This window comes from Macaca nemestrina, chromosome 6, assembly GCF_043159975.1.
Source record: "Macaca nemestrina isolate mMacNem1 chromosome 6, mMacNem.hap1, whole genome shotgun sequence".
Lineage (NCBI taxonomy): Eukaryota > Metazoa > Chordata > Mammalia > Primates > Cercopithecidae > Macaca > Macaca nemestrina.
In genome coordinates, this window is record NC_092130.1 from 128,623,701 (window position 1) to 128,767,879 (window position 144,179).

Sequence of the window (144,179 nt, forward strand, 5' to 3'; positions counted from 1 at the left end):
TCTTTCTCTTCGTTATCGGAAGATATTTCCTTTGGCCCTATAGTCTTCAAAGGGATCCGAAATATCTGTTCTCAGATTCCCCATAAATAAGGCTAGCAAAGAGATCCAGGAAATACAGATGTAACTCTGTGAGTGGAAGTCACACATCAAAGAGCAGTTTCTCAGAAAGCTCCTTTCCAGATTTCATCGGAGGATATTTCCTTTTTCACCTTAGCCCTCTATGGGCTTCCAAATATCACTTTGCCAATTCCACAAGAACTGTGTTAGCCAAAGGCTTCTTGGATGGGAAAGCTGTAACTCTGTGAGATGATTTAACAGAACACAAAGAAGTTTCTCAGAAAGCTTCTTTCTCTTTGTTAACGGAGGATATTTCTTTTGGCCCCATAGTCTTCAAAGGGATCCGAAATATCTGTTCTCAGATTCCCCAGAAATAAGGCTAGCAAAGAGATGCACGAAATATAGATGTAACTCTGTGAGATGAATTAACAGAACACTAAGTAGTTTCTCAGAAAGCTTCTTTCCAGATTTCATCGGAGGATATTTCCTTTTTCACCATAGCCCTCTGTGGGCTTCCAAATATCACTTTGCCAATTCCACAAGAACTGTCTTAGCGAAAGGCTTCTTGAGGGGAAAGCTGTAACTCTGTGAGATGATTTCACGGAACACAAAGAAGTTTCTCAGAAAGCTTCTTTCTCTTTGTTATCGGAGGATATTTCTTTTGGCCCTATTGTCTTCAAAGGGATCCGAAATATCTTTTCTCAGATTCCACAGAAATAAGGCTAGCAAAGAGATCCACGAAATATAGATGTAACTCTGTGAGATGAATTAACACAACACTAAGCAGTTTCTCAGAAAGCTTCTTTCCAGATTTCATCGGAGGATATTTCCTTTTTCACCATAGCCCTCTATGGGCTTCCAAATATCACTTTGCCAATTCCACAAGAGCTGTCTTAGCGAAAGGCTTCTTGAGGGGAAAGCTGTAACTCTGTGAGATGATTTCACAGAACACAAAGAAGTTTCTCAGAAAGCTTCTTTCTCTTCGTTATCGGAAGATATTTCCTTTGGCCCTATAGTCTTCAAAGGGATCCGAAATATCTGTTCTCAGATTCCCCATAAATAAGGCTAGCAAAGAGATCCAGGAAATACAGATGTAACTCTGTGAGTGGAAGTCACACATCAAAGAGCAGTTTCTCAGAAAGCTCCTTTCCAGATTTCATCGGAGGATATTTCCTTTTTCACCTTAGCCCTCTATGGGCTTCCAAATATCACTTTGCCAATTCCACAAGAACTGTGTTAGCCAAAGGCTTCTTGGATGGGAAAGCTGTAACTCTGTGAGATGATTTAACAGAACACAAAGAAGTTTCTCAGAAAGCTTCTTTCTCTTTGTTAACGGAGGATATTTCTTTTGGCCCCATAGTCTTCAAAGGGATCCGAAATATCTGTTCTCAGATTCCCCAGAAATAAGGCTAGCAAAGAGATGCACGAAATATAGATGTAACTCTGTGAGATGAATTAACAGAACACTAAGTAGTTTCTCAGAAAGCTTCTTTCCAGATTTCATCGGAGGATATTTCCTTTTTCACCATAGCCCTCTGTGGGCTTCCAAATATCACTTTGCCAATTCCACAAGAACTGTCTTAGCGAAAGGCTTCTTGAGGGGAAAGCTGTAACTCTGTGAGATGATTTCACGGAACACAAAGAAGTTTCTCAGAAAGCTTCTTTCTCTTTGTTATCGGAGGATATTTCTTTTGGCCCTATTGTCTTCAAAGGGATCCGAAATATCTTTTCTCAGATTCCACAGAAATAAGGCTAGCAAAGAGATCCACGAAATATAGATGTAACTCTGTGAGATGAATTAACACAACACTAAGCAGTTTCTCAGAAAGCTTCTTTCCAGATTTCATCGGAGGATATTTCCTTTTTCACCATAGCCCTCTATGGGCTTCCAAATATCACTTTGCCAATTCCACAAGAGCTGTCTTAGCGAAAGGCTTCTTGAGGGGAAAGCTGTAACTCTGTGAGATGATTTCACAGAACACAAAAAAGTTTCTCAGAAAGCTTCTTTCTCTTAGTTATCGGAGGATATTTCCTTTGGCCCTATTGTCTTGAAAGGGATCCGAAATATCTGTTCTCAGATTCCACAGAAATAAGGCTAGCAAAGAGATCCACGGAATACAGATGTAACTCTGTGAGTGGAAGTCACACATCACAGAGCAGTTTCTCAGAAAGCTTCTTTCCAGATTTCATCTTTGAATATTTCCTTTTTCACCATAGTCCTCTATGGGCTTCCAAATATCACTTTGCCAATTCCACAAGAACTGTCTTAGCGAAAGGCTTCTTGAGGGGAAAGCTGTAACTCTGTGAGATGATTTCACAGAACACTAAGAAGTTTCTCAGAAAGCTTCTTTCTCTTTGTTATCGGAAGATATTTCCTTTGGCCCTGTAGTCTTCAAAGGGATCCGAAATATCTGTTCTCAGATTCCCCAGAAATAAGGCTAGCAAAGAGATCCACGAAATACAGATGTAACTCTGTGAGATGAATTAACAGAACACTAAGCAGTTTCTCAGAAAGCTTCTTTCCAGATTTCATCGGAGGATATTTCCTTTTTCACCATAGCCCTCTATGGCTTCCAAATATCACTTTGCCAATTCCACAAGAACTGTCTTAGCGAAAGGCTTCTTGAGGGGAAAGCTGTAATTCTGTGAGATGATTTCACAGAACACAAAGAAGTTTCTCAGAAAGCTTCTTTCTCTTTGTTATCGGAGGATATTTCCTTTGGCTCTATAGTATTCAAAGGGATCCGACATATCTGTTCTCAGATTACACAGAAATAAGGCTAGCAAAGAGATCCACGAAATATAGATGTAACTCTGTGAGATGAATTAACAGAACACTAAGCAGTTTCTCAGAAAGCTTCTTTCCAGATTTCATCAGAGGATATTTCCTTTTTCACGATAGCCCTCTATGGGCTTCCAAATATCACTTTGCCAATTCCACAAGAACTGTCTTAGCGAAAGGCTTCTTGAGGGGAAAGCTGTAATTCTGTGAGATGATTTCACAGAACACAAAGAAGTTTCTCAGAAAGTCTCTTTCTCTTTGTTATCGGAGGATATTTCCTTTGGCCCTATAGTCTTCAAAGGTATCCGAAATATCTGTTCTCAGAATCCACAGAAATAAGCCTAGCAAAGAGATCCACGAAATACAGATGTAACTCTGTGAGATGAATGAACAGAACACTAAGCAGTTTCTCAGAAAGCTTCTTTCCAGATTTCATCTGAGGATATTTCCTTTTTCACCATAGCCCTCTATGGGCTTCCAAATATCACTTTGCCAATTCCACAAGAAGTGTCTTAGCGAAAGGCTTCTTGAGGGGAAAGCTGTAACTCTGTGAGATGATTTCACAGAACACAAAGAAGTTTGTCAGAAAGCTTCTTTCTCTTAGTTATCGGAGGATATTTCCTTTGGACCTATAATCTTCAAAGGGATCCTAAATATCTGTTCTCAGATTCCACATAAATAAGGCTAGCAAAGAGATCCAGGAAATACAGATGTAACTCTGTGAGATGAATTAACAGAACACTAAGCAGTTTCTCAGAAAGCTTCTTTCCAGTTTTCATCTGAGGATATTTCCTTTTTCACCATAGCCCTCTATGGGCTTCCAAATATCACTTTGCCAATTCCACAAGAACTGTCTTAGCGAAAGGCTTCTTGAGGGGAAAGCTGTAACTCTGTGAGATGATTTCACAGAACACAAAGAAGTTTCTCAGAAAGCTTCTTTCTCTTTGTTATCGGAAGATATTTCCGTTGGCCCTATAGTCTTCAAAGGGATCCGAAATATCTGTTCTCAGATTCCCCAGAAATAAGGCTAGCAAAGAGATCCACGAAATACAGATGTAACTCTGTGAGTGGAAGTCACACATCAAAGAGCTGTTTCTCAGAAAGCTCCTTTCCAGATTTCATCGGAGGATATTTCCTTTTTCACCTTAGCCCTCTATGGGCTTCCAAATATCACTTTGCCAATTCCACAAGAACTGTCTTAGCGAAAGGCTTCTTGAGGGGAAAGCTGTAACTCTGTGAGATGATTTCACAGAACACAAAGAAGTTTCTCAGAAAGCTTCTTTCTCTTTGTTAACGGAGGATATTTCTTTTGGCCCTATAGTCTTCAAAGGGATCCGAAATATCTGTTCTCAGATTCCACAGAAATAAGGCTAGAAAAGAGATCCACGAAATATAGATGTAACTCTGTGAGATGAATTAACAGAACACTAAGCAGTTTCTCAGAAAGCTTCTGTCCAGATTTCATCGGAGGATATTTCCTTTTTCACCATAGCGCTCTATGGGCTTCCAAATATCACTTTGCCAATTCCACAAGAACTGTCTTAGCGAAAGGCTTCTTGAGGGGAAAGCTGTAACTCTGTGAGATGATTTCACAGAACACAAAGAAGTTTCTCAGAAAGCTTCTTTCTCTTTGTTATCGGAGGATATTTCCTTTGGCTCTATAGTATTCAAAGGGATCCGAAATATCTGTTCTCAGATTACACAGAAACAAGGCTAGCAAGGAGATCCACGAAATATAGATGTAACTCTGTGAGATGAATTAACAGAACACTAAGCAGTTTCTCAGAAAGCTTCTTTCCAGATTTCATCAGAGGATATTTCCTTTTTCACCATAGCCCTCTATGGGCTTCCAAATATCACTTTTCCAATTCCACAAGAACTGTCTTAGCGAAAGGCTTCTTGAGGGAAAGCTGTAATTCTGTGAGAATATTTCACAGAACACAAAGAAGTTTCTCAGAAAGTCTCTTTCTCTTTGTTATCTGAGGATATTTCCTTTGGCCCTATAGTCTTCAAAGGGATCCGAAATATCTGTCTCAGATTCCACAGAAATAAGGCTAGCAAAGAGATCCACGAAATACAGATGTAACTCTGTGAGATGAATTAACAGAACACTAAGCAGTTTCTCAGAAAGCTTCTTTCCAGATTTCATTTGAGGATATTTCCTTTTTCACCATAGCCCACTATGGCTTCCAAATATCACTTTGCAAATTCCACAAGAAATGTCTTAGCGAAAGGCTTCTTGAGGGGAAAGTTGTAACTCTGTGAGATGATTTCACAGAACACAAAGAAGTTTCTCAGAAAGCTTCTTTCTCTTTGTTATCGGAGGATATTTTCTTTGGCCCTATAGTCTTCAAAGGGATCCTAAATATCTGTTCTCAGATTCCACAGAAATAAGGCTAGCAAAGAGATCCACGAAATACAGATGTAACTCTGTGAGATGAATTAACAGAAGACTAAGTAGTTTCTCAGAAACTTTCTTTCCAGATTTCATCTGAGGATATTTCCTTTTTCACCATAGCCCTCTATGGCTTCCAAATATCACTTTGCCAATTCCACAAGAACTGTCTTAGCGAAAGGCTTCTTGAGGGGAAAGCTGTAACTCAGTGAGATGATTTCACAGAACACAAAGAAGTTTCTCAGAAAGCTTCTTTCTCTTTGTTATCGGAGGATATTTCCTTTGGCCCTATAGTCTTCAAAGGGATCCGAAATATCTGTTCTCAGATTCCCCAGAAATAAGGCTAGCAAAGAGATGCACGAAATATAGATGTAACTCTGTGAGATGAATTAACAGAACACTAAGCAGTTTCTCAGAAAGCTTCTTTCCAGATTTCATCGGAGGATATTTCCTTTTTCACCATAGCCCTCTATGGGCTTCCAAATATCACTTTGCCAATTCCACAAGAACTGTCTTAGCGAAAGGCTTCTTGAGGGGAAAGCTGTAACTCTGTGAGATGATTTCACAGAACACAAAGAAGTTTCTCAGAAAGCTTCTTTCTCTTTGTTATCGGAGGATATTTCTTTTGGCCCTATTGTCTTCAAAGGGATCCGAAATATCTTTTCTCAGATTCCACAGAAATAAGGCTAGCAAAGAGATCCACGAAATATAGATGTAACTCTGTGAGATGAATTAACACAACACTAAGCAGTTTCTCAGAAAGCTTCTTTCCAGATTTCATCGGAGGATATTTCCTTTTTCACCATAGCCCTCTATGGGCTTCCAAATATCACTTTGCCAATTCCACAAGAACTGTCTTAGCGAAAGTCTTCTTGAGGGGAAAGCTGTAACTCTGTGAGATGATTTCACAGAACACAAAAAAGTTTCTCAGAAAGCTTCTTTCTCTTAGTTATCGGAGGATATTACTTTTGGCCCTATTGTCTTGAAAGGGATCCGAAATATCTGTTCTCAGATTCCACAGAAATAAGGCTAGCAAAGAGATCCACGAAATACAGATGTAACTCTGTGAGTGGAAGTCACACATCACAGAGCAGTTTCTCAGAAAGCTTCTTTGCAGATTTCATCTTTGAATATTTCCTTTTTCACCATAGCCCTCTATGGGCTTCCAAATATCACTTTGCCAATTCCAAAAGAACTGTCTTAGCGAAAGGCTTCTTGAGGGGAAAGCTGTAACTATGTGAGATGATTTCACAGAACACAAAGAAGTTTCTCAGAAAGCTTCTTTCTCTTTGTTATCGGAAGATATTTCCTTTGGCCCTATAGTCTTCAAAGGGATCCGAAATATCTGTTCTCAGATTCCCCAGAAATAAGGCTAGCAAAGAGATCCACGAAATACAGATGTAACTCTGTGAGTGGAAGTCACACATCAAAGAGCAGTTTCTCAGAAAGCTTCTTTCCAGATTTCATCGGAGGATATTTCCTTTTTCACCATAGCCCTCTATGGGCTTCCAAATATCACTTTGCCAATTCCACAAGAACTGTGTTAGCGAAAGGCTTCTTAGATGGGAAAGCTGTAACTCTGTGAGATGATTTAACAGAACACAAAGAAGTTTCTCAGAAAGCTTCTTTCTCTTTGTTATCGGAGGATATTTCTTTTGGCCCTATAGTCTTCAAATGGATCCGAAATATCTGTTCTCAGATTCCACAGAAATAAGGCTAGAAAAGAGATCCACGAAATATAGATGTAACTCTGTGAGATGAATTAACAGAACACTAAGCAGTTTCTCAGAAAGCTTCTTTCCAGATTTCATCTGAGGATATTTCCTTTTTCACCATAACCCTCTATGGCTTCCAAATATCACTTTGCCAATTCCACAAGAACTGTCTTAGCGAAAGGCTTCTTGAGGGGAAAGTTGTAACTCTGTGAGATGATTTCAAAGAACACAAAGAAGTTTCTCAGAAAGCTTCTTTCTCTTTGTTATCGGAGGATATTTCTTTGGCCCTATAGTCTTCAAAGGGATCCTAAATATCTGTTCTCAGATTCCACAGAAATAAGGCTAGTAAAGAGATCCACGAAATACAGATGTAACTCTGTGAGATGAATTAACAGAACACTAAGTAGTTTCTCAGAAAGCTTCTTTCCAGATTTCATCTGATGGATATTTCCTTTTTCACCATAGCCCTCTATGGCTTCCAAATATCACTTTTCCAATTCCACAAGAACTGTCTTAGCGAAAGGCTTCTTGAGGGGACAGCTGTAACTCTGTGAGATGATTTCACAGAACACAAAGAAGTTTCTCAGAAAGCTTCTTTCTCTTTGTTATCGGAGGATATTTCTTTTGGCCCTATTGTCTTCAAAGGGATCCGAAATATCTGTTCTCAGATTCCACAGAAATAAGGCTAGCAAAGAGATCCACGAAATATAGATGTAACTCTGTGAGATGAATTAACACAACACTAAGCAGTTTCTCAGAAAGCTTCTTTCCAGATTTCATCGGAGGATATTTCCTTTTTCACCATAGCCCTCTATGGGCTTCCAAATATCACTTTGCCAATTCCACAAGAACTGTCTTAGCGAAAGGCTTCTTGAGGGGAAAGCTGTAACTCTGTGAGATGATTTCACAGAACACAAAGAAGTTTCTCAGAAAGCTTCTTTCTCTTTGTTATCGGAGGATATTTCCTTTGGCCCTATAGTCTTCAAAGGGATCCTAAATATCTGTTCTCAGATTCCACATAAATAAGGCTAGCAAAGAGATCCAGGAAATACAGATGTAACTCTGTGAGATGAATTAACAGAACACTAAGCAGTTTCTCAGAAAGCTTCTTTCCAGTTTTCATCTGAGGATATTTCCTTTTTCTCCATAGCCCTCTATGGGCTTCCAAATATCACTTTGCCAATTCCACAAGAACTGTCTTAGCGAAAGGCTTCTTGAGGGGAAAGCTGTAACTCTGTGAGATGATTTCACAGAACACAAAGAAGTTTCTCAGAAAGCTTCTTTCTCTTTGTTATCGGAAGATATTTCCTTTGGCCCTATAGTCTTCAAAGGGATCCGAAATATCTGTTCTCAGATTCCCCAGAAATAAGGCTAGCAAAGAGATCCACGAAATACAGATGTAACTCTGTGAGTGGAAGTCTCACATCAAAGAGCAGTTTCTCAGAAAGCTCCTTTCCAGATTTCATCGGAGGATATTTCCTTTTTCACCTTAGCCCTCTATGGGCTTCCAAATATCACTTTGCCAATTCCACAAGAACTGTGTTAGCGAAAGGCTTCTTGGATGGGAAAGCTGTAACTCTGTGAGATGATTTAACAGAACACAAAGAAGTTTCTCAGAAAGCTTCTTTCTCTTTGTTAACGGAGGATATTTCTTTTGGCCCTATAGTCTTCAAAGGGATCCGAAATATCTGTTCTCAGATTCCACAGAAATAAGGCTAGAAAAGAGATCCACGAAATATAGATGTAACTCTGTGAGATGAATTAACAGAACACTAAGCAGTTTCTCAGAAAGCTTCTGTCCAGATTTCATCGGAGGATATTTCCTTTTTCACCATAGCCCTCTATGGGCTTCCAAATATCACTTTGCCAATTCCACAAGAACTGTCTTAGCGAAAGGCTTCTTGAGGGGAAAGCTGTAATTCTGTGAGATGATTTCACAGAACACAAAGAAGTTTCTCAGAAAGCTTCTTTCTCTTTGTTATCGGAGGATATTTCCTTTGGCTCTATAGTATTCAAAGGGATCCGAAATATCTGTTCTCAGATTACACAGAAAAAAGGCTAGCAAAGAGATCCACGAAATATAGATGTAACTCTGTGAGATGAATTAACAGAACACTAAGCAGTTTCTCAGAAAGCTTCTTTCCAGATTTCATCAGAGGATATTTCCTTTTTCACCATAGCCCTCTATGGGCTTCCAAATATCACTTTGCCAATTCCACAAGAACTGTCTTAGCGAAAGGCTTCTTGAGGGGAAAGCTGTAATTCTGTGAGAATATTTCACAGAACACAAAGAAGTTTCTCAGAAAGTCTCTTTCTCTTTGTTATCGGAGGATATTTCGTTTGGCCCTATAGTCTTCAAAGGGATCCGAATTATCTGTCTCAGATTCCACAGAAATAAGGCTAGCAAAGAGATCCACGAAATACAGATGTAACTCTGTGAGATGAATTAACAGAACACTAAGCAGTTTTTCAGAAAGCTTCTTTCCAGATTTCATTTGAGGATATTTCCTTTTTCACCATAGCCCACTATGGCTTCCAAATATCACTTTGCAAATTCCACAAGAACTGTCTTAGCGAAAGGCTTCTTGAGGGGAAAGTTGTAACTCTGTGAGATGATTTCACAGAACACAAAGAAGTTTCTCAGAAAGCTTCTTTCTCTTTGTTATCGGAGGATATTTTCTTTGGCCCTATAGTCTTCAAAGGGATCCTAAATATCTGTTCTCAGATTCCACAGTAATAAGGCTATCAAAGAGATCCACGAAATACAGATGTAACTCTGTGAGATGAATTAACAGAACACTAAGTAGTTTCTCAGAAAGCTTCTTTCCAGATTTCATGTGAGGATATTTCCTTTTTCACCATAGCCCTCTATGGGGTTCCAAATATCACTTTGCCAATTCCACAAGAACTGTCTTAGCGAAAGGCTTCTTGAGGGGAAAGCTGTAACTCTGTGAGATGATTTCACAGAACACAAAGAAGTTTCTCAGAAAGCTTCTTTCTCTTTGTTATCGGAGGATATTTCCTTTGGCCCTATAGTCTTCAAAGGGATCCGAAATATCTGTTCTCAGATTCCCCAGAAATAAGGCTAGCAAAGAGATGCACGAAATATAGATGTAACTCTGTGAGATGAACTAACAGAACACTAAGCAGTTTCTCAGACAGCTTCTTTCCAGATTTCATCGGAGGATAATTCCTTTTTCACCATAGCCCTCTATGGGCTTCCAAATATCACTTTGCCAATTCCACAAGAACTGTCTTAGCGAAAGGCTTCTTGAGGGGAAAGCTGTAACTCAGTGAGATGATTTCACGGAACACAAAGAAGTTTCTCAGAAAGCTTCTTTCTCTTTGTTATCGGAGGATATTTCTTTTGGCCCTATTGTCTTCAAAGGGATCCGAAATATCTTTTCTCAGATTCCACAGAAATAAGGCTAGCAAAGAGATCCACGAAATATAGATGTAACTCTGTGAGATGAATTAACACAACACTAAGCAGTTTCTCAGAAAGCTTCTTTCCAGATTTCATCGGAGGATATTTCCTTTTTCACCATAGCCCTCTATGGGCTTCCAAATATCACTTTGCCAATTCCACAAGAACTGTCTTAGCGAAAGGCTTCTTGAGGGGAAAACTGTAACTCTGTGAGATGATTTGACAGAACACAAAAAAGTTTCTCAGAAAGCTTCTTTCTCTTAGTTATCGGAGGATATTTCCTTTGGCCCTATTGTCTTGAAAGGGATCCGAAATATCTGTTCTCAGATTCCACAGAAATAAGGCTAGCAAAGAGATCCACGAAATACAGATGTAACTCTGTGAGTGGAAGTCACACATCACAGAGCAGTTTCTCAGAAAGCTTCTTTCCAGATTTCATCTTTGAATATTTCCTTTTTCACCATAGCCCTCTATGGGCTTCCAAATATCACTTTGCCAATTCCACAAGAACTGTCTTAGCGAAAGGCTTGTTGAGGGGAAAGCTGTAACTCTGTGAGATGATTTCACAGAACACAAAGAAGTTTCTCAGAAAGCTTCTTTCTCTTTGTTATCGGAAGATATTTCCTTTGGCCCTATAGTCTTCAAAGGGATCCGAAATATCTGTTCTCAGATTCCCCAGAAATAAGGCTAGCAAAGAGATCCACGAAATACAGATGTAACTCGGTGAGATGAATTAACAGAACACTAAGCAGTTTCTCAGAAAGCTTCTTTCCAGATTTCATCGGAGGATATTTCCTTTTTCACCATAGCCCTCTATGGCTTCCAAATATCACTTTGCCAATTCCACAAGAACTGTCTTAGCGAAAGGCTTCTTGGATGGGAAAGCTGTAACTCTGTGAGATGATTTAACAGAACACAAAGAAGTTTCTCAGAAAGCTTCTTTCTCTTTGTTATCGGAGGATATTTCTTTTGGCCCTATAGTCTTCAAAGGGATCCGAAATATCTGTTCTCAGATTCCACAGAAATAAGGCTAGAAAAGAGATCCACGAAATATAGATGTAACTCTGTGAGATGAATTAACAGAACACTAAGCAGTTTCTCAGAAAGCTTCTGTCCAGATTTCATCTGAGGATATTTCCTTTTTCACCATAGCCCTCTATGGCTTCCAAATATCACTTTGCCAATTCCACAAGAACTGTCTTAGCGAAAGGCTTCTTGAGGGGAAAGTTGTAACTCTGTGAGATGATTTCAAAGAACACAAAGAAGTTTCTCAGAAAGCTTCTTTCTCTTTGTTATCGGAGGATATTTCTTTGGCCCTATAGTCTTCAAAGGGATCCTAAATATCTGTTCTCAGATTCCACAGAAATAAGGCTAGCAAAGAGATCCACGAAATACAGATGTAACTCTGTGAGATGAATTAACAGAACACTAAGCAGTTTCTCAGAAAGCTTCTTTCCAGATTTCATCTGATGGATATTTCCTTTTTCACCATAGCCCTCTATGGCTTCCAAATATCACTTTTCCAATTCCACAAGAAATGTCTTAGCGAAAGGCTTCTTGAGAGGAAAGCTGTAACTCTGTGAGATGATTTCACAGAACACAAAGAAGTTTCTCAGAAAGCTTCTTTCTCTTTGTTATCGGAGGATATTTCTTTTCGCCCTATTGTCTTCAAAGGGATCCGAAATATCTGTTCTCAGATTCCACAGAAATAAGGCTAGCAAAGAGATTCACGAAATATAGATGTAACTCTGTGAGATGAATTAACACAACACTAAGCAGTTTCTCAGAAAGCTTCTTTCCAGATTTCATCGGAGGATATTTCCTTTTTCACCATAGCCCTCTATGGGCTTCCAAATATCACTTTGCCAATTCCACAAGAACTGTCTTAGCGAAAGGCTTCTTGAGGGGAAGGTTGTAACTCTGTGAGATGATTTCAAAGAACACAAAGAAGTTTCTCAGAAAGCTTCTTTCTCTTTGTTATCTGAGGATATTTCTTTGGCCCTATAGTCTTCAAAGGGATCCGAAATATCTGTTCTCAGATTCCACTGAAATAAGGCTAGCAAAGAGATCCACGAAATACAGATGTAACTCTGTGAGATGAATTAACAGAACACTAAGTAGTTTCTCAGAAAGCTTCTTTCCAGATTTCATCTGATGGATATTTCCTTTTTCACCATAGCCCTCTATGGCTTCCAAATATCACTTTTCCAATTCCACAAGAACTGTCTTAGCGAAAGGCTTCTTGAGGGGACAGCTGTAACTCTGTGAGATGATTTCACAGAACACAAAGAAGTTTCTCAGAAAGCTTCTTTCTCTTTGTTATCGGAAGATATTTCCTTTGGCCCTATAGTCTTCAAAGGGATCCGAAATATCTGTTCTCAGATTCCCCAGAAATAAGGCTAGCAAAGAGATCCACGAAATACAGATGTAACTCTGTGAGTGGAAGTCACACATCAAAGAGCAGTTTCTCAGAAAGCTCCTTTCCAGATTTCATCGGAGGATATTTCCTTTTTCACCTTAGCCCTCTATGGGCTTCCAAATATCACTTTGCCAATTCCACAAGAACTGTGTTAGCCAAAGGCTTCTTGGATGGGAAAGCTGTAACTCTGTGAGATGATTTAACAGAACACAAAGAAGTTTCTCAGAAAGCTTCTTTCTCTTTGTTATCTGAGGATATTTCTTTTGGCCCCATAGTCTTCAAAGGGATCCGAAATATCTGTTCTCAGATTCCCTAGAAATAAGGCTAGCAAAGAGATGCACGAAATATAGATGTAACTCTGTGAGATGAATTAACAGAACACTAAGCAGTTTCTCAGAAAGCTTCTTTCCAGATTTCATCGGAGGATATTTCCTTTTTCACCATAGCCCTCTGTGGGCTTCCAAATATCACTTTGCCAATTCCACAAGAACTGTCTTAGCGAAAGGCTTCTTGAGGGGAAAGCTGTAACTCTGTGAGATGATTTCACGGAACACAAAGAAGTTTCTCAGAAAGCTTCTTTCTCTTTGTTATCGGAGGATATTTCTTTTGGCCCTATTGTCTTCAAAGGGATCCGAAATATCTTTTCTCAGATTCCACAGAAATAAGGCTAGCAAAGAGATCCACGAAATATAGATGTAACTCTGTGAGATGAATTAACACAACACTAAGCAGTTTCTCAGAAAGCTTCTTTCCAGATTTCATCGGAGGATATTTCCTTTTCACCATAGCCCTCTATGGGCTTCCAAATATCACTTTGCCAATTCCACAAGAGCTGTCTTAGCGAAAGGCTTCTTGAGGGGAAAGCTGTAACTCTGTGAGATGATTTCACAGAACACAAAAAAGTTTCTCAGAAAGCTTCTTTCTCTTAGTTATCGGAGGATATTTCCTTTGGCCCTATAGTCTTCAAAGGGATCCGAAATATCTGTTCTCAGATTCCACAGAAATAAGGCTAGCAAAGAGATCCACGAAATACAGATGTAACTCTGTGAGATGAATGAACAGAACACTAAGCAGTTTCTCAGAAAGCTTCTTTCCAGATTTCATCTGAGGATATTTCCTTTTTCACCATAGCCCTCTATGGGCTTCCAAATATCACTTTGCCAATTCCACAAGAACTGTCTTAGCGAAAGTCTTCTTGAGGGGAAAGCTGTAACTCTGTGAGATGATTTCGCAGAACACAAAGAAGTTTGTCAGAAAGCTTCTTTCTCTTAGTTATCGGAGGATATTTCCTTTGGCCCTATAGTCTTCAATGGGATCCTAAATATCTGTTCTCAGATTCCACATAAATAAGGCTAGCAAAGAGATCCAGGAAATACAGATGTAACCCTGTGAGATGAATTAACAGAACACTAAGCAGTTTCTCAGAAAGCTTCTTTCCAGTTTTCATCTGAGGATATTTCCTTTTTCACCGTAGCCCTCTATGGGCTTCCAAATATCACTTTGCCAATTCCACAAGAACAGTCTTAGCGAAAGGCTTCTTGAGGGGAAAGCTGTAACTCTGTGAGATGATTTCACAGAACACAAAGAAGTTTCTCAGAAAGCTTCTTTCTCTTTGTTATCGGAAGATATTTCCTTTGGCCCTATAGTCTTCAAAGGGATCCGAAATATCTGTTCCCAGATTCCCCAGAAATAAGGCTAGCAAAGAGATCCACGAAATACAGATGTAACTCTGTTAGTGGAAGTCACACATCAAAGAGCAGTTTCTCAGAAAGCTCCTTTCCAGATTTCATCGGAGGATATTTCCTTTTTCACCTTAGCCCTCTATGGGCTTCCAAATATCACTTTGCCAATTCCACAAGAACTGTCTTAGCGAAAGGCTTCTTGGATGGGAAAGCTGTAACTCTGTGAGATGATTTCACAGAACACAAAGAAGTTTCTCAGAAAGCTTCTTTCTCTTTGTTAACGGAGGATATTTCTTTTGGCCCTATAGTCTTCAAAGGGATCCGAAATATCTGTTCTCAGATTCCACAGAAATAAGGCTAGAAAAGAGATCCACGAAATATAGATGTAACTCTGTGAGATGAATTAACAGAACACTAAGCAGTTTCTCAGAAAGCTTCTGTCCAGATTTCATCGGAGGATATTTCCTTTTTCACCATAGCGCTCTATGGGCTTCCAAATATCACTTTGCCAATTCCACAAGAACTGTCTTAGCGAAAGGCTTCTTGAGGGGAAAGCTGTAACTCTGTGAGATGATTTCACAGAACACAAAGAAGTTTCTCAGAAAGCTTCTTTCTCTTTGTTATCGGAGGATATTTCTTTTGGCTCTATAGTATTCAAAGGGATCCGAAATATCTGTTCTCAGATTACACAGAAACAAGGCTAGCAAAGAGATCCACGAAATATAGATGTAACTCTGTGAGATGAATTAACAGAACACTAAGCAGTTTCTCAGAAAGCTTCTTTCCAGATTTCATCAGAGGATATTTCCTTTTTCACCATAGCCCTCTATGGGCTTCCAAATATCACTTTCCCAATTCCACCAGAACTGTCTTAGCGAAAGGCTTCTTGAGGGGAAAGCTGTAATTCTGTGAGAATATTTCACAGAACACAAAGAAGTTTCTCAGAAAGTCTCTTTCTCTTTGTTATCTGAGGATATTTCCTTTGGCCCTTTAGTCTTCAAAGGGATCCGAAATATCTGTCTCAGATTCCACAGAAATAAGGCTAGCAAAGAGATTCACGAAATACAGATGTAACTCTGTGAGATGAATTAACAGAACACTAAGCAGTTTCTCAGAAAGCTTCTTTCCAGATTTCATTTGAGGATATTTCCTTTTTCACCATAGCCCACTATGGCTTCCAAATATCACTTTGCAAATTCCACAAGAACTGTCTTAGCGAAAGGCTTCTTGAGGGGAAAGCTGTAACTCAGTGAGATGATTTCACAGAACACAAAGAAGTTTCTCAGAAAGCTTCTTTCTCTTTGTTATCGGAGGATATTTCCTTTGGCCCTATAGTCTTCAAAGGGATCCGAAATATCTGTTCTCAGATTCCACAGAAATAAGGCTAGCAAAGAGATGCACGAAATATAGATGTAACTCTGTGAGATGAATTAACAGAACACTAAGCAGTTTCTCAGAAAGCTTCTTTCCAGATTTCATCGGAGGATATTTCCTTTTTCACCATAGCCCTCTATGGGCTTCCAAATATCACTTTGCCAATTACACAAGAACTGTCTTAGCGAAAGGCTTCTTGAGGGGAAAGCTGTAACTCTGTGAGATGATTTCACAGAACACAAAGAAGTTTCTCAGAAAGCTTCTTTCTCTTTGTTATCGGAGGATATTTCTTTTGGCCCTATTGTCTTCAAAGGGATCCGAAATATCTTTTCTCAGATTCCACAGAAATAAGGCTAGCAAAGAGATCCACGAAATATAGATGTAACTCTGTGAGATGAATTAACACAACACTAAGCAGTTTCTCAGAAAGCTTCTTTCCAGATTTCATCGGAGGATATTTCCTTTTTCACCATAGCCCTCTATGGGCTTCCAAATATCACTTTGCCAATTCCACAAGAACTGTCTTAGCGAAAGTCTTCTTGAGGGGAAAGCTGTAACTCTGTGAGATGATTTCACAGAACACAAAGAAGTTTCTCAGAAAGCTTCTTTCTCTTAGTTATCGGAGGATATTTCCTTTGGCCCTATTGTCTTGAAAGGGATCCGAAATATCTGTTCTCAGATTCCACAGAAATAAGGCTAGCAAAGAGATCCACGAAATACAGATGTAACTCTGTGAGTGGAAGTCACACATCACAGAGCAGTTTCTCAGAAAGCTTCTTTGCAGATTTCATCTTTGAATATTTCCTTTTTCACCATAGCCCTCTATGGGCTTCCAAATATCACTTTGCCAATTCCACAAGAACTGTCTTAGCGAAAGGCTTCTTGAGGGGAAAGCTGTAACTCTGTGAGATGATTTCACAGAACACAAAGAAGTTTCTCAGAAAGCTTCTTTCTCTTTGTTATCGGAAGATATTTCCTTTGGCCCTATAGTCTTCAAAGGGATCCGAAATATCTGTTCTCAGATTCCCCAGAAATAAGGCTAGCAAAGAGATCCACGAAATACAGATGTAACTCTGTGAGATGAATTAACAGAACACTAAGCAGTTTCTCAGAAAGCTTCTTTCCAGTTTTCATCTGAGGATATTTCCTTTTTCTCCATAGCCCTCTATGGGCTTCCAAATATCACTTTGCCAATTCCACAAGAACTGTCTTAGCGAAAGGCTTCTTGAGGGGAAAGCTGTAACTCTGTGAGATGATTTCACAGAACACAAAGAAGTTTCTCAGAAAGCTTCTTTCTCTTTGTTATCGGAAGATATTTCCTTTGGCCCTATAGTCTTCAAAGGGATCCGAAATATCTGTTCTCAGATTCCCCAGAAATAAGGCTAGCAAAGAGATCCACGAAATACAGATGTAACTCTGTGAGTGGAAGTCTCACATCAAAGAGCAGTTTCTCAGAAAGCTCCTTTCCAGATTTCATCGGAGGATATTTCTTTTTTCACCTTAGCCCTCTATGGGCTTCCAAATATCACTTTGCCAATTCCACAAGAACTGTGTTAGCGAAAGGCTTCTTGGATGGGAAAGCTGTAACTCTGTGAGATGATTTAACAGAAGACAAAGAAGTTTCTCAGAAAGCTTCTTTCTCTTTGTTAACGGAGGATATTTCTTTTGGCCCTATAGTCTTCAAAGGGATCCGAAATATCTGTTCTCAGATTCCACAGAAATAAGGCTAGAAAAGAGATCCACGAAATATAGATGTAACTCTGTGAGATGAATTAACAGAACAGTAAGCAGTTTCTCAGAAAGCTTCTGTCCAGATTTCATCGGAGGATATTTCCTTTTTCACCATAGCCCTCTATGGGCTTCCAAATATCACTTTGCCAATTCCACAAGAACTGTCTTAGCGAAAGGCTTCTTGAGGGGAAAGCTGTAATTCTGTGAGATGATTTCACAGAACACAAAGAAGTTTCTCAGAAAGCTTCTTTCTCTTTGTTATCGGAGGATATTTCCTTTGGCTCTATAGTATTCAAAGGGATCCGAAATATCTGTTCTCAGATTACACAGAAACAAGGCTAGCAAAGAGATCCACGAAATATAGATGTAACTCTGTGAGATGAATTAACAGAACACTAAGCAGTTTCTCAGAAAGCTTCTTTCCAGATTTCATCAGAGGATATTTCCTTTTTCACCATAGCCCTCTATGGGCTTCCAAATATCACTTTGCCAATTCCACAAGAACTGTCTTAGCGAAAGGCTTCTTGAGGGGAAAGCTGTAATTCTGTGAGAATATTTCACAGAACACAAAGAAGTTTCTCAGAAAGTCTCTTTCTCTTTGTTATCGGAGGATATTTCGTTTGGCCCTATAGTCTTCAAAGGGATCCGAATTATCTGTCTCAGATTCCACAGAAATAAGGCTACCAAAGAGATCCACGAAATACAGATGTAACTCTGTGAGATGAATTAACAGAACACTAAGCAGTTTCTCAGAAAGCTTCTTTCCAGATTTCATTTGAGGATATTTCCTTTTTCACCATAGCCCACTATGGCTTCCAAATATCACTTTGCAAATTCCACAAGAACTGTCTTAGCGAAAGGCTTCTTGAGGGGAAAGATGTAACTCTGTGAGATGATTTCACAGAACACAAAGAAGTTTCTCAGAAAGCTTCTTTCTCTTTGTTATCGGAGGATATTTTCTTTGGCCCTATAGTCTTCAAAGGGATCCTAAATATCTGTTCTCAGATTCCACAGTAATAAGGCTAGCAAAGAGATCCACGAAATACAGATGTAACTCTGTGAGATGAATTAACAGAACACTAAGTAGTTTCTCAGAAAGCTTCTTACCAGATTTAATCTGAGGATATTTCCTTTTTCACCATAGCCCTCTATGGCTTCCAAATATCACTTTGCCAATTCCACAAGAACTGTCTTAGCGAAAGGATTCTTGAGGGGAAAGCTGTAACTCTGTGAGATGATTTCACAGAACACAAAGAAGTTTCTCAGAAAGCTTCTTTCTCTTTGTATCGGAGGATATTTCCTTTGGCCCTATAGTCTTCAAAGGGATCCGAAATATCTGTTCTCAGATTCCCCAGAAATAAGGCTAGCAAAGAAATGCACGAAATATAGATGTAACTCTGTGAGATGAATTAACAGAACACTAAGCAGTTTCTCAGAAAGCTTCTTTCCAGATTTCATCGGAGGATAATTCCTTTTTCAACATAGCCCTCTATGGGCTTCCAAATATCACTTTGCCAATTCCACAAGAACTGTCTTAGCGAAAGGCTTCTTGAGGGGAAAGCTGTAACTCAGTGAGATGATTTCACGGAACACAAAGAAGTTTCTCAGAAAGCTTCTTTCTCTTTGTTATCGGAGGATATTTCTTTTGGCCCTATTGTCTTCAAAGGGATCCGAAATATCTTTTCTCAGATTCCACAGAAATAAGGCTAGCAAAGAGATCCACGAAATATAGATGTAACTCTGTGAGATGAATTCACACAACACTAAGCAGTTTCTCAGAAAGCTTCTTTCCAGATTTCATCGGAGGATATTTCCTTTTTCACCATAGCCCTCTATGGGCTTCCAAATATCACTTTGCCAATTCCACAAGAACTGTCTTAGCGAAAGGCTTCTTGAGGGGAAAACTGTAACTCTGTGAGATGATTTGACAGAACACAAAAAAGTTTCTCAGAAAGCTTCTTTCTCTTAGTTATCGGAGGATATTTCCTTTGGCCCTATTGTCCTGAAAGGGATCCGAAATATCTGTTCTCAGATTCCACAGAAATAAGGCTAGCAAAGAGATCCACGAAATACAGATGTAACTCTGTGAGTGGAAGTCACACATCACAGAGCAGTTTCTCAGAAAGCTTCTTTCCAGATTTCATCTTTGAATATTTCCTTTTTCACCATAGCCCTCTATGGGCTTCCAAATATCACTTTGCCAATTCCACAAGAACTGTCTTAGCGAAAGGCTTCTTGAGGGGAAAGCTGTAACTCTGTGAGATGATTTCACAGAACACAAAGAAGTTTCTCAGAAAGCTTCTTTCTCTTTGTTATCGGAAGATATTTCCTTTGGCCATATAGTCTTCAAAGGGATCCGAAATATCTGTTCTCAGATTCCCCAGAAATAAGGCTAGCAAAGAGATCCACGAAATACAGATGTAACTCTGTGAGATGAATTAACAGAACACTAAGCAGTTTCTCACAAAGCTTCTTTCCAGATTTCATCGGAGGATATTTCCTTTTTCACCATAGCCCTCTATGGCTTCCAAATATCACTTTGCCAATTCCATAAGAACTGTCTTAGCGAAAGGCTTCTTGAGGGGAAAGCTGTAATTCTGTGAGATGATTTCACAGAACACAAAGAAGTTTCTCAGAAAGCTTCTTTCTCTTTGTTATCGGAGGATATTTCCTTTGGCTCTATAGTATTCAAAGTGATCCGACATATCTGTTCTCAGATTACACAGAAATAAGGCTAGCAAAGAGATCCACGAAATATAGATGTAACTCTGTGAGATGAATTAACAGAACACTAAGCAGTTTCTCAGAAAGCTTCTTTCCAGATTTCATCAGAGGATATTTCCTTTTTCACCATAGCCCTCTATGGGCTTCCAAATATCACTTTGCCAATTCCACAAGAACTGTCTTAGCGAAAGGCTTCTTGAGGGGAAAGATGTAATTCTGTGAGATGATTTCACAGAACACAAAGAAGTTTCTCAGAAAGTCTCTTTCTCTTTGTTATCGGAGGATATTTCCTTCGGCCCTATAGTCTTCAAAGGGATCCGAAATATCTGTTCTCAGATTACACAGAAATAAGGCTAGCAAAGAGATCCACGAAATACAGATGTAACTCTGTGAGATGAATGAACAGAACACTAAGCAGTTTCTCTGAAAGCTTCTTTCCAGATTTCATCTGAGGATATTTCCTTTTTCACCATAGCCCTCTATGGGCTTCCAAATATCACTTTGCCAATTACACAACAACTGTCTTAGCGAAAGGCTTCTTGAGGGGAAAGCTGTAACTCTGTGAGATGATTTCACAGAACACAAAGAAGTTTGTCAGAAAGCTTCTTTCTCTTAGTTATCGGAGGATATTTCCTTTGGCCCTATAGTCTTCAAAGGGATCCTAAATATCTGTTCTCAGATTCCACATAAATAAGGCTAGCAAAGAGATCCAGGAAATACAGATGTAACTCTGTGAGATGAATTAACAGAACACTAAGCAGTTTCTCAGAAAGCTTCTTTCCAGTTTTCATCTGAGGATATTTCCTTTATCACCATAGCCCTCTATGGGCTTCCAAATATCACTTTGCCAATTCCACAAGAACTGTCTTAGCGAAAGGCTTCTTGAGGGGAAAGCTGTAACTCTGTGAGATGATTTCACAGAACACAAAGAAGTTTCTCAGAAAGCTTCTTTCTCTTTGTTATCGGAAGATATTTCCTTTGGCCCTATAGTCTTCAAAGGGATCCGAAATATCTGTTCTCAGATTCCCCAGAAATAAGGCTAGCAAAGAGATCCACGAAATACAATGTAACTCTGTGAGTGGAAGTCACACATCAAAGAGCAGTTTCTCAGAAAGCTCCTTTCCAGATTTCATCGGAGGTTATTTCCTTTTTCACCTTAGCCCTCTATGGGCTTCCAAATATCACTTTGCCAATTCCATAAGAACTGTGTTAGCGAAAGGCTCCTTGGATGGGAAAGCTGTAACTCTGTGAGATGATTTAACAGAACACAAAGAAGTTTCTCAGAAAGCTTCTTTCTCTTTGTTAACGGAGGATATTTCTTTTGGCCCTATAGTCTTCAAAGGGATCCGAAATATCTGTTCTCAGATTCCACAGAAATAAGGCTAGAAAAGAGATCCACGAAATATAGATGTAACTCTGTGAGATGAATTAACAGAACACTAAGCAGTTTCTCAGAAAGCTTCTGTCCAGATTTCATCGGAGGATATTTCCTTTTTCACCATAGCCCTCTATGGGCTTCCAAATATCACTTTGCCAATTCCACAAGAACTGTCTTAGCGAAAGGCTTCTTGAGGGGAAAGCTGTAACTCTGTGAGATGATTTCACAGAACACAAAGAGGTTTCTCAGAAAGCTTCTTTCTCTTTGTTATCGGAGGATATTTCCTTTGGCTCTATAGTATTCAAAGGGATCCGAAATATCTGTTCTCAGATTACACAGAAACAAGTCTAGCAAAGAGATCCACGAAATATAGATGTAACTCTGTGAGATGAATTAACAGAACACTAAGCAGTTTCTCAGAAAGCTTCTTTCCAGATTTCATCAGAGGATATTTCCTTTTTCACCATAGCCCTCTATGGGCTTCCAAATATCACTTTGCCAATTCCACAAGAACTGTCTTAGCGAAAGGCTTCTTGAGGGGAAAGCTGTAACTCTGTGAGATGATTTCACAGAACACAAAGAAGTTTCTCAGAAAGCTTCTTTCTCTTTGTTATCGGAGGATATTTCCTTTGGCCCTATAGTCTTCAAAGGGATCCGAAATATCTGTTCTCAGATTCCCCAGAAATAAGGCTAGCAAAGAGATGCACGAAATATAGATGTAACTCTGTGAGATGAATTAACAGAACACTAAGCAGTTTCTCAGAAAGCTTCTTTCCAGATTTCATCGGAGGATATTTCCTTTTTCACCATAGCCCTCTATGGGCTTCCAAATATCACTTTGCCAATTCCACAAGAACTGTCTTAGCGAAAGGCTTCTTGAGGGGAAAGCTGTAACTCTGTGAGATGATTTCACAGAACACAAAGAAGTTTCTCAGAAAGCTTCTTTCTCTTTGTTATCGGAGGATATTTCTTTTGGCCCTATTGTCTTCAAAGGGATCCGAAATATCTTTTCTCAGATTCCACAGAAATAAGGCTAGCAAAGAGATCCACGAAATATAGATGTAACTCTGTGAGATGAATTAACACAACACTAAGCAGTTTCTCAGAAAGCTTCTTTCCAGATTTCATCGGAGGATATTTCCTTTTTCACCATAGCCCTCTAAGGGCTTCCAAATATCACTTTGCCAATTCCACAAGAACTGTCTTAGCGAAAGGCTTCTTGAGGGGAAAGCTGTAACTCTGTGAGATGATTTCACAGAACACAAAAAAGTTTCTCAGAAAGCTTCTTTCTCTTAGTTATCGGAGGATATTTCCTTTGGCCCTATTGTCTTCAAAGGGATCCGAAATATCTGTTCTCAGATTCCACAGAAATAAGGCTAGCAAAGAGATCCACGAAATACAGATGTAACTCTGTGAGTGGAAGTCACACATCACAGAGCAGTTTCTCAGAAAGCTTCTTTCGAGATTTCATTTTTGAATATTTCCTTTTTCACCATAGCCCTCTATGGGCTTCCAAATATCACTTTGCCAATTCCACAAGAACTGTCTTAGCGAAAGGCTTCTTGAGGCGAAAGCTGTAACTCTGTGAGATGATTTCACAGAACACAAAGAAGTTTCTCAGAAAGCTTCTTTCTCTTTGTTATCGGAGGATATTTCCTTTGGCCCTATAGTCTTCAAAGGGATCCGAAATATCTGTTCTCAGATTCCCCAGAAATAAGGCTAGCAAAGAGATGCACGAAATATAGATGTAACTCTGTGAGATGAATTAACAGAACACTAAGCAGTTTCTCAGAAAGCTTCTTTCCAGATTTCATCGGAGGATATTTCCTTTTTCACCATAGCCCTCTATGGGCTTCCAAATATCACTTTGCCAATTCCACAAGAACTGTCTTAGCGAAAGGCTTCTTGAGGGGAAAGCTGTAACTCTGTGAGATGATTTCACGGAACACAAAGAAGTTTCTCAGAAAGCTTCTTTCTCTTTGTTATCGGAGGATATTTCCTTTGGCCCTATAGTCTTCAAAGGGATCCGAAATATCTGTTCTCAGATTCCCCAGAAATAAGGCTAGCAAAGAGATCCACGAAATACAGATGTAACTCTGTGAGATGAATTAACAGAACACTAAGCAGTTTCTCAGAAAGCTTCTTTCCAGATTTCATCGGAGGATATTTCCTTTTTCACCATAGCCCTCTATGGCTTCCAAATATCACTTTGCCAATTCCACAAGAACTGTCTTAGCGAAAGGCTTCTTGAGGGGAAAGTTGTAACTCTGTGAGATGATTTCACAGAACACAAAGAAGTCTCTCAGAAAGCTTCTTTCTCTTTGTTATCGGAGGATATTTTCTTTGGCCCTATAGTCTTCAAAGGGATCCTAAATATCTGTTCTCAGATTCCACAGAAATAATGCTAACAAAGAGATCCACGAAATACAGATGTAACTCTGTGAGATGAATTAACAGAACACTAAGTAGTTTCTCAGAAAGTTTCTTTCCAGATTTCATCTGAGGATATTTCCTTTTTCACCATAGCCCTCTATGGCTTCCCAATATCACTTTGCCAATTCCACAAGAACTGTCTTAGCGAAAGGCTTCTTGAGGGGAAAGCTGTAACTCTGTGAGATGATTTCACAGAACACAAAGAAGTGTCTCAAAAGCTTCTTTCTCTTTGTTATCGGAGGATAATTCTTTTGGCCCTATTGTCTCAAAGGGATCCGAAATATCTTTTCTCAGATTCCACAGAAATAAGGCTAGCAAAGAGATCCACGAAATATAGATGTAACTCTGTGAGATGAATTAACACAACACTAAGCAGTTTCTCAGAAAGCTTCTTTCCAGATTTCATCGGAGGATATTTCCGTTTTCACCATAGCCCTCTATGGGCTTCCAAATATCACTTTGCCAATTCCACAAGAACTGTCTTAGCGAAAGGCTTCTTGAGGGGAAAGCTGTAACTCTGTGAGATGATTTCACAGAACACAAAAAAGTTTCTCAGAAAGCTTCTTTCTCTTAGTTATCGGAGGATATTTCCTTTGGCCCTATAGTCTTCAAAGGGATCCGAAATATCTGTTCTCAGATTCCACAGAAATAAGGCTAGCAAAGAGATCCACGAAATACAGTTGTAACTCTGTGAGTGGAAGTCACACATCACAGAGCAGTTTCTCAGAAAGCTTCTTTCGAGATTTCATTTTTGAATATTTCCTTTTTCACCATAGCCCTCTATGGGCTTCCAAATATCACTTTGCCAATTCCACAAGAACTGTCTTAGCGAAAGGCTTCTTGAGGGGAAAGCTGTAACTCTTTGAGATGATTTCACAGAACACAAAGAAGTTTGTCAGAAAGCTTCTTTCTCTTTGTTATCGGAGGATATTTCCTTTGGCCCTATAGTCTTCAAAGGGATCCGAAATATCTGTTCTCAGATTCCCCAGAAATAAGGCTAGCAAAGAGATGCACGAAATATAGATGTAACTCTGTGAGATGAATTAACAGAACACTAAGCAGTTTCTCAGAAAGCTTCTTTCCAGATTTCATCGGAGGATATTTCCTTTTTCACCATAGCCCTCTATGGGCTTCCAAATATCACTTTGACAATTCCACAAGAACTGTCTTAGCGAAAGGCTTCTTGAGGGGAAAGCTGTAACTCTGTGAGATGATTTCACGGAACACAAAGAAGTTTCTCAGAAAGCTTCTTTCTCTTTGATATCGGAGGATATTTCCTTTGGCCCTATAGTCTTCAAAGGGATCCGAAATATCTGTTCTCAGATTCCCCAGAAATAAGGCTAGCAAAGAGATCCACGAAATACAGATGTAACTCTGTGAGATGAATTAACAGAACACTAAGCAGTTTCTCAGAAAGCTTCTTTCCAGATTTCATCGGAGGATATTTCGTTTTTCACCATAGCCCTCTATGGCTTCCAAATATCTCTTTGCCAATTCCACAAGAACTGTCTTAGCGAAAGGCTTCTTGAGGGGAAAGCTGTAATTCTGTGAGATGATTTCACAGAACACAAAGAAGTTTCTCAGAAAGCTTCTTTCTCTTTGTTATCGGAGGATATTTCCTTTGGCTCTATAGTATTCAAAGGGATCCGACATATCTGTTCTCAGATTCCACAGAAATAATGCTAGCAAAGAGATCCACGAAATATAGATGTAACTCTGTGAGATGAATTACCAGAACACTAAGCAGTTTCTCAGAAAGCTTCTTTCCAGATTTCATCAGAGGATATTTCCTTTTTCACCATAGCCCTCCATGGGCTTCCAAATATCACTTTGCCAATTCCACAAGAACTGTCTTAGCGAAAGGCTTCTTGAGGGGAAAGCTGTAATTCTGTGAGATGATTTCACAGAACACAAAGAAGTTTCTCAGAAAGTCTCTTTCTCTTTGTTATCGGAGGATATTTCCTTTGGCCCTATAGTCTTCAAAGGGATCCGAAATATCTGTTCTCAGATTCCACAGAAATAAGGCTAGCAAAGAGATCCACGAAATACAGATGTAACTCTGTGAGATGAATGAACAGAACACTAAGCAGTTTCTCTGAAAGCTTCTTTCCAGATTTCATCTGAGGATATTTCCTTTTTCACCATAGCCCTCTATGGGCTTCCAAATATCACTTTGCCAATTCCACAACAACTGTCTTAGCGAAAGGCTTCTTGAGGGGAAAGCTGTAACTCTGTGAGATGATTTCACAGAACACAAAGAAGTTTCTCAGAAAGCTTCTTTCTCTTAGTTATCGGAGGATATTTCCTTTGGACCTATAGTCTTCAAAGGGATCCTAAATATCTGTTCTCAGATTCCACATAAATAAAGCTAGCAAAGAGATCCAGGAAATACAGATGTAACTCTGTGAGATGAATTAACAGAACACTAAGCAGTTTCTCAGAAAGCTTCTTTCCAGTTTTCATCTGAGGATATTTCCTTTTTCACCATAGCCCTCTATGGGCTTCCAAATATCACTTTGCCAATTCCACAAGAACTGTGTTAGCGAAAGGCTCCTTGGATGGGAAAGCTGTAACTCTGTGAGATGATTTAACAGAACACAAAGAAGTTTCTCAGAAAGCTTCTTTCTCTTTGTTAACGGAAAATATTTCTTTTGGCCTTATAGTCTTCAAAGGGATCCGCAATATCTGTTCTCAGATTCCACAGAAATAAGGCTAGCAAAGAGATCCACGAAATACAGATGTAACTCTGTGAGATGAATGAACAGAACACTAAGCAGTTTCTCAGAAAGCTTCTTTCCAGATTTCATCGGAGGATATTTCCTTTTTCACCATAGCCCTCTATGGCTTCCAAATATCACTTTGCCAATTCCACAAGAACTGTCTTAGCGAAAGGCTTCTTGAGGGGAAAGCTGTAATTCTGTGAGATGATTTCACAGAACACAAAGAAGTTTCTCAGAAAGCTTCTTTCTCTTTGTTATCGGAAGATATTTCCTTTGGCTCTATAGTATTCAAAGGGATCCGAAATATCTGTTCTCAGATTACACAGAAATAAGGCTAGCAAAGAGATCCACGAAATACAGATGTAACTCTGTGAGATGAATTAACAGAACACTAAGCAGTTTCTCTGAAAGCTTCTTTCCAGATTTCATCCGAGGATATTTCCTTTTTCACCATAGCCCTCTATGGGCTTCCAAATATCACTTTGCCAATTCCACAAGAACTGTCTTAGCGAAAGGCTTCTTGAGGGGAAAGCTGTAATTCTGTGAGATGATTTCACATAACACAAAGAAGTTTCTCAGAAAGTCTCTTTCTCTTTGTTATCAGAGGATATTTCCTTTGGCCCTATAGTCTTCAAAGGGATCCGAAATATCTGTTCTCAGATTCCACAGAAATGAGGCTAGCAAAGAGATCCACGAAATACAGATGTAACTCTGTGAGATGAATGAACAGAACATTAAGCAGTTTCTCAGAAAGCTTCTTTCCAGATTTCATCTGAGGATATTTCCTTTTTCACCATAGCCCTCTATGGCTTCCAAATATCACTTTGCCAATTCCAGAAGAACTGTCTTAGCGAAAGGCTTCTTGAGGGGAAAGTTGTAACTCTGTGAGATGATTTCAAAGAACACAAAGAAGTTTCTCAGAAAGCTTCTTTCTCTTTGTTATCGGAGGATATTTCTTTTGGCCATATTGTCTTCAAAGGGATCCGAAATATCTGTTCTCAGATTCCACAGAAATAAGGCTAGCAAAGAGATCCACGAAATACAGATGTAACTCTGTGAGATGAAGTAACAGAACACTAAGCAGTTTCTCAGAAAGCTTCTTTCCAGATTTCATGGGAGGATATTTCCTTTTTCACCATAGCCCTCTATGGGCTTCCAAATATCACTTTGCCAATTCCACAAGAACTGTCTTAGCGAAAGGCTTCTTGAGGGGAAAGCTGTAACTCTGTGAGATGATTTCACAGAACACAAAGAAGTTTCTCAGAAAGCTTCTTTCTCTTAGTTATCGGAGGATATTTCCTTTGGCCCTATAGTCTTCAAAGGGATCCTAAATATCTGTTCTCAGATTCCACAGAAATAAGGCTAGCAAAGAGATCCACGAAATACAGATGTAACTCTGTGAGTGGAAGTCACACATCACAGAGCAGTTTCTCAGAAAGCTTCTTTCCAGATTTCATATGAGAATATTTCCTTTTTCACCATAGCCCTCTATGGCCTTCGAAATATCACTTTGCCAATTCCACAGGAACTGTCTTAGCTAAAGGCTTCTTGAGGGGAAAGCTGCAACTCTTTGAGATGATTTCACAGAACACAAAGAAGTTTCTCAGAAAGCTTCTTTCTCTTTGTTATCGGAAGATATTTCCTTTGGCCCTATAGTCTTCAAAGGGATCCGAAATATCTGTTCTCAGATTCCCCAGAAATAAGGTTAGCAAAGAGATCCACGAAATACAGATGTAACACTGTGAGATGAATTAACAGAACACCAAGCAGTTTCTCAGAAAGCTTCTTTCCAGATTTCATCGGAGGAGATTTCCTTTTTCAACATAGCCCTCTATGGCTTCCAAATATCACTTTGCCAATTCCACAAGAACTGTCTTAGCGAAAGGCTTCTTGAGGGGAAAGCTGTAACTCTGTCAGATGATTTCACAGAACACAAAGAAGTTTCTCAGAAAGCTTCTTTCTCTTTGTTATCGGAGGATATTTCCTTTGGCTCTATAGTATTCAAAGGGATCCGAAATATCTCTTCTCAGATTACACAGAAATAAGGCTAGCAAAGAGATCCACGAAATATAGATGTAACTCTGTGAGATGAATTAACAGAACACTAAGCAGTTTCTCAGAAAGCTTCTTTCCAGATTTCATCAGAGGTTATTTCCTTTTTCACCATAGCCCTCTATGGGCTTCCAAATATCACTTTACCAATTCCACAAGAACTGTCTTAGCGAAAGGCTTCTTGAGCGAAAGCTGTAATTCTGTGAGATGATTTCACAGAACACAAAGAAGTTTCTCAGAAAGCTTCTTTCTCTTTGTTATCGGAGGATATTTCCTTTGGCCCTATAGTCTTCAAAGGGATCCGAAATATCTGTTCTCAGATTCCAAAGAAATAAGGCTAGCAAAGAGATCCACGAAATACAGATGTAACTCTGTGAGATGAATTAACAGAACACTAAGTAGTTTCTCAGAAAGCTTCTTTCCAGATTTCATCTGAGGATATTTCCTTTTTCACCATAGCCCTCTATGGCTTCCAAATATCACTTTGCCAATTCCACAAGAACTGTCTTAGCGAAAGGCTTCTTGAGGGGAAAGTTGTAACTCTGTGAGATGATTTCACAGAACACAAAGAAGTTTCTCAGAAAGCTTCATTCTCTTTGTTATCGGAGGATATTTCTTTTGGCCCTATTGTCTTCAAAGGGATCCTAAATATCTGTTCTCAGATTCCACAGAAATAAGGCTAGCAAAGAGATCCACGAAATACAGATTTAACTCTGTGAATGGAAGTCACACATCACAGAGCAGTTTCTCAGAAAGCTTCTTTCCAGATTTCATCTGAGGATATTTCCTTTATCACCATAGCCCTCTATGGGCTTCCAAATATCACTTTGCCAATTCCACAAGAACTGTCTTAGCTAAAGGCTTCTTGAGGGGAAAGCTGTAACTCTGTGAGATGATTTCACAGAACACAAAGAAGTTTCTCAGAAAGCTTCTTTCTCTTTGTTATCATAAGATATTTCCTTTGGCCCTATAGTCTTCAAAGGGATCCGAAATATCTGTTCTCAGATTCCCCAGAAATAAGGTTAGCAAAGAGATCCACGAAATAGAGATGTAACTCTGTGAGATGAATTAACAGAACACCAAGCAGTTTCTCAGAAAGCTTCTTTCCAGATTTCATCGGAGGATATTTCCTTTTTCAACATAGCCCTCTATGGCTTCCAAATATCACTTTGCCAATTCCACAAGAACTGTCTTAGCGAAAGGCTTCTTCAGGGGAAAGCTGTAACTCTGTGAGATGATTTCACAGAACACAAAGAAGTTTCTCAGAAAGCTTCTTTCTCTTTGTTATCGGAGGATATTTCCTTTGGCTCCATAGTATTCAAAGGGATCCGAAATATCTGTTCTCAGATTACACAGAAATAAGGCTAGCAAAGAGATCCACGAAATATAGATGTAACTCTGTGAGATGAATTAACAGAACACTAAGCAGTTTCTCAGAAAGCTTCTTTCCAGATTTCATGGGAGGATATTTCCTTTTTCGCAATAGCCCTCTATGGGCTTCCAAATATCACTTTGCCAATTCCACAAGAACTGTCTTAGGGAAAGGCTTCTTGAGGGGAAAGCTGTAACTCTGTGAGATGATTTCACAGAACACATAAAAGTTTCTCAGAAAGCTTCTTTCTCTTACTTATCAGGGGATATTTCCTTTGGCCCTATAGTCTTCAAAGGGATCCTAAATATCTGTTCTCAGATTCCACAGAAATAAGGCTAGCAAAGAGATCCACGAAATACAGATTTAACTCTGTGAATGGAAGTCACACATCACAGAGCAGTTTCTCAGAAAGCTTCTTTCCAGATTTCATCTGAGGATATTTTCTTTTTCACCATAGCCCTCTACGGGCTTCCAAATATCACTTTGCCAATTCCACAAGAACTGTCTTAGCTAAAGGGTTCTTGAGGGGAAAGCTGTAACTCTGTGAGATGATTTCACAGAACACAAAGAAGTTTCTCAGAAAGCTTCTTTCTCTTTGTTATCGGAAGATATTTCCTTTGGCCCTATAGTCTTCAAAGGGATCCGAAATATCTGTTCTCAGATTCCCCAGAAATAAGGCTAGCAAAGAGATCCACGAAATACAGATGTAACTCTGTGAGATGAATTAACAGAACACTAAGCAGTTTCTCAGAAAGCTTCTTTCCAGATTTCATCGGAAAATATTTCCTTTTTCACCGTAGCCCTCTATGGCTCCCAAATATCACTTTGCCAATTCCACAAGAACTGTCTTAGCGAAAGGCTTCTTGAGGGGAAAGCTGTAACTCTGTCAGATGATTTCACAGAACACAAAGAAGTTTCTCAGAAAGCTTCTTTCTCTTTGTTATCGGAGGATATTTCCTTTGGCCCTATAGTCTTCAAAGGGATCCGAAATATCTGTTCTCAGATTCCACAGAAATAAGGCCAGCAAAGAGATGCACGAAATATAGATGTAACTCTGTGAGATGAATTAACACAACACTAAGCAATTTCTCCGAAAGCTTCTTTCCAGATTTCATCGGAGGATATTTCCTTTTTCACCATAGCCCTCTATGGGCTTCCAAATATCACTTTGCCAATTCCACAAGAACTGTCTTAGCGAAAGGCTTCTTGAGGGGAAAGCTGTAACTCTGTGAGATGATTTCACAGAACACAAACAAGTTTCTCAGAAAGCTTCTTTCTCTTTGTTATCGGAGGATATTTCCTTTGGCCCTATAGTCTTCAAAGGGATCCGAAATATCTGTTCTCAGATTCCACAGAAATAAGGCTAACAAAGAGATCCACGAAATATAGATGTAACTCTGTGAGATGAATTAACGGAACACTAAGCAGTTTCTCAGAAAGCTTCTTTCCAGATTTCATCGGAGGATATTTCCTTTTTCACCATAGCCCTCTATGGGCTTCCAAATATCACTTTGCCAATTCCACAAGAACTGTCTTAGCGAAAGGCTTCTTGAGGGGAAAGCTGTAACTCTGACATATGATTTCACAGAACACAAAGAAGTTTCTCAGAAAGCTTCTTTCTCTTTGTTATCGGAGGATATTTCTTTTGGCCCTATTGTCTTCAAAGGGATCCGAAATATCTGTTCTCAGATTCCACAGAAATAACGTTAGCAAAGAAATCCACGAAATATAGATGTAACTCTGTGAGATGAATTAACACAACACTAAGCAGTTTCTGAGAAAGCTTCTTTCCAGATTTCATCGGAGGATATTTCCTTTTTCACCGTAGCCCTCTATGGGCTTCCAAATATCACTTTGCCAATTCCACAAGAACTGTCTTAGCGAAAGGCTTCTTGAGGGGAAAGCTGTAACTCTGTGAGATGATTTCACAGAACACAAAAAAGTTTCTCAGAAAGCTTCTTTCTCTTACTTCTCGGAGGATATTTCCTTTGGCCCTATAGTCTTCAAAGGGATCCTAAATATCTGTTCTCAGATTCCACAGAAATAAGGCTAGCAAAGAGATCCACGAAATACAGATGTAACTCTGTGAGTGGAAGTCACACATCACAGAGCAGTTTCTCAGAAAGCTTCTTTCCAGATTTCATCTGAGAATATTTCCTTTTTCACCATAGCTCTCTATGGTCTTCCAAATATCACTTTGCCAATTCCACAAGAACTGTCTTAGCTAAAGGCTTCTTGAGGGGAAAGCTGTAACTCTGTGAGATGATTTCACAGAACACAAAGAAGTTTCTCAGAAAGCTTCTTTCTCTTTGTTACAGGAAGGTATTTCCTTTGGCCCTATAGTCTTCAAAGGGATCCGAAATATCTTTTCTCAGATTCCCCAGAAATAAGGCTAGCAAAGAGATGCAGAAAATACAGATGTAACTCTGTGAGATGAATTAACAGAACACTAAGCAGTTTCTCAGAAAGCTTCTTTCCAGATTTCATCTGAGGATATTTCCTTTTTCACCATAGCCGGCTATGGGCTTCCAAATATCACTTTGCCAATTCCAAAATAACTGTCTTAGCGAAAGGCTTCTTGAGGGGAAAGCTGTAACTCTGTGAGATGATTTCACAGAACACAAAGAAGTTACTCAGAAAGCTTCTTTCTCTTTGTTATCGGAGGATATTTCCTTTGGCCCTATACTCTTCAAAGGGATCCGAAATATCTGTTCTCAGATTCCACAGAAATAAGGCTAGCAAAGAGATCCACGAAATGTAGATGTAACTCTGTGAGATGAATTAACAGAACACTAAGCAGTTTCTCAGAAAGCTTCTTTCCAGATTTCATCTGAGGATATTTCCTTTTTCACCATAGCCCTCTATGGGCTTCCAAATATCACTTTGCCAATTCCACAAGAACTGTCTTAGCGAAAGGCTTCTTGAGGGGAAAGCTGTAACTCTGTGAGATGATTTCACGGAACACAAAGAAGTTTCTCAGAAAGCTTCTTTCTCTTTGTTATCGGAGGATATTTCCTTTGGCCCTATAGACTTCAAAGGGATCCGAAATATCTGTTCTCAGATTCCACAGAAATAAGGCTAGCAAAGAGATCCACGAAATACAGATGTAACTCTGTGAGTGGAAGTCACACATCACAGAGCAGTTTCTCAGAAAGCTTCTTTCCAGATTTCATCTGAGAATATTTCCTTATTCACCATAGCCCTCTATGGCCTTCGAAATATCACTTTGCCAATTCCACAGGAACTGTCTTAGCTAAAGGCTTCTTGAGGGGAAAGCTACAACTCTTTGAGATGATTTCAGAAAATACAAGAAGTTTCTCAGAAAGCTTCTTTCTCTTTGTTATCGGAAGATATTTCCTTTGGCCCTATAGTCTTAAAAGGGATCCGAAATATCTGTTCTCAGATTCCCCAGAAAAAAGGTTAGCAAAGAGATCCACGATATATAGATGTAACTCTGTGAGATGAATTAACAGAACACTAAGCAGTTTCTCAGAAAGCTTCTTTCCAGATTTCATCAGAGGTTATTTCCTTTTTCACCATAGCCCTCTATGGGCTTCCAAATATCACTTTGCCAACTCCACAAGAACTGTCTTAGCGAAAGGCTTCTTGAGCGAAAGCTGTAATTCTGTGAGATGATTTCACAGAACACAAAGAAGTTTCTCAGAAAGCTTCTTTCTCTTTGTTATCGGAGGATATTTCCTTTGGCCCTATAGTCTTCAAAGGGATCCTAAATATCTGTTCTCAGATTCCACAGAAATAAGGCTAGCAAAGAGATCCACGAAATACAGATGTAACTCTGTGAGATGAATTAACAGAACACTAAGTAGTTTCTCAGAAAGCTTCTTTCCAGATTTCATCTGAGGATATTTCCTTTTTCACCATAGCCCTCTATGGCTTCCAAATATCACTTTGCCAATTCCACAAGAAATGTCTTAGCGAAAGGCTTCTTGAGGGGAAAGCTGTAACTCTGTGAGATGATTTCACAGAACACAAAGAAGTTTCTCAGAAAGCTTCTTTCTCTTTGTTATCGGAGGATGTTTCTTTTGGCCCTATTGTCTTCAAAGGGATCCGAAATATCTGTTCTCAGATTACACAGAAATAAGGCTAGCAAAGAGATCCAGGAAATATAGATGTAACTCTGTGAGATGAATTAACAGAACACTAAGCAGTTTCTCAGAAAGCTTCTTTCCAGATTTCATGGGAGGATATTTCCTTTTTCGCAATAACCCTCTAAGGGCTTCCAAATATCACTTTGCCAATTCCACAAGAACTGTCTTAGCGAAAGTCTTCTTGAGGGGAAAGCTGTAACTCTGTGAGATGATTTCACAGAACACAAAAAAGTTTCTCAGAAAGCTTCTTTCTCTTAGTTATCGGGGGATATTTCCTTTGGCCCTATAGTCTTCAAAGGGATCCTAAATATCTGTTCTCAGATTCCACAGAAATAAGGCTAGCAAAGAGATCCACGAAATACAGATTTAACTCTGTGAATGGAAGTCACACATCACAGAGCAGTTTCTCAGAAAGCTTATTTCCAGATTTCATCTGAGGATATTTCCTTTTTCACCATAGCCCTCTATGGGCTTCCAAATATCACTTTGCCAATTCCACAAGAACTGTCTTAGCTAAAGGCTTCTTGAGGGGAAAGCTGTAACTCTGTGAGATGATTTCACAGAACACAAAGAAGTTTCTCAGAAAGCTTCTTTTCTTTGTTATCGGAAGATATTTCCTTTGGCCCTATAGTCTTCAAAGGGATCCGAAATATCTGTTCTCAGATTCCCCAGAAATAAGGCTAGCAAAGAGATCCACGAAATACAGATGTAACTCTGTGAGATGAATTAACAGAACACTAAGCAGTTTCTCAGAAAGCTTCTTCCCAGATTTCATCGGAAAATATTTCCTTTTTCACCGTAGCCCTCTATGGCTCCCAAATATCACTTTGCCAATTCCACAAGAACTGTCTTAGCGAAAGGCTTCTTGAGGGGAAAGCTGTAACTCTGTGAGATGATTTCACAGAACACAAAGAAGTTTCTCAGAAAGCTTCTTTCTCTTTGTTATCGGAGGATATTTCCTTTGGCCCTATAGTCTTCAAAGGGATCCGAAATATCTGTTCTCAGATTCCACAGAAATAAGGCTAGCAAAGAGATCCACGAAATACAGATGTAACTCTGTGAGATGAATTAACGGAACACTAAGCAGTTTCTCAGAAAGCTTCTTTCCAGATTTCATCGGAGGATATTTCCTTTTTCACCATAGCCCTCTATGGGCTTCCAAATATCACTTTGCCAATTCCACAAGAACTGTCTTAGCGAAAGGCTTCTTGAGGGGAAAGCTGTAACTCTGACACATGATTTCACAGAACACAAAGAAGTTTCTCAGAAAGCTTCTTTCTCTTTGCTATCGGAGGATATTTCTTTTGGCCCTATTGTCTTCAAAGGGATCCGAAATATCTGTTCTCAGATTCCACAGAAATAACGCTAGCAAAGAGATCCACGAAATACAGATGTAACTCTGTGAGATGAATTAACACAACACTAAGCAGTTTCTGAGAAAGCTTCTTTCCAGATTTCATCGGAGGATATTTCCTTTTTCACCGTAGCCCTCTATGGGCTTCCAAATATCACTTTGCCAATTCCACAAGAACTGTCTTAGCGAAAGGCTTCTTGAGGGGAACGCTGTAACTCTGTGAGATGATTTCACAGAACACAAAAAAGTTTCTCAGAAAGCTTCTTTCTCTTACTTATCGGAAGATATTTCCTTTGGCCCTATAGTCTTCAAAGGGATCCTAAATATCTGTTCTCAGATTCCACAGAAATAAGGCTAGCAAAGAGATCCACGAAATACAGATTTAACTCTGTGAATGGAAGTCACACATCACAGAGCAGTTTCTCAGAAAGCTTCTTTCCAGATTTCATCTGAGGATATTTTCTTTTTCACCATAGCCCTCTACGGGCTTCCAAATATCACTTTGCCAATTCCACAAGAACTGTCTTAGCTAAAGGGTTCTTGAGGGGAAAGCTGTAACTCTGTGAGATGATTTCACAGAACACAAAGAAGTTTCTCAGAAAGCTTCTTTCTCTTTGTTATCGGAAGATATTTCCTTTGGCCCTATAGTCTTCAAAGGGATCCGAAATATCTGTTCTCAGATTCCCCAGAAATAAGGCTAGCAAAGAGATCCACGAAATACAGATGTAACTCTGTGAGATGAATTAACAGAACACTAAGCAGTTTCTCAGAAAGCTTCTTTCCAGATTTCATCGGAAAATATTTCCTTTTTCACCGTAGCCCTCTATGGCTCCCAAATATCACTTTGCCAATTCCACAAGAACTGTCTTAGCGAAAGGCTTCTTGAGGGGAAAGCTGTAACTCTGTCAGATGATTTCACAGAACACAAAGAAGTTTCTCAGAAAGCTTCTTTCTCTTTGTTATCGGAGGATATTTCCTTTGGCCCTATAGTCTTCAAAGGGATCCGAAATATCTGTTCTCAGATTCCACAGAAATAAGGCTAACAAAGAGATCCACGAAATATAGATGTAACTCTGTGAGATGAATTAACGGAACACTAAGCAGTTTCTCAGAAAGCTTCTTTCCAGATTTCATCGGAGGATATTTCCTTTTTCACCATAGCCCTCTATGGGCTTCCAAATATCACTTTGCCAATTCCACAAGAACTGTCTTAGCGAAAGGCTTCTTGAGGGGAAAGCTGTAACTCTGACACATGATTTCACAGAACACAAAGAAGTTTCTCAGAAAGCTTCTTTCTCTTTGTTATCGGAGGATATTTCTTTTGGCCCTATTGTCTTCAAAGGGATCCGAAATATCTGTTCTCAGATTCCACAGAAATAACGCTAGCAAAGAAATCCACGAAATATAGATGTAACTCTGTGAGATGAATTAACACAACACTAAGCAGTTTCTGAGAAAGCTTCTTTCCAGATTTCATCGGAGGATATTTCCTTTTTCACCGTAGCCCTCTATGGGCTTCCAAATATCACTTTGCCAATTCCACAAGAACTGTCTTAGCGAAAGGCTTCTTGAGGGGAAAGCTGTAACTCTGTGAGATGATTTCACAGAACACAAAAAAGTTTCTCAGAAAGCTTCTTTCTCTTACTTCTCGGAGGATATTTCCTTTGGCCCTATAGTCTTCAAAGGGATCCTAAATATCTGTTCTCAGATTCCACAGAAATAAGGCTAGCAAAGAGATCCACGAAATACAGATGTAACTCTGTGAGTGGAAGTCACACATCACAGAGCAGTTTCTCAGAAAGCTTCTTTCCAGATTTCATCTGAGAATATTTCCTTTTTCACCATAGCTCTCTATGGTCTTCCAAATATCACTTTGCCAATTCCACAAGAACTGTCTTAGCTAAAGGCTTCTTGAGGGGAAAGCTGTAACTCTGTGAGATGATTTCACAGAACACAAAGAAGTTTCTCAGAAAGCTTCTTTCTCTTTGTTATCGGAAGGTATTTCCTTTGGCCCTATAGTCTTCAAAGGGATCCGAAATATCTTTTCTCAGATTCCCCAGAAATAAGGCTAGCAAAGAGATGCAGAAAATACAGATGTAACTCTGTGAGATGAATTAACAGAACACTAAGCAGTTTCTCAGAAAGCTTCTTTCCAGATTTCATCTGAGGATATTTCCTTTTTCACCATAGCCGGCTAGGGGCTTCCAAATATCACTTTGCCAATTCCAAAATAACTGTCTTAGCGAAAGGCTTCTTGAGGGGAAAGCTGTAACTCTGTGAGATGATTTCACAGAACACAAAGAAGTTACTCAGAAAGCTTCTTTCTCTTTGTTATCGGAGGATATTTCCTTTGGCCCTATACTCTTCAAAGGGATCCGAAATATCTGTTCTCAGATTCCACAGAAATAAGGCTAGCAAAGAGATCCACGAAATGGAGATGTAACTCTGTGAGATGAATTAACAGAACACTAAGCAGTTTCTCAGAAAGCTTCTTTCCAGATTTTATCTGAGGATATTTCCTTTTTCACCATAGCCCTCTATGGGCTTCCAAATATCACTTTGCCAATTCCACAAGAACTGTCTTAGCGAAAGGCTTCTTGAGGGGAAAGCTGTAACTCTGTGAGATGATTTCACGGAACACAAAGAAGTTTCTCAGAAAGCTTCTTTCTCTTTGTTATCGGAGGATATTTCCTTTGGCCCTATAGACTTCAAAGGGATCCGAAATATCTGTTCTCAGATTCCACAGAAATAAGGCTAGCAAAGAGATCCACGAAATACAGATGTAACTCTGTGAGTGGAAGTCACACATCACAGAGCAGTTTCTCAGAAAGCTTCTTTCCAGATTTCATCTGAGAATATTTCCTTATTCACCATAGCCCTCTATGGCCTTCGAAATATCACTTTGCCAATTCCACAGGAACTGTCTTAGCTAAAGGCTTCTTGAGGGGAAAGCTGCAACTCTTTGAGATGATTTCAGAAAATACAAAAAGTTTCTCAGAAAGCTTCTTTCTCTTTGTTATCGGAAGATATTTCCTTTGGCCCTATAGTCTTAAAAGGGATCCGAAATATCTGTTCTCAGATTCCCCAGAAATAAGGTTAGCAAAGAGATCCACGATATATAGATGTAACTCTGTGAGATGAATTAACAGAACACTAAGCAGTTTCTCAGAAAGCTTCTTTCCAGATTTCATCAGAGGTTATTTCCTTTTTCACCATAGCCCTCTATGGGCTTCCAAATATCACTTTGCCAACTCCACAAGAACTGTCTTAGCGAAAGGCTTCTTGAGCGAAAGCTGTAATTCTGTGAGATGATTTCACAGAACACAAAGAAGTTTCTCAGAAAGCTTCTTTCTCTTTGTTATCGGAGGATATTTCCTTTGGCCCTATAGTCTTCAAAGGGATCCTAAATATCTGTTCTCAGATTCCACAGAAATAAGGCTAGCAAAGAGATCCACGAAATACAGATGTAACTCTGTGAGATGAATTAACAGAACACTAAGTAGTTTCTCAGAAAGCTTCTTTCCAGATTTCATCTGAGGATATTTCCTTTTTCACCATAGCCCTCTATGGCTTCCAAATATCACTTTGCCAATTCCACAAGAAATGTCTTAGCGAAAGGCTTCTTGAGGGGAAAGCTGTAACTCTGTGAGATGATTTCACAGAACACAAAGAAGTTTCTCAGAAAGCTTCTTTCTCTTTGTTATCGGAGGATATTTCTTTTGGCCCTATTGTCTTCAAAGGGATCCGAAATATCTGTTCTCAGATTACACAGAAATAAGGCTAGCAAAGAGATCCAGGAAATATAGATGTAACTCTGTGAGATGAATTAACAGAACACTAAGCAGTTTCTCAGAAAGCTTCTTTCCAGATTTCATGGGAGGATATTTCCTTTTTCGCAATAGCCCTCTATGGGCTTCCAAATATCACTTTGCCAATTCCACAAGAACTGTCTTAGCGAAAGTCTTCTTGAGGGGAAAGCTGTAACTCTGTGAGATGATTTCACAGAACACAAAAAAGTTTCTCAGAAAGCTTCTTTCTCTTAGTTATCGGGGGATATTTCCTTTGGCCCTATAGTCTTCAAAGGGATCCTAAATATCTGTTCTCAGATTCCACAGAAATAAGGCTAGCAAAGAGATCCACGAAATACAGATTTAACTCTGTGAATGGAAGTCACACATCACAGAGCAGTTTCTCAGAAAGCTTATTTCCAGATTTCATCTGAGGATATTTCCTTTTTCACCATAGCCCTCTATGGGCTTCCAAATATCACTTTGCCAATTCCACAAGAACTGTCTTAGCTAAAGGGTTCTTGAGGGGAAAGCTGTAACTCTGTGAGATGATTTCACAGAACACAAAGAAGTTTCGCAGAAAGCTTCTTTCTCTTTGTTATCGGAAGATATTTCCTTTGGCCCTATAGTCTTCAAAGGGATCCGAAATATCTGTTCTCAGATTCCCCAGAAATAAGGCTAGCAAAGAGATCCACGAAATACAGATGTAACTCTGTGAGATGAATTAACAGAACACTAAGCAGTTTCTCAGAAAGCTTCTTCCCAGATTTCATCGGAAAATATTTCCTTTTTCACCGTAGCCCTCTATGGATCCCAAATATCACTTTGCCAATTCCACAAGAACTGTCTTAGCGAAAGGCTTCTTGAGGGGAAAGCTGTAACTCTGTGAGATGATTTCACAGAACACAAAGAAGTTTCTCAGAAAGCTTCTTTCTCTTTGTTATCAGAGGATATTTCCTTTGGCCCTATAGTCTTCAAAGGGATCCGAAATATCTGTTCTCAGATTCCACAGAAATAAGGCTAGCAAAGAGATCCACGAAATACAGATGTAACTCTGTGAGATGAATTAACGGAACACTAAGCAGTTTCTCAGAAAGCTTCTTTCCAGATTTCATCGGAGGATATTTCCTTTTTCACCATAGCCCTCTATGGGCTTCCAAATATCACTTTGCCAATTCCACAAGAACTGTCTTAGCGAAAGGCTTCTTGAGGGGAAAGCTGTAACTCTGACACATGATTTCACAGAACACAAAGAAGTTTCTCAGAAAGCTTCTTTCTCTTTGTTATCGGAGGATATTTCTTTTGGCCCTATTGTCTTCAAAGGGATCCGAAATATCTGTTCTCAGATTCCACAGAAATAACGCTAGCAAAGAGATCCACGAAATATAGATGTAACTCTGTGAGATGAATTAACACAACACTAAGCAGTTTCTGAGAAAGCTTCTTTCCAGATTTCATCGGAGGATATTTCCTTTTTCACCGTAGCCCTCTATGGGCTTCCAAATATCACTTTGCCAATTCCACAAGAACTGTCTTAGCGAAAGGCTTCTTGAGGGGAACGCTGTAACTCTGTGTATGATTTCACAGAACACAAAAAAGTTTCTCAGAAAGCTTCTTTCTCTTACTTATCGGAGGATATTTCCTTTGGCCCTATAGTCTTCAAAGGGATCCTAAATATCTGTTCTCAGATTCCACAGAAATAAGGCTAGCAAAGAGATCCACGAAATACAGATGTAACTCTGTGAGTGGAAGTCACACATCACAGAGCAGTTTCTCAGAAAGCTTCTTTCCAGATTTCATCTGAGAATATTTCCTTTTTCACCATAGCTCTCTATGGTCTTCCAAATATCTCTTTGCCAATTCCACAAGAACTGTCTTAGCTAAAGGCTTCTTGAGGGGAAAGCTGTAACTCTGTGAGATGATTTCACAGAACACAAAGAAGTTTCTCAGAAAGCTTCTTTCTCTTTGTTATCGGAAGATATTTCCTTTGGCCCTATAGTCTTCAAAGGGATCCGAAATATCTTTTCTCAGATTCCCCAGAAATAAGGCTAGCAAAGAGATGCAGAAAATACAGATGTAACTCTGTGAGATGAATTAACAGAACACTAAGCAGTTTCTCAGAAAGCTTCTTTCCAGATTTCATCTGAGGATATTTCCTTTTTCACCATAGCCGGCTATGGGCTTCCAAATATCACTTTGCCAATTCCACAAGAACTGTCTTAGCTAAAGGCTTCTCGAGGGGAAAGCTGTAACTCTGTGAGATGTTTTCACGAAACACAAAGAAGTTTCTCAGAAAGCTTCTTTCTCTTTGTTATCGGAGGATATTTCCTTTGGCCCTATAGTCTTCAAAGGGAACCGAAATATCTGTTCTCAGATTCCACAGAAATAAGGCTAGCAAAGAGATCCACGAAATACAGGTGCAACTCTGTGAGTGGAAGTCACACATCACAGAGCAGTTTCTCAGAAAGCTTCTTTCCAGATTTCATCTGAGGATATTTACTTTTTCACCGTAGCCCTCTACGGGCTTCCAAATATCACTTTGCCAATTCCACAAGAACTGTCTTAGCTAAAGGCTTCTCGAGGGGAAAGCTGTAACTCTGTGAGATGATTTCATAAAACACAAAGAAGTTTCTCAGAAAGCTTCTTTCTCTTTGTTATCGGAGGATATTTCCTTTGGCCCTATAGTCTTCAAAGGGATCCGAAATATCTGTTCTCAGATTCCACAGAAATAAGGCTAGCAAAGAGATCCACGAAATACAGATGTAACACTGTGAGATGAATTAACAGAACACTAAGCAGTTTCTCAGAAAGCTTCTTTCCAGATTTCATCTGAGGATATTTCCTTTTTCACCATAGCCCTCTATGGGCTTCCAAATATCACTTTGCCAATTCCACAAGAACTGTCTTAGCGAAAGGCTTCTTGAGGGGAAAGCTGTAACTCTGCGAGATGATTTCACAGAACACAAAGACGTTTCTCAGAAAGCCTCTCTCTCTTTGTTATCGGAGGATATTTCCTTTGGCCCTATAGTCTTCAAAGGGATCCGAAATATCTGTTCTCAGATTCCACAGAAATAAGGCTAGCAAAGAGATCCACGAAATACAGATGTAACTCTGTGAGGTGAAATAACAGAACACTAAGCAGTTTCTCAGAAACCTTCTATCCAGATTTCATCGGAGGATATTTCCTTTTTCACTATAGCCCTCCATGGCTTCCAAATATCACTTTGCCAATTCCACAAGAACTGTCTTAGCGAAAGGCTTCTTGAGGGGAAAGCTGTAACTCTGTGAGATGACTTCACAGAACACAAAGAAGTTTCTCAGAAACCTTCTTTCTCTTTGTTATCGGAGGATATTTTCTTTGGCCCTATAGTCTTCAAAGGGATCCGAAATATCTGTTCACAGATTCCACAGAAATAAGGCTAGCAAAGAGATCCACGAAATATAGATGTAACTCTGTGAGTGGAAGTCACACATCAAAGAGCAGTTTCTCAGAAAGCTTCTTTCCAGATTTCATCTGAGGATATTTCCTTTTTCACCATAGCCCTCTATGGGCTTCCAAATATCACTTTGTCAATTCCACAAGAACTGTCTTAGCGAAAGGCTTCTTGAGGGGAAAGCTGTAACTCTGTGAGATGTTTTCACAGAACACAAAGAAGTTTCTCAGAAAGCTTCTTTCTCTTAGTTATCGGAGGATATTTCCTTTGGCCCTATAGTCTTCAAAGGGATCCAAAATATCTGTTCTCAGATTCCACAGAAATAAGGCTAGCAAAGAGATCCACGAAATACCGATGTAACTCTGTGAGTGGAAGTCACACATCACAGAGCAGTTTCTCAGAAAGCTTCCTTCCAGATTTCATCTGAGGATATTTCCTTTTTCACCATAGCCCTCTATGGGCTTCCAAATATCACTTTGCCAATTCCACAAGAACTGTCTTAGCTAAAGGCTTCTTGAGGGGAAAGCTGTAACTCTGTGAGATGATTTCGCAGAACACAAAGAAGTTTCTCAGAAAGCTTCTTTCTCTTTGTTATCGGAAGATATTTCCTTTGGCCCTATAGTCTTCAAAGGGATCCGAAATATCTGTTCTCAGATTCCACAGAAATAAGGCTAGCAAAGAGATCCACGAAATACAGATGTAACTCTGTGAGATGAATTAACAGAACACTAAGTAGTTTCTCAGAAAGCTTCTTTCCAGATTTCATCTGAGGATATTTACTTTTTCACCATAGCCCTCTATGGGCTTCCAAATATCACTTTGCCAATTCCAAAAGAACTGTCTTAGCGAAAGCCTTCTTGAGGGAAAAGCTGTAACTCTGTGAGATGATTTCACAGAACCCAAAGAAGTTTCTCAGAAAGCTTCTTTCTCTTTGTTATCGGAGGGTATTTCCTTTGGCCCTATAGTCTTCAAAGGGATCCGAAATATCTGTTCACAGATTCCACAGAAATAAGGCTAGCAAAGAGATTCACGAAATATAGATGTAACTCTGTGAGATGAATTAACAGAACACTAAGCAGTTTCTCAGAAAGCTTCTTTCCAGATTTCATCGGAGGATATTTCCTTTTTCACCACAGCCCTCTAGGGGCTTCCAAATATCACTTTGCCAATTACACAAGAACTGTCTTAACGAAAGGCTTCTTGAGGGGAAAGCTGTAACTCTGTGAGATGATTTCACAGAACACAAAGAAGTTTTTCAGAAAGCTTCTTTCTCTTAGTTATCAGAGGATATTTACTTTCGCCCTATAGTCTTCAAAGGGATCCAAAATATCTGTTCTCTGATTCCACAGAAATAACGCTAGCAAAGAGATCCACGAAATACAGATGTAACTCTGTGAGAGGAAGTCACACATCACAGAGCAGTTTCTCAGAAAGATTCTTTCCAGATTTCATCTGAGGATATTTCCTTTTTCACCAGAGTCCTCTATGGGCTTCCAAATATCACTTTGCCAATTCCACAAGAACTGTCTTAGCGAAAGGCTTCTTGAGGGGAATGCTGTAACTCTGTGAGATGATTTCACAGAATACAAAGAAGTTTCTCAGAAAGCTTCTTTCTCTTTGTTATCGGAAGATATTTCCTTTGGCCCTATAGTCTTCAAAGGGATCCGAAATATCTGTTCTCAGATTCCACAGAAATAAGGCTAGCAAAGAGATCCACGAAATACAGATGTAACTCGGTGAGATGAATTAACAGAACAGTAAGCAGTTTCTCAGAAAGCTTCTTTCCAGATTTCATCGGAGGATATTTCCTTTTTCACCATAGCCCTCTATGGGCTTCCAAATATCACTTTGCCAATTCCACAAGAACTGTCTTAGCTAAAGGCTTCTTGAGGGGATAGCTGTAACTCTGTGAGATGATTTCACAGAATACAAAGAAGTTTCTCAGAAAGCTTCTTTCTCTTTGTTATCGGAAGATATTTCCTTTGGCCCTATAGTCTTCAAAGGGATCCGAAATATCTGTTCTCAGATTCCCCAGAAATAAGGTTAGCAAAGAGATCCACAAAATACAGATGTAACTCTGTGAGATGAATTAACAGAACACTAAGCAGTTTCTCAGAAAGCTTCTTTCCAGATTTCATCGGAGGATATTTCCTTTTTGGCAGTAGCCCTCTATGGGCTTCCAAATATCACTTTGCCAATTCCACAAGAACTGTCTTAGCGAAAGGCTTCTTGAGGGGAAAGCTGTAACTCTGTGAGATGATTTCACAGAACACAAAAAAGTTTCTCAGAAAGCTTCTTTCTCTTACTTATCGGAGGATATTTCCTTTGGCCCTATAGTCTTCAAAGGGATCCTAAATATCTGTTCTCAGATTCCACAGAAATAAGGCTAGCAAAGAGATCCACGAAATACAGATGTAACTCTGTGAGTGGAAGTCACACATCACAGAGCAGTTTCTCAGAAAGCTTCTTTCCAGATTTCATCTGAGAATATTTCCTTTTTCACCATAGCCCTCTATGGGCTTCCAAATATCACTTTGCCAATTCCACAAGAACTGTCTTAGCTAAAGGCTTCTTGAGGAGAAAGCTGTACCTCTGTGAGATGATTTCACAGAACACAAAGAAGTTTCTCAGAAAGCTTCTTTCTCTTTGTTATCGGAAGATATTTCCTTTGGCCCTATAGTCTTCAAAGGGATCCGAAATATCAGTTCTCAGATTACACAGAAATAAGGCTAGCAAAGAGATCCAGAAAATACAGATGTAACTCTGTGAGATGAATTAACAGAACACTAAGCAGTTTCTCAGAAAGCTTCTTTCCGGATTTCATCAGAGGTTATTTCCTTTTTCACCATAGCCCTCTATGGGCTTCCAAATATCACTTTGCCAATTCCACAAGAACTGTCTTAGCGAAAGGCTTCTTGAGCGAAAGCTGTAATTCTGTGAGATGATTTCACAGAACACAAAGAAGTTTCTCAGAAAGCTTCTTTCTCTTTGTTATCGGAGGATATTTCCTTTGGCCCTATAGTCTTCAAAGGGATCCGAAATATCTGTTCTCAGATTCCAAAGAAATAAGGCTAGCAAAGAGATCCACGAAATACAGATGTAACTCTGTGAGATGAATTAACAGAACACTAAGTAGTTTCTCAGAAAGCTTCTTTCCAGATTTCATCTGAGGATATTTCCTTTTTCACCATAGCCCTCTATGGCTTCCAAATATCACTTTGCCAATTCCACAAGAAATGTCTTAGCGAAAGGCTTCTTGAGGGGAAAGTTGTAACTCTGTGAGATGATTTCACAGAACACAAAGAAGTTTCTCAGAAAGCTTCTTTCTCTTTGTTATCGGAGGATATTTCTTTTGGCCCTATTGTCTTCAAAGGGATCCTAAATATCTGTTCTCAGATTCCACAGAAATAAGGCTAGCAAAGAGAACCACGAAATACAGATTTAACTCTGTGAATGGAAGTCACACATCACAGAGCAGTTTCTCAGAAAGCTTCTTTCCAGATTTCATCTGAGGATATTTCCTTTTTCACCATAGCCCTCTATGGGCTTCCAAATATCACTTTGCCAATTCCACAAGAACTGTCTTAGCTAAAGGCTTCTTGAGGGGAAAGCTGTAACTCTGTGAGATGATTTCACAGAACACAAAGAAGTTTCTCAGAAAGCTTCTTTCTCTTTGTTATCGGAGGATATTTCCTTTGGCCCTATAGTCTTCAAAGGGATCCGAAATATCTGTTCTCAGATTCCCCAGAAATAAGGTTAGCAAAGAGATCCACGAAATACAGATGTAACTCTGTGAGATGAATTAACAGAACACCAAGCAGTTTCTCAGAAAGCTTCTTTCCAGATTTCATCGGAGGATATTTCCTTTTTCAACATAGCCCTCTATGGCTTCCAAATATCACTTTGCCAATTCCACAAGAACTGTCTTAGCGAAAGGCTTCTTCAGGGGAAAGCTGTAACTCTGTGAGATGATTTCACAGAACACAAAGAAGTTTCTCAGAAAGCTTCTTTCTCTTTGTTATCGGAGGATATTTCCTTTGGCTCCATAGTATTCAAAGGGATCCGAAATATCTGTTCTCAGATTCCACAGAAATAAGGCTAGCAAAGAGATCCACGAAATATAGATGTAACTCTGTGAGATGAATTACCAGAACACTAAGCAGTTTCTCAGAAAGCTTCTTTCCAGATTTCATCAGAGGTTATTTCCTTTTTCAACATAGCCCTCTATGGGCTTCCAAATATCACTTTGCCAATTCCACAAGAACTGTCTTAGCGAAAGGCTTCTTGAGCGAAAGCTGTAATTCTGTGAGATGATTTCACAGAACACAAAGAAGTTTCTCAGAAAGCTTCTTTCTCTTTGTTATTGGAGGATATTTCCTTTGGCCCTATAGTCTTCAAAGGAATCCTAAATATATGTTCTCAGATTCCACAGAAATAAGGCTAGCAAAGAGATCCACGAAATACAGATGTAACTCTGTGAGATGAATTAACAGAACACTAAGTAGTTTCTCAGAAAACTTCTTTCCAGATTTCATCGGAGGATATTTCCTTTTTCACCATAGCCCTCTATGGGCTTCCAAATATCACTTTGCCAATTCCACAAGAAATGTCTTAGCGAAAGGCTTCTTGAGGGGAAAGCTGTAACTCTGTGAGATGAATTCACAGAACACAAAGAAGTTTCTCAGAAAGCTTCTTTCTCTTTGTTATCGGATGATATTTCTTTTTGCCCTATTGTCTTCAAAGGGATCCGAAATATCTGTTCTCAGATTACACAGAAATAAGGCTAGCAAAGAGATCCACGAAATATAGATGTAACTCTGTGAGATGAATTAACAGAACACTAAGCAGTTTCTCAGAAAGCTTCTTTCCAGATTTCATGGGAGGATATTTCCTTTTTCGCAATAGCCCTCTATGGGCTTCCAAATATCACTTTGCCAATTCCACAAGAACTGTCTCAGCGAAAGGCTTCTTGAGGGGAAAGCTGTAACTCTGTGAGATGATTTCACAGAACACAAAAAAGTTTCTCAGAAAGCTTCTTTCTCTTAGTTATCAGGGGATATTTCCTTTGGCCCTATAGTCTTCAAAGGGATCCTAAATATCTGTTCTCAGATTCCACAGAAATAAGGCTAGCAAAGAGATCCACGAAATACAGATTTAACTCTGTGAGTGGAAGTCACACATCACAGAGCAGTTTCTCAGAAAGCTTCTTTCCAGATTTCATCTGAGAATATTTCCTTATTCACCATAGCCCTCTATGGCCTTCGAAATATCACTTTGCCAATTCCACAGGAACTGTCTTAGCTAAAGGCTTCTTGAGGGGAAAGCTGCAACTCTTTGAGATGATTTCACAAAATACAAAGAAGTTTCTCAGAAAGCTTCTTTCTCTTTGTTATCGGAAGATATTTCCTTTGGCCCTATAGTCTTAAAAGGGATCCGAAATATCTGTTCTCAGATTCCCCAGAAATAAGGTTAGCAAAGAGATCCACGATATATAGATGTAACTCTGTGAGATGAATTAACAGAACACTAAGCAGTTTCTCAGAAAGCTTCTTTCCAGATTTCATCAGAGGTTATTTCCTTTTTCACCATAGCCCTCTATGGGCTTCCAAATATCACTTTGCCAATTCCACAAGAACTGTCTTAGCGAAAGGCTTCTTGAGCGAAAGCTGTAATTCTGTGAGATGATTTCACAGAACACAAAGAAGTTTCTCAGAAAGCTTCTTTCTCTTTGTTATCGGAGGATATTTCCTTTGGCCCTATAGTCTTCAAAGGGATCCTAAATATCTGTTCTCAGATTCCACAGAAATAAGGCTAGCAAAGAGATCCACGAAATACAGATGTAACTCTGTGAGATGAATTAACAGAACACTAAGTAGTTTCTCAGAAAGCTTCTTTCCAGATTTCATCTGAGGATATTTCCTTTTTTACCATAGCCCTCTATGGCTTCCAAATATCACTTTGCCAATTCCACAAGAAATGTCTTAGCGAAAGGCTTCTTGAGGGGAAAGCTGTAACTCTGTGAGATGATTTCACAGAACACAAAGAAGTTTCTCAGAAAGCTTCTTTCTCTTTGTTATCGGAGGATATTTCTTTTGGCCCTATTGTCTTCAAAGGGATCCGAAATATCTGTTCTCAGATTACACAGAAATAAGGCTAGCAAAGAGATCCAGGAAATATAGATGTAACTCTGTGAGATGAATTAACAGAACACTAAGCAGTTTCTCAGAAAGCTTCTTTCCAGATTTCATGGGAGGATATTTCCTTTTTCGCAATAGCCCTCTATGGGCTTCCAAATATCACTTTGCCAATTCCACAAGAACTGTCTTAGCGAAAGGCTTCTTGAGGGGAAAGCTGTAACTCTGTGAGATGATTTCACAGAACACAAAAAAGTTTCTCAGAAAGCTTCTTTCTCTTAGTTATCGGGGGATATTTCCTTTGGCCCTATAGTCTTCAAAGGGATCCTAAATATCTGTTCTCAGATTCCACAGAAATAAGGCTAGCAAAGAGATCCACGAAATACAGATTTAACTCTGTGAATGGAAGTCACACATCACAGAGCAGTTTCTCAGAAAGCTTATTTCCAGATTTCATCTGAGGATATTTCCTTTTTCACCATAGCCCTCTATGGGCTTCCAAATATCACTTTGCCAATTCCACAAGAACTGTCTTAGCTAAAGGCTTCTTGAGGGGAAAGCTGTAACTCTGTGAGATGATTTCACAGAACACAAAGAAGTTTCTCAGAAAGCTTCTTTCTCTTTGTTATCGGAAGATATTTCCTTTGGCCCTATAGTCTTCAAAGGGATCCGAAATATCTGTTCTCAGATTCCCCAGAAATAAGGCTAGCAAAGAGGTCCACGAAATACAGATGTAACTCTGTGAGATGAATTAACAGAACACTAAGCAGTTTCTCAGAAAGCTTCTTCCCAGATTTCATCAGAAAATATTTCCTTTTTCACCGTAGCCCTCTATGGCTCCCAAATATCACTTTGCCAATTCCACAAGAACTGTCTTAGCGAAAGGCTTCTTGAGGGGAAAGCTGTAACTCTGACACATGATTTCACAGAACACAAAGAAGTTTCTCAGAAAGCTTCTTTCTCTTTGTTATCGGAGGATATTTCTTTTAGCCCTATTGTCTTCAAAGGGATCCGAAATATCTGTTCTCAGATTCCACAGAAATAACGCTAGCAAAGAGATCCACGAAATATAGATGTAACTCTATGAGATGAATTAACACAACACTAAGCAGTTTCTGAGAAAGCTTCTTTCCAGATTTCATCGGAGGATATTTCCTTTTTCACCGTAGCCCTCTATGGGCTTCCAAATATCACTTTGCCAATTCCACAAGAACTGTCTTAGCGAAAGGCTTCTTGAGGGGAAAGCTGTAACTCTGTGAGATGATTTCACAGAACACAAAAAAGTTTCTCAGAAAGCTTCTTTCTCTTACTTATCGGAGGATATTTCCTTTGGCCCTATAGTCTTCAAAGGGATCCTAAATATCTGTTCTCAGATTCCACAGAAATAAGGCTAGCAAAGAGATCCACGAAATACAGATGTAACTCTGTGAGTGGAAGTCACACATCACAGAGCAGTTTCTCAGAAAGCTTCTTTCCAGATTTCATCTGAGAATATTTCCTTTTTCACCATAGCTCTCTATGGTCTTCCAAATATCACTTTGCCAATTCCACAAGAACTGTCTTAGCTAAAGGCTTCTTGAGGGGAAAGCTGTAACTCTGTGAGATGACTTCACAGAACACAAAGAAGTTTCTCAGAAACCTTCTTTCTCTTTGTTATCGGAGGATATTTTCTTTGGCCCTATAGTCTTCAAAGGGATCCGAAATATCTGTTCACAGATTCCACAGAAATAAGGCTAGCAAAGAGATCCACGAAATACCGATGTAACTCTGTGAGTGGAAGTCACACATCACAGAGCAGTTTCTCAGAAAGCTTCTTTCCAGATTTCATCTGAGGATATTTCCTTTTTCACCATAGCCCTCTATGGGCTTCCAAATATCACTTTGCCAATTCCACAAGAACTGTCTTAGCGAAAGGCTTCTTGAGGGGAAAGCTGTAACTCTGTCACATGATTTCACAGAACACAAAGAAGTTTCTCAGAAAGCTTCTTTCTCTTTGTTATCGGAGGATATTTCCTTTGGCCCTATAGTCTTCAAAGGGATCCGAAATATCTGTTCTCAGATTCCACAGAAATAAGGCTAGCAAAGAGATGCACGAAATATAGATGTAACTCTGTGAGATGAATTAACAGAACACTAAGCAATTTCTCAGAAAGCTTCTTTCCAGATTTCATCGGAGGATATTTCCTTTTTCACCATAGCCCTCTATGGCTCCCAAATATCACATTGCCAATTCCACAAGAACTGTCTTAGCGAAAGGCTTCTTGAGGGGAAAGCTGTAACTCTGTCAGATGATTTCACAGAACACAAAGAAGTTTCTCAGAAAGCTTCTTTCTCTTTGTTATCGGAGGATATTTCCTTTGGCCCTATAGTCTTCAAAGGGATCCGAAATATCTGTTCTCAGATTCCACAGAAATAAGGCTAGGAAAGAGATCCACGAAATACAGATGTAACTCGGTGAGATGAATTAACAGAACAGTAAGCAGTTTCTCAGAAAGCTTCTTTCCAGATTTCATCGGAGGATATTTCCTTTTTCACCATAGCCCTCTATGGGCTTCCAAATATCACTTTGCCAATTCCACAAGAACTGTCTTAGCGAAAGGCTTCTTGAGGGGAAAGCTGTAACTCTGTGAGATGATTTCACAGAACACAAAAAAGTTTCTCAGAAAGCTTCTTTCTCTTACTTATCGGAGGATATTTCCTTTGGCCCTATAGTCTTCAAAGGGATCCGAAATATCTGTTCTCAGATTCCACAGAAATAAGGCTAGCAAAGAGATCCACGAAATACAGATGTAACTCTGTGAGATGAATTAACAGAACACTAAGCAGTTTCTCAGAAAGCTTCTTTCCAGATTTCATCGGAAGATATTTCCTTTTTGACCATAGCCCTCTATGGCTCCCAAATATCACTTTGCCAATTCCACAAGAACTGTCTTAGCGAAAGGCTTCTTGAGGGGAAAGCTGTAACTCTGTCAGATGATTTCACAGAACACAAAGAAGTTTCTCAGAAAGCTTCTTTCTCTTTGTTATCGGAGGATATTTCCTTTGGCCCTATACTCTTCAAAGTGATCCGAAATATCTGTTCTCAGATTCCACAGAAATAAGGCTAGCAAAGAGATCCACGAAATGTAGATGTTACTCTGTGAGATGAATTAACAGAACACTAAGCAGTTTCTCAGAAAGCTTCTTTCCAGATTTCATCGGAGGATATTTCCTTTTTCACCATAGCCCTCTATGGGCTTCCAAATATCACTTTGCCAATTCCACAAGAACTGTCTTAGCGAAAGGATTCTTGAGGGGAAAGCTGTAACTCTGTGAGATGACTTCACAGAACACAAAGAAGTTTCTCAGAAACCTTCTTTCTCTTTGTTATCGGAGGATATTTTCTTTGGCCCTATAGTCTTCAAAGGGATCCGAAATATCTGTTCACAGATTCCACAGAAATAAGGCTAGCAAAGAGATCCACGAAATACCGATGTAACTCTGTGAGTGGAAGTCACACATCACAGAGCAGTTTCTCAGAAAGCTTCTTTCCAGATTTCATCTGAGGATATTTCCTTTTTCACCATATCCCTCTATGGGCTTCCAAATATCACTTTGCCAATTCCACAAGAACTGTCTTAGCGAAAAGCTTCTTGAGGGGAAAGCTGTAATTCTGTGAGATGATTTCGCAGAACACAAAGAAGTTTCTCAGAAAGCTTCTTTCTCTTTGTTATCGGAAGATATTTCCTTTGGCCCTATAGTCTTCAAAGGGATCCGAAATGTCTCTTCTCAGATTCCACAGAAATAAGGCTAGCAAAGAGATCCACGAAATACAGATGTAACTCTGTGAGATGAATTAACAGAACACTAAGTAGTTTCTCAGAAAGCTTCTTTCCAGATTTCATCTGAGGATATTTCCTTTTTCACCATAGCCCTCTATGGGCTTCCAAATATCACTTTGCCAATTCCAAAAGAACTGTCTTAGCGAAAGCCTTCTTGAGGGGAAAGCTGTAACTCTGTGAGATGATTTCAAAGAACACAAAGAAGTTTCTCAGAAAGCTTCTTTCTCTTTGTTATCGGAGGGTATTTCCTTTGGCCCTATAGTCTTCAAAGGGATCCGAAATATCTGTTCACAGATTCCGCAGAAATAAGGCTAGCAAAGAGATTCACGAAATATAGATGTAACTCTGTGAGATGAATTAACAGAACACTAAGCAGTTTCTCAGAAAGCTTCTTTCCAGATTTCATCGGAGGATATTTCCTTTTTCACCACAGCCCTCTATGGGCTTCCAAATATCACTTTGCCAATTACACAAGAACTGTCTTAGCGAAAGTCTTCTTGAGGGGAAAGCTGTAACTCTGTGAGATGATTTCACAGAACACAAAGAAGTTTTTCAGAAAGCTTCTTTCTCTTAGTTATCAGAGGATATTTCCTTTCGCCCTACAGTCTTCAAAGGGATCCAAAATATCTGTTCTCTGATTCCACAGAAATAACGCTAGCAAAGAGATCCACGAAATACAGATGTAACTCTGTGAGAGGAAGTCACACATCACAGAGCAGTTTCTCAGAAAGCTTCTTTCCAGATTTCATCTGAGGATATTTCCTTTTTCACCAGAGTCTTCTATAGGCTTCTAAATATCACTTTGCCAATTCCACAAGAACTGTCTTAGCGAAAGGCTTCTTGAGGGGAAAGCTGTAACTCTGTGAGATGATTTCACAGAATACAAAGAAGTTTCTCAGAAAGCTTCTTTTTCTTTGTTATCGGAAGATATTTTCTTTGGCCCTATAGTCTTCAAAGGGATCCGAAATATCTGTTCTCAGATTCCACAGAAATAAGGCTAGCAAAGAGATCCACGAAATGTAGATGTAACTCTGTGAGATGAATTAACAGAACACTAAGCAGTTTCTCAGAAAGCTTCTTTCCAGATTTCATCGGAGGATATTTCCTTTTTCACCATAGCCCTCTATGGGCTTCCAAATATCACTTTGCCAATTCCACAAGAACTCTCTTAGCGAAAGGCTTCTTGAGGGGAAAGCTGTAACTCTGTGAGATGATTTCACAGAACACAAAGACGTTTCTCAGAAAGCTTCTTTCTCTTTGTTATCGGAGGATATTTCCTTTGGCCCTATAGTCCTCAAAGGGATCCGAAATATCTGTTCTCAGATTCCACAGAAATAAGGGTAGCAAAGAGATCCACGAAATACAGGTGCAACTCTGTGAGTGGAAGTCACACATCACAGAGCAGTTTCTCAGAAAGCTTCTTTCCAGATTTCATCTGAGGATATTTACTTTTTCACCGTAGCCCTCTATGGGCTTCCAAATATCACTTTGCCAATTCCACAAGAACTGTCTTAGCGAAAGGCTTCTCGAGGGGAAAGCTGTAACTCTGTGAGATGATTTCAGAGAACACAAAGAAGTTTCTCAGAAAGCTTCTTTCTCTTTGTTATCGGAGGATATTTCCTTTGGCCCTATAGTCTTCAAAGGGATCCGAAATATCTGTTCTCAGATTCCACAGAAATAACGCTAGCAAAGAGATCCACGAAATACAGATGTAACACTGTGAGATGAATTAACAGAACACTAAGCAGTTTCTCAGAAAGCTTCTTTCCAGATTTCATCTGAGGATATTTCCTTTTTCACCATAGCCCTCTATGGGCTTCCAAATATCACTTTGCCAATTCCACAAGAACTGTCTTAGCGAAAGGCTTCTTGAGGGGAAAGCTGTAACTCTGCGAGATGATTTCACAGAACACAAAGACGTTTCTCAGAAAGCCTCTCTCTCTTTGTTATCGGAGGATATTTCCTTTGGCCCTATAGTCTTCAAAGGGATCCGAAATATCTGTTCTCAGATTCCACAGAAATAAGGCTAGCAAAGAGATCCACGAAATACAGATGTAACTCTGTGAGGTGAAATAACAGAACACTAAGCAGTTTCTCAGAAACCTTCTTTCCAGATTTCATCGGAGGATATTTCCTTTTTCACTATAGACCTCTATGGCTTCCAAATATCACTTTGCCAATTCCACAAGAACTGTCTTAGCGAAAGGCTTCTTGAGGGGAAAGCTGTAACTCTGTGAGATGATTTCACAGAACACAAAGAAGTTTCTCAGAAAGCTTCTTTCTCTTAGTTATCGGAGGATATTTCCTTTGGCCCTATAGTCTTCAAAGGGATCCAAAATATCTGTTCTCAGATTCCACAGAAATAAGGCTAGGAAAGAGATCCACGAAATACAGATGTAACTCGGTGAGATGAATTAACAGAACAGTAAGCAGTTTCTCAGAAAGCTTCTTTCCAGATTTCATCGGAGGATATTTCCTTTTTCACCATAGCCCTCTATGGGCTTCCAAATATCACTTTGCCAATTCCACAAGAACTGTCTTAGCGAAAGGCTTCTTGAGGGGAAAGCTGTAACTCTGTGAGATGATTTCACAGAACACAAAAAAGTTTCTCAGAAAGCTTCTTTCTCTTACTTATCGGAGGATATTTCCTTTGGCCCTATAGTCTTCAAAGGGATCCGAAATATCTGTTCTCAGATTCCACAGAAATAAGGCTAGCAAAGAGATCCACGAAATACAGATGTAACTCTGTGAGATGAATTAACAGAACACTAAGCAGTTTCTCAGAAAGCTTCTTTCCAGATTTCATCGGAAGATATTTCCTTTTTGACCATAGCCCTCTATGGCTCCCAAATATCACTTTGCCAATTCCACAAGAACTGTCTTAGCGAAAGGCTTCTTGAGGGGAAAGCTGTAACTCTGTCAGATGATTTCACAGAACACAAAGAAGTTTCTCAGAAAGCTTCTTTCTCTTTGTTATCGGAGGATATTTCCTTTGGCCCTATACTCTTCAAAGTGATCCGAAATATCTGTTCTCAGATTCCACAGAAATAAGGCTAGCAAAGAGATCCACGAAATGTAGATGTAACTCTGTGAGATGAATTAACAGAACACTAAGCAGTTTCTCAGAAAGCTTCTTTCCAGATTTCATCGGAGGATATTTCCTTTTTCACCACAGCCCTCTATGGGCTTCCAAATATCACTTTGCCAATTCCACAAGAACTGTCTTAGCGAAAGGATTCTTGAGGGGAAAGCTGTAACTCTGTGAGATGACTTCACAGAACACAAAGAAGTTTCTCAGAAACCTTCTTTCTCTTTGTTATCGGAGGATATTTTCTTTGGCCCTATAGTCTTCAAAGGGATCCGAAATATCTGTTCACAGATTCCACAGAAATAAGGCTAGCAAAGAGATCCACGAAATACCGATGTAACTCTGTGAGTGGAAGTCACACATCACAGAGCAGTTTCTCAGAAAGCTTCTTTCCAGATTTCATCTGAGGATATTTCCTTTTTCACCATAGCCCTCTATGGGCTTCCAAATATCACTTTGCCAATTCCACAAGAACTGTCTTAGCGAAAAGCTTCTTGAGGGGAAAGCTGTAATTCTGTGAGATGATTTCGCAGAACACAAAGAAGTTTCTCAGAAAGCTTCTTTCTCTTTGTTATCGGAAGATATTTCCTTTGGCCCTATAGTCTTCAAAGGGATCCGAAATGTCTCTTCTCAGATTCCACAGAAATAAGGCTAGCAAAGAGATCCACGAAATACAGATGTAACTCTGTGAGATGAATTAACAGAACACTAAGTAGTTTCTCAGAAAGCTTCTTTCCAGATTTCATCTGAGGATATTTCCTTTTTCACCATAGCCCTCTATGGGCTTCCAAATATCACTTTGCCAATTCCAAAAGAACTGTCTTAGCGAAAGCCTTCTTGAGGGGAAAGCTGTAACTCTGTGAGATGATTTCAAAGAACACAAAGAAGTTTCTCAGAAAGCTTCTTTCTCTTTGTTATCGGAGGGTATTTCCTTTGGCCCTATAGTCTTCAAAGGGATCCGACATATCTGTTCACAGATTCCGCAGAAATAAGGCTAGCAAAGAGATTCAAGAAATATAGATGTAACTCTGTGAGATGAATTAACAGAACACTAAGCAGTTTCTCAGAAAGCTTCTTTCCAGATTTCATCGGAGGATATTTCCTTTTTCACCACAGCCCTCTATGGGCTTCCAAATATCACTTTGCCAATTACACAAGAACTGTCTTAGCGAAAGTCTTCTTGAGGGGAAAGCTGTAACTCTGTGAGATGATTTCACAGAACACAAAGAAGTTTTTCAGAAAGCTTCTTTCTCTTAGTTATCAGAGGATACTTCCTTTCGCCCTACAGTCTTCAAAGGGATCCAAAATATCTGTTCTCTGATTCCACAGAAATAACGCTAGCAAAGAGATCCACGAAATACAGATGTAACTCTGTGAGAGGAAGTCACACATCACAGAGCAGTTTCTCAGAAAGCTTCTTTCCAGATTTCATCTGAGGATATTTCCTTTTTCACCAGAGTCTTCTATAGGCTTCTAAATATCACTTTGCCAATTCCACAAGAACTGTCTTAGCGAAAGGCTTCTTGAGGGGAAAGCTGTAACTCTGTGAGATGATTTCACAGAATACAAAGAAGTTTCTCAGAAAGCTTCTTTTTCTTTGTTATCGGAAGATATTTTCTTTGGCCCTATAGTCTTCAAAGGGATCCGAAATATCTGTTCTCAGATTCCACAGAAATAAGGCTAGCAAAGAGATCCACGAAATGTAGATGTAACTCTGTGAGATGAATTAACAGAACACTAAGCAGTTTCTCAGAAAGCTTCTTTCCAGATTTCATCGGAGGATATTTCCTTTTTCACCATAGCCCTCTATGGGCTTCCAAATATCACTTTGCCAATTCCACAAGAACTGTCTTAGCGAAAGGCTTCTTGAGGGGAAAGCTGTAACTCTGTGAGATGATTTCACAGAACACAAAGACGTTTCTCAGAAAGCTTCTTTCTCTTTGTTATCGGAGGATATTTCCTTTGGCCCTATAGTCCTCAAAGGGATCCGAAATATCTGTTCTCAGATTCCACAGAAATAAGGCTAGCAAAGAGATCCACGAAATACAGGTGCAACTCTGTGAGTGGAAGTCACACATCACAGAGCAGTTTCTCAGAAAGCTTCTTTCCAGATTTCATCTGAGGATATTTACTTTTTCACCGTAGCCCTCTATGGGCTTCCAAATATCACTTTGCCAATTCCACAAGAACTGTCTTAGCGAAAGGCTTCTTGAGGGGAAAGCTGTAACTCTGCGAGATGATTTCACAGAACACAAAGACGTTTCTCAGAAAGCCTCTCTCTCTTTGTTATCGGAGGATATTTCCTTTGGCCCTATAGTCTTCAAAGGGATCCGAAATATCTGTTCTCAGATTCCACAGAAATAAGGCTAGCAAAGAGATCCACGAAATACAGATGTAACTCTGTGAGGTGAAATAACAGAACACTATGCAGTTTCTCAGAAACCTTCTTTCCAGATTTCATCGGAGGATATTTCCTTTTTCACTATAGACCTCTATGGCTTCCAAATATCACTTTGCCAATTCCACAAGAACTGTCTTAGCGAAAGGCTTCTTGAGGGGAAAGCTGTAACTCTGTGAGATGATTTCACAGAACACAAAGAAGTTTCTCAGAAAGCTTCTTTCTCTTAGTTATCGGAGGATATTTCCTTTGGCCCTATAGTCTTCAAAGGGATCCAAAATATCTGTTCTCAGATTCCACAGAAATAAGGCTAGGAAAGAGATCCACGAAATACAGATGTAACTCGGTGAGATGAATTAACAGAACAGTAAGCAGTTTCTCAGAAAGCTTCTTTCCAGATTTCATCGGAGGATATTTCCTTTTTCACCATAGCCCTCTATGGGCTTCCAAATATCACTTTGCCAATTCCACAAGAACTGTCTTAGCGAAAGGCTTCTTGAGGGGAAAGCTGTAACTCTGTGAGATGATTTCACAGAACACAAGAAAGTTTCTCAGAAAGCTTCTTTCTCTTACTTATCGGAGGATATTTCCTTTGGCCCTATAGTCTTCAAAGGGATCCGAAATATCTGTTCTCAGATTCCACAGAAATAAGGCTAGCAAAGAGATCCACGAAATACAGATGTAACTCTGTGAGATGAATTAACAGAACACTAAGCAGTTTCTCAGAAAGCTTCTTTCCAGATTTCATCGGAAGATATTTCCTTTTTGACCATAGCCCTCTATGGCTCCCAAATATCACTTTGCCAATTCCACAAGAACTGTCTTAGCGAAAGGCTTCTTGAGGGGAAAGCTGTAACTCTGTCAGATGATTTCACAGAACACAAAGAAGTTTCTCAGAAAGCTTCTTTCTCTTTGTTATCGGAGGATATTTCCTTTGGCCCTATACTCTTCAAAGTGATCCGAAATATCTGTTCTCAGATTCCACAGAAATAAGGCTAGCAAAGAGATCCACGAAATGTAGATGTAACTCTGTGAGATGAATTAACAGAACACTAAGCAGTTTCTCAGAAAGCTTCTTTCCAGATTTCATCGGAGGATATTTCCTTTTTCACCATAGCCCTCTATGGGCTTCCAAATATCACTTTGCCAATTCCACAAGAACTGTCTTAGCGAAAGGCTTCTTGAGGGGAAAGCTGTAACTCTGTGAGATGACTTCACAGAACACAAAGAAGTTTCTCAGAAACCTTCTTTCTCTTTGTTATCGGAGGATATTTTCTTTGGCCCTATAGTCTTCAAAGGGATCCGAAATATCTGTTCACAGATTCCACAGAAATAAGGCTAGCAAAGAGATCCACGAAATACCGATGTAACTCTGTGAGTGGAAGTCACACATCACAGAGCAGTTTCTCAGAAAGCTTCTTTCCAGATTTCATCTGAGGATATTTCCTTTTTCACCATAGCCCTCTATGGGCTTCCAAATATCACTTTGCCAATTCCACAAGAACTGTCTTAGCGAAAAGCTTCTTGAGGGGAAAGCTGTAATTCTGTGAGATGATTTCGCAGAACACAAAGAAGTTTCTCAGAAAGCTTCTTTCTCTTTGTTATCGGAAGATATTTCCTTTGGCCCTATAGTCTTCAAAGGGATCCGAAATGTCTCTTCTCAGATTCCACAGAAATAAGGCTAGCAAAGAGATCCACGAAATACAGATGTAACTCTGTGAGATGAATTAACAGAACACTAAGTAGTTTCTCAGAAAGCTTCTTTCCAGATTTCATCTGAGGATATTTCCTTTTTCACCATAGCCCTCTATGGGCTTCCAAATATCACTTTGCCAATTCCACAAGAACTGTCTTAGCGAAAGCCTTCTTGAGGGGAAAGCTGTAACTCTGTGAGATGATTTCAAAGAACACAAAGAAGTTTCTCAGAAAGCTTCTTTCTCTTTGTTATCGGAGGGTATTTCCTTTGGCCCTATAGTCTTCAAAGGGATCCGAAATATCTGTTCACAGATTCCGCAGAAATAAGGCTAGCAAAGAGATTCACGAAATATAGATGTAACTCTGTGAGATGAATTAACAGAACACTAAGCAGTTTCTCAGAAAGCTTCTTTCCAGATTTCATCGGAGGATATTTCCTTTTTCACCACAGCCCTCTATGGGCTTCCAAATATCACTTTGCCAATTACACAAGAACTGTCTTAGCGAAAGTCTTCTTGAGGGGAAAGCTGTAACTCTGTGAGATGATTTCACAGAACACAAAGAAGTTTTTCAGAAAGCTTCTTTCTCTTAGTTATCAGAGGATATTTCCTTTCGCCCTACAGTCTTCAAAGGGATCCAAAATATCTGTTCTCTGATTCCACAGAAATAACGCTAGCAAAGAGATCCACGAAATACAGATGTAACTCTGTGAGAGGAAGTCACACATCACAGAGCAGTTTCTCAGAAAGCTTCTTTCCAGATTTCATCTGAGGATATTTCCTTTTTCACCAGAGTCTTCTATAGGCTTCTAAATATCACTTTGCCAATTCCACAAGAACTGTCTTAGCGAAAGGCTTCTTGAGGGGAAAGCTGTAACTCTGTGAGATGATTTCACAGAATACAAAGAAGTTTCTCAGAAAGCTTCTTTTTCTTTGTTATCGGAAGATATTTTCTTTGGCCCTATAGTCTTCAAAGGGATCCGAAATATCTGTTCTCAGATTCCACAGAAATAAGGCTAGCAAAGAGATCCACGAAATGTAGATGTAACTCTGTGAGATGAATTAACAGAACACTAAGCAGTTTCTCAGAAAGCTTCTTTCCAGATTTCATCGGAGGATATTTCCGTTTTCACCATAGCCCTCTATGGGCTTCCAAATATCACTTTGCCAATTCCACAAGAACTGTCTTAGCGAAAGGCTTCTTGAGGGGAAAGCTGTAACTCTGTGAGATGATTTCACAGAACACAAAGACGTTTCTCAGAAAGCTTCTTTCTCTTTGTTATCGGAGGATATTTCCTTTGGCCCTATAGTCCTCAAAGGGATCCGAAATATCTGTTCTCAGATTCCACAGAAATAAGGCTAGCAAAGAGATCCACGAAATACAGGTGTAACTCTGTGAGTGGAAGTCACACATCACAGAGCAGTTTCTCAGAAAGCTTCTTTCCAGATTTCATCTGAGGATATTTACTTTTTCACCGTAGCCCTCTATGGGCTTCCAAATATCACTTTGCCAATTCCACAAGAACTGTCTTAGCGAAAGGCTTCTCGAGGGGAAAGCTGTAACTCTGTGAGATGATTTCAGAGAACACAAAGAAGTTTCTCAGAAAGCTTCTTTCTCTTTGTTATCGGAGGATATTTCCTTTGGCCCTATAGTCTTCAAAGGGATCCGAAATATCTGTTCTCAGATTCCACAGAAATAACGCTAGCAAAGAGATCCACGAAATACAGATGTAACACTGTGAGATGAATTAACAGAACACTAAGCAGTTTCTCAGAAAGCTTCTTTCCAGATTTCATCTGAGGATATTTCCTTTTTCACCATAGCCCTCTATGGGCTTCCAAATATCACTTTGCCAATTCCACAAGAACTGTCTTAGCGAAAGGCTTCTTGAGGGGAAAGCTGTAACTCTGCGAGATGATTTCACAGAACACAAAGACGTTTCTCAGAAAGCCTCTCTCTCTTTGTTATCGGAGGATATTTCCTTTGGCCCTATAGTCTTCAAAGGGATCCGAAATATCTGTTCTCCGATTCCACAGAAATAAGGCTAGCAAAGAGATCCACGAAATACAGATGTAACTCTGTGAGGTGAAATAACAGAACACTAAGCAGTTTCTCAGAAACCTTCTTTCCAGATTTCATCGGAGGATATTTCCTTTTTCACTATAGACCTCTATGGCTTCCAAATATCACTTTGCCAATTCCACAAGAACTGTCTTAGCGAAAGGCTTCTTGAGGGGAAAGCTATAACTCTGTGAGATGATTTCACAGAACACAAAGAAGTTTCTCAGAAAGCTTCTTTCTCTTAGTTATCGGAGGATATTTCCTTTGGCCCTATAGTCTTCAAAGGGATCCAAAATATCTGTTCTCAGATTCCACAGAAATAAGGCTAGCAAAGAGATCCACGAAATACCGATGTAACTCTGTGAGTGGAAGTTACACATCACAGAGCAGTTTCTCAGAAAGCTTCTTTCCAGATTTCATCTGAGGATATTTCCTTTTTCACCATAGCCCTCTATGGGCTTCCAAATATCACTTTGCCAATTCCACAAGAACTGTCTTAGCTAAAGGCTTCTTGAGGGGAAAGCTGTAACTCTGTGAGATGATTTCACAGAACACAAAGAAGTTTCTCAGAAAGCTTCTTTCTCTTTGTTATCGGAAGATATTTCCTTTGGCCCTATAGTCTTCAAAGGGATCCGAAATGTCTGTTCTCAGATTCCACAGAAATAAGGCTAGCAAAGAGATCCACGAAATACAGATGTAACTCTGTGAGATGAATTAACAGAACACTAAGTAGTTTCTCAGAAAGCTTCTTTCCAGATTTCATCTGAGGGTATTTCCTTTTTCACCATAGCCCTCTATGGGCTTCCAAATATCACTTTGCCAATTCCAAAAGAACTGTCTTAGCGAAAGCCTTCTTGAGGGGAAAGCTGTAACTCTGTGAGATGATTTCAAAGAACACAAAGAAGTTTCTCAGAAAGCTTCTTTCTCTTTGTTATAGGAGGGTATTTCCTTTGGCCCTATAGTCTTCAAAGGGATCCGAAATATCTGTTCACAGATTCCGCAGAAATAAGGCTAGCAAAGAGATTCACGAAATATAGATGTAACTCTGTGAGATGAATTAACAGAACACTAAGCAGTTTCTCAGAAAGCTTCTTTCCAGATTTCATCGTTGGATATCTCCTTTTTCACCACAGCCCTCTATGGGCTTCCAAATATCACTTTGCCAATTACACAAGAACTGTCTTAGCGAAAGGCTTCTTTAGGGGACAGCTGTAACTCTGTGAGATGATTTCACAGAACACAAAGAAGTTTTTCAGAAAGCTTCTTTCTCTTAGTTATCAGAGGATATTTCCTTTCGCCCTATAGTCTTCAAAGGGATCCAAAATATCTGTTCTCTGATTCCACAGAAATAACGCTAGCAAAGAGATCCACGAAATACAGAGTGAACTCTGTGAGAGGAAGTCACACATCACAGAGCAGTTTCTCAGAAAGCTTCTTTCCAGATTTCATCTGAGGATATTTCCTTTTTCACCAGAGTCCTCTATGGGCTTCCAAATATCACTTTGCCAATTCCACAAGAACTGTCTTAGCGAAAGGCTTCTTGAGGTGAAAGCTGTAACTCTGTGAGATGATTTCACAGAATACAAAGAAGTTTCTCAGAAAGCTTCTTTTTCTTTGTTATCGGAAGATATTTCCTTTGGCCCTATAGTCTTCAAAGGGATCCGAAATATCTGTTCTCAGATTCCACAGAAATAAGGCTAGCAAAGAGATCCACGAAATACAGATATAACTCGGTGAGATGAATTAACAGAACAGTAAGCAGTTTCTCAGAAAGCTTCTTTCCAGATTTCATCGGAGGATATTTCCTTTTTCACCATAGCCCTCTATGGGCTTCCAAATATCACTTTGCCAATTCCACAAGAACTGTCTTAGCGAAAGGCTTCTTGAGGGGAAAGCTGTAACTCTGTGAGGTGATTTCACAAACACAAAAAAGTTTCTCAGAAAGCTTCTTTCTCTTAGTTATCGGAGGATATTTCCTTTGGCCCTATTGTCTTCAAGGGGATCCGAAATATCTGTTCTCAGATTCCACAGAAATAAGGCTAGCAAAGAGATCCAGGAAATACAGATGTAACTCTGTGAGATGAATTAACAGAACCCTAAGCAGTTTCTCAGAAAGCTTCTTTCCAGATTTCATCGGAGGATATTTCCTTTTTCACCATAGCCCTCTATGGCTCCCAAATACCATTTTGCCAATTCCACAAGAACTGTCTTAGCGATAGGCTTCTTGCGGGGAAAGCTGTAACTCTGTCAGATGATTTCAGAGAACACAAAGAAGTTTCTCAGAAAGCTTCTTTCTCTTTGTTATCGGAGGATATTTCCTTTGGCCCTATAGTCTTCAAAGGGATCCGAAATATCTGTTCTCAGATTCCACAGAAATAAGGCTAGCAAAGAGATGCACGAAATATAGATGTAACTCTGTGAGATGAATTAACAGAACACTAAGCAATTTCTCAGAAAGCTTCTTTCCAGATTTCATCGGTGGATATTTCCTTCTTCACCATAGCCCTCTATGGGCTTCCAAATATCACTTTGCCAATTCCACAAGAACTGTCTTAGCGAAAGGCTTCTTGAGGGGAAAGCTGTAACTCTGTGAGATGATTTCACAGAACACAAAGAAGTTTCTCAGAAAGCTTCTTTCTCTTAGTTATCGGAGGATATTTCCTTTGGCCCTATAGTCTTCAAAGGGATCCGAAATATCTGTTCTCAGATTCCACAGAAATAAGGCTAGCAAAGAGATCCACGAAATACAGATGTAACTCTGTGAGATGAATTAACGGAACACTAAGCAGTTTCTCAGAAAGCTTCTTTCCAGATTTCATCGGAGGATATTTCCTTTTTCACCATAGCCCTCTATGGGCTTCCAAATATCACTTTGCCAATTCCACAAGAACTGTCTTAGCGAAAGGCTTCTTGAGGGGAAAGCTGTAACTCTGTCAGATGATTTCACAGAACACAAAGAAGTTTCTCAGAAAGCTTCTTTCTCTTTGTTATCGGAGGATATTTCTTTTGGCCCTATTGTCTTCAAAGGCATCCGAAATATCTGTTCTCAGATTCCACAGAAATAACGCTAGCAAAGAGATCCACGAAATATAGATGTAACTCTGTGAGATGAATTAACACAACACTAAGCAGTTTCTGAGAAAGCTTCTTTCCAGATTTCATCGGAGGATATTTCCTTTTTCACCGTTGACCTCTATGGGCTTCCAAATATCACTTTGCCAATTCCACAAGAACTGTCTTAGCGAAAGGCTTCTTGAGGGGAAAGCTGTAACTCTGTGAGATGATTTCACAGAACACAAAAAAGTTTCTCAGAAAGCTTCTTTCTCTTACTTATCGGAGGATATTTCCTTTGGCCCTATAGTCTTCAAAGGGATCCTAAATATCTGTTCTCAGATTCCACAGAAATAAGGCTAGCAAAGAGATCCACGAAATACAGATGTAACTATGTGAGTGGAAGTCACACATCACAGAGCAGTTTCTCAGAAAGCTTCTTTCCAGATTTCATCTGAGGATATTTCCTTTTTCACCATAGCCCGCTATGGGCTTCCAAATATCACTCTGCCAATTCCACAAGAACTGTCTTAGCGAAAGGCTTCTTGAGGGGAAAGCTGTAACTCTGCGAGATGATTTCACAGAACACAAAGACGTTTCTCAGAAAGCCTCTCTCTCTTTGTTATCGGAGGATATTTCCTTTGGCCCTATAGTCTTCAAAGGGATCCGAAATATCTGTTCTCAGATTCCACAGAAATAAGGCTAGCAAAGAGATCCACGAAATACAGATGTAACTCTGTGAGGTGAAATAACAGAACACTAAGCAGTTTCTCAGAAACCTTCTTTCCAGATTTCATCGGAGGATATTTCCTTTTTCACTATAGACCTCTATGGCTTCCAAATATCACTTTGCCAATTCCACAAGAACTGTCTTAGCGAAAGGCTTCTTGAGGGGAAAGCTGTAACTCTGTGAGATGATTTCACAGAACACAAAGAAGTTTCTCAGAAACCTTCTTTCTCTTTGTTATCGGAGGATATTTTCTTTGGCCCTATAGTCTTCAAAGGGATCCGAAATATCTGTTCACAGATTCCACAGAAATAAGGCTAGCAAAGAGATCCACGAAATACAGATGTAACTCTGTGAGATGAATTAACAGAACACTAAGTAGTTTCTCAGAAAGCTTCTTTCCAGATTTCATCTGAGGATATTTCCTTTTTCACCATAGCCCTCTATGGGCTTCCAAATATCACTTTGCCAATTCCAAAAGAACTGTCTTAGCGAAAGCCTTCTTGAGGGGAAAGCTGTAACTCTGTGAGATGATTTCAAAGAACACAAAGAAGTTTCTCAGAAAGCTTCTTTCTCTTTGTTATCGGAGGGTATTTCCTTTGGCCCTATAGTCTTCAAAGGGATCCGAAATATCTGTTCACAGATTCCGCAGAAATAAGGCTAGCAAAGAGATTCACGAAATATAGATGTAACTCTGTGAGATGAATTAACAGAACACTAAGCAGTTTCTCAGAAAGCTTCTTTCCAGATTTCATCGGAGGATATTTCCTTTTTCACCACAGCCCTCTATGGGCTTCCAAATATCACTTTGCCAATTACACAAGAACTGTCTTAGCGAAAGTCTTCTTGAGGGGAAAGCTGTAACTCTGTGAGATGATTTCACAGAACACAAAGAAGTTTTTCAGAAAGCTTCTTTCTCTTAGTTATCAGAGGATATTTCCTTTCGCCCTATAGTCTTCAAAGGGATCCAAAATATCTGTTCTCTGATTCCACAGAAATAACGCTAGCAAAGAGATCCACGAAATACAGATGTAACTCTGTGAGAGGAAGTCACACATCACAGAGCAGTTTCTCAGAAAGCTTCTTTCCAGATTTCATCTGAGGATATTTCCTTTTTCACCAGAGTCCTCTATGGGCTTCCAAATATCACTTTGCCAATTCCACAAGAACTGTCTTAGCGAAAGGCTTCTTGAGGTGAAAGCTGTAACTCTGTGAGATGATTTCACAGAATACAAAGAAGTTTCTCAGAAAGCTTCTTTTTCTTTGTTATCGGAAGATATTTCCTTTGGCCCTATAGTCTTCAAAGGGATCCGAAATATCTGTTCTCAGATTCCACAGAAATAAGGCTAGCAAAGAGATCCACGAAATACAGATGTAACTCGGTGAGATGAATTAACAGAACAGTAAGCAGTTTATCAGAAAGCTTCTTTCCAGATTTCATCGGAGGATATTTCCTTTTTCACCACAGCCCTCTATGGGCTTCCAAATATCACTTTGCCAATTACACAAGAACTGTCTTAGCGAAAGTCTTCTTCAGGGGAAAGCTGTAACTCTGTGAGATGATTTCACAGAACACAAAGAAGTTTTTCAGAAAGCTTCTTTCTCTTAGTTATCAGAGGATATTTCCTTTCGCCCTATAGTCTTCAAAGGGATCCAAAATATCTGTTCTCTGATTCCACAGAAATAACGCTAGCAAAGAGATCCACGAAATACAGATGTAACTCTGTGAGAGGAAGTCACACATCACAGAGCAGTTTCTCAGAAAGCTTCTTTCCAGATTTCATCTGAGGATATTTCCTTTTTCACCAGAGTCCTCTATGGGCTTCCAAATATCACTTTGCCAATTCCACAAGAACTGTCTTAGCGAAAGGCTTCTTGAGGTGAAAGCTGTAACTCTGTGAGATGATTTCACAGAATACAAAGAAGTTTCTCAGAAAGCTTCTTTTTCTTTGTTATCGGAAGATATTTCCTTTGGCCCTATAGTCTTCAAAGGGATCCGAAATATCTGTTCTCAGATTCCACAGAAATAAGGCTAGCAAAGAGATCCACGAAATACAGATGTAACTCGGTGAGATGAATTAACAGAACAGTAAGCAGTTTCTCAGAAAGCTTCTTTCCAGATTTCATCGGAGGATATTTCCTTTTTCACCATAGCCCTCTATGGGCTTCCAAATATCACTTTGCCAATTCCACAAGAACTGTCTTAGCGAAAGGCTTCTTGAGGGGAAAGCTGTAACTCTGTGAGGTGATTTCACAGAACACAAAAAAGTTTCTCAGAAAGCTTCTTTCTCTTAGTTATCGGAGGATATTTCCTTTGGCCCTATTGTCTTCAAAGGGATCCGAAATATCTGTTCTCAGATTCCACAGAAATAAGGCTAGCAAAGAGATCCACGAAATACAGATGTAACTCTGTGAGATGAATTAACAGAACACTAAGCAGTTTCTCAGAAAGCTTCTTTCCAGATTTCATCGGAGGATATTTCCTTTTTCACCATAGCCCTCTATGGCTCCCAAATACCACTTTGCCAATTCCACAAGAACTGTCTTAGCGAAAGGCTTCTTGCGGGGAAAGCTGTAACTCTGTCAGATGATTTCAGAGAACACAAAGAAGTTTCTCAGAAAGCTTCTTTCTCTTTGTTATCGGAGGATATTTCCTTTGGCCCTATAGTCTTCAAAGGGATCCGAAATATCTGTTCTCAGATTCCACAGAAATAAGGCTAGCAAAGAGATGCACGAAATATAGATGTAACTCTGTGAGATGAATTAACAGAACACTAAGCAATTTCTCAGAAAGCTTCTTTCCAGATTTCATCGGTGGATATTTCCTTCTTCACCATAGCCCTCTATGGGCTTCCAAATATCACTTTGCCAATTCCACAAGAACTGTCTTAGCGAAAGGCTTCTTGAGGGGAAAGCTGTAACTCTGTGAGATGATTTCACAGAACACAAAGAAGTTTCTCAGAAAGCTTCTTTCTCTTAGTTATCGGAGGATATTTCCTTTGGCCCTATAGTCTTCAAAGGGATCCGAAATATCTGTTCTCAGATTCCACAGAAATAAGGCTAGCAAAGAGATCCACGAAATACAGATGTAACTCTGTGAGATGAATTAACGGAACACTAAGCAGTTTCTCAGAAAGCTTCTTTCCAGATTTCATCGGAGGATATTTCCTTTTTCACCATAGCCCTCTATGGGCTTCCAAATATCACTTTGCCAATTCCACAAGAACTGTCTTAGCGAAAGCCTTCTTGAGGGGAAAGCTGTAACTCTGTGAGATGATTTCAAAGAACACAAAGAAGTTTCTCAGAAAGCTTCTTTCTCTTTGTTATCGGAGGGTATTTCCTTTGGCCCTATAGTCTTCAAAGGGATCCGAAATATCTGTTCACAGATTCCGCAGAAATAAGGCTAGCAAAGAGATTCACGAAATATAGATGTAACTCTGTGAGATGAATTAACAGAACACTAAGCAGTTTCTCAGAAAGCTTCTTTCCAGATTTCATCGGAGGATATCTCCTTTTTCACCACAGCCATCTATGGGCTTCCAAATATCACTTTGCCAATTACACAAGAACTGTCTTAGCGAAAGGCTTCTTGAGGTGAAAGCTGTAACTCTGTGAGATGATTTCACAGAATACAAAGAAGTTTCTCAGAAAGCTTCTTTTTCTTTGTTATCGGAAGATATTTCCTTTGGCCCTATAGTCTTCAAAGGGATCCGAAATATCTGTTCTCAGATTCCACAGAAATAAGGCTAGCAAAGAGATCCACGAAATACAGATGTAACTCGGTGAGATGAATTAACAGAACAGTAAGCAGTTTCTCAGAAAGCTTCTTTCCAGATTTCATCGGAGGATATTTCCTTTTTCACCATAGCCCTCTATGGGCTTCCAAATATCACTTTGCCAATTCCACAAGAACTGTCTTAGCGAAAGGCTTCTTGAGGGGAAAGCTGTAACTCTGCGAGATGATTTCACAGAACACAAAGACGTTTCTCAGAAAGCCTCTCTCTCTTTGTTATCGGAGGATATTTCCTTTGGCCCTATAGTCTTCAAATGGATCCGAAATATCTGTTCTCAGATTCCACAGAAATAAGGCTAGCAAAGAGATCCACGAAATACAGATGTAACTCTGTGAGGTGAAATAACAGAACACTAAGCAGTTTCTCAGAAACCTTCTTTCCAGATTTCATCGGAGGATATTTCCTTTTTCACTATAGACCTCTATGGCTTCCAAATATCACTTTGCCAATTCCACAAGAACTGTCTTAGCGAAAGGCTTCTTGAGGGGAAAGCTGTAACTCTGTGAGATGATTTCACAGAACACAAAGAAGTTTCTCAGAAACCTTCTTTCTCTTTGTTATCGGAGGATATTTTCTTTGGCCCTATAGTCTTCAAAGGGATCCGAAATATCTGTTCACAGATTCCACAGAAATAAGGCTAGCAAAGAGATCCACGAAATATAGATGTAACTCTGTGAGTGGAAGTCACACATCAAAGAGCAGTTTCTCAGAAAGCTTCTTTCCAGATTTCATCTGAGGATATTTCCTTTTTCACCATAGCCCTCTATGGGCTTCCAAATATCACTTTGCCAATTCCACAAGAACTGTCTTAGCGAAAGTCTTCTTGAGGGGAAAGCTGTAACTCTGTGAGATGATTTCACAGAATACAAAGAAGTTTCTCAGAAAGCTTCTTTCTCTTAGTTATCGGAGGATATTTCCTTTGGCCCTATAGTCTTCAAAGGGATCCAAAATATCTGTTCTCAGATTCCACAGAAATAAGGCTAGCAAAGAGATCCACGAAATACCGATGTAACTCTGTGAGTGGAAGTTACACATCAAAGAGCAGTTTCTCAGAAAGCTTCTTTCCAGATTTCATCGGAGGATATTTCCTTTTTCACCATAGCCCTCTATGGGCTTCCAAATATCACTTTGCCAATTCCACAAGAACTGTCTTACCTAAAGGCTTCTTGAGGGGAAAGCTGTAACTCTGTGAGATGATTTCGCAGAACACAAAGAAGTTTCTCAGAAAGCTTCTTTCTCTTTGTTATCGGAAGATATTTCCTTTGGCCCTATAGTCTTCAAAGGGATCCGAAATGTCTGTTCTCAGATTCCACAGAAATAAGGCTAGCAAAGAGATCCACGAAATACAGATGTAACTCTGTGAGATGAATTAACAGAACACTAAGTAGTTTCTCAGAAAGCTTCTTTCCAGATTTCATCTGAGGATATTTCCTTTTTCACCATAGCCCTCTATGGGCTTCCAAATATCACTTTGCCAATTCCAAAAGAACTGTCTTAGCGAAAGCCTTCTTGAGGGGAAAGCTGTAACTCTGTGAGATGATTTCAAAGAACACAAAGAAGTTTCTCAGAAAGCTTCTTTCTCTTTGTTATCGGAGGGTATTTCCTTTGGCCCTATAGTCTTCAAAGGGATCCGAAATATCTGTTCACAGATTCCGCAGAAATAAGGCTAGCAAAGAGATTCACGAAATATAGATGTAACTCTGTGAGATGAATTAACAGAACACTAAGCAGTTTCTCAGAAAGCATCTTTCCAGATTTCATCGGAGGATATCTCCTTTTTCACCACAGCCCTCTATGGGCTTCCAAATATCACTTTGCCAATTCCACAAGAACTGTCTTAGCGAAAGGCTTCTTGAGGGGAAAGCTGTAACTCTGTGAGATGATTTCACAGAACACAAAGAAGTTTTTCAGAAAGCTTCTTTCTCTTAGTTATCAGAGGATATTTCCTTTCGCCCTATAGTCTTCAAAGGGATCCAAAATATCTGTTCTCTGATTCCACAGAAATAACGCTAGCAAAGAGATCCAGGAAATACAGATGTAACTCTGTGAGAGGAAGTCACACATCACAGAGCAGTTTCTCAGAAAGCTTCTTTCCAGATTTCATCTGAGGATATTTCCTTTTTCACCAGAGTCCTCTATGGGCTTCAAATATCACTTTGCCAATTCCACAAGAACTGTCTTAGCGAAAGGCTTCTTGAGGGGAAAGCTGTAACTCTGTGAGATGATTTCACAGAATACAAAGAAGTTTCTCAGAAAGCTTCTTTTTCTTTGTTATCGGAAGATATTTCCTTTGGCCCTATAGTCTTCAAAGGGATCCGAAATATCTGTTCTCAGATTCCACAGAAATAAGGCTAGCAAAGAGATCCACGAAATACAGATGTAACTCGGTGAGATGAATTAACAGAACAGTAAGCAGTTTCTCAGAAAGCTTCTTTCCAGATTTCATCGGAGGATATTTCCTTTTTCACCATAGCCCTCTATGGGCTTCCAAATATCACTTTGCCAATTCCACAAGAACTGTCTTAGCGAAAGGCTTCTTGAGGGGAAAGCTGTAACTCTGTGAGGTGATTTCACAGAACACAAAAAAGTTTCTCAGAAAGCTTCTTTCTCTTAGTTATCGGAGGATATTTCCTTTGGCCCTATTGTCTTCAAAGGGATCCGAAATATCTGTTCTCAGATTCCACAGAAATAAGGCTAGCAAAGAGATCCAGGAAATACAGATGTAACTCTGTGAGATGAATTAACAGAACACTAAGCAGTTTCTCAGAAAGCTTCTTTCCAGATTTCATCGGAGGATATTTCCTTTTTCACCATAGCCCTCTATGGCTCCTAAATACCACTTTGCCAATTCCACAAGAACTGTCTTAGCGAAAGGCTTCTGGCGGGGAAAGCTGTAACTCTGTCAGATGATTTCAGAGAACACAAAGAAGTTTCTCAGAAAGCTTCTTTCTCTTTGTTATCGGAGTATATTTCCTTTGGCCCTATAGTCTTCAAAGGGATCCGAAATATCTGTTCTCAGATTCCACAGAAATAAGGCTAGCAAAGAGATCCACGAAATACAGATGTAACTCTGTGAGATGAATTAACGGAACACTAAGCAGTTTCTCAGAAAGCTTCTTTCCAGATTTCATCGGAGGATATTTCCTTTTTCACCATAGCCCTCTATGGGCTTCCAAATATCACTTTGCCAATTCCACAAGAACTGTCTTAGCGAAAGCCTTCTTGAGGGGAAAGCTGTAACTCTGTGAGATGATTTCAAAGAACACAAAGAAGTTTCTCAGAAAGCTTCTTTCTCTTTGTTATCGGAGGGTATTTCCTTTGGCCCTATAGTCTTCAAAGGGATCCGAAATATCTGTTCACAGATTCCGCAGAAATAAGGCTAGCAAAGAGATTCACGAAATATAGATGTAACTCTGTGAGATGAATTAACAGAACACTAAGCAGTTTCTCAGAAAGCTTCTTTCCAGATTTCATCGGAGGATATCTCCTTTTTCACCACAGCCCTCTATGGGCTTCCAAATATCACTTTGCCAATTACACAAGAACTGTCTTAGCGAAAGGCTTCTTGAGGTGAAAGCTGTAACTCTGTGAGATGATTTCACAGAATACAAAGAAGTTTCTAGAAAGCTTCTTTTTCTTTGTTATCGGAAGATATTTCCTTTGGCCCTATAGTCTTCAAAGGGATCCGAAATATCTGTTCTCAGATTCCACAGAAATAAGGCTAGCAAAGAGATCCACGAAATACAGATGTAACTCGGTGAGATGAATTAACAGAACAGTAAGCAGTTTCTCAGAAAGCTTCTTTCCAGATTTCATCGGAGGATATTTCCTTTTTCACCATAGCCCTCTATGGGCTTCCAAATATCACTTTGCCAATTCCACAAGAACTGTCTTAGCGAAAGGCTTCTTGAGGGGAAAGCTGTAACTCTGCGAGATGATTTCACAGAACACAAAGACGTTTCTCAGAAAGCCTCTCTCTCTTTGTTATCGGAGGATATTTCCTTTGGCCCTATAGTCTTCAAATGGATCCGAAATATCTGTTCTCAGATTCCACAGAAATAAGGCTAGCAAAGAGATCCACGAAATACAGATGTAACTCTGTGAGGTGAAATAACAGAACACTAAGCAGTTTCTCAGAAACCTTCTTTCCAGATTTCATCGGAGGATATTTCCTTTTTCACTATAGACCTCTATGGCTTCCAAATATCACTTTGCCAATTCCACAAGAACTGTCTTAGCGAAAGGCTTCTTGAGGGGAAAGCTGTAACTCTGTGAGATGATTTCACAGAACACAAAGAAGTTTCTCAGAAACCTTCTTTCTCTTTGTTATCGGAGGATATTTTCTTTGGCCCTATAGTCTTCAAAGGGATCCGAAATATCTGTTCACAGATTCCACAGAAATAAGGCTAGCAAAGAGATCCACGAAATATAGATGTAACTCTGTGAGTGGAAGTCACACATCAAAGAGCAGTTTCTCAGAAAGCTTCTTTCCAGATTTCATCTGAGGATATTTCCTTTTTCACCATAGCCCTCTATGGGCTTCCAAATATCACTTTGCCAATTCCACAAGAACTGTCTTAGCGAAAGTCTTCTTGAGGGGAAAGCTGTAACTCTGTGAGATGATTTCACAGAATACAAAGAAGTTTCTCAGAAAGCTTCTTTCTCTTAGTTATCGGAGGATATTTCCTTTGGCCCTATAGTCTTCAAAGGGATCCAAAATATCTGTTCTCAGATTCCACAGAAATAAGGCTAGCAAAGAGATCCACGAAATACCGATGTAACTCTGTGAGTGGAAGTTACACATCAAAGAGCAGTTTCTCAGAAAGCTTCTTTCCAGATTTCATCTGAGGATATTTCCTTTTTCACCATAGCCCTCTATGGGCTTCCAAATATCACTTTGCCAATTCCACAAGAACTGTCTTAGCTAAAGGCTTCTTGAGGGGAAAGCTGTAACTCTGTGAGATGATTTCGCAGAACACAAAGAAGTTTCTCAGAAAGCTTCTTTCTCTTTGTTATCGGAAGATATTTCCTTTGGCCCTATAGTCTTCAAAGGGATCCGAAATGTCTGTTCTCAGATTCCACAGAAATAAGGCTAGCAAAGAGATCCACGAAATACAGATGTAACTCTGTGAGATGAATTAAGAGAACACTAAGTAGTTTCTCAGAAAGCTTCTTTCCAGATTTCATCTGAGGATATTTCCTTTTTCACCATAGCCCTCTATGGGCTTCCAAATATCACTTTGCCAATTCCAAAAGAACTGTCTTAGCGAAAGCCTTCTTGAGGGGAAAGCTGTAACTCTGTGAGATGATTTCAAAGAACACAAAGAAGTTTCTCAGAAAGCTTCTTTCTCTTTGTTATCGGAGGGTATTTCCTTTGGCCCTATAGTCTTCAAAGGGATCCGAAATATCTGTTCACAGATTCCGCAGAAATAAGGCTAGCAAAGAGATTCACGAAATATAGATGTAACTCTGTGAGATGAATTAACAGAACACTAAGCAGTTTCTCAGAAAGCATCTTTCCAGATTTCATCGGAGGATATCTCCTTTTTCACCACAGCCCTCTATGGGCTTCCAAATATCACTTTGCCAATTCCACAAGAACTGTCTTAGCGAAAGGCTTCTTGAGGGGAAAGCTGTAACTCTGTGAGATGATTTCACAGAACACAAAGAAGTTTTTCAGAAAGCTTCTTTCTCTTAGTTATCAGAGGATATTTCCTTTCGCCCTATAGTCTTCAAAGGGATCCAAAATATCTGTTCTCTGATTCCACAGAAATAACGCTAGCAAAGAGATCCAGGAAATACAGATGTAACTCTGTGAGAGGAAGTCACACATCACAGAGCAGTTTCTCAGAAAGCTTCTTTCCAGATTTCATCTGAGGATATTTCCTTTTTCACCAGAGTCCTCTATGGGCTTCAAATATCACTTTGCCAATTCCACAAGAACTGTCTTAGCGAAAGGCTTCTTGAGGGGAAAGCTGTAACTCTGTGAGATGATTTCACAGAATACAAAGAAGTTTCTCAGAAAGCTTCTTTTTCTTTGTTATCGGAAGATATTTCCTTTGGCCCTATAGTCTTCAAAGGGATCCGAAATATCTGTTCTCAGATTCCACAGAAATAAGGCTAGCAAAGAGATCCACGAAATACAGATGTAACTCGGTGAGATGAATTAACAGAACAGTAAGCAGTTTCTCAGAAAGCTTCTTTCCAGATTTCATCGGAGGATATTTCCTTTTTCACCATAGCCCTCTATGGGCTTCCAAATATCACTTTGCCAATTCCACAAGAACTGTCTTAGCGAAAGGCTTCTTGAGGGGAAAGCTGTAACTCTGTGAGGTGATTTCACAGAACACAAAAAAGTTTCTCAGAAAGCTTCTTTCTCTTAGTTATCGGAGGATATTTCCTTTGGCCCTATTGTCTTCAAAGGGATCCGAAATATCTGTTCTCAGATTCCACAGAAATAAGGCTAGCAAAGAGATCCAGGAAATACAGATGTAACTCTGTGAGATGAATTAAAGAACACTAAGCAGTTTCTCAGAAAGCTTCTTTCCAGATTTCATCGGAGGATATTTCCTTTTTCACCATAGCCCTCTATGGCTCCTAAATACCACTTTGCCAATTCCACAAGAACTGTCTTAGCGAAAGGCTTCTGGCGGGGAAAGCTGTAACTCTGTCAGATGATTTCAGAGAACACAAAGAAGTTTCTCAGAAAGCTTCTTTCTCTTTGTTATCGGAGTATATTTCCTTTGGCCCTATAGTCTTCAAAGGGATCCGAAATATCTGTTCTCAGATTCCACAGAAATAAGGCTAGCAAAGAGATGCACGAAATATAGATGTAACTTTGTGAGATGAATTAACAGAACACTAAGCAATTTCTCAGAAAGCTTCTTTCCAGATTTCATCTGTGGATATTTCCTTCTTCACCATAGCCCTCTATGGGCTTCCAAATATCACTTTGCCAATTCCACAAGAACTGTCTTAGCGAAAGGCTTCTTGAGGGGAAAGCTGTAACTCTGTGAGATGATTTCACAGAACACAAAGAAGTTTCTCAGAAAGCTTCTTTCTCTTAGTTATCGGAGGATATTTCCTTTGGCCCTATAGTCTTCAAAGGGATCCGAAATATCTGTTCTCAGATTCCACAGAAATAAGGCTAGCAAAGAGATCCACGAAATACAGATGTAACTCTGTGAGATGAATTAACGGAACACTAAGCAGTTTCTCAGAAAGCTTCTTTCCAGATTTCATCGGAGGATATTTCCTTTTTCACCATAGCCCTCTAAGGGCTTCCAAATATCACTTTGCCAATTCCACAAGAACTGTCTTAGCGAAAGGCTTCTTGAGGGGAAAGCTGTAACTCTGTCAGATGATTTCACAGAACACAAAGAAGTTTCTCAGAAAGCTTCTTTCTCTTTGTTATCGGAGGATATTTCTTTTGGCCCTATTGTCTTCAAAGGGATCCGAAATATCTGTTCTCAGATTCCACAGAAATAACGCTAGCAAAGAGATCCACGAAATATAGATGTAACTCTGTGAGATGAATTAACACAACACTAAGCAGTTTCTGAGAAAGCTTCTTTCCAGATTTCATCGGAGGATATTTCCTTTTTCACCGTAGCCCTCTATAGGCTTCCAAATATCACTTTGCCAATTCCACAAGAACTGTCTTAGCGAAAGGGTTCTTGAGGGGAAAGCTGTAACTCTGTGAGATGATTTCACAGAACACAAAAAAGTTTCTCAGAAAGCTTCTTTCTCTTACTTATCGGAGGATATTTCCTTTGGCCCTATAGTCTTCAAAGGGATCCTAAATATCTATTCTCAGATTCCACAGAAATAAGGCTAGCAAAGAGATCCACGAAATACAGATGTAACTATGTGAGTGGAAGTCACATATCACAGAGCAGTTTCTCAGAAAGCTTCTTTCCAGATTTCATCTGAGAATATTTCCTTTTTCACCATAGCCCTCTATGGGCTTCCAAATATCACTTTGCCAATTCCACAAGAACTGTCTTAGCTAAAGGCTTCTTGAGGGGAAAGCTGTAACTCTGTGAGATGATTTCACAGAACACAAAGAAGTTTCTCAGAAAGCGTCATTCTCTTTGTTATCGGAAGATATTTCCTTTGGCCCTATAGTCTTCAAAGGGATCCGAAATATCTGTTCTCAGATTCCCCAGAAATAAGGCTAGCAAAGAGTTCCACGAAATACAGATGTAACTCTGTGAGATGAATTAACAGAACACTAAGCAGTTTCTCAGAAAGCTTCTTTCCAGATTTCATCCGAGGATATTTCCTTTTTCACCATAGACCGCTATGGGCTTCCAAATATCACTTTGCCAATTCCAAAATAACTGTCTTAGCGAAGGGCTTCTTGAGGGGAAAGCTGTAACTCTGTGAGATGATTTCACAGAACACAAAGAAGTTACTCAGAAAGCTTCTTTCTCTTTGTTATCGGAGGATATTTCCTTTGGCCCTATACTCTTCAAAGGGATCCGAAATATCTGTTCTCAGATTCCACAGAAATAAGGCTAGCAAAGAGATCCACGAAATGTAGATGTAACTCTGTGAGATGAATTAACAGAACTCTAAGCAGTTTCTCAGAAAGCTTCTTTCCAGATTTCATTTGAGGATATTTCCTTTTTCACCATAGCCCTCTATGGCTTCCAAATATCACTTTGCAAATTCCACAAGAACTGTCTTAGCGAAAGGCTTCTTGAGGGGAAAGCTGTAACTCTGTGAGATGATTTCACAGAACACAAAGAAGTTTCTCAGAAAGCTTCTTTCCCTTTGTTATCGGATGATATTTCCTTTGGCCCTATAGTCTTCAAAGGGATCCGAAATATCTGTTCTCAGATTCCACAGAAATAAGGCTAGCACAGAGATCCAGGAAATACAGATGTAACTCTGTGAGAGGAAGTCACACATCACAGAGCAGTTTCTCAGAAAGCTTCTTTCCAGATTTCATCTGAGGATATTTCCTTTTTCACCAGAGTCCTCTATGGGCTTCAAATATCACTTTGCCAATTCCACAAGAACTGTCTTAGCGAAAGGCTTCTTGAGGGGAAAGCTGTAACTCTGTGAGATGATTTCACAGAATACAAAGAAGTTTCTCAGAAAGCTTCTTTTTCTTTGTTATCGGAAGATATTTCCTTTGGCCCTATAGTCTTCAAAGGGATCCGAAATATCTGTTCTCAGATTCCACAGAAATAAGGCTAGCAAAGAGATCCACGAAATACAGATGTAACTCGGTGAGATGAATTAACAGAACAGTAAGCAGTTTCTCAGAAAGCTTCTTTCCAGATTTCATCGGAGGATATTTCCTTTTTCACCATAGCCCTCTATGGGCTTCCAAATATCACTTTGCCAATTCCACAAGAACTGTCTTAGCGAAAGGCTTCTTGAGGGGAAAGCTGTAACTCTGTGAGGTGATTTCACAGAACACAAAAAAGTTTCTCAGAAAGCTTCTTTCTCTTAGTTATCGGAGGATATTTCCTTTGGCCCTATTGTCTTCAAAGGGATCCGAAATATCTGTTCTCAGATTCCACAGAAATAAGGCTAGCAAAGAGATCCAGGAAATACAGATGTAACTCTGTGAGATGAATTAACAGAACACTAAGCAGTTTCTCAGAAAGCTTCTTTCCAGATTTCATCGGAGGATATTTCCTTTTTCACCATAGCCCTCTATGGCTCCTAAATACCACTTTGCCAATTCCACAAGAACTGTCTTAGCGAAAGGCTTCTGGCGGGGAAAGCTGTAACTCTGTCAGATGATTTCAGAGAACACAAAGAAGTTTCTCAGAAAGCTTCTTTCTCTTTGTTATCGGAGTATATTTCCTTTGGCCCTATAGTCTTCAAAGGGATCCGAAATATCTGTTCTCAGATTCCACAGAAATAAGGCTAGCAAAGAGATCCACGAAATACAGATGTAACTCTGTGAGATGAATTAACGGAACACTAAGCAGTTTCTCAGAAAGCTTCTTTCCAGATTTCATCGGAGGATATTTCCTTTTTCACCATAGCCCTCTATGGGCTTCCAAATATCACTTTGCCAATTCCACAAGAACTGTCTTAGCGAAAGCCTTCTTGAGGGGAAAGCTGTAACTCTGTGAGATGATTTCAAAGAACACAAAGAAGTTTCTCAGAAAGCTTCTTTCTCTTTGTTATCGGAGGGTATTTCCTTTGGCCCTATAGTCTTCAAAGGGATCCGAAATATCTGTTCACAGATTCCGCAGAAATAAGGCTAGCAAAGAGATTCACGAAATATAGATGTAACTCTGTGAGATGAATTAACAGAACACTAAGCAGTTTCTCAGAAAGCTTCTTTCCAGATTTCATCGGAGGATATCTCCTTTTTCACCACAGCCCTCTATGGGCTTCCAAATATCACTTTGCCAATTACACAAGAACTGTCTTAGCGAAAGGCTTCTTGAGGTGAAAGCTGTAACTCTGTGAGATGATTTCACAGAATACAAAGAAGTTTCTAGAAAGCTTCTTTTTCTTTGTTATCGGAAGATATTTCCTTTGGCCCTATAGTCTTCAAAGGGATCCGAAATATCTGTTCTCAGATTCCACAGAAATAAGGCTAGCAAAGAGATCCACGAAATACAGATGTAACTCGGTGAGATGAATTAACAGAACAGTAAGCAGTTTCTCAGAAAGCTTCTTTCCAGATTTCATCGGAGGATATTTCCTTTTTCACCATAGCCCTCTATGGGCTTCCAAATATCACTTTGCCAATTCCACAAGAACTGTCTTAGCGAAAGGCTTCTTGAGGGGAAAGCTGTAACTCTGCGAGATGATTTCACAGAACACAAAGACGTTTCTCAGAAAGCCTCTCTCTCTTTGTTATCGGAGGATATTTCCTTTGGCCCTATAGTCTTCAAATGGATCCGAAATATCTGTTCTCAGATTCCACAGAAATAAGGCTAGCAAAGAGATCCACGAAATACAGATGTAACTCTGTGAGGTGAAATAACAGAACACTAAGCAGTTTCTCAGAAACCTTCTTTCCAGATTTCATCGGAGGATATTTCCTTTTTCACTATAGACCTCTATGGCTTCCAAATATCACTTTGCCAATTCCACAAGAACTGTCTTAGCGAAAGGCTTCTTGAGGGGAAAGCTGTAACTCTGTGAGATGATTTCACAGAACACAAAGAAGTTTCTCAGAAACCTTCTTTCTCTTTGTTATCGGAGGATATTTTCTTTGGCCCTATAGTCTTCAAAGGGATCCGAAATATCTGTTCACAGATTCCACAGAAATAAGGCTAGCAAAGAGATCCACGAAATATAGATGTAACTCTGTGAGTGGAAGTCACACATCAAAGAGCAGTTTCTCAGAAAGCTTCTTTCCAGATTTCATCTGAGGATATTTCCTTTTTCACCATAGCCCTCTATGGGCTTCCAAATATCACTTTGCCAATTCCACAAGAACTGTCTTAGCGAAAGTCTTCTTGAGGGGAAAGCTGTAACTCTGTGAGATGATTTCACAGAATACAAAGAAGTTTCTCAGAAAGCTTCTTTCTCTTAGTTATCGGAGGATATTTCCTTTGGCCCTATAGTCTTCAAAGGGATCCAAAATATCTGTTCTCAGATTCCACAGAAATAAGGCTAGCAAAGAGATCCACGAAATACCGATGTAACTCTGTGAGTGGAAGTTACACATCAAAGAGCAGTTTCTCAGAAAGCTTCTTTCCAGATTTCATCTGAGGATATTTCCTTTTTCACCATAGCCCTCTATGGGCTTCCAAATATCACTTTGCCAATTCCACAAGAACTGTCTTAGCTAAAGGCTTCTTGAGGGGAAAGCTGTAACTCTGTGAGATGATTTCGCAGAACACAAAGAAGTTTCTCAGAAAGCTTCTTTCTCTTTGTTATCGGAAGATATTTCCTTTGGCCCTATAGTCTTCAAAGGGATCCGAAATGTCTGTTCTCAGATTCCACAGAAATAAGGCTAGCAAAGAGATCCACGAAATACAGATGTAACTCTGTGAGATGAATTAAGAGAACACTAAGTAGTTTCTCAGAAAGCTTCTTTCCAGATTTCATCTGAGGATATTTCCTTTTTCACCATAGCCCTCTATGGGCTTCCAAATATCACTTTGCCAATTCCAAAAGAACTGTCTTAGCGAAAGCCTTCTTGAGGGGAAAGCTGTAACTCTGTGAGATGATTTCAAAGAACACAAAGAAGTTTCTCAGAAAGCTTCTTTCTCTTTGTTATCGGAGGGTATTTCCTTTGGCCCTATAGTCTTCAAAGGGATCCGAAATATCTGTTCACAGATTCCGCAGAAATAAGGCTAGCAAAGAGATTCACGAAATATAGATGTAACTCTGTGAGATGAATTAACAGAACACTAAGCAGTTTCTCAGAAAGCATCTTTCCAGATTTCATCGGAGGATATCTCCTTTTTCACCACAGCCCTCTATGGGCTTCCAAATATCACTTTGCCAATTCCACAAGAACTGTCTTAGCGAAAGGCTTCTTGAGGGGAAAGCTGTAACTCTGTGAGATGATTTCACAGAACACAAAGAAGTTTTTCAGAAAGCTTCTTTCTCTTAGTTATCAGAGGATATTTCCTTTCGCCCTATAGTCTTCAAAGGGATCCAAAATATCTGTTCTCTGATTCCACAGAAATAACGCTAGCAAAGAGATCCAGGAAATACAGATGTAACTCTGTGAGAGGAAGTCACACATCACAGAGCAGTTTCTCAGAAAGCTTCTTTCCAGAATTCATCTGAGGATATTTCCTTTTTCACCAGAGTCCTCTATGGGCTTCAAATATCACTTTGCCAATTCCACAAGAACTGTCTTAGCGAAAGGCTTCTTGAGGGGAAAGCTGTAACTCTGTGAGATGATTTCACAGAATACAAAGAAGTTTCTCAGAAAGCTTCTTTTTCTTTGTTATCGGAAGATATTTCCTTTGGCCCTATAGTCTTCAAAGGGATCCGAAATATCTGTTCTCAGATTCCACAGAAATAAGGCTAGCAAAGAGATCCACGAAATACAGATGTAACTCGGTGAGATGAATTAACAGAACAGTAAGCAGTTTCTCAGAAAGCTTCTTTCCAGATTTCATCGGAGGATATTTCCTTTTTCACCATAGCCCTCTATGGGCTTCCAAATATCACTTTGCCAATTCCACAAGAACTGTCTTAGCGAAAGGCTTCTTGAGGGGAAAGCTGTAACTCTGTGAGGTGATTTCACAGAACACAAAAAAGTTTCTCAGAAAGCTTCTTTCTCTTAGTTATCGGAGGATATTTCCTTTGGCCCTATTGTCTTCAAAGGGATCCGAAATATCTGTTCTCAGATTCCACAGAAATAAGGCTAGCAAAGAGATCCAGGAAATACAGATGTAACTCTGTGAGATGAATTAAAGAACACTAAGCAGTTTCTCAGAAAGCTTCTTTCCAGATTTCATCGGAGGATATTTCCTTTTTCACCATAGCCCTCTATGGCTCCTAAATACCACTTTGCCAATTCCACAAGAACTGTCTTAGCGAAAGGCTTCTGGCGGGGAAAGCTGTAACTCTGTCAGATGATTTCAGAGAACACAAAGAAGTTTCTCAGAAAGCTTCTTTCTCTTTGTTATCGGAGTATATTTCCTTTGGCCCTATAGTCTTCAAAGGGATCCGAAATATCTGTTCTCAGATTCCACAGAAATAAGGCTAGCAAAGAGATGCACGAAATATAGATGTAACTCTGTGAGATGAATTAACAGAACACTAAGCAATTTCTCAGAAAGCTTCTTTCCAGATTTCATCTGTGGATATTTCCTTCTTCACCATAGCCCTCTATGGGCTTCCAAATATCACTTTGCCAATTCCACAAGAACTGTCTTAGCGAAAGGCTTCTTGAGGGGAAAGCTGTAACTCTGTGAGATGATTTCACAGAACACAAAGAAGTTTCTCAGAAAGCTTCTTTCTCTTAGTTATCGGAGGATATTTCCTTTGGCCCTATAGTCTTCAAAGGGATCCGAAATATCTGTTCTCAGATTCCACAGAAATAAGGCTAGCAAAGAGATCCACGAAATACAGATGTAACTCTGTGAGATGAATTAACGGAACACTAAGCAGTTTCTCAGAAAGCTTCTTTCCAGATTTCATCGGAGGATATTTCCTTTTTCACCATAGCCCTCTAAGGGCTTCCAAATATCACTTTGCCAATTCCACAAGAACTGTCTTAGCGAAAGGCTTCTTGAGGGGAAAGCTGTAACTCTGTCAGATGATTTCACAGAACACAAAGAAGTTTCTCAGAAAGCTTCTTTCTCTTTGTTATCGGAGGATATTTCTTTTGGCCCTATTGTCTTCAAAGGGATCCGAAATATCTGTTCTCAGATTCCACAGAAATAACGCTAGCAAAGAGATCCACGAAATATAGATGTAACTCTGTGAGATGAATTAACACAACACTAAGCAGTTTCTGAGAAAGCTTCTTTCCAGATTTCATCGGAGGATATTTCCTTTTTCACCGTAGCCCTCTATAGGCTTCCAAATATCACTTTGCCAATTCCACAAGAACTGTCTTAGCGAAAGGGTTCTTGAGGGGAAAGCTGTAACTCTGTGAGATGATTTCACAGAACACAAAAAAGTTTCTCAGAAAGCTTCTTTCTCTTACTTATCGGAGGATATTTCCTTTGGCCCTATAGTCTTCAAAGGGATCCTAAATATCTATTCTCAGATTCCACAGAAATAAGGCTAGCAAAGAGATCCACGAAATACAGATGTAACTATGTGAGTGGAAGTCACATATCACAGAGCAGTTTCTCAGAAAGCTTCTTTCCAGATTTCATCTGAGAATATTTCCTTTTTCACCATAGCCCTCTATGGGCTTCCAAATATCACTTTGCCAATTCCACAAGAACTGTCTTAGCTAAAGGCTTCTTGAGGGGAAAGCTGTAACTCTGTGAGATGATTTCACAGAACACAAAGAAGTTTCTCAGAAAGCGTCATTCTCTTTGTTATCGGAAGATATTTCCTTTGGCCCTATAGTCTTCAAAGGGATCCGAAATATCTGTTCTCAGATTCCCCAGAAATAAGGCTAGCAAAGAGTTCCACGAAATACAGATGTAACTCTGTGAGATGAATTAACAGAACACTAAGCAGTTTCTCAGAAAGCTTCTTTCCAGATTTCATCCGAGGATATTTCCTTTTTCACCATAGACCGCTATGGGCTTCCAAATATCACTTTGCCAATTCCAAAATAACTGTCTTAGCGAAGGGCTTCTTGAGGGGAAAGCTGTAACTCTGTGAGATGATTTCACAGAACACAAAGAAGTTACTCAGAAAGCTTCTTTCTCTTTGTTATCGGAGGATATTTCCTTTGGCCCTATACTCTTCAAAGGGATCCGAAATATCTGTTCTCAGATTCCACAGAAATAAGGCTAGCAAAGAGATCCACGAAATGTAGATGTAACTCTGTGAGATGAATTAACAGAACTCTAAGCAGTTTCTCAGAAAGCTTCTTTCCAGATTTCATTTGAGGATATTTCCTTTTTCACCATAGCCCTCTATGGCTTCCAAATATCACTTTGCAAATTCCACAAGAACTGTCTTAGCGAAAGGCTTCTTGAGGGGAAAGCTGTAACTCTGTGAGATGATTTCACAGAACACAAAGAAGTTTCTCAGAAAGCTTCTTTCCCTTTGTTATCGGATGATATTTCCTTTGGCCCTATAGTCTTCAAAGGGATCCGAAATATCTGTTCTCAGATTCCACAGAAATAAGGCTAGCAAAGAGATCCACGAAATACAGGTGTAACTCTGTGAGTGGAAGTCAGACATCACAGAGCAGTTTCTCAGAAAGCTTCTTTCCAGATTTCATCTGAGGATATTTCCTTTTTCACCATAGCCCTCTATGGGCTTCCAAATATCACTTTGCCAATTCCAAAAGAACTGTCTTAGCGAAAGCCTTCTTGAGGGGAAAGCTGTAACTCTGTGAGATGATTTCACAGAACACAAAGAAGTTTCTCAGAAAGCGTCATTCTCTTTGTTATCGGAAGATATTTCCTTTGGCCCTATAGTCTTCAAAGGGATCCGAAATATCTGTTCTCAGATTCCCCAGAAATAAGGCTAGCAAAGAGTTCCACGAAATACAGATGTAACTCTGTGAGATGAATTAACAGAACACTAAGCAGTTTCTCAGAAAGCTTCTTTCCAGATTTCATCCGAGGATATTTCCTTTTTCACCATAGACCGCTATGGGCTTCCAAATATCACTTTGCCAATTCCAAAATAACTGTCTTAGCGAAGGGCTTCTTGAGGGGAAAGCTGTAACTCTGTGAGATGATTTCACAGAACACAAAGAAGTTACTCAGAAAGCTTCTTTCTCTTTGTTATCGGAGGATATTTCCTTTGGCCCTATACTCTTCAAAGGGATCCGAAATATCTGTTCTCAGATTCCACAGAAATAAGGCTAGCAAAGAGATCCACGAAATGTAGATGTAACTCTGTGAGATGAATTAACAGAACTCTAAGCAGTTTCTCAGAAAGCTTCTTTCCAGATTTCATTTGAGGATATTTCCTTTTTCACCATAGCCCTCTATGGCTTCCAAATATCACTTTGCAAATTCCACAAGAACTGTCTTAGCGAAAGGCTTCTTGAGGGGAAAGCTGTAACTCTGTGAGATGATTTCACAGAACACAAAGAAGTTTCTCAGAAAGCTTCTTTCCCTTTGTTATCGGATGATATTTCCTTTGGCCCTATAGTCTTCAAAGGGATCCGAAATATCTGTTCTCAGATTCCACAGAAATAAGGCTAGCAAAGAGATCCACGAAATACAGGTGTAACTCTGTGAGTGGAAGTCAGACATCACAGAGCAGTTTCTCAGAAAGCTTCTTTCCAGATTTCATCTGAGGATATTTCCTTTTTCACCATAGCCCTCTATGGGCTTCCAAATATCACTTTGCCAATTCCAAAAGAACTGTCTTAGCGAAAGCCTTCTTGAGGGGAAAGCTGTAACTCTGTGAGATGATTTCACAGAACACAAAGAAGTTTCTCAGAAAGCTTCTTTCTCTTTGTTATCGGAGGGTATTTCCTTTGGCCCTATAGTCTTCAAAGGGATCCGAAATATCTGTTCACAGATTCCACAGAAATAAGGCTAGCAAAGAGATTCACGAAATATAGATGTAACTCTGTGAGATGAATTAACAGAACACTGAGCAGTTTCTCAGAAAGCTTCTTTCCAGATTTCATCGGAGGATATTTCCTTTTTCACCACAGCCCTCTATGGGCTTCCAAATATCACTTTGCCAATTACACAAGAACTGTCTTAGCGAAAGGCTTCTTGAGGGGAAAGCTGTAACTCTGTGAGATGATTTCACAGAACACAAAGAAGTTTTTCAGAAAGCTTCTTTCTCTTAGTTATCAGAGGATATTTCCTTTCGCCCTATATTCTTCAAAGGGATCCAAAATATCTGTTCTCTGATTCCACAGAAATAAGGCTAGCAAAGAGATCCACGAAATACAGATGTAACTCTGTGAGAGGAAGTCACACATCACAGAACAGTTTCTCAGAAAGCTTCTTTCCAGATTTCATCTGAGGATATTTCCTTTTTCACCAGAGTCCTCTATGGGCTTCCAAATATCACTTTGCCAATTCCACAAGAACTGTCTTAGCGAAAGGCTTCTTGAGCGGAAAGCTGTGACTCTGTAGGATGATTTCACAGAACACAAAGAAGTTTCTCAGAAAGCTTCTTTCTCTTAGTTATCGGAAGATATTTCCTTTGGCCCTATAGTCTTCAAAGGGATCCGAAATATCTGTTCTCAGATTCCCCAGAAATAAGGCTAGCAAAGAGATCCACGAAATACAGATGTAACTCTGTGAGATGAAATAACAGAACACTAAGCAGTTTCTCACAAAGCTTCTTTCCAGATTTCATCTGAGGATATTTCCTTTTTCACCATAGCCCTCTAAGGGCTTCCAAATATCACTTTGCCAATTCCACAAGAACTGTCTTAGCGAAAGGCTTCTTGAGGGGAAAGCTGTAACTCTGTGAGATGATTTCACAGGACACAAAGAAGTTTCTCAGAAAGCTTCTTTCTCTTTGTTATCGGAGGATATTTCCTTTGGCCCTATAGTCTTCAAAGGGATCCGAAATATCTGTTCTCAGATTCCACAGAAATAAGGCTAGCAAAGAGATCCACGAAATATAGATGTAACTCTGTGAGATGAATTAACAGAACACTAAGCAGTTTCTCAGAAAGCTTCTTTCCAGATTTCATCGGAGGATATTTCCTTTTTCACCATAGCCCTCTATGGGCTTCCAAATATCACTTTGCCAATTCCACAAGAACTGTCTTAGCGAAAGGTTTCTGGAGGGGAAAGCTGTAACTCTGTGAGATGATTTCACAGAACACAAAGAAGTTTCTCAGAAAGCTTCTTTCTCTTTGTTATCGGAAGATATTTCCTTTGGCCCTATAGTCTTCAAAGGGATCCGAAATATCTGTTCTCAGATTCCCCAGAAATAAGGCTAGCAAAGAGATACAGGAAACAAAGATGTAACTCTGTGAGATGAATTAACAGAACACTAAGCAGTTTCTCAAAAAGCTTCTCTCCAGATTTCATCTGAGGATATTTCCTTTTACACCTTTGCCCTCTATGGGCTTCCAAATATCACTTTGCCAATTACACAAGAACTGTCTTAGCGAAAGGCTTCTTGAGGGGAAAGCTGTAACTCTGTGAGATGATTTCACAGAACACAAAGAAGTTTCTCAGAAAGCTTCTTTCTCTTTGTTATCGGAGGATATTTCCTTTGGCCCTATAGTCTTCAAAGGGATCCGAAATATCTGTTCTCAGATTCCACAGAAATAAGGCTAGCAAAGAGATCCACGAAATACAGATGTAACTCTGTGAGTGGAAGTCACACATCACAGAGCAGTTTCTCAGAAAGCTTCTTTCCAGATTTCATCTGAGGATATTTCCTTTTTCACCATAGCCCTCTATGGGCTTCCAAATATCACTTTGCCAATTCCACAAGAACTGTCTTAGCTAAAGGCTTCTTGAGGGGAAAGCTGTAACTCTGCGAGATGATTTCACAGAACACAAAGAAGTTTCTCAGAAAGCCTCTCTCTCTTTGTTATCGGAGGATATTTCCTTTGGCCCTATAGTCTTCAAAGAGATCCGAAATATCTGTTCTCAGATTCCACAGAAATAAGGCTAGCAAAGAGATCCACGAAATACAGATGTAACACTGTGAGGTGAATTAACAGAACACTAAGCAGTTTCTCAGAAACCTTCTTTCCAGATTTCATCGGAGGATATTTCCTTTTTCACCATAGCCCTCTATGGCTTCCAAATATCACTTTGCCAATTCCACAAGAACTGTCTTAGCGAAAGGCTTCTTGAGGGGAAAGCTGCAACTCTGTGAGATGACTTCACAGAACACAAAGAAGTTTCTCAGAAACCTTCTTTCTCTTTGTTATCGGAGGATATTTTCTTTGGCCCTATAGTCTTCAAAGGGATCCGAAATATCTGTTCTCAGATTCCAAGGAAATAAGGCTAGCAAAGAGATCCACGAAATACAGATGTAACTCTGTGATTTGAAGTCACACATCAAAGAGCAGTTTCTCAGAAAGCTTCTTTCCAGATTTCATCTGAGGATATTTCCTTTTTCACTATAGCCCTCTATGGGCTTCCAAATATCACTTTGCCAATTCCACAAGAACTGTCTTAGCGAAAGGCTTCTTGAGGGGAAAGCTGTAACTCTGTGAGATGATTTCACAGAACACAAAGAAGTTTCTCAGAAAGCTTCTTTCTCTTAGTTATAGGAGGATATTTCCTTTGGCCCTATAGTCTTCAAAGGGATCCGAAATATCTGTTCACAGATTCCGCAGAAATAAGGCTAGCAAAGAGATTCACGAAATATAGATGTAACTCTGTGAGATGAATTAACAGAACACTAAGCAGTTTCTCAGAAAGCTTCTTTCCAGATTTCATCGGAGGATATCTCCTTTTTCACCACAGCCCTCTATGGGCTTCCAAATATCACTTTGCCAATTACACAAGAACTGTCTTAGCGAAAGGCTTCTTGAGGTGAAAGCTGTAACTCTGTGAGGTGATTTCACAGAATACAAAGAAGTTTCTCAGAAAGCTTCTTTTTCTTTGTTATCGGAAGATATTTCCTTTGGCCCTATAGTCTTCAAAGGGATCCGAAATATCTGTTCTCAGATTCCACAGAAATAAGGCTAGCAAAGAGATCCACGAAATACAGATGTAACTCGGTGAGATGAATTAACAGAACAGTAAGCAGTTTCTCAGAAAGCTTCTTTCCAGATTTCATCGGAGGATATTTCCTTTTTCACCATAGCCCTCTATGGGCTTCCAAATATCACTTTGCCAATTCCACAAGAACTGTCTTAGCGAAAGGCTTCTTGAGGGGAAAGCTGTAACTCTGCGAGATGATTTCACAGAACACAAAGACGTTTCTCAGAAAGCCTCTCTCTCTTTGTTATCGGAGGATATTTCCTTTGGCCCTATAGTCTTCAAATGGATCCGAAATATCTGTTCTCAGATTCCACAGAAATAAGGCTAGCAAAGAGATGCACGAAATACAGATGTAACTCTGTGAGGTGAAATAACAGAACACTAAGCAGTTTCTCAGAAACCTTCTTTCCAGATTTCATCGGAGGATATTTCCTTTTTCACTATAGACCTCTATGGCTTCCAAATATCACTTTGCCAATTCCACAAGAACTGTCTTAGCGAAAGGCTTCTTGAGGGGAAAGCTGTAACTCTGTGAGATGATTTCACAGAACACAAAGAAGTTTCTCAGAAACCTTCTTTCTCTTTGTTATCGGAGGATATTTTCTTTGGCCCTATAGTCTTCAAAGGGATCCGAAATATCTGTTCACAGATTCCACAGAAATAAGGCTAGCAAAGAGATCCACGAAATATAGATGTAACTCTGTGAGTGGAAGTCACACATCAAAGAGCAGTTTCTCAGAAAGCTTCTTTCCAGATTTCATCGGAGGATATTTCCTTTTTCACCATAGCCCTCTATGGGCTTCCAAATATCACTTTGCCAATTCCACAAGAACTGTCTTAGCGAAAGTCTTCTTGAGGGGAAAGCTGTAACTCTGTGAGATGATTTCACAGAACACAAAGAAGTTTCTCAGAAAGCTTCTTTCTCTTAGTTATCGGAGGATATTTCCTTTGGCCCTATAGTCTTCAAAGGGATCCAAAATATCTGTTCTCAGATTCCACAGAAATAAGGCTAGCAAAGAGATCCACGAAATACCGATGTAACTCTGTGAGTGGAAGTTACACATCAAAGAGCAGTTTCTCAGAAAGCTTCTTTCCAGATTTCATCTGAGGATATTTCCTTTTTCACCATAGCCCTCTATGGGCTTCCAAATATCACTTTGCCAATTCCACAAGAACTGTCTTAGCTAAAGGCTTCTTGAGGGGAAAGCTGTAACTCTGTGAGATGATTTCGCAGAACACAAAGAAGTTTCTCAGAAAGCTTCTTTCTCTTTGTTATCGGAAGATATTTCCTTTGGCCCTATAGTCTTCAAAGGGATCCGAAATGTCTGTTCTCAGATTCCACAGAAATAAGGCTAGCAAAGACATCCACGAAATACAGATGTAACTCTGTGAGATGAATTAACAGAACACTAAGTAGTTTCTCAGAAAGCTTCTTTCCAGATTTCATCTGAGGATATTTCCTTTTTCACCATAGCCCTCTATGGGCTTCCAAATATCACTTTGCCAATTCCAAAAGAACTGTCTTAGCGAAAGCCTTCTTGAGGGGAAAGCTGTAACTCTGTGAGATGATTTCAAAGAACACAAAGAAGTTTCTAAGAAAGCTTCTTTCTCTTTGTTATCGGAGGGTATTTCCTTTGGCCCTATAGTCTTCAAAGGGATCCGAAATATCTGTTCACAGATTCCGCAGAAATAAGGCTAGCAAAGAGATTCACGAAATATAGATGTAACTCTGTGAGATGAATTAACAGAACACTAAGCAGTTTCTCAGAAAGCATCTTTCCAGATTTCATCGGAGGATATCTCCTTTTTCACCACAGCCCTCTATGGGCTTCCAAATATCACTTTGCCAATTCCACAAGAACTGTCTTAGCGAAAGGCTTCTTGAGGGGAAAGCTGTAACTCTGTGAGATGATTTCACAGAACACAAAGAAGTTTTTCAGAAAGCTTCTTTCTCTTAGTTATCAGAGGATATTTCCTTTCGCCCTATAGTCTTCAAAGGGATCCAAAATATCTGTTCTCTGATTCCACAGAAATAACGCTAGCAAAGAGATCCAGGAAATACAGATGTAACTCTGTGAGAGGAAGTCACACATCACAGAGCAGTTTCTCAGAAAGCTTCTTTCCAGATTTCATCTGAGGATATTTCCTTTTTCACCAGAGTCCTCTATGGGCTTCCAAATATCACTTTGCCAATTCCACAAGAACTGTCTTAGCGAAAGGCTTCTTGAGGGGAAAGCTGTAACTCTGTGAGATGATTTCACAGAATACAAAGAAGTTTCTCAGAAAGCTTCTTTTTCTTTGTTATCGGAAGATATTTCCTTTGGCCCTATAGTCTTCAAAGGGATCCGAAATATCTGTTCTCAGATTCCACAGAAATAAGGCTAGCAAAGAGATCCACGAAATACAGATGTAACTCGGTGAGATGAATTAACAGAACAGTAAGCAGTTTCTCAGAAAGCTTCTTTCCAGATTTCATCGGAGGATATTTCCTTTTTCACCATAGCCCTCTATGGGCTTCCAAATATCACTTTGCCAATTCCACAAGAACTGTCTTAGCGAAAGGCTTCTTGAGGGGAAAGCTGTAACTCTGTGAGGTGATTTCACAGAACACAAAAAAGTTTCTCAGAAAGCTTCTTTCTCTAAGTTATCGGAGGATATTTCCTTTGGCCCTATTGTCTTCAAAGGGATCCGAAATATCTGTTCTCAGATTCCACAGAAATAAGGCTAGCAAAGAGATCCAGGAAATACAGATGTAACTCGGTGAGATGAATTAACAGAACACTAAGCAGTTTCTCAGAAAGCTTCTTTCCAGATTTCATCGGAGGATATTTCCTTTTTCACCATAGCCCTCTATGGCTCCTAAATACCACTTTGCCAATTCCACAAGAACTGTCTTAGCGAAAGGCTTCTGGCGGGGAAAGCTGTAACTCTGTCAGATGATTTCAGAGAACACAAAGAAGTTTCTCAGAAAGCTTCTTTCTCTTTGTTATCGGAGTATATTTCCTTTGGCCCTATAGTCTTCAAAGGGATCCGAAATATCTGTTCTCAGATTCCACAGAAATAAGGCTAGCAAAGAGATGCACGAAATATAGATGTAACTCTGTGAGATGAATTAACAGAACACTAAGCAATTTCTCAGAAAGCTTCTTTCCAGATTTCATCTGTGGATATTTCCTTCTTCACCATAGCCCTCTATGGGCTTCCAAATATCACTTTGCCAATTCCACAAGAACTGTCTTAGCGAAAGGCTTCTTGAGGGGAAAGCTGTAACTCTGTGAGATGATTTCACAGAACACAAAGAAGTTTCTCAGAAAGCTTCTTTCTCTTAGTTATCGGAGGATATTTCCTTTGGCCCTATAGTCTTCAAAGGGATCCGAAATATCTGTTCTCAGATTCCACAGATATAAGGCTAGCAAAGAGATCCACGAAATACAGATGTAACTCTGTGAGATGAATTAACGGAACACTAAGCAGTTTCTCAGAAAGCTTCTTTCCAGATTTCATCGGAGGATATTTCCTTTTTCACCATAGCCCTCTAAGGGCTTCCAAATATCACTTTGCCAATTCCACAAGAACTGTCTTAGCGAAAGGCTTCTTGAGGGGAAAGCTGTAACTCTGTCAGATGATTTCACAGAACACGAAGAAGTTTCTCAGAAAGCTTCTTTCTCTTTGTTATCGGAGGATATTTCTTTTGGCCCTATTGTCTTCAAAGGGATCCGAAATATCTGTTCTCAGATTCCACAGAAATAACGCTAGCAAAGAGATCCACGAAATATAGATGTAACTCTGTGAGATGAATTAACACAACACTAAGCAGTTTCTGAGAAAGCTTCTTTCCAGATTTCATCGGAGGATATTTCCTTTTTCACCGTAGCCCTCTATAGGCTTCCAAATATCACTTTGCCAATTCCACAAGAACTGTCTTAGCGAAAGGGTTCTTGAGGGGAAAGCTGTAACTCTGTGAGATGATTTCACAGAACACAAAAAAGTTTCTCAGAAAGCTTCTTTCTCTTACTTATCGGAGGATATTTCCTTTGGCCCTATAGTCTTCAAAGGGATCCTAAATATCTATTCTCAGATTCCACAGAAATAAGGCTAGCAAAGAGATCCACGAAATACAGATGTAACTATGTGAGTGGAAGTCACATATCACAGAGCAGTTTCTCAGAAAGCTTCTTTCCAGATTTCATCTGAGAATATTTCCTTTTTCACCATAGCCCTCTATGGGCTTCCAAATATCACTTTGCCAATTCCACAAGAACTGTCTTAGCTAAAGGCTTCTTGAGGGGAAAGCTGTAACTCTGTGAGATGATTTCACAGAACACAAAGAAGTTTCTCAGAAAGCGTCTTTCTCTTTGTTATCGGAAGATATTTCCTTTGGCCCTATAGTCTTCAAAGGGATCCGAAATATCTGTTCTCAGATTCCCCAGAAATAAGGCTAGCAAAGAGTTCCACGAAATACAGATGTAACTCTGTGAGATGAATTAACAGAACACTAAGCAGTTTCTCAGAAAGCTTCTTTCCAGATTTCATCCGAGGATATTTCCTTTTTCACCATAGACCGCTATGGGCTTCGAAATATCACTTTGCCAATTCCAAAATAACTGTCTTAGCGAAGGGCTTCTTGAGGGGAAAGCTGTAACTCTGTGAGATGATTTCACAGAACACAAAGAAGTTACTCAGAAAGCTTCTTTCTCTTTGTTATCGGAGGATATTTCCTTTGGCCCTATAGTCTTCAAAGAGATCCGAAATATCTGTTCTCAGATTCCACAGAAATAAGGCTAGCAAAGAGATCCACGAAATACAGATGTAACACTGTGAGGTGAATTAACAGAACACTAAGCAGTTTCTCAGAAACCTTCTTTCCAGATTTCATCGGAGGATATTTCCTTTTTCACCATAGCCCTCTATGGCTTCCAAATATCACTTTGCCAATTCCACAAGAACTGTCTTAGCGAAAGGCTTCTTTAGGGGAAAGCTGCAACTCTGTGAGATGACTTCACAGAACACAAAGAAGTTTCTCAGAAACCTTCTTTCTCTTTGTTATCGGAGGATATTTTCTTTGGCCCTATAGTCTTCAAAGGGATCCGAAATATCTGTTCTCAGATTCCACAGAAATAAGGCTAGCAAAGAGATCCACGAAATACAGATGTAACTCTGTGATTTGAAGTCACACATCAAAGAGCAGTTTCTCAGAAAGCTTCTTTCCAGATTTCATCTGAGGATATTTCCTTTTTCACTATAGCCCTCTATGGGCTTCCAAATATCACTTTGCCAATTCCACAAGAACTGTCTTAGCGAAAGGCTTCTTGAGGGGAAAGCTGTAACTCTGTGAGATGATTTCACAGAACACAAAGAAGTTTCTCAGAAAGCTTCTTTCTCTTAGTTATAGGAGGATATTTCCTTTGGCCCTATAGTCTTCAAAGGGATCCGAAATATCTGTTCACAGATTCCGCAGAAATAAGGCTAGCAAAGAGATTCACGAAATATAGATGTAACTCTGTGAGATGAATTAACAGAACACTAAGCAGTTTCTCAGAAAGCTTCTTTCCAGATTTCATCGGAGGATATCTCCTTTTTCACCACAGCCCTCTATGGTCTTCCAAATATCACTTTGCCAATTACACAAGAACTGTCTTAGCGAAAGGCTTCTTGAGGTGAAAGCTGTAACTCTGTGAGATGATTTCACAGAATACAAAGAAGTTTCTCAGAAAGCTTCTTTTTCTTTGTTATCGGAAGATATTTCCTTTGGCCCTATAGTCTTCAAAGGGATCCGAAATATCTGTTCTCAGATTCCACAGAAATAAGGCTAGCAAAGAGATCCACGAAATACAGATGTAACTCGGTGAGATGAATTAACAGAACAGTAAGCAGTTTCTCAGAAAGCTTCTTTCCAGATTTCATCGGAGCATATTTCCTTTTTCACCATAGCCCTCTATGGGCTTCCAAATATCACTTTGCCAATTCCACAAGAACTGTCTTAGTGAAAGGCTTCTTGAGGGGAAAGCTGTAACTCTGCGAGATGATTTCACAGAACACAAAGACGTTTCTCAGAAAGCCTCTCTCTCTTTGTTATCGGAGGATATTTCCTTTGGCCCTATAGTCTTCAAATGGATCCGAAATATCTGTTCTCAGATTCCACAGAAATAAGGCTAGCAAAGAGATGCACGAAATACAGATGTAACTCTGTGAGGTGAAATAACAGAACACTAAGCAGTTTCTCAGAAACCTTCTTTCCAGATTTCATCGGAGGATATTTCCTTTTTCACTATAGACCTCTATGGCTTCCAAATATCACTTTGCCAATTCCACAAGAACTGTCTTAGCGAAAGGCTTCTTGAGGGCAAAGCTGTAACTCTGTGAGATGATTTCACAGAACACAAAGAAGTTTCTCAGAAACCTTCTTTCTCTTTGTTATCGGAGGATATTTTCTTTGGCCCTATAGTCTTCAAAGGGATCCGAAATATCTGTTCACAGATTCCACAGAAATAAGGCTAGCAAAGAGATCCACGAAATATAGATGTAACTCTGTGAGTGGAAGTCACACATCAAAGAGCAGTTTCTCAGAAAGCTTCTTTCCAGATTTCATCTGAGGATATTTCCTTTTTCACCATAGCCCTCTATGGGCTTCCAAATATCACTTTGCCAATTCCACAAGAACTGTCTTAGCGAAAGTCTTCTTGAGGGGAAAGCTGTAACTCTGTGAGATGATTTCACAGAACACAAAGAAGTTTCTCAGAAAGCTTCTTTCTCTTAGTTATCGGAGGATATTTCCTTTGGCCCTATAGTCTTCAAAGGGATCCAAAATATCTGTTCTCAGATTCCACAGAAATAAGGCTAGCAAAGAGATCCACGAAATACCGATGTAACTCTGTGAGTGGAAGTTACACATCAAAGAGCAGTTTCTCAGAAAGCTTCTTTCCAGATTTCATCTGAGGATATTTCCTTTTTCACCATAGCCCTCTATGGGCTTCCAAATATCACTTTGCCAATTCCACAAGAACTGTCTTAGCTAAAGGCTTCTTGAGGGGAAAGCTGTAACTCTGTGAGATGATTTCGCAGAACACAAAGAAGTTTCTCAGAAAGCTTCTTTCTCTTTGTTATCGGAAGATATTTCCTTTGGCCCTATAGTCTTCAAAGGGATCCGAAATGTCTGTTCTCAGATTCCACAGAAATAAGGCTAGCAAAGAGATCCACGAAATACAGATGTAACTCTGTGAGATGAATTAACAGAACACTAAGTAGTTTCTCAGAAAGCTTCTTTCCAGATTTCATCTGAGGATATTTCGTTTTTCACCATAGCCCTCTATGGGCTTCCAAATATCACTTTGCCAATTCCAAAAGAACTGTCTTAGCGAAAGCCTTCTTGAGGGGAAAGCTGTAACTCTGTGAGATGATTTCAAAGAACACAAAGAAGTTTCTAAGAAAGCTTCTTTCTCTTTGTTATCGGAGGGTATTTCCTTTGGCCCTATAGTCTTCAAAGGGATCCGAAATATCTGTTCACAGATTCCGCAGAAATAAGGCTAGCAAAGAGATTCACGAAATATAGATGTAACTCTGTGAGATGAATTAACAGAACACTAAGCAGTTTCTCAGAAAGCATCTTTCCAGATTTCATCGGAGGATATCTCCTTTTTCACCACAGCCCTCTATGGGCTTCCAAATATCACTTTGCCAATTCCACAAGAACTGTCTTAGCGAAAGGCTTCTTGAGGGGAAAGCTGTAACTCTGTGAGATGATTTCACAGAACACAAAGAAGTTTTTCAGAAAGCTTCTTTCTCTTAGTTATCAGAGGATATTTCCTTTCGCCCTATAGTCTTCAAAGGGATCCAAAATATCTGTTCTCTGATTCCACAGAAATAACGCTAGCAAAGAGATCCAGGAAATACAGATGTAACTCTGTGAGAGGAAGTCACACATCACAGAGCAGTTTCTCAGAAAGCTTCTTTCCAGATTTCATCTGAGGATATTTCCTTTTTCACCAGAGTCCTCTATGGGCTTCCAAATATCACTTTGCCAATTCCACAAGAACTGTCTTAGCGAAAGGCTTCTTGAGGGGAAAGCTGTAACTCTGTGAGATGATTTCACAGAATACAAAGAAGTTTCTCAGAAAGCTTCTTTTTCTTTGTTATCGGAAGATATTTCCTTTGGCCCTATAGTCTTCAAAGGGATCCGAAATATCTGTTCTCAGATTCCACAGAAATAAGGCTAGCAAAGAGATCCACGAAATACAGATGTAACTCGGTGAGATGAATTAACAGAACAGTAAGCAGTTTCTCAGAAAGCTTCTTTCCAGATTTCATCGGAGGATATTTCCTTTTTCACCATAGCCCTCTATGGGCTTCCAAATATCACTTTGCCAATTCCACAAGAACTGTCTTAGCGAAAGGCTTCTTGAGGGGAAAGCTGTAACTCTGTGAGGTGATTTCACAGAACACAAAAAAGTTTCTCAGAAAGCTTCTTTCTCTTAGTTATCGGAGGATATTTCATTTGGCCCTATTGTCTTCAAAGGGATCCGAAATATCTGTTCTCAGATTCCACAGAAATAAGGCTAGCAAAGAGATCCAGGAAATACAGATGTAACTCGGTGAGATGAATTAACAGAACACTAAGCAGTTTCTCAGAAAGCTTCTTTCCAGATTTCATCGGAGGATATTTCCTTTTTCACCATAGCCCTCTATGGCTCCTAAATACCACTTTGCCAATTCCACAAGAACTGTCTTAGCGAAAGGCTTCTGGCGGGGAAAGCTGTAACTCTGTCAGATGATTTCAGAGAACACAAAGAAGTTTCTCAGAAAGCTTCTTTCTCTTTGTTATCGGAGTATATTTCCTTTGGCCCTATAGTCTTCAAAGGGATCCGAAATATCTGTTCTCAGATTCCACAGAAATAAGGCTAGCAAAGAGATGCACGAAATATAGATGTAACTCTGTGAGATGAATTAACAGAACACTAAGCAATTTCTCAGAAAGCTTCTTTCCAGATTTCATCTGTGGATATTTCCTTCTTCACCATAGCCCTCTATGGGCTTCCAAATATCACTTTGCCAATTCCACAAGAACTGTCTTAGCGAAAGGCTTCTTGAGGGGAAAGCTGTAACTCTGTGAGATGATTTCACAGAACACAAAGAAGTTTCTCAGAAAGCTTCTTTCTCTTAGTTATCGGAGGATATTTCCTTTGGCCCTATAGTCTTCAAAGGGATCCGAAATATCTGTTCTCAGATTCCACAGATATAAGGCTAGCAAAGAGATCCACGAAATACAGATGTAACTCTGTGAGATGAATTAACGGAACACTAAGCAGTTTCTCAGAAAGCTTCTTTCCAGATTTCATCGGAGGATATTTCCTTTCACCATAGCCCTCTAAGGGCTTCCAAATATCACTTTGCCAATTCCACAAGAACTGTCTTAGCGAAAGGCTTCTTGAGGGGAAAGCTGTAACTCTGTCAGATGATTTCACAGAACACAAAGAAGTTTCTCAGAAAGCTTCTTTCTCTTTGTTATCGGAGGATATTTCTTTTGGCCCTATTGTCTTCAAAGGGATCCGAAATATCTGTTCTCAGATTCCACAGAAATAACGCTAGCAAAGAGATCCACGAAATATAGATGTAACTCTGTGAGATGAATTAACACAACACTAAGCAGTTTCTGAGAAAGCTTCTTTCCAGATTTCATCGGAGGATATTTCCTTTTTCACCGTAGCCCTCTATAGGCTTCCAAATATCACTTTGCCAATTCCACAAGAACTGTCTTAGCGAAAGGGTTCTTGAGGGGAAAGCTGTAACTCTGTGAGATGATTTCACAGAACACAAAAAAGTTTCTCAGAAAGCTTCTTTCTCTTACTTATCGGAGGATATTTCCTTTGGCCCTATAGTCTTCAAAGGGATCCTAAATATCTATTCTCAGATTCCACAGAAATAAGGCTAGCAAAGAGATCCACGAAATACAGATGTAACTATGTGAGTGGAAGTCACATATCACAGAGCAGTTTCTCAGAAAGCTTCTTTCCAGATTTCATCTGAGAATATTTCCTTTTTCACCATAGCCCTCTATGGGCTTCCAAATATCACTTTGCCAATTCCACAAGAACTGTCTTAGCTAAAGGCTTCTTGAGGGGAAAGCTGTAACTCTGTGAGATGATTTCACAGAACACAAAGAAGTTTCTCAGAAAGCGTCTTTCTCTTTGTTATCGGAAGATATTTCCTTTGGCCCTATAGTCTTCAAAGGGATCCGAAATATCTGTTCTCAGATTCCCCAGAAATAAGGCTAGCAAAGAGTTCCACGAAATACAGATGTAACTCTGTGAGATGAATTAACAGAACACTAAGCAGTTTCTCAGAAAGCTTCTTTCCAGATTTCATCCGAGGATATTTCCTTTTTCACCATAGACCGCTATGGGCTTCGAAATATCACTTTGCCAATTCCAAAATAACTGTCTTAGCGAAGGGCTTCTTGAGGGGAAAGCTGTAACTCTGTGAGATGATTTCACAGAACACAAAGAAGTTACTCAGAAAGCTTCTTTCTCTTTGTTATCGGAGGATATTTCCTTTGGCCCTATACTCTTCAAAGGGATCCGAAATATCTGTTCTCAGATTCCACAGAAATAAGGCTAGCAAAGAGATCCACGAAATGTAGATGTAACTCTGTGAGATGAATTAACAGAACTCTAAGCAGTTTCTCAGAAAGCTTCTTTCCAGATTTCATTTGAGGATATTTCCTTTTTCACCATAGCCCTCTATGGCTTCCAAATATCACTTTGCAAATTCCACAAGAACTGTCTTAGCGAAAGGCTTCTTGAGGGGAAAGCTGTAACTCTGTGAGATGATTTCACAGAACACAAAGAAGTTTCTCAGAAAGCTTCTTTCCCTTTGTTATCGGATGATATTTCCTTTGGCCCTATAGTCTTCAAAGGGATCCGAAATATCTGTTCTCAGATTCCACAGAAATAAGGCTAGCAAAGAGATCCACGAAATACAGGTGTAACTCTGTGAGTGGAAGTCACACATCACAGAGCAGTTTCTCAGAAAGCTTCTTTCCAGATTTCATCTGAGGATATTTCCTTTTTCACCATAGCCCTCTATGGGCTTCCAAATATCACTTTGCCAATTCCAAAAGAACTGTCATAGCGAAAGCCTTCTTGAGGGGAAAGCTGTAACTCTGTGAGATGATTTCACAGAACACAAAGAAGTTTCTCAGAAAGCTTCTTTCTCTTTGTTATCGGAGGGTATTTCCTTTGGCCCTATAGTCTTCAAAGGGATCCGAAATATCTGTTCACAGATTCCACAGAAATAAGGCTAGCAAAGAGATTCACGAAATATAGATGTAACTCTGTGAGATGAATTAACAGAACACTGAGCAGTTTCTCAGAAAGCTTCTTTCCAGATTTCATCGGAGGATATTTCCTTTTTCACCACAGCCCTCTATGGGCTTCCAAATATCACTTTGCCAATTACACAAGAACTGTCTTAGCGAAAGGCTTCTTGAGGGGAAAGCTGTAACTCTGTGAGATGATTTCACAGAACACAAAGAAGTTTTTCAGAAAGCTTCTTTCTCTTAGTTATCAGAGGATATTTCCTTTCGCCCTATATTCTTCAAAGGGATCCAAAATATCTGTTCTCTGATTCCACAGAAATAAGGCTAGCAAAGAGATCCACGAAATACAGATGTAACTCTGTGAGAGGAAGTCACACATCACAGAACAGTTTCTCAGAAAGCTTCTTTCCAGATTTCATCTGAGGATATTTCCTTTTTCACCAGAGTCCTCTATGGGCTTCCAAATATCACTTTGCCAATTCCACAAGAACTGTCTTAGCGAAAGGCTTCTTGAGCGGAAAGCTGTGACTCTGTAAGATGATTTCACAGAACACAAAGAAGTTTCTCAGAAAGCTTCTTTCTCTTAGTTATCGGAAGATATTTCCTTTGGCCCTATAGTCTTCAAAGGGATCCGAAATATCTGTTCTCAGAGTCCCCAGAAATAAGGCTAGCAAAGAGATCCACGAAATTCAGATGTAACTCTGTGAGATGAATTAACAGAACACTAAGCAGTTTCTCACAAAGCTTCTTTCCAGATTTCATCTGAGGATATTTCCTTTTTCACCATAGCCCTCTAAGGGCTTCCAAATATCACTTTGCCAATTCCACAAGAACTGTCTTAGCGAAAGGCTTCTTGAGGGGAAAGCTGTAACTCTGTGAGATGATTTCACAGAACACAAAGAAGTTTCTCAGAAAGCTTCTTTCTCTTTGTTATCGGAGGATATTTCCTTTGGCCCTATAGTCTTCAAAGGGATCCGAAATATCTGTTCTCAGATTCCCCCGAAATAAGGCTAGCAAAGAGATCCACGAAATACAGATGTAACTCTGTGAGATGAATTAACAGAACAGTAAGCAGTTTCTCAGAAAGCTTCTTTCCAGATTTCATCTGAGGATATTTCCTTTTTCAACATAGCCCTGTATGGGCTTCCAAATATCACTTTGCCAATTCCACAAGAACTGTCTTAGCGAAAGGCTTCTCGAGGGGAAAGCTGTAACTCTGTGAGATGATTTCACAGAACACAAAGAAGTTTCTCAGAAAGCTTCTTTCTCTTTGTTATCGGAGGATATTTCCTTTGGCCCTATAGTCTTCAAAGGGATCCGAAATATCTGTTCTCAGATTCCACAGAAATAAGGCTAGCAAAGAGATTCACGAAATATAGATGTAACTCTGCGAGATGAATTAACAGAACACTAAGCAGTTTCTCAGAAAGCTTCTTTCCAGATTTCATCGGATGATATTTCCTTTTTCACCATAGCCCTCTATGGGCTTCCAAATATCACTTTGCCAATTCCACAAGAACTGTCTTAGCGAAAGGCTTCTTGAGGGGAAAGCTGTAACTCTGTGAGATGATTTCACAGAACACAAAGAAGTTTCTCAGAAAGCTTCTTTCCCTTTGTTATCGGATGATATTTCCTTTGGCCCTATAGTCTTCAAAGGGATCCGAAATATCTGTTCTCAGATTCCACAGAAATAAGGCTAGCAAAGAGATCCACGAAATACAGGTGTAACTCTGTGAGTGGAAGTCACACATCACAGAGCAGTTTCTCAGAAAGCTTCTTTCCAGATTTCATCTGAGGATATTTACTTTTTCACCGTAGCCCTCTATGGGCCTCCAAATATCACTTTGCCAATTCCACAAGAACTGTCTTAGCGAAAGGCTTCTCGAGGGGAAAGCTGTAACTCTGTGAGATGATTTCATAAAACACAAAGAAGTTTCTCAGAAAGCTTCTTTCTCTTAGTTATCGGAGGATATTTCCTTTGGCCCTATAGTCTTCAAAGGGATCCGAAATATCTGTTCTCAGATTCCAAAGAAATAAGGCTAGCAAAGAGATCCACGAAATACAGATGTAACACTGTGAGATGAATTAACAGAACACTAAGCAGTTTCTCAGAAAGCTTCTTTCCAGATTTCATCTGAGGATATTTCCTTTTTCACCATAGCCCTCTATGGGCTTCCAAATATCACTTTGCCAATTCCACAAGAACTGTCTTTGCGAAAGGCTTCTTGAGGGGAAAGCTGTAACTCTGTGAGATGATTTCACAGAACACAAAGACGTTTCTCAGAAAGCCTCTCTCTCTTTGTTATCGGAGGATATTTCCTTTGGCCCTATAGTCTTCAAAGGGATCCGAAATATCTGTTCTCAGATTCCACAGAAATAAGGCTAGCAAAGAGATCCACGAAATACAGATGTAACTCTGTGAGGTGAAATAACAGAACACTAAGCAGTTTCTCAGAAACCTTCTTTCCAGATTTCATCGGAGGATATTTCCTTTTTCACTATAGCCCTCTATGGCTTCCAAATATCACTTTGCCAATTCCACAAGAACTGTCTTAGCGAAAGGCTTCTTGAGGGGAAAGCTGTAACTCTGTGAGATGACTTCACAGAACACAAAGAAGTTTCTCAGAAACCTTCTTTCTCTTTGTTATCGGAGGATATTTTCTTTGGCCCTATAGTCTTCAAAGGGATCCGAAATATCTGTTCACAGATTCCACAGAAATAAGGCTAGCAAAGAGATCCACGAAATATAGATGTAACTCTGTGAGTGGAAGTCACACATCAAAGAGCAGTTTCTCAGAAAGCTTCTTTCCAGATTTCATCTGAGAATATTTCCTTTTTCACCATAGCCCTCTATGGGCTTCCAAATATCACTTTGCCAATTCCACAAGAACTGTCTTAGAGAAAGGCTTCTTCAGGGGAAAGCTGTAACTCTGTGAGATGATTTCACAGAACACAAAGAAGTTTCTCAGAAAGCTTCTTTCTCTTAGTTATCGGAGGATATTTCCTTTGGCCCTATAGTCTTCAAAGGGATCCAAAATATCTGTTCTCAGATTCCACAGAAATAAGGCTAGCAAAGATATCCACGAAATACCGATGTAACTCTGTGAGTGGAAGTCACACATCACAGAGCAGTTTCTCAGAAAGCTTCTTTCCAGATTTCATCTGAGGATATTTCCTTTTTCACCATAGCCCTCTATGGGCTTCCAAATATCACTTTGCCAATTCCAAAAGAACTGTCTTAGCGAAAGCCTTCTTGAGGGGAAAGCTGTAACTCTGTGAGATGATTTCACAGAACACAAAGAAGTTTCTCAGAAAGCTTCTTTCTCTTTGTTATCGGAGGGTATTTCCTTTGGTCCTATAGTCTTCAAAGGGATCCGAAATATCTGTTCACAGATTCCACAGAAATAAGGCTAGCAAAGAGATTCACGAAATATAGATGTAACTCTGTGAGATGAATTAACAGAACACTGAGCAGTTTCTCAGAAAGCTTCTTTCCAGATTTCATCGGAGGATATTTCCTTTTTCACCACAGCCCTCTATGGGCTTCCAAATATCACTTTGCCAATTACACAAGAACTGTCTTAGCGAAAGGCTTCTTGAGGGGAAAGCTGTAACTCTGTGAGATGATTTCACAGAACACAAAGAAGTTTTTCAGAAAGCTTCTTTCTCTTAGTTATCAGAGGATATTTCCTTTCGCCCTATAGTCTTCAAAGGGATCCAAAATATCTGTTCTCTGTTTCCACAGAAATAAGGCTAGCAAAGAGATCCACGAAATACAGATGTAACTCTGTGAGAGGAAGTCACACATCACAGAGCAGTTTCTCAGAAAGCTTCTTTCCAGATTTCATCTGAGGATATTTCCTTTTTCACCAGAGTCCTCTATGGGCTTCCAAATATCACTTTGCCAATTCCACAAGAACTGTCTTAGCGAAAGGCTTCTTGAGCGGAAAGCTGTTATTCTGTAAGATGATTTCACAGAACACAAAGAAGTTTCTCAGAAAGCTTCTTTCTCTTTGTTATCGGAAGATATTTCCTTTGGCCCTATAGTCTTCAAAGGGATCCGAAATATCTGTTCTCAGATTCCCCAGAAATAAGGCTAGCAAAGAGATCCACGAAATACAGATGTAACTCTGTGAGATGAATTAACAGAACACTAAGCAGTTTCTCACAAAGCTTCTTTCCAGATTTCATCTGAGGATATTTCCTTTTTCACCATAGCCCTCTAAGGGCCTCCAAATATCACTTTGCCAATTCCACAAGAACTGTCTTAGCGAAAGGCTTCTTGAGGGGAAAGCTGTAACTCTGTGAGATGATTTCACAGAACACAAAGAAGTTTCTCAGAAAGCTTCTTTCTCTTTGTTATCGGAGGATATTTCCTTTGGCCCTATAGTCTTCAAAGGGATCCGAAATATCTGTTCTCAGATTCCCCAGAAATAAGGCTAGCAAAGAGATACAGGAAACAAAGATGTAACTCTGTGAGATGAATTAACAGAACACTAAGCAGTTTCTCAAAAAGCTTCACTCCAGATTTCATCTGAGGATATTTCCTTTTTCACCTTTGCCCTCTATGGGCTTCCAAATATCACTTTGCCAATTACACAAGAACTGTCTTAGCGAAAGGCTTCTTGAGGGGAAAGCTGTAACTCTGTGAGATGATTTCACAGAACACAAAGAAGTTTCTCAGAAAGCTTCTTTCTCTTTGTTATCGGAGGATATTTCCTTTGGCCCTATAGTCTTCAAAGGGATCCGAAATATCTGTTCTCAGATTCCACAGAAATAAGGCTAGCAAAGAGATCCACGAAATACAGATGTAACTCTGTGAGTGGAAGTCACACATCACAGAGCAGTTTCTCAGAAAGCTTCTTTCCAGATTTCATCTGAGGATATTTCCTTTTTCACCATAGCCCTCTATGGGCTTCCAAATATCACTTTGCCAATTCCACAAGAACTGTCTTAGCGAAAGGCTTCTTGAGGGGAAAGCTGTAACTCTGCGAGATGATTTCACAGAACACAAAGAAGTTTCTCAGAAAGCCTCTCTCTCTTTGTTATCGGAGGATATTTCCTTTGGCCCTATAGTCTTCAAAGAGATCCGAAATATCTGTTCTCAGATTCCACAGAAATAAGGCTAGCAAAGAGATCCACGAAATACAGATGTAACTCTGTGAGGTGAATTAACAGAACACTAAGCAGTTTCTCAGAAACCTTCTTTCCAGATTTCATCGGAGGATATTTCCTTTTTCACCATAGCCCTCTATGGCTTCCAAATATCACTTTGCCAATTCCACAAGAACTGTCTTAGCGAAAGGCTTCTTGAGGGGAAAGCTGTAACTCTGTGAGATGACTTCACAGAACACAAAGAAGTTTCTCAGAAACCTTCTTTCTCTTTGTTATCGGAGGATATTTTCTTTGGCCCTATAGTCTTCAAAGGGATCCGAAATATCTGTTCTCAGATTCCACAGAAATAAGGCTAGCAAAGAGATCCACGAAATACAGATGTAACTCTGTGATTTGAAGTCACACATCAAAGAGCAGTTTCTCAGAAAGCTTCTTTCCAGATTTCATCTGAGGATATTTCCTTTTTCACAATAGCCCTCTATGGGCTTCCAAATATCACTTTGCCAATTCCACAAGAACTGTCTTAGCGAAAGGCTTCTTGAGGGGAAAGCTGTAACTCTGTGAGATGATTTCACAGAACACAAAGAAGTTTCTCAGAAAGCTTCTTTGTCTTAGTTATCGGAGGATATTTCCTTTGGCCCTATAGTCTTCAAAGGGATCCGAAATATCTGTTCTCAGATTCCTCAGAAATAAGGCTAGCAAAGAGATCCACGAAATACCGATGTAACTCTGTGAGTGGAAGTCACACATCACAGAGCAGTTTCTCAGAAAGCTTCTTTCCAGATTTCATCTGAGGATATTTCCTTTTTCACCATAGCCCTCTATGGGCTTTCAAATATCACTTTGCCAATTCCACAAGAACTGTCTTAGCTAAAGGCTTCTTGAGGGGAAAGCTGTAACTCTGTGAGATGATTTCGCAGAACACAAAGAAGTTTCTCAGAAAGCTTCTTTCTCTTTGTTATCGGAAGATATTTCCTTTGGCCCTATAGTCTTCAAAGGGATCCGAAATATCTGTTCTCACATTCCCCAGAAATAAGGCTAGCTAAGGGATCCACGAAATACAGATGTAACTCTGTGAGATGAATTAACAGAACAGTAAGCAGTTTCTCAGAAAGCTTCTTTCCAGATTTCATCGGAGGATATTTCTTTTTCACCATAGCCCTCTATGGGCTTCCAAATATCACTTTGCCAATTCAATAATAACTGTCTTAGCGAAAGGCTTCATGAGGGGAAAGCTGTAACTCTGTGAGATGATTTCACAGAACACAAAGAAGTTTCTCAGAAAGCTTCTTTCTCTTTGTTATCGGAGGATATTTCCTTTGGCCCTTTAGTCTTCAAAGGGATCCGTAATATCTGTTCTCAGATTCCACAGAAATAAGGCTAGCAAAGAGATCCACGAAATACAGATGTAACTCTGTGAGATGAATTAACAGAACACTAAGCAGTTTCTCAGAAAGCTTCTTTCCAGATTTCATTGGAGGATATTTCCTTTTTCACCATAGCCCTCTATGGCTTCCAAATATCACTTTGCCAATTCCACAAGAACTGTCTTAGCTAAAGGCTTCTTGAGGGGAAAGCTGTAACTCTGTGAGATGATTTCACAGAACACAAAGAAGTTTCTCAGAAAGCTTCTTTCTCTTTGTTATCGGAGGATATTTCCTTTGGCTCTATAGTATTCAAAGGGATCCGAAATATCTGTTCTCAGATTCCACAGAAATAAGGCTAGCAAAGAGATTCACGAAATATAGATGTAACTCTGTGAGATGAATTAACAGAACACTAAGCAGTTTCTCAGAAAGCTTCTTTCCAGATTTCATCGGAGGATATTTCCTTTTTCACCATAGCCCTCTATGGGCTTCCAAATATCACTTTGCCAATTCCTCAAGAACTGTCGTAGCGAAAGGCTTCTTGAGGGGAAAGCTGTAACTCTGTGAGATGATTTCACAGAACCCAAAGAAGTTTCTCAGAAAGCTTCTTTCTCTTTGTTATCGGAGGATATTTTCTTTGGCCCTATAGTCTTCATAGGGATCCGAAATATCTGTTCTCAGATTCCACAGAAATAAGGCTAGCAAAGAGATCCACGAAATACAGATGTAACTCTGTGAGATGAATTAACAGAACACTAAGCAGTTTCTCAGAAAGCTTCTTTCCAGATTTCATCGGAGAATATTTCCTGTTTCACCATAGCCCTCTATGGCTTCCAAATATCACTTTGCCAATACCACAAGAACTGTCTTAGCGAAAGGCTTCTTGAGGGGAAGGTGTAACTCTGTGAGATGATTTCACAGAACACAAAGAAGTTTCTCAGAAAGCTTCTTTCTCTTTGTTATCGGAGGGTATTTCCTTTGGCCCTATAGTCTTCAAAGGGATCCGAAATATCTGTTCTCAGATTCCACAGAAATAAGGCTAGCAAAGAGATCCATGAAATACAGATGTAACTCTGTGAATGGAAGTCACACATCACAGAGCAGTTTCTCAGAAAGCTTCTTTCCAGATTTCATCTGAGGATATTTCCTTTTTCACCATAGCCCTCTATGGGCTTCCAAATAACACTTTGCCAATTACAAAAGAACTGTCTTAGCGAAAGGCTTCTTGAGGGGAAAGCTGTAACTCTGTGAGATGAATTCACAGCACACAAAGAAGTTTCTCAGAAAGCTTCTTTCTCTTTGTTATCGGAGGGTATTTCCTTTGACCGTATAGTCTTCAAAGGGATCCGAAATATCTGTTCACAGATTCCACAGAAATAAGGCTAGCAAAGAGATTCACGAAATATAGATGTAACTCTGTGAGATGAATTAACAGAACACTAAGCAGTTTCTCACAAAGCTTCTTTCCAGATTTCATCGGAGGATATTTCCTTTTTCACCATAGCCCTCTATGGGCTTCCAAATATCACTTTGCCAATTACACAAGAACTGTCTTAGCGAAAGGCTTCTTGAGGGGAAAGCTGTAACTCTGTGAGATGATTTCACAGAACACAAAGAAGTTTTTCAGAAAGCTTCTTTCTCTTAGTTATCAGAGGATATTTCCTTTGGCCCTAAAGTCTTCAAAGGGATCAGAAATATCTGTTCTCAGATTCCCCAGAAATAACGCTAGCAAAGAGATCCACGAAATACAGATGTAACTCTGTGAGAGGAAGTTACACATCACAGAGCAGTTTCTCAGAAAGCTTCTTTCCAGATTTCATCGGAGGATATTTCCTTTTTCACCATAGCCCTCTAAGGGCTTCCAAATATCACTTTGCCAATTCCACAAGAACTGTCTTAGCTAAAGGCTTCTTGAGGGGAAAGCTGTAACTCTGTGAGATGATTTCACAGAACACAAAGAAGTTTCTCAGAAAGCTTCTTTCTCTTAGTTATCGGAGGATATTTCCTTTGGCCCTATAGTCTTCAAAGGGATCCGAAATATCTGTTCTCAGATTCCACAGAAATAAGGCTAGCAAAGAGATCCACGAAATGCAGATGTAACTCTGTGAGTGGAAGTCACACATCACAGAGCAGTTTCTCAGAAAGCTTCTTTCCAGATTTCATCTGAGGATAATTCCTTTTTCACCATAGCCCTCTATGGGCTTCCAAATATCACTTTGCCAATTCCACAAGAATTGTCTTAGCTAAAGGCTTCTTGAGGGGAAGGCTGTAACTCTGTGAGATGATTTCACAGAACACAAAGAAGTTTCTCACAAAGCTTCTTTCTCTTTGTTATCGGAGGATATTTCCTTTGGCCCTATAGTCTTCAAAGGGATCCGAAATATCTGTTCTCAGATTCCACAGAAATAAGGCTAGCAAAGAGATCCACGAAATACAGATGTAACTCTGTGAGTGGAAGTCACACATCACAGAGCAGTTTCTCAGAAAGCTTCTTTCCAGATTTCATCTGAGGATATTTCCTTTTTCACCATAGCCCTCTATGGGCTTCCAAATATCACTTTGCCAATTCCACAAGAACTGTCTTTGCGAAAGGCTTCTTGAGGGGAAAGCTGTAACTCTGTGAGATGATTTCACAGAACACAAAGAAGTTTCTCAGAAAGCTTTTTTCTTTTTGTTATCGGAGGATATTTCCTTTGGCCCTATAGTCTTCAAAGGGATCCGAAATATCTGTTCTCAGATTCCACAGAAATAAGGCTAGCAAAGAGATCCACGAAATACAGATGTAACTCTGTGAGTGGAAGTCACACATCACAGAGCAGTTTCTCAGAAAGCTTCTTTCCAGATTTCAACTGAGGATATTTCCTTTTTCACCATAGCCCACTATGGGCTTCCAAATATCACTTTGCCAATTCCACAAGAACTGTCTTAGCGAAAGGCTTCTCGAGGGGAAAGCTGTAACTCTGTGAGATGATTTCACAGAACACAAAGAAGTTTCTCAGAAAGCTTCTTTCTCTTAGTTATCGGAGGATATTTCCTTTGGCCCTATAGTCTTCAAAGGGATCCGAAATATCTGTTCTCAGATTCCACAGAAATAAGGCTAGCAAAGAGATCCACGAAATACAGATGTAACTCTGTGAGATGAATTAACAGAACACTAAGCAGTTTCTCAGAAAGCTTCTTTCCAGATTTCATCGAAGGATATTTCGTTTTTCACCATAGCCCTCTATGGGCTTCCAAATATCACTTTGCCAATTCCACAAGAACTGTCTTAGCGAAAGGCTTCTTGAGGGTAAAGCTGTAACTCTGTGAGATGATTTCACAGAACACAAAAAAGTTTCTCAGAAAGCTTCTTTCTCTTAGTTATCGGAGGATATTTCCTTTGGCCTTATAGTCTTCAGAGGGATCCGAAATATCTGTTCTCAGATTCCACAGAAATAAGGCTAGCAAAGAGATCCACGAAATACAGATGTAACTCTGTGAGTGGAAGTCACACATCACAGAGCAGTTTCTCAGAAAGCTTCTTTCCAGATTTCATCTGAGGATATTTCCTTTTTCACCATAGCCCTCTATGGGCTTCCAAATATCACTTTGCCAATTCCACAAGAACTGTCTTAGCGAAAGGCTTCTTGAGGGGAAAGCTGTAACTCTGTGAGATGATTTCACAGAACACAAAGAAGTTTCTCAGAAAGCTTCTTTCTTTTTGTTATCGGAGGATATTTCCTTTGGCCCTATAGTCTTCAAAGGGATCCGAAATATCTGTTCTCAGATTCCACAGAAATAAGGCTAGCAAAGAGATCCACGAAATACAGATGTAACTCTGTGAGTGGAAGTCACACATCACAGAGCAGTTTCTCAGAAAGCTTCTTTCCAGATTTCAACTAAGGATATTTCCTTTTTCACCATAGCCCTCTATGGGCTTCCAAATATCACTTTGCCAATTCCACAAGAACTGTCTTAGCGAAAGGCTTCTCGAGGGGAAAGCTGTAACTCTGTGAGATGATTTCATAAAACACAAAGAAGTTTCTCAGAAAGCTTCTTTCTCTTAGTTATCGGAGGATATTTCCTTTGGCCCTATAGTCTTCAAAGGGATCCGAAATATCTGTTCTCAGATTCCACAGAAATAAGGCTAGCAAAGAGATCCACGAAATACAGATGTAACTCTGTGAGTGGAAGTCACACATCACAGAGCAGTTTCTCAGAAAGCTTCTTTCCAGATTTCATCTGAGGATATTTCCTTTTTCACCATAGCCCTCTATGGGCTTCCAAATATCACTTTGCCAATTCCACAAGAACTGTCTTAGCGAAAGGCTTCTTGAGGGGAAAGCTGTAACTCTGCGAGATAATTTAACAGAACACAAAGAAGTTTCTCAGAAAGCCTCTCTCTCTTTGTTATCGGAGGATATTTCCTTTGGCCCTATAGTCTTCAAAGGGATCCGAAATATCTGTTCTCAGATTCCACAGAAATAAGGCTAGCAAAGAGATACACGAAATACAGATGTAACTCTCTGAGGTGAATTAACAGAACACTAAGCAGTTTCTCAGAAACCTTCTTTCCAGATTTCATCGGAGGATACTTCCTTTTTCACCATAGCCCTCTATGGCTTCCAAATATCACTTTGCCAATTCCACAAGAACTGTCTTAGCGAAAGGCTTCTTGAGGGGAAAGCTGTAACTCTGTGAGATGATTTCACAGAACACAACGAAGTTTCTCAGAAAGCTTCTTTCTCTTTGTTATCGGAGGGTATTTCCTTTGGCCCTATAGTCTTCAAAGGGATCCGAAATATCTGTTCTCAGATTCCACAGAAATAAGGCTAGCAAAGAGATCCACGAAATACAGATGTAACTCTGTGAGTGGAAGTCACACATCACAGAGCAGTTTCTCAGAAAGCTTCTTTCCAGATTTCATCTGAGGATATTTCCTTTTTCACCATAGCCCTCTATGGGCTTCCAAATATCACTTTGCCAATTCCACAAGAACTGTCTTAGCTAAAGGATTCTTGAGGGGAAAGCTGTAACTCTGTGAGATGATTTCAGAGAACACAAAGAAGTTTCTCAGAAAGCTCCTTTCTCTTTGTTATCGGAAGATATTTCCTCTGGCCCTATAGTCTTCAAAGGGATCCGAAATATCTGTTCTCAGATTCCCCAGAAATAAGGCTAGCAAAGAGATCCACGAAATACAGATGTAACTCTGTGAGATGAATTAACAGAACACTAAGCAGTTTCTCAGAAAGCTTCTTTCCAGATTTCATCTGAGGATATTTCCTTTTTCACCATAGCCCTCTATGGGCTTCCAAATATCACTTTGCCAATTCCACAAGAACTGTCTTAGCGAAAGGCTTCTTGAGGGGAAAGCTGTAACTCTGTGAGATGATTTCACAGAACACAAAGAAGTTTCTCAGAAAGCTTCTTTCTCTTTGTCATCGGAGGGTATTTCCTTTGGCCCTATAGACTTCAAAGGGATCCGAAATATCTGTTCTCAGATTCCACAGAAATAAGGCTAGCAAAGAGATTCACGAAATATAGATGTAACTCTGTGAGATGAATTAACAGAACACTAAGCAGTTTCTCAGAAAGCTTCTTTCCAGATTTCATCGGAGGATATTTCCTTTTTCACCATAGCCTTCTATGGGCTTCCAAATATCACTTTGCCAATTCCACAAGAACTGTCTTAGCGAAAGGCTTCTTGAGGGGAAAGCTGTAACTCTGTGAGATGATTTCACAGAACACAAAGAAGTTTCTCAGAAAGCTTCTTTCTCTTAGTTATCGGAGGATATTTCCTTTGGCCCTATAGTCTTCAAAGGGATCCGAAATATCTGTTCTCAGATTCCACAGAAATAAGGCTAGCAAAGAGATCCACGAAATACAGATGTAACTCTGTGAGTGGAAGTCACGCATCACAGAGCAGTTTCTCAGAAAGCTTCTTTCCAGATTTCATCTGAGGATATTTCCTTTTTCACCATAGCCCTCTATGGGCTTCCAAATATCACTTTGCCAATTCCACAAGAACTGTCTTAGCGTAAGGCTTCTTGAGGGGAAAGCTGTAACTCTCGGAGATGATTTCATAGAACACAAAGAAGTTTCTCAGAAAGCTTCTTTCTCTTTTGTTATGGGAGTATATTTCCTTTGGCCCTATAGTCTTCAAAGGGATCCGAAATATCTGTTCTCAGATTCCACAGAAATAAGGCTAGCAAAGAGATCCACGAAATATAGATGTAACTCTGTGAGATGAATTAACAGAACACTAAGCAGTTTCTCAGAAAGCTTCTTTCCAGATTTCATCGGAGGATATTTCCTTTTTCACCATAGCCCTCTATGGGCTTCCAAATATCACTTTGCCAATTCCACAAGAACTGTCTTAGCGAAAGGCTTCTTGAGGCGAAAGCTGTAACTCTGTGAGATGATTTCACAGAACACAAAGAAGTTTCTCAGAAAGCTTCTTTCTCTTTGTTTCGGAAGATATTTCCTTTGGCCCTATAGTCTTCAAAGGGATCCGAAATATCTGTTCTCAGATTCCACAGAAATAAGGCAAGCAAAGAGATCCACGAAATACAGATGTAACTCTGTGAGTGGAAGTCACACATCACAGAGCAGTTTCTCAGAAAGCTTCTTTCCAGATTTCATCGGAGCATATTTCCTTTTTCACCGTACCCCTCTATGGGCTTCCAAATATCACTTTGCCAATTCCAAAAGAACTGTCTTAGCAAAAGGATTCTTGAGGGGAAAGCTGTAACTCTGTGAGATGATTTCAGAGAACACAAAGAAGTTTCTCAGAAAGCTTCTTTCTCTTAGTTATCGGAGGATATTTCCTTTGGCCCTATAGTCTTCAAAGGGATCCGAAATATCTGTTCTCAGATTCCACAGAAATAAGGCTAGCAAAGAGATCCACGAAATACAGATGTAACTCTGTGAGTGGAAGTCACGCATCACAGAGCAGTTTCTCAGAAAGCTTCTTTCCCGATTTCATCTGAGGATATTTCCTTTTTCACCATAGCCCTCTATGGGCTTCCAAATATCACTTTGCCAATTCCACAAGAACTGTCTTAGCGAAAGGCTTCTTGAGGGGAAAGCTGTAACTCTCGGAGATGATTTCATAGAACACAAAGAAGTTTCTCAGAAAGCTTCTTTCTCTTTGTTATGGGAGTATATTTCCTTTGGCCCTATAGTCTTCAAAGGGATCCGAAATATCTGTTCTCAGATTCCACAGAAATAAGGCTAGCAAAGAGATCCACGAAATATAGATGTAACTCTGTGATATGAATTAACAGAACACTAAGCAGTTTCTCAGAAAGCTTCTTTCCAGATTTCATCGTAGGATATTTCCTTTTTCACCATAGCCCTCTATGGGCTTCCAAATATCACTTTGCCAATTCCACAAGAACTGTCTTAGCGAAAGGCTTCTTGAGGCGAAAGCTGTAACTCTGTGAGATGATTTCACAGAACACAAAGAAGTTTCTCAGAAAGCTTCTTTCTCTTTGTTTCGGAAGATATTTCCTTTGGCCCTATAGTCTTCAAAGGGATCCGAAATATCTGTTCTCAGATTCCACAGAAATAAGGCAAGCAAAGAGATCCACGAAATACAGATGTAACTCTGTGAGTGGAAGTCACACATCACAGAGCAGTTTCTCAGAAAGCTTCTTTCCAGATTTCATCGGAGCATATTTCCTTTTTCACCGTACCCCTCTATGGGCTTCCAAATATCACTTTGCCAATTCCAAAAGAACTGTCTTAGCAAAAGGATTCTTGAGGGGAAAGCTGTAACTCTGTGAGATGATTTCAGAGAACACAAAGAAGTTTCTCAGAAAGCTTCTTTCTCTTTGTTATCGGAGGATATTTCCTTTGGCCCTATAGTCTTCAAAGGGATCCGAAATATCTGTTCTCAGATTCCCCCGAAATAAGGCTAGCAAAGAGATCCACGAAATACAGATGTAACTCTGTGAGATGAATTAACAGAACAGTAAGCAGTTTCTCAGAAAGCTTCTTTCCAGATTTCATCTGAGGATATTTCCTTTTTCAACATAGCCCTGTATGGGCTTCCAAATATCACTTTGCCAATTCCACAAGAACTGTCTTAGCGAAAGGCTTCTCGAGGGGAAAGCTGTAACTCTGTGAGATGATTTCACTGAACACAAAGAAGTTTCTCAGAAAGCTTCTTTCTCTTTGTTATCGGAGGATATTTCCTTTGGCCCTATAGTCTTCAAAGGGATCCGAAATATCTGTTCTCAGATTCCACAGAAATAAGGCTAGCAAAGAGATTCACGAAATATAGATGTAACTCTGTGAGATGAATTAACAGAACACTAAGCAGTTTCTCAGAAAGCTTCTTTCCAGATTTCATCGGATGATATTTCCTTTTTCACCATAGCCCTCTATGGGCTTCCAAATATCACTTTGCCAATTCCACAAGAACTGTCTTAGCGAAAGGCTTCTTGAGGGGAAAGCTGTAACTCTGTGAGATGATTTCACAGAACACAAAGAAGTTTCTCAGAAAGCTTCTTTCCCTTTGTTATCGGATGATATTTCCTTTGGCCCTATAGTCTTCAAAGGGTTCCGAAATATCTGTTCTCAGATTCCACAGAAATAAGGCTAGCAAAGAGATCCACGAAATACAGATGTAACTCTGTGAGTGGAAGTCACACATCACAGAGCAGTTTCTCAGAAAGCTTCTTTCCAGATTTCATCTGAGGATATTTACTTTTTCACCGTAGCCCTCTATGGGCCTCCAAATATCACTTTGCCAATTCCACAAGAACGGTCTTAGCGAAAGGCTTCTCGAGGGGAAAGCTGTAACTCTGTGAGATGATTTCATAAAACACAGAGAAGTTTCTCAGAAAGCTTCTTTCTCTTAGTTATCGGAGGATATTTCCTTTGGCCCTATAGTCTTCAAAGGGATCCGAAATATCTGTTCTCAGATTCCAAAGAAATAAGGCTAGCAAAGAGATCCACGAAATACAGATGTAACACTGTGAGATGAATTAACAGAACACTAAGCAGTTTCTCAGAAAGCTTCTTTCCAGATTTCATCTGAGGATATTTCCTTTTTCACCATAGCCCTCTATGGGCTTCCAAATATCACTTTGCCAATTCCACAAGAACTGTCTTAGCGAAAGGCTTCTTGAGGGGAAAGCTGTAACTCTGTGAGATGATTTCACAGAACACAAAGACGTTTCTCAGAAAGCCTCTCTCTCTTTGTTATCGGAGGATATTTCCTTTGGCCCTATAGTCTTCAGAGGGATCCGAAATATCTGTTCTCAGATTCCACAGAAATAAGGCTAGCAAAGAGATCCACGAAATACAGATGTAACTCTGTGAGGTGAAATAACAGAACACTAAGCAGTTTCTCAGAAACCTTCTTTCCAGATTTCATCGGAGGATATTTCCTTTTTCACTATAGCCCTCTATGGCTTCCAAATATCACTTTGCCAATTCCACAAGAACTGTCTTAGCGAAAGGCTTCTTGAGGGGAAAGCTGTAACTCTGTGAGATGACTTCACAGAACACAAAGAAGTTTCTCAGAAACCTTCTTTCTCTTTGTTATCGGAGGATATTTTCTTTAGCCCTATAGTCTTCAAAGGGATCCGAAATATCTGTTCACAGATTCCACAGAAATAAGGCTAGCAAAGAGATCCACGAAATATAGATGTAACTCTGTGAGTGGAAGTCACACATCAAAGAGCAGTTTCTCAGAAAGCTTCTTTCCAGATTTCATCTGAGGATATTTCCTTTTTCACCATAGCCCTCTATGGGCTTCCAAATATCACTTTGCCAATTCCCCAAGAACTGTCTTAGCGAAAGGCTTCTTGAAAGGAACGCTGTAACTCTGTGAGATGATTTCACAGAACACAAAGAAGTTTCTCAGAAAGCTTCTTTCTCTTTGTTATCGGAGGGTATTTCCTTTGGCCCTATATTATTCAAAGGGATCCGAAATATCTGTTCACAGATTCCACAGAAATAAGGCTAGCAAAGAGATTCACGAAATATAGATGTAACTCTGTGAGATGAATTAACAGAACACTGACCAGTTTCTCAGAAAGCTTCTTTCCAGATTTCATCGGAGTATATTTCCTTTTTCACCACAGCCCTCTATGGGCTTCCAAATATCACTTTGCCAATTACACAAGAACTATCTTAGCGAAAGGCTTCTTGAGGGGAAAGCTGTAACTCTGTGAGATGATTTCACAGAACACAAAGAAGTTTTTCAGAAAGCTTCTTTCTCTTAGTTATCAGAGGATATTTCCTTTCGCCCTATAGTCTTCAAAGGGATCCAAAATATCTGTTCTCTGATTCCACAGAAATAAGGCTAGCAAAGAGATCCACGAAATACAGATGTAACTCTGTGAGAGGAAGTCACACATCACAGAGCAGTTTCTCAGAAAGCTTCTTTCCAGATTTCATCTGAGGATATTTCCTTTTTCACCAGAGTCCTCTATGGGCTTCCAAATATCACTTTGCCAATTCCACAAGAACTGTCTTAGCGAAAGGCTTCTGGAGCGGAAAGCTGTGACTCTGTAAGATGATTTCACAGAACACAAAGAAGTTTCTCAGAAAGCTTCTTTCTCTTTGTTATCGGAAGATATTTCCTTTGGCCCTATAGTCTTCAAAGGGATCCGAAATATCTGTTCTCAGATTCCCCAGAAATTAGGCTAGCAAAGAGATCCACGAAATACAGATGTAACTCTGTGAGATGAATTAACAGAACACTAAGCAGTTTCTCACAAAGCTTCTTTCCAGATTTCATCTGAGGATATTTCCTTTTTCACCATAGCCCTCTAAGGGCTTCCAAATATCACTTTGCCAATTCCACAAGAACTGTCTTAGCGAAAGGCTTCTTGATGGGAAAGCTGTAACTCTGTGAGATGATTTCACAGAACACAAAGAAGTTTCTCAGAAAGCTTCTTTCTCTTTGTTATCGGAGGATATTTCCTTTGGCCCTATAGTCTTCAAAGGGATCCGAAATATCTGTTCTCAGATTCCAAAGAAATAAGGCTAGCAAAGAGATCCACGAAATACAGATGTAACTCTGTGAGTGGAAGTCACACATCACAGAGCAGTTTCTCAGAAAGCTTCTTTCCAGATTTCATCTGAGGATATTTCCTTTTTCACCATAGCCCTCTATGGGCTTCCAAATATCACTTTGCCAATTCCACAAGAACTGTCTTAGCGAAAGGCTTCGTGAGGGGAAAGCTGTAACTCTGCGAGATGATTTCACAGAACACAAAGAAGTTTCTCAGAAAGCCTCTCTCTCTTTGTTATCGGAGGATATTTCCTTTGGCCCTATAGTCTTCAAAGAGATCCGAAATATCTGTTCTCAGATTCCACAGAAATAAGGCTAGCAAAGAGATCCACGAAATACAGATGTAACTCTGTGAGGTGAATTAACAGAACACTAAGCAGTTTCTCAGAAACCTTCTTTCCAGATTTCATCGGAGGATATTTCCTTTTTCACCATAGCCCTCTATGGCTTCCAAATATCACTTTGCCAATTCCACAAGAACTGTCTTAGCGAAAGGCTTCTTGAGGGGAAAGCTGTAACTCTGTGAGATGACTTCACAGAACACAAAGAAGTTTCTCAGAAACCTTCTTTCTCTTTGTTATCGGAGGATATTTTCTTTGGCCCTATAGTCTTCAAAGGGATCCGAAATATCTGTTCTCAGATTCCACAGAAATAAGGCTAGCAAAGAGATCCACGAAATACAGATGTAACTCTGTGATTTGAAGTCACACATCAAAGAGCAGTTTCTCAGAAAGCTTCTTTCCAGATTTCATCTGAGGATATTTCCTTTTTCACTATAGCCCTCTATGGTCTTCCAAATATCACTTTGCCAATTCCACAAGAACTGTCTTAGCGAAAGGCTTCTTGAGGGGAAAGCTGTAACTCTGTGAGATGATTTCACAGAACACAAAGAAGTTTCTCAGAAAGCTTCTTTCTCTTAGTTATCGGAGGATATTTCCTTTGGCCCTATAGTCTTCAAAGGGATCCGAAATATCTGTTCTCAGATTCTTCTGAAATAAGGCTAGCAAAGAGATCCACGAAATACCGATGTAACTCTGTGAGTGGAAGTCACACATCACAGAGCAGTTTCTCAGAAAGCTTCTTTCCAGATTTCATCTGAGGATATTTCCTTTTTCACCATAGCCCTCTATGGGCTTTCAAATATCACTTTGCCAATTCCACAAGAACTGCCTTAGCTAAAGGCTTCTTGAGGGGAAAGCTGTAACTCTGTGAGATGATTTCGCAGAAAACAAAGAATTTTCTCAGAAAGCTTCTTTCTCTTTGTTATCGGAAGATATTTCCTTTGGCCCTATAGTCTTCAAAGGGATCCGAAATATCTGTTCTCACATTCCCCAGATATAAGGCTAGCTAAGGGATCCACGAAATGCAGATGTAACTCTGTGAGATGAATTAACAGAACAGTAAGCAGTTTCTCAGAAAGCTTCTTTCCAGATTTCATCGGAGGATATTTCCTTTTTCACCATAGCCCTCTATGGGCTTCCAAATATCACTTTGCCAATTCAATAATAACTGTCTTAGCGAAAGGCTTCATGAGGGGAAAGCTGTAACTCTGTGAGATGATTTCACAGAACACAAAGAAGTTTCTCAGAAAGCTTCTTTCTCTTTGTTATCGGAGGATATTTCCTTTGGCCCTTTAGTCTTCAAAGGGATCCGTAATATCTGTTCTCAGATTCCACAGAAATAAGGCTAGCAAAGAGATCCACGAAATACAGATGTAACTCTGTGAGATGAATTAACAGAACACTAAGCAGTTTCTCAGAAAGCTTCTTTCCAGATTTCATCGGAGGATATTTCCTTTTTCACCATAGCCCTCTATGGCTTCCAAATATCACTTTGCCAATTCCACAAGAACTGTCTTAGCTAAAGGCTTCTTGAGGGGAAAGCTGTAACTCTGTGAGATGATTTCACAGAACACAAAGAAGTTTCTCAGAAAGCTTCTTTCTCTTTGTTATCGGAGGATATTTCCTTTGGCTCTATAGTATTCAAAGGGATCCGAAATATCTGTTCTCAGATTCCACAGAAATAAGGCTAGCAAAGAGATCCACGAAATATAGATGTAACTCTGGGAGATGAATTAACAGAACACTAAGCAGTTTCTCAGAAAGCTTCTTTCCAGATTTCATCGGAGGATATTGCCTTTTTCACCATAGCCCTCTATGGGCTTCCAAATATCACTTTGCCAATTCCTCAAGAACTGTCGTAGCGAAAGGCTTCTTGAGGGGAAAGCTGTAACTCTGTGAGATGATTTCACAGAACCCAAAGAAGTTTCTCACAAAGCTTCTTTCTCTTTGTTATCGGAGGATATTTTCTTTGGCCCTATAGTCTTCAAAGGGATCCGAAATATCTGTTCTCAGATTCCACAGAAATAAGGCTAGCAAAGAGATCCACGAAATACAGATGTAACTCTGTGAGATGAATTAACAGAACACTAAGCAGTTTCTCAGAAAGCTTCTTTCCAGATTTCATCGGAGAATATTTCCTGTTTCACCATAGCCCTCTATGGCTTCCAAATATCACTTTGCCAATACCACAAGAACTGTCTTAGCGAAAGGCTTCTTGAGGGGAAGGTGTAACACCGTGAGATGATTTCACAGAACACAAAGAAGTTTCTCAGAAAGCATCTTTCTCTTAGTTATCGGAGGATATTTCCTTTGGTCCTATATTCTTCAAAGGGATCCGAAATGTCTGTTCTCAGATTCCACAGAAATAAGGCTAGCAAAGAGATCCATGAAATACCGATGTAACTCTGTGAGTGGAAGTCACACATCACAGAGCAGTTTCTCAGAAAGCTTCTTTCCAGATTTCATCTGAGGATATTTCCTTTTTCACCATAGCCCTCTATGGGCTTCCAAATATCACTTTGCCAATTCCACAAGAACTGTCTTAGCTAAAGGCTTCTTGAGGGGAAAGCTGTAACTCTGTGAGATGATTTCGCAGAACACAAAGAAGTTTCTCAGAAAGCTTCTTTCTCTTTGTTATCGGAAGATGTTTCCTTTGGCCCTATAGTCTTCAAAGGGATCCGAAATATCTGTTCTCAGATTGCACAGAAATAAGGCTAGCAAAGAGATCCACGAAATACAGATGTCAGTCTGTGAGATGAATTAACAGAACAGTAAGCAGTTTCTCAGAAAGCTTCTTTCCAGATTTCATCGGAGGATATTTCCTTTTTCACCATAGCCCTCTAAGGGCTTCCAAATATCACTTTGCCAATTCCACAAGAACTGTCTTAGCTAAAGGCTTCTTGAGGGGAAAGCTGTAACTCTGTGAGATGATTTCACAGAACACAAAGAATTTCTCAGAAACCTTCTTTCTCTTAGTTATCGGAGGATATTTTCTTTGGCACTATAGTCTTCAAAGTTATCCGAAATGTCCGTTCTCAGATTCCACAGAAATAAGGCTGCAAAGAGATCCAGGAAATAAAGATGTAACTCTGTGAGTGGAAGTCACACATCACAGAGCAGTTTCTCAGAAAGCTTCTTTCCAGATTTCATCTGAGGATATTTCCTTTTTCATCATAGCCTTCTATGGCTTCCAAATATCACTTTGCCAATTCCACAAGAACTGTCTTAGCGAAAGGCTTCTTGAGGGGAAAGTTGTAACTCTGTGAGTTGATTTCACAGAACACAAAGAAGTTTCTCAGAGAGCTTCTTTCTCTTTGTTATCGGAGGATGTTTCCTTTGGCCCTATAGTCTTCAAAGGGATCCGAAATATCTGTTCTCAGATTCCACAGAAATAAGGCTAGCAAAGAGATCCACGAAATATAGATGTAACTCTGTGAGATGAATTAACGGAACACTAAGCAGTTTCTCAGAAAGCTTCTTTCCAGATTTCATCGGAGGATTTTTCCTTTTTCACCATAGCCCTCTATGGGCTTCCAAATATCACTTTGCCAATTCCACAAGAACTGTCTTAGCGAAAGGCTTCTTGAGGGGAAAGCTGTAACTCTGTGAGATGATTTCACAGAACACAAAGAAGTTTCTCAGAAAGCTTCTTTCTCTTTGTTATCGGAGGATATTTCTTTTGGCCCTATTGTCTTCAAAGGGATCCGAAATATCTGTTCTCAGATTCCACAGAAATAAGGCTAGCAAAGAAATCCACGAAATATAGTTGTAACTCTGTGAGATGAATTAACACAACACTAAGCAGTTTCTAGAAAGCTTCTTTCCGGATTTCATCGGAGGAGATTTCCTTTTTCACCATAGCCCTCTATGGGCTTCCAAATATCACTCTGCCAATTACACAAGAACTGTCTTAGCGAAAGGCTTCTTGAGGGGAAAGCTGTAACTCTGTGAGATGATTTCACAGAACACAAAGAAGTTTCTCAGAAAGCTTCTTTCTCTTAGTTATCGGAGGATATTTCCTTTGGCCCTATAGTCTTCAAAGGGATCCGAAATATCTGTTCTCAGATTCCACAGAAATAAGGCTAGCAAAGAGATCCACGAAATGCAGATTTAACTCTGTGAGTGGAAGTCACACATCACAGAGCAGTTTCTCAGAAAGCTTCTTTCCAGATTTCATCTGAGGATAATTCCTTTTTCACCATAGCCCTCTATGGGCTTCCAAATATCACTTTGCCAATTCCACAAGAATTGTCTTAGCTAAAGGCTTCTTGAGGGGAAGGCTGTAACTCTGTGAGATGATTTCACAGAACACAAAGAAGTTTCTCACAAAGCTTCTTTCTCTTTGTTATCGGAGGATATTTCCTTTGGCCCTATAGTCTTCAAAGGGATCCGAAATATCTGTTCTCAGATTCCACAGAAATAAGGCTAGCAAAGAGATCCACGAAATACAGATGTAACTCTGTGAGATGAATTAACAGAACACTAAGCAGTTTCTCAGAAAGCTTCTTTCCAGATTTCATCTTAGGATATTTAATTTTTCACCATAGCCCTCTATGGGCTTCCAAATATCACTTTGCCAATTCCACAAGAACTGTCTTAGCGAAAGGCTTCTTGAGGGGAAAGCTGTAACTCTGTGAGATGATTTCACAGAACACAAAGAAGTTTCTCAGAAAGCTTCTTTCTCTTAGTTATCGGAGGATATTTCCTTTGGCCCTATAGTCTTCAAAGGGATCCGAAATATCTGTTCTCAGATTCCACAGAAATAAGGCTAGCAAAGAGATCCACGAAATACAGATGTAACTCTGTGAGATGAATTAACAGAACACTAAGCAGTTTCTCAGAAATCTTCTTTCCAGATTTCATCGAAGGATATTTCGTTTTTCACCATAGCCCTCTACGGGCTTCCAAATATCACTTTGCCAATTCCACAAGAACTGTCTTAGCGAAAGGCTTCTTGAGGGGAAAGCTGTAACTCTGTGAGATGATTTCACAGAACACAAAAAAGTTTCTCAGAAAGCTTCTTTCTCTTAGTTATCGGAGGATATTTCCTTTGGCCTTATAGTCTTCAGAGGGATCCGAAATATCTGTTCTCATATTCCACAGAAATAAGGCTAGCAAAGAGATCCACGAAATACAGATGTAACTCTGTGAGTGGAAGTCACACATCACAGAGCAGTTTCTCAGAAAGCTTCTTTCCAGATTTCATCTGAGGATATTTCCTTTTTCACCATAGCGCTCTATGGGCTTCCAAATATCACTTTGCCAATTCCACAAGAACTGTCTTAGCGAAAGGCTTCTTGAGGGGAAAGCTGTAACTCTGTGAGATGATTTCACAGAACACAAAGAAGTTTCTCAGAAAGCTTCTTTCTTTTTGTTATCGGAGGATATTTCCTTTGGCCCTATAGTCTTCAAAGGGATCCGAAATATCTGTTCTCAGATTCCACAGAAATAAGGCTAGCAAAGAGATCCACGAAATACAGATGTAACTCTGTGAGTGGAAGTCACACATCACAGAGCAGTTTCTCAGAAAGCTTCTTTCCAGATTTCAACTGAGGATATTTCCTTTTTCACCATAGCCCTCTATGGGCTTCCAAATATCACTTTGCCAATTCCACAAGAACTGTCTTAGCGAAAGGCTTCTCGAGGGGAAAGCTGTAACTCTGTGAGATGATTTCATAAAACACAAAGAAGTTTCTCAGAAAGCTTCTTTCTCCTTGTTATCGGAGGATATTTCCTTTGGCCCTATAGTCTTCAAAGGGATCCGAAATATCTGTTCTCAGATTCCACAGAAATAAGGCTAGCAAAGAGATCCACGAAATACAGATGTAACTCTGTGAGATGAATTAACAGAACACTAAGCAGTTTCTCAGAAAGCTTCTTTCCAGATTTCTTCTGAGGATATTTCCTTTTTCACCATAGCCCTCTATGGGCTTCCAAATATCACTTTGCCAATTCCACAAGAACTGTCTTAGCGAAAGGCTTCTTGAGGGGAAAGCTGTAACTCTGCGAGATGATTTAACAGAACACAAAGAAGTTTCTCAGAAAGCCTCTCTCTCTTTGTTATCGGAGGATATTTCCTTTGGCCCTATAGTCTTCAAAGGGATCCGAAATATCTGTTCTCAGATTCCACAGAAATAAGGCTAGCAAAGAGATACACGAAATACAGATGTAACTCTCTGAGGTGAATTAACAGAACACTAAGCAGTTTCTCAGAAACCTTCTTTCCAGATTTCATCGGAGGATATTTCATTTTTCACCATAGCCCTCTATGGCTTCCAAATATCACTTTGCCAATTCCACAAGAACTGTCTTAGCGAAAGTCTTCTTGAGGGGAAAGCTGTAACTCTGTGAGATGATTTCACAGAACACAACGAAGTTTCTCAGAAAGCTTCTTTCTCTTTGTTATCGGAGGGTATTTCCTTTGGCCCTATAGTCTTCAAAGGGATCCGAAATATCTGTTCTCAGATTCCACAGAAATAAGGCTAGCAAAGAGATCCACGAAATACAGACGTAACTCTGTGAGTGGAAGTCACACATCAAAGAGAAGTTTCTCAGAAAGCTTCTTTCCAGATTTCATCTGAGGATATTTCCTTTTTCAACATAGCCCTCTATGGGCTTCCAAATATCACTTTGCCAATTCCACAAGAACTGTCTTAGCGAAAGGCTTCTTGAGGGGAAAGCTGTAACTCTGTGAGATGATTTCACAGAACACAAAGAAGTTTCTCAGAAAGCTTCTTTCTCTTAGTTATCGGAGGATATTTCCTTTGGCCCTATAGTCTTCAAAGGGATCCGAAATATCTGTTCTCAGATTCCACAGAAATAAGGCTAGCAAAGAGATCCACGAAATTCAGATGTAACTCTGTGAGTGGAAGTCACACATCACAGAGCAGTTTCTCAGAAAGCTTCTTTCCAGATTTCATCGGAGGATATTTACTTTTTCACCATAGCCTTCTATGGGCTTCCAAATATCACTTTGCCAATTCCACAAGAACTGTCTTAGCGAAAGGCTTCTTGAGGGGAAAGCTGTAACTCTGTGAGATGATTTCACAGAACACAAAGAAGTTTCTCAGAAAGCTTCTTTCTCTTGGTTATCGGAGGATATTTCCTTTGGCCCTAGAGTCTTCAAAGGGATCCGAAATATCTGTTCTCAGATTCCACAGAAAAAAGGCTAGCAAAGAGATCCACGAAATACAGATGTAACTCTGTGAGTGGAAGTCACGCATCACAGAGCAGTTTCTCAGAAAGCTTCTTTCCAGATTTCATCTGAGGATATTTCCTTTTTCACCATAGCCCTCTATGGGCTTCCAAATATCACTTTGCCAATTCCACAAGAACTGTCTTAGCGAAAGGCTTCTTGAGGGGAAAGCTGTAACTCTCGGAGATGATTTCATAGAACACAAAGAAGTTTCTCAGAAAGCTTCTTTCTCTTTGTTATGGGAGTATATTTCCTTTGGCCCTATAGTCTTCAAAGGGATCCGAAATATCTGTTCTCAGATTCCACAGAAATAAGGCTAGCAAAGAGATCCACGAAATATAGATGTAACTCTGTGAGATGAATTAACAGAACACTAAGCAGTTTCTCAGAAAGCTTCTTTCCAGATTTCATCGGAGGATATTTCCTTTTTCACCATAGCCCTCTATGGGCTTCCAAATATCACTTTGCCAATTCCACAAGAACTGTCTTAGCGAAAGGCTTCTTGAGGCGAAAGCTGTAACTCTGTGAGATGATTTCACAGAACACAAAGAAGTTCCTCAGAAAGCTTCTTTCTCTTTGTTTCGGAAGATATTTCCTTTGGCCCTATAGTCTTCAAAGGGATCCGAAATATCTGTTCTCAGATTCCACAGAAATAAGGCAAGCAAAGAGATCCACGAAATACAGATGTAACTCTGTGAGTGGAAGTCACACATCACAGAGCAGTTTCTCAGAAAGCTTCTTTCCAGATTTCATCGGAGCATATTTCCTTTTTCACCGTACCCCTCTATGGGCTTCCAAATATCACTTTGCCAATTCCACAAGAACTGTCTTAGCGAAAGGCTTCTCGAGGGGAAAGCTGTAACTCTGTGAGATGATTTCACAGAACACAAAGAAGTTTCTCAGAAAGCTTCTTTCTCTTTGTTATCGGAGGATATTTCCTTTGGCCCTATAGTCTTCAAAGGGATCCGAAATATCTGTTCTCAGATTCCACAGAAATAAGGCTAGCAAAGAGATCCAGGAAATACAGATGTAACTCTGTGAGATGAATTAACAGAACACTAAGCAGTTTCTCAGAAAGCTTCTTTCCAGATTTCATCTGAGGATATTTCCTTTTTCACAGTAGCCCTCTATGGGCTTCCAAATATCACTTTGCCAATTCCACAAGAACTGTCTTAGCGAAAGTCTTCTTGAGGGGAAAGCTGTAACTCTGTGAGATGATTTCACAGAACACAACGAAGTTTCTCATAAAGCTTCTTTTCTTTGTTATCGGAGGGTATTTCCTTTGGCCCTATAGTCTTCAAAGGGATCCGAAATACCCGTTCTCAGATTCCACAGAAATAAGGCTAGCAAAGAGATTCACGAAATATAGATGTAACTCTGCGAGATGAATTAACAGAACACTAAGCAGTTTCTCAGAAAGCTTCTTTCCAGATTTCATCGGATGATATTTCCTTTTTCACCATAGCCCTCTACGGGCTTCCAAATATCACTTTGCCAATTACACAAGAACTGTCTTAGCGAAAGGCTTCTTCAGGGGAAAGCTGTAACTCTGTGAGATGGTTTCACAGACACAAAGAAGTTTCTCAGAAAGCTTCTTTCTCTTAGTTATCGGAGGATATTTCCTTTGGCCCTATAGTCTTCAAAGGGATCCGAAATATCTGTTCTCAGAATCCAGAGAAATAAGGCTAGCAAAGAGATCCACGAAATACAGATGTAACTCTGTGAGTGGAAGTCACGCATCACAGAGCAGTTTCTCAGAAAGCTTCTTTTCAGATTTCATCTGAGGATATTTCCTTTTTCACCATAGCCCTCTATGGGCTTCCAAATATCACTTTGCCAATTCCACAAGAACTGTCTTAGCGAAAGGCTTCTTTTGGGGAAAGCTGTAACTCTATGAGATGATTTCATAAAACACAAAGAAGTTTCTCAGAAAGCTTCTTTCTCTTTGTTATCGGAGGATATTTCCTTTGGCCCTGAAGTCTTCAATGGGATCCGAAATATCTGTTCTCAGATTCCACAGAAATAAGGCTAGAAAAGAGATCCACGAAATACAGATGTAACTCTGTGAGATGAATTAACAGAACACTAAGCAGTTTCTCAGAAAGCTTCTTTCCAGATTTCATCTGAGGATATTTCCTTTTTCACCATAGCCCTCTATGGGCTTCCAAATATCACTTTGCCAATTCCACAAGAACTGTCTTAGCGAAAGGCTTCTTGAGGGGAAAGCTGTAACTCTGTGAGATGATTTCACAGAACACAAAGAAGTTTCTCAGAAAGCTTCTTTCTCTTTGTTATCGGAGGATATTTCCTTTGGCCCTATAGTCTTCAAAGGGATCTGAAATGTCTGTTCTCAGATTCCAGAGAAATAAGGCTAGCAAAGAGATCCACGAAATACAGATGGAACTCTGTGAGTGGAAGTCACACATCACAGAGCAGTTTCTCAGAAAGCTTCTTTCCAGATTTCATCTGAGGATATTTCCTTTTTCACCATAGCCCTCTATGGGCTTCCAAATATCACTTTGCCAATTCCACAAGAACTGTCTTAGCGAAAGGCTTCTTGAGAGGAACGCTGTAACTCTCTGAGATGATTTCACAGAACACAAAGAAGTTTCTCAGAAAGCTTCTTTCTCTTTGTTATCGGAGGATATTTCCTTTGGCCCTATAGTCTTCAAAGGGATCCGAAATGTCTGTTCTCAGATTCCACCGAAATAAGGCTAGCAAAGAGATCCACGAAATATAGATGTAACTCTGTGAGATGAATTAACAGAACACTAAGCAGTTTCTCAGAAAGCTTCTTTCCAGATTTCATGGGAGGATATTTCCTTTTTCACCATAGCCCTCTATGGGCTTCCAAATATCACTTTGCCAATTCCACAAGAACTGTCTTAGCGAAAGGCTTCTTGAGGGGAAAGCTGTAACTCTGTGAGATGATTTCACAGAACACAAAGAAGTTTCTCAGAAAGCTTCTTTCTCTTTGTTATCGGAGGATATTTCCTTTGGCCCTATAATCTTCAAAGGGATCTGAAATATCTGTTCTCAGATTACAGAGAAATAAGGCTAGCAAAGAGATCCACGAAATACAGATGTAACTCTGTGAGTGGAAGTCACACATCACAGAGCAGTTTCTCAGAAAGCTTCTTTCCAGATTTCATCTGAGGATATTTCCTTTTTCACCGTAGCCCTCTATGGGCTTCCAAATATCACTTTGCCAATTCCACAAGAACTGTCTTAGCGAAAGGCTTCTTGAGGGGAAAGCTGTAACTCTGTGAGATGATTTCACAGAACACAAAGAAGTTTCTCAGAAAGCTTCTTTCTCTTTGTTATCGTAGGATATTTCCTTTGGCCCTATAGTCTTCAAAGGGATCCGAAATATCTGTTCTCAGATTCCACAGAAATAAGGCTAGCAAAGAGATCCACGAAATACAGATGTAACTCTGTGAGATGAATTAACAGAACACTAAGCAGTTTCTCAGAAAGCTTCTTTCCAGATTTCATCTGAGGATATTTCCTTTTTCACCATACCCCTTTAAGGGCTTCCAAATATCACATTGCCAATTCCACAAGAACTGTCTTAGCGAAAGGCTTCTTGAGGGGAAAGCTGTAACTCTGTGAGATGATTTCACAGAACACAAAGAAGTTTCTCAGAAAGTCTTCTTTCTCATAGTTATCGGAGGATATTTCCTTTGGCCCTATAGTCTTCAAAGGGATCCGAAATATCTGTTCTCAGATTCCACAGAAATAAGGCTAGCAAAGAGATCCACGAAACACGGATGTAACTCTGTGAGATGAATTAACAGAACACTAAGCAGTTTCTCAGAAAGCTTCTTTCCAGATTTCATCGGAGGATATTTCCTTTTTCACCATAGCCCTCTATGGGCTTCCAAATATCACTTTGCCAATTCCACAAGAACTGTCTTAGCGAAAGGCTTCTTGAGGTGAAAGCTGTAACTCTGTGAGATGATTTCACAGAACACAAAGAATTTCTCAGAAAGCTTCTTTCTCTTAGTTATTGGAGGATATTCTCCTTGGCCCTATAGTCTTCAAAGGGATCCGAAATATCCGTTCTCAGATTCCACAGAAATAATGCTAGCAAAGAGATCCACGAAATACAGATGTAACTCTGTGAGTGGAAGTCACACATCACAGAGCAGTTTCTCAGAAAGCTTCTTTCCAGATTTCATCTGAGGATATTTCCTTTTTCACCGTAGCCCTCTATGGGCTTCCAAATATCACTTTGTCAATTCCACAAGAACTGTCTTAGCGAAAGGCATCTTGAGGGGAAAGCTGTAACTCTGTGAGATGATTTCATAGAACACAAAGAAGTTTCTCAGAAAGCTTCTTTCTCTTAGTTATCGGAGGATATTTCCTTTGGCCCTATAGTCTTCAAAGGGATCCAAAATATCTGTTCTCAGATTCCAAAGAAATAAGGCTAGCAAAGAGATCCACGAAATACAGATGTAACTCTGTGAGTGGAAGTCACACATCACAGAACAGTTTCTGAGAAACCTTCTTTCCAGATTTCATCTGAGGATATTTCCTTTTTCACCATAGCCCTCTATGGTCTTCCAAATATCACTTTGCCAATTCCACAAGAACTGTCTTAGCGAAAGGCTTCTTGAGGGGAAAGCTGCAACTCTGTGAGATGATTTCATAGAACACAAAGAAGTTTCTCACAAAGCTTCTTTCTCTTTGTTATCGGAGGATATTTCCTTTGGCCCTATAGACTTCAACGGGATCCGAAAAATCTGTTCTCAGATTCCACAGTAATAAGGCTAGCAAAGAGATCCACGAAATACAGATGTAACTCTGTGAGATGAAATAACAGAACACTAAGCAGTTTCTCAGAAAGCTTCGTTCCAGATTTCATCTGAGGATATTTCCTTTTTCACCATAGCCCTCTATGGGCTTCCAAATATCACTTTGCCAATTCCACAAGAACTGTCTTAGCGAAAGGCTTCTTGAGGGGAAAGCTGTAACTCTGTGAGATGATTTCACAGAACACAAAGAAGTTTCTCCGAAAGCTTCTTTCTCTTTGTTATCGGAGGATATTTCCTTTGGCCCTATAGTTTTCCAAGGGATCCGAAATATCTGTTCTCAGATTCCACAGAAATTAGGCTAGCAAAGAGATCCACGAAATATAGATATAACTCTGTGAGATGAATTCACGGAACACTAAGAAGTTTCTCAGAAAGTTTCTTTCCAGATTTCATCGGAGGATATTCCTTTTTCACCATAGCCCTGTATGGGCTTCCAAATATCACTTTGCCAATTCCACAAGAACTGTCTTAGCGAAAGGCTTCTTGAGGGGAAAGCTGTAACTCTGTGAGATGATTTCACAGAACACAAAGAAGTTTCTCAGAAAGCTTCTTTCTCTTAGTTATCGTAGGATATTTCCTTTGGTCCTATAGTCTTCAAAGGGATCCGAAATATCTCTTCTCAGATTCCACAGAAATTAGGCTAGCAAAGAGATCCACGAAATATAGATATAACTCTGTGAGATGAATTCACGGAACACTAAGAAGTTTCTCAGAAAGTTTCTTTCCAGATTTCATCGGAGGATATTCCTTTTTCACCATAGCCCTGTATGGGCTTCCAAATGTCACTTTGCCAATTCCACAAGAACTGTCTTAGCGAAAGGCTCCTTGAGGAGAAAGCTGTAACTCTGTGAGATGATTTCACAGAAAACAAAGAATTTTCTCAGAAAGCTTCTTTCTCTTTGTAATCGGAAGATATTTCCTTTGGCCCTATAGTCTTAAAAGGGATCCGAAATATGTGTTCTCAGATTCCACAGAAATAAGGCTAGCAAGGAGATCCACGAAACACAGATGTAACTCTGTGAGATGAATTAACAGAACACTAAGCAGTTTCTCAGAAAGCTTCTTTCCAGATTTCATCTGAGGACATTTCCTTTTTCACCATAGCCCACTATGGGCTTCCAAATATCACTTTGCCAATTCCACAAGAACTGTCTACGCGAAAGGCTTCTTGAGGGGAAAGCTGTAACTCTGTGAGATGATTTCACAGAACACAAAGAAGTTTCTCAGAAAGCTTCTTTCTTTTTGTTATCGGAGGATATTTCCGTTGGCCCTATAGTCTTCAAAGGGATCCGAAATATCTGTTCTCGGATTCCACAGAAATAAGGCTAGCAAAGAGATCCACGAAATATAGATGTAACTCTGTGAGATGAATTAACAGAACACTAAGCAGTTTCTCAGAAAGCTTCTTTCCAGATTTCATGGGAGGATATTTCCTTTTTCACCATAGCCCTCTACGGGCTTCCAAATATCACTTTGCCAATTCCACAAGAACTGTCTTAGAGAAAGGCTTCTTCAGGGGAAAGCTGTAACTCTGTGAGATGATTTCACAGAACACAAAGAAGTTTCTCAGAAAGCTTCTTTCTCTTTCTTATCGGAGGATATTTCCTTTGGCCCTATAGTCTTCAAAGGGATCCGAAATATCTGTTCTCAGATTCCACAGAAATAAGACTAGCAAAGAGATCCACGAATACAGATGTAGCTCTGTGAGATGAATTAACAGAACACTAAGCAGTTTCTCAGAAAGCTTCTTTCCAGATTTCATCTGAGGATATTTCCTTTTTCACCATAGCCCTCTATGGGCTTCCAAATATCACTTTGCCAATTCCACAAGAACTGTCGTAGCGAAAGGCTTCTTGAAGGGAAAGCTGTAACTCTGTGAGATGATTTCATAGAACACAAAGAAGTTTCTCAGAAAGCTTCTTTCTCTTTGTTATCGGAGGATATTTCCTTTGGCCCTTAGTCTTCAAAGGGATCCGAAATATGTGTTCTCAGATTCCACAGAAATAAGGCTAGCAAAGAGATCCACGAAATACAGATGTAACTCTGTGAGTGGAAGTCACACATCACAGAGCAGTTTCTCAGAAAGCTTCTTTCCAGATTTCATCTGAGGATATTTCCTTTTTCACCATAGCCCTCTATGGGCTTCCAAATATCACTTTGCCAATTCCACAAGAACTGTCTTAGCGAAAGGGTTCTTGAGGGGAAAGCTGTAACTCTGTGAGATGATTTCACAGAACACAAAGAAGTTTCTCAGAAAGCTTCTTTCTCTTTGTTAACGGAGGATATTTCCTTTGGCCCTATAGTCTTCAAAGCGATCCTAAATATCTGTTCTCAGATTCCACAGAAATAAGGCTAGCAAAGAGATCCACGAAATACAGATGTAACTCTCTGAGATGAATTAACAGAACACTAAGCAGTTTCTCAGAAAGCTTCTTTCCAGATTTCATCTGAGGATATTTCCTTTTTCACCATAGCCCTCTATGGGCTTCCAAATATCACTTTGCCAATTCCACAAGAACTGTCTTAGCGAAAGGCTTCTTGAGGGGAAAGCTGTAACTCTGTGAGATGATTTCATAGAACACAAAGAAGTTTCTCAGAAAGCTTCTTTCTCTTTGTTATCGGAGGATATTTCCTTTGGCCCTATAGTCTTCAAAGGGATACGAAATATCTGTTCTCAGATTCCACAGAAATAAGGCTAGCAAAGAGATCCACGAAATACAGATGTAACTCTGTGAGTGGAAGTAACACATCACAGAGCAGTTTCTCAGAAAGCTTCTTTCAAGATTTCATCTGAGGATATTTCCTTTTTCACCATAGCCCTCTAGGGGCTTCCAAATATCACTTTGCCAATTCCACAAGAACTGTCTTAGCAAAGGCTTCTTGAGAGTAACGCTGTAACTCTCTGAGAAGATTTCACAGAACACAAAGAAGTTTCTCAGAAAGCTTCTTTCTCTTTGTTATCGGAGGATATTTCCTTTGGCCCTATAGTCTTCAAAGGGATCCGAAATATCTGTTCTCAGATTCCACCGAAATAAGGCTAGCAAAGAGATCCACGAAATATAGATGTAACTCTGTGAGATGAATTAACAGAACACTAAGCAGTTTCTCAGAAAGCTTCTTTCCAGATTTCATGGGAGGATATTTCCTTTTTCACCATAGCCCTCTATGGGCTTCCAAATATCACTTTGCCAATTCTACAAGAACTGTCTTAGCGAAAGGCTTCTTGAGGGGAAAGCTGTAACTCTGTGAGATGATTTCACAGAAAACAAAGAAGTTTCTCAGAAAGCTTCTTTCTCTTTGTTATCGGAGGATATTTCCTTTGGCCCTATAGTCTTCAAAGGGATCCGAAATATCTGTTCTCAGATTCCACAGAAATAAGGCTAGCAAAGAGATCCACGAAATACAGATGTAACTCTGTGAGTGGAAGTCACACATCACAGAGCAGTTTCTCAGAATGCTTCTTTCCAGATTTCATCTGAGGATATTTCCTTTTCCCCGAAGCCCTCTATGGGCTTCCAAATATCACTTTGCCAATTCCACAAGAACTGTCTTAGCGAAAGGCTTCTTGAGGGGAAAGCTGTAACTCTGTGAGATGATTTCACAGAACACAAAGAAGTTTCTCAGAAAGCTTCTTTCTCTTTGTTATCGGAGGATATTTCTTTTGGCCCTATAGTCTTCAAAGGGATCCGAAATATCTGTTCTCAGATTCCACAGAAATAAGGCTAGCAAAGAGATCCACGAAATATAGATGTAACTCTGTGAGATGAATTAACAGAACACTAAGCAGTTTCTCAGAAAGCTTCTTTCCAGATTTCATGGGAGGATATTTCCTTTTTCACCATAGCCCTCTATGGGCTTCCAAATATCACTTTGCCAATTCTACAAGAACTGTCTTAGCGAAAGGCTTCTTGAGGGGAAAGCTGTAACTCTGTGAGATGATTTCACAGAACACAAAGAAGTTTCTCAGAAAGCTTCTTTCTCTTTGTTATCGGAGGATATTTCCTTTGGCCCTAAAGTCTTCAAAGGGATCCGAAATATCTGTTCTCAGATTCCAGAGAAATAAGGCTAGCAAAGAGATCCACGAAATACAGATGTAACTCTGTGAGTGGAAGTCACACATCACAGAGCAGTTTCTCAGAAATCTTCTTTCCAGATTTCATCTGAGGATATTTCCTTTTTCACCATAGCCCTCTATGGGCTTCCAAATATCACTTTGCCAATTCCACAAGAACTGTCTTAGCTAAATGCTTCTTTAGGGGAAAGTTGTAACTCTGTGAGATGATTTCACAGAACACAAAGAAGTTTCTCAGAAAACTTCTTTCTCTTTGTTATTCGAAGATATTTCCTTTGGCCCTATAGTCTTCAAAGGGATCCGAAATATCTGTTCTCAGATTCCACAGAAATAAGGCTAGCAAAGAGATCCACGAAATACAGATGTAACTCTGTGAGATGAATTAACAGAACACTAAGCAGTTTCTCAGAAAGCTTCTTTCCAGATTTCATCTGAGGATATTTCCTTTTTCACCACAGCCCACTATGGGCTTCCAAATATCACTTTGCCAATTCCAAAAGAACTGTCTTAGCGAAAGGCTTCTTGAGGGGAAAGCTGTAACTCTGTGAGATGATTTCACAGAACACAAAGAAGTTTCTTAGAAAGCTTCTTTCTTTTTGTTATCGGAGGATATTTCCGTTGGCCCTATAGTCTTCAAAGGGATCCGAAATATCTGTTCTCGGATTCCACAGAAATAAGGCTAGCAAAGAGATCCACGAAATATAGATGTAACTCTGTGAGATGAATTAACAGAACACTAAGCAGTTTCTCAGAAAGCTTCTTTCCAGATTTCATGGGAGGATATTTCCTTTTTCACCATAGCCCTCTATGGGCTTCCAAATATCACTTTGCCAATTCCACAAGGACTGTCTTAGAGAAAGGCTTCTTGAGGGGAAAGCTGTAACTCTGTGAGATGATTTCACAGAACACAAAGAAGTTTCTCAGAAAGCTTCTTTCTCTTTCTTATCGGAGGATATTTCCTTTGGCCCTATAGTCTTCAAAGGGATCCGAAATATCTGTTCTCAGATTCCACAGAAATAAGGCTAGCCAAGAGATCCACGAATACAGATGTAGCACTGTGAGATGAATTAACAGAATACTAAGCAGTTTCTCAGAAAGCTTCTTTCCAGATTTCATCTGAGGATATTTCCTTTTTCACCATAGCCCTCTATGGGCTTCCAAATATCACTTTGCCAATTCCACAAGAACTGTCTTAGCGAAAGGCTTCTTGAAGGGAAAGCTGTAACTCTGTGAGATGATTTCATAGAACTCAAAGAAGTTTCTCAAAAGCTTCTTTCTCTTTGTTATCGGAGGATATTTCCTTTGGCCCTATAGTCTTCAAAGGGATCCGAAATATCTGTTCTCAGATTCCACAGAAATAAGGCTAGCAAAGAGATCCACGAAATACAGATGTAAATCTGTGAGTGGAAGTCACACATCACAGAGCAGTTTCTCAGAAAGCTTCTTACCAGATTTCATCTGAGGATATTTCCTTTTTCACCATAGCCCTCTATGGGCTTCCAAATATCACTTTGCCAATTCCACAAGAACTGTCTTTGCGAAAGGCTTCTTGTGGGGAAAGCTGTAACTCTATGAGATGATTTCATAAAACACAAAGAAGTTTCTCAGAAAGCTTCTTTCTATTTCTTATCGGAGGATATTTCCTTTGGCCATGTAGTCTTCAAAGGGATCCGAAATATCTGTTCTCAGATTCCACAGAAATAAGGCTAGCAAAGAGATCCACGAAATACAGATGTAACTCTGTGAGATGAATTAACAGAACACTAAGCAGTTTCTCAGAAAGCTTCTTTCCAGATTTCATCTGAGGATATTTCCTTTTTCACCATAGCCCTCTATGGGCTTCCAAATATCACTTTGCCAATTCCAAAAGAACTGTCTTAGCGAAAGGCTTCTTGAGGGGAAAGCTGTAACTCTGTGAGATGATTTCATAGAACACAAAGAAGTTTCTCAGAAAGCTTCTTTCTCTTTGTTATCGGAGGATATTTCCTTTGGCCCTATAGTCTTCAAAGGGATCCGAAATATCTGTTCTCAGATTCCACAGAAATAAGGCTAGCAAAGAGATCCACGAAATACAGATGTAACTCTGTGAGATGAATTAACAGAACACTAAGCAGTTTCTCAGAAAGCTTCTTTCCAGATTTCATCGGATGATATTTCCTTTTTCACCATAGCCCTCTATGGGCTTCCAAATATCACTTTGCCAATTCCACAAGAACTGTCTTAGCGAAAGGCTTCTTGAGGGTAAAGCTGTAACTCTGTGAGATGATTTCACAGAACACAAAGAAGTTTCTCAGAAAGCTTCTTTCTCTTTGTTATCGGAGGATATTTCCTTTGGCCCTATAGTCTTCAAAGGGATCTGAAATATCTGTTCTCAGATTCCAGAGAAATAAGGATAGCAAAGAGATCCACGAAATACAGATGTAACTCTGCGAGCGGAAGTCACACATCACAGAGCAGTTTCTCAGAAAGCTTCTTTCCAGATTTCATCTGAGGATATTTCCTTTTTCACCATAGCCCTCTATGGGCTTCCAAATATCACTTTGCCAATTCCACAAGAACTGTCTTAGCGAAAGGCTTCTTGTGGGGAAAGCTGTAACTCTATGAGATGATTTCATAAAACACAAAGAAGTTTCTCAGAAAGCTTCTTTCTCTTTGTTATCGGAGGATATTTCCTTTGGCTCTGTAGTCCTCAAAGGGATCCGAAATATCTGTTCTCAGATTCCAAAGAAATAAGGCTAGCAAAGAGATCCACGAAATACAGATGTAACTCTGTGAGACGAATTAACAGAACACTAAGCAGTTTCTCAGAAAGCTTCTTTCCAGATTTCATCTGAGGATATTTCCTTTTTCACCATAGCCCTCTATGGGCTTCCAAATATCACTTTGCCAATTCCACAAGAACTGTCTTAGCGAAAGGCTTCTTGAGGGTAAAGCTGTAACTCTGTGAGATGATTTCATAGAACACAAAGAAGTTTCTCAGAAAGCTTCTTTCTCTTTGTTATCGGAGGATATTTCCTTTGGCCCTATAGTCTTCAAAGGGATCCGAAATATCTGTTCTCAGATTCCACAGAAATAAGGCTAGCAAAGAGATCCACGAAATACAGATGTAACTCTGTGAGTGGAAGTAACACATCACAGAGCAGTTTCTCAGAAAGCTTCTTTCCAGATTTCATCTGAGGATATTTCCTTTTTCACCATAGCCCTCTATGGGCTTCCAAATATCACTTTGCCAATTCCACAAGAACTGTCTTAGCGAAAGGCTTCTTGAGAGGAACGCTGTAACTCTCTGAGAAGATTTCACAGAACACAAAGAAGTTCCTCAGAAAGCTTCTTTCTCTTTGTTATCGGAGGATATTTCCTTTGGCCCTATAGTCTTCAAAGGGATCCGAAATATCTGTTCTCAGATTCCACCGAAATAAGGCTAGCAAAGAGATCCACGAAATATAGATGTAACTCTGTGAGATGAATTAATAGAACACTAAGCAGTTTCTCAGAAAGCTTCTTTCCAGATTTCATGGGAGGATATTTCCTTTTTCACCATAGCCCTCTATGGGCTTCCAAATATCACTTTGCCAATTCCACAAGAACTGTCTTAGCGAAAGGCTTCTTGAGGGGAAAGCTGTAACTCTGTGAGATGATTTCACAGAACACAAAGAAGTTTCTCAGAAAGCTTCTTTCTCTTTGTTATCGGAGGATATTTCCTTTGGCCCTAAAGTCTTCAAAGGGATCCGAAATATCTGTTCTCAGATTCCAGAGAAATAAGGCTAGCAAAGAGATCCACGAAATACAGATGTAACTCTGTGAGTGGAAGTCACACATCACAGAGCATTTTCTCAGAAATCTTCTTTCCAGATTTCATCTGAGGATATTTCCTTTTTCACCATAGCCCTCTATGGGCTTCCAAATATCACTTTGCCAATTCCACAAGAACTGTCTTAGCTAAAGGCTTCTTTAGGGGAAAGTTGTAACTCTGTGAGATGATTTCACAGAACACAAAGAAGTTTCTCAGAAAACTTCTTTCTCTTTGTTATTCGAAGATATTTCCTTTGGCCCTATAGTCTTCAAAGGGATCCGAAATATCTGTTCTCAGATTCCACAGAAATAAGGCTAGCAAAGAGATCCACGAAATACAGATGTAACTCTGTGAGATGAATTAACAGAACACTAAGCAGTTTCTCAGAATGCTTCTTTCCAGATTTCATCTGAGGATATTTCCTTTTTCACCATAGCCCTCTATGGGCTTCCAAATATCACTTTGCCAATTCCACAAGAACTGTCTTAGCGAAAGTCTTCTTGAGGTGAAAGCTGTAACTCTGTGAGATGATTTCACAGAACACAACGAAGTTTCTCAGAAAGCTTCTTTCTCTTTGTTATCGGAGGGTATTTCCTTTGGCCCTATAGTCTTCAAAGGGATCCGAAATATCTGTTCTCAGATTCCACAGAAATAAGGCTAGCAAAGAGATCCACGAAATACAGATGTAACTCTGTGAGTGGAAGTCACACATCACAGAGCAGTTTCTCAGAAAGCTTCTTTCCAGATTTCATCTGAGGATATTTCCTTTTTCACCGTAGCCCTCTAGGGGCTTCCAAATATCACTTTGCCAATTCCACAAGAACTGTCTTAGCGAAAGGCTTCTTGAGGGGAAAGCTGTAACTCTGTGAGATGATTTCACAGAACACAAAGAAGTTTCTCAGAAAGCTTCTTTCTCTTTGTTATCGGAGGATATTTCTTTTGGCCCTATAGTCTTCAAAGGGATCCGAAATATCTGTTCTCAGATTCCACAGAAATAAGGCTAGCAAAGAGATCCACGAAATATAGATGTAACTCTGTGAGATGAATTAACAGAACACTAAGCAGTTTCTCAGAAAGCTTCTTTCCAGATTTCATGGGAGGATATTTCCTTTTTCACCATAGCCCTCTATGGGCTTCCAAATATCACTTTGCCAATTCCACAAGAACTGTCTTAGCGAAAGGCTTCTTGAGGGGAAAGCTGTAACTCTGTGAGATGATTTCACAGAACACAAAGAAGTTTCTCAGAAAGCTTCTTTCTCTTTGTTATCGGAGGATATTTCCTTTGGCCCTAAAGTCTTCAAAGGGATCCGAAATATCTGTTCTCAGATTCCAGAGAAATAAGGCTAGCAAAGAGATCCACGAAATACAGATGTAACTCTGTGAGTGGAAGTCACACATCACAGAGCATTTTCTCAGAAATCTTCTTTCCAGATTTCATCTGAGGATATTTCCTTTTTCACCATAGCCCTCTATGGGCTTCCAAATATCACTTTGCCAATTCCACAAGAACTGTCTTAGCTAAAGGCTTCTTTAGGGGAAAGTTGTAACTCTGTGAGATGATTTCACAGAACACAAAGAAGTTTCTCAGAAAGCTTCTTTCTCTTTGTTATCGGAGGATATTTCCTTTGGCCCTATTGTCTTCAAAGGGATCCTAAATATCTGTTCTCAGATTCCACCGAAATAAGGCTAGCAAAGAGATCCACGAAATATAGATGTAACTCTGTGAGATGAATTAACAGAACACTAAGCAGTTTCTCAGAAAGCTTCTTTCCAGATTTCATGGGAGGATATTTCCTTTTTCACCATAGCCCTCTATGGGCTTCCAAATATCACTTTGCCAATTCCACAAGAACTGTCTTAGCGAAAGGGTTCTTGAGGGGAAAGCTGTAACTCTGTGAGATGATTTCACAGAACACAAAGAAGTTTCTCAGAAAGCTTCTTTCTCTTTGTTATCGGAAGATATTTCCTTTGGCCCTATAGTCTTCAAAGGGATCCGAAATATCTGTTCTCAGATTCCACAGAAATAATGCTAGCAAAGAGATCCACGAAATACAGATGTAACTCTGTGAGACGAATTAACAGAACACTAAGCAGTTTCTCAGAAAGCTTCTTTCCAGATTTCATCTGAGGATATTTCCTTTTTCACCGTAGCCCTCTATGGGCTTCCAAATATCACTTTGCCAATTCCACAAGAACTGTCTTAGCGAAAGGCTTCTTGAGGGGAAAGCTGTAACTCTGTGAGATGATTTCACAGAACACAAAGAAGTTTCTCAGAAAGCTTCTTTCTCTTTGTTATCGTAGGATATTTCTTTTGGCCCTATAGTCTTCAAAGGGATCCGAAATATCTCTTCTCAGATTCCACAGAAATAAGGCTAGCAAAGAGATCCACGAAATATAGATGTAACTCTGTGAGATGAATTAACAGAACACTAAGCAGTTTCTCAGAAAGCTTCTTTCCAGATTTCATCGGAGGATATTTCCTTTTTCACCATAGCTCTCTATGGGCTTCCAAATATCACTTTGCCAATTCCACAAGAACTGTCTTAGCGAAAGGCTTCTTCAGGGGAAAGCTGTAACTCTGTGAGATGATTTCACAGAACACAAAGAAGTTTCTCACAAAGCTTCTTTCTCTTTGTTATCGGAGGATATTTCCTTTGGCCCTATAGTCTTCAAAGGGATCCGAAATATCTGTTCTCAGATTCCACAGAAATAAGGCTAGCAAAGAGATCCACGAAATACAGATGTAACTCTGTGAGATGAATTAACAGAACACTAAGCAGTTTCTCAGAAAGCTTCTTTCCAGATTTCATCTGAGGATATTTCCTTTTTCACCATAGCCCTCTATGGGCTTCCAAATATCACTTTGCCAATTCCACAAGAACTGTCTTAGCGAAAGGCTCCTTGAGGGGAAAGCTGTAACTCTGTGAGATGACTTCACAGAACACAAAGAAGTTTCTCAGAAAGCTTCTTTCTCATAGTTATCGGAGGATATTTCCTTTGGCCCTATAGTCTTCAAAGGGATCCGAAATATCTGTTCTCAGATTCCACAGAAATAAGGCTAGCAAAGAGATCCACGAAATAGAGATGTAACTCTGTGAGATGAATTAACAGAACAGTAAGCAGTTTTTCAGAAAGCTTCTTTCCAGATTTCATCTGAGGATATTTCCTTTTTCACCATAGCCCTCTATGGGCTTCCAAATATCACTTTGCCAATTCCACAAGAACTGTCTTAGCGAAAGTCTTCTTGAGGGGAAAGCTGTAACTCTGTGAGATGATTTCATAGAACACAAAGAAGTTTCTCAAAAGCTTCTTTCTCTTAGTTATCGGAGGATATTTCCTTTGGCCCTATAGTCTTCAAAGGGATCCGAAATATCTGTTCTCAGATTCATCAGAAATAAGGCTAGCAAAGAGATCCACGAAATACAGATGTAACTCTGTGAGATGAATTAACAGAACACTAAGCAGTTTCTCAGAAAGCTTCTTTCCAGATTTCATCGGAGGATATTTCCTTTTTCACCATAGCCCTCTATGGGCTTCCAAATATCACTTTGCCAATTCCACAAGAACTGTCTTAGCGGAAGGCTTCTTGAAGGGAAAGCTGTAACTCTGTGAGATGATTTCACAGAACACAAAGAAGTTTCTCAAAAGCTTCTTTTTCTTAGTTATCGGAGGATATTTCCTTTGGCCCTATAGTCTTCAAAGGGATCCGAAATATCTGTTCTCAGATTCCACAGCAATAAGGCTATCAAAGAGATCCACGAAATACAGATGTAACTCTGTGAGATGAATTAACAGAACACTAAGCAGTTTCTCAGAAAGCTTCTTTCCAGATTTCATCTGAGGATATTTCCTTTTTCACCATAGCCCTCTATGGGCTTCCAAATATCACTTTGCGAATTCCACAAGAACTGTCTTAGCGAAAGGCTTCTTGAAAGGAACGCTGTAACTCTCTGAGATGATTTCACAGAACACAAAGAAGTTTCTCAGAAAGCTTCTTTCTCTTTGTTATCGGAGGATATTTCCTTTGGCCCTATAGTCTTCAAAGGGATACTAAATATCTGTTCTCAGATTCCACCGAAATAAGGCTAGCAAAGAGATCCACGAAATATAGATGTAACTCTGTGAGATGAATTAACTGAACACTAAGCAGTTTCTCAGAAAGCTTCTTTCCAGATTTCATGGGAGGATATTTCCTTTTTCACCATAGCCCTCTATGGGCTTCCAAATATCACTTTGCCAATTCCACAAGAACTGTCTTAGCGAAAGGGTTCTTGAGGGGAAAGCTGTAACTCTGTGAGATGATTTCACAGAACACAAAGAAGTTTCTCAGAAAGCTTCTTTCTCTTTGTTATCGGAAGATATTTCCTTTGGCCCTATAGTCTTCAAAGGGATCCGAAATATCTGTTCTCAGATTCCACAGAAATAATGCTAGCAAAGAGATCCACGAAATACAGATGTAACTCTGTGAGACGAATTAACAGAACACTAAGCAGTTTCTCAGAAAGCTTCTTTCCAGATTTCATCTGAGGATATTTCCTTTTTCACCGTAGCCCTCTATGGGCTTCCAAATATCACTTTGCCAATTCCACAAGAACTGTCTTAGCGAAAGGCTTCTTGAGGGGAAAGCTGTAACTCTGTGAGATGATTTCACAGAACACAAAGAAGTTTCTCAGAAAGCTTCTTTCTCTTTGTTATCGTAGGATATTTCTTTTGGCCCTATAGTCTTCAAAGGGATCCGAAATATCTGTTCTCAGATTCCACAGAAATAAGGCTAGCAAAGAGATCCACGAAATACAGATGTAACTCTGTGAGTGGAAGTCGCACATCACAGAGCAGTTTCTCAGAAAGCTTCTTTCCAGATTTCATCGGAGGATATTTCCTTTTTCACCATAGCCCTCTATGGGCTTCCAAATATCACTTTGCCAATTCCACAAGAACTGTCTTAGCGAAAGGCTTCTTGAGGGGAAAGCTGTAACTCTGTGAATTGATTTTCACAGAACACAAAGAAGTTTCTAAGAAAGCTTCTTTCTCTTTGTTATCGGAGGATATTTCCTTTGGCCCTATAGTCTTCAAAGGGATCCTAAATATCTGTTCTCAGATTCCACAGAAATAAGGCTAGCAAAGAGATCCACGAAATACAGATGTAACTCTGTGAGTGGAAGTCACACATCACAGAGCAGTTTCTCAGAAAGCCTCTTTCCAGATTTGATCGGAGGATATTTGCTTTTTCAACATAGACCTCTATGGGCTTCC